General features: G+C 36.1%; 2 protein-coding genes across 8 annotated transcripts; one reads left to right on the forward strand and one right to left on the reverse strand.

Moving 5' to 3' along the window:
- Positions 1 to 3,212: 3,212 nt before the first annotated feature.
- On the reverse strand, positions 3,213 to 41,693 carry RO60 (Ro60, Y RNA binding protein). 4 transcript variants are annotated; one of them, XM_078156441.1, is made up of 11 exons: positions 41,612 to 41,691; positions 34,503 to 34,599; positions 32,122 to 32,722; positions 26,438 to 26,470; positions 22,739 to 22,959; positions 22,436 to 22,582; positions 20,424 to 20,561; positions 15,439 to 15,555; positions 14,736 to 14,849; positions 10,176 to 10,322; positions 3,213 to 8,909 (listed from the first exon to the last, which is right to left on the reverse strand). In XM_078156441.1, exons 3-11 carry the CDS (start codon positions 32,699 to 32,701, stop codon positions 8,757 to 8,759), a joined length of 1,650 nt encoding a protein of 549 aa, XP_078012567.1. In that variant the 5' UTR covers positions 32,702 to 32,722; positions 34,503 to 34,599; positions 41,612 to 41,691; the 3' UTR covers positions 3,213 to 8,756. The 4 variants fall into 4 exon arrangements, with proteins under 4 accessions (XP_078012567.1, XP_078012566.1, XP_020840095.1 ...); XM_078156440.1 differs by lacking the exon at positions 34,503 to 34,599 and having other exon boundaries at positions 41,612 to 41,693; XM_020984436.2 differs by lacking the exons at positions 26,438 to 26,470; positions 34,503 to 34,599 and having other exon boundaries at positions 41,612 to 41,693.
- Positions 41,694 to 41,986: 293 nt separating this feature from the next.
- On the forward strand, positions 41,987 to 81,107 carry UCHL5 (ubiquitin C-terminal hydrolase L5). 4 transcript variants are annotated; one of them, XM_078156442.1, is made up of 12 exons: positions 42,069 to 42,083; positions 46,151 to 46,214; positions 48,374 to 48,489; positions 51,763 to 51,868; positions 63,586 to 63,711; positions 63,812 to 63,873; positions 63,963 to 64,093; positions 67,949 to 68,012; positions 69,142 to 69,244; positions 69,845 to 69,958; positions 72,899 to 72,997; positions 79,870 to 81,107. In XM_078156442.1, the coding sequence occupies exons 3-12, from the start codon at positions 48,464 to 48,466 to the stop codon at positions 79,912 to 79,914; spliced, it is 876 nt and encodes a 291-aa protein (XP_078012568.1). In that variant the 5' UTR covers positions 42,069 to 42,083; positions 46,151 to 46,214; positions 48,374 to 48,463; the 3' UTR covers positions 79,915 to 81,107. The 4 variants fall into 4 exon arrangements, with proteins under 4 accessions (XP_020840100.1, XP_020840099.1, XP_078012568.1 ...); XM_020984441.2 differs by lacking the exon at positions 48,374 to 48,489 and having other exon boundaries at positions 41,987 to 42,192; positions 69,848 to 69,958; XM_020984440.2 differs by lacking the exon at positions 48,374 to 48,489 and having other exon boundaries at positions 41,992 to 42,192.
- Positions 81,108 to 144,179: the final 63,072 nt, after the last annotated feature.

The raw sequence follows: 144,179 nt of genomic DNA on the forward strand, positions 1-144,179 counted from the left end.
GAGGGGAGAAGTGAAGTACTCTTCTGAGAAAAGAAGAAAGTATTACCAATACAAAATTCTAATAATAAAGTCTAGGAACAATAAGATGGAAATGTGATGAGTAACTGACTTTTATATCAGGTGATGATATCTCAGAAGACTGAGGGATAAAGTAGTGCAAATATAACCCATTTTACAGGTGAGGAAACTGAGGTACAGGGAAGTAAAATGATTGCTTATGGTCACACAGCTAAATTTTGGAGATGAGATTCAAACCTACATTGTGGGATTTCTATTAGGAGACCAATTTGCACACTCTTTCCACCCCACCATATTGTCAAGTTTGTATATTGGGGAAAATGGTTTCAATCATGTATTCAAAAATAAAAGTACACGGTCAGAATTCCTTCAGTAGTTTTAATGTTTTATATAGGATGCTGATTATTCATAAAGAAAATTGCAGTCTTAATTTCTTCTCTTTTCATAGTATCGTTAGCTGTAACTAAAACGTAGAACTATAGCGATGGGATTCTAAAGGAATTAAATTAGCCTGAATTTGAGTATTATTCAGTGTGTTAAATGAATTAAAAAGTATTTAATTGCTTACTGTTGGCCAAGTTCTGTGGAATAAAGCTAAGCACTAAGATAAAAGACAAAAGAGAAGCAGAGCTTACCAGGGGAAAAAAACAGTTCGTATGCTGCTTAATGGCTAGATAGGGATATTTGAGTTTGGGGAGTCGGAGTACACTGACACACCCTTTCCAACAGCAGAAAGAGTATGACTTGATGATAGCTGCAGAGCAGGAAGGTGTGGGCATGCAGTGTACCAAGGGTGGATAGTGAGATGGAGAGGAGGTAGTGGTGTGTGTGTGCATTTAAAGTGAAGCAGGCACTCAGTAGGGTCATGAGCCCCAGAATGGAAATTGAAGAATTGAAAGGGTTGTTTTAGGGCCTAGTTTCTGGTTCCGTGGGTCAGCTGCATTACCATAAACTCTGGAAAAAGTTAGCTGGGCACAAATCCCAAAATGTTTATTTGCCCACAGGTAATGGTTTATTCTTGTTTGAAGTGGTGAGCTTTTTGTTATTGCTGTAAGCATATTTCACAGCCGCTTCGCTCTATTTCGTTAAACATTTTTTCCCTCAAAGGAATCTACATTTTAGCCACTTTTGTCTTTAGAACTCATACTCGTGTCATATGCCAATGTTAATAACTGCATCTTCATTATGCATCACACCCATAATCTCACCCTTGGATAGTCAGTCATGACTGCACGGTAAAGAGGTGTCCCAAGCCACATTTTCCAGTGGAATTCTTAGATAGGTTTTAGATGACTTACATAATTATTAAACATTAACTCTGGCGTGTCATCTGTTCAAATTTCTTAACGAGAAGAATTGCTTTGCAAGGGCCTGTTACCCTTTCTATAAAACACATTTTAAATGTGTTTAAAATACTAAGTACTATAAATATTTTATGAGAAGTAAAAAGACAATTTTATACGGTTTATTCATTGTTCAGGTTCTACAGTAAGTATGCCATCAAGTAGCATCTCATAAAGGTTTGAATGTTTTTTGCCTTAGTCTCTAAAGAATCATTTTTATTCATTGTTGTGTTTATCCACTCAAGGCTTAGGAGGAGAGGTGAGGGGAAGTGAAAGCCCTAAAGTAGCTGAAGAATTATTCCATAATACCACAATTAATACACATATACATTTCCTTGAAAAAGTCAATATATGGTAAGTTTATATACAGAGGAAACTACAAAGATTTTAGAAAGTATTAGTAAGCAGAATTAGGAAAAATCTTTCTATAGAATTTACAATCTATATATGTACCTTAATTTTATTAAGTCAGGATTGTGTTTGTGTATGGCTAACCTTTCTTCTAATATTAAAAACTATATCCACTTTGAAAAACAGTGAAGTTTAAAAGGTATGTAACTGACCAAACCACTGGCCTAGATTTTTTACTGCAACTGTTACATTTTACTTTGATTTTTGTTTCCCAGTACAGGTTTCTCTCAGTCACATACCTGGAATGTATGCTTTTTTATATGCTGACTTCTACAAGTAATTTGGAACAAATGCTACTAACCTGGCTTTCTAAAATTCATTCTAATTGGAGATAAGCTTCTAGAAAGGACATGTCCCATACACAGGGTTATTATTAATACAACATGATTCTAATAGGTCATCTAATGATATTCTGTTTAGGTTATTTAGAATTATGCAAAGCAGTAAAAAAAATGTTCCTAGATGTGTTAAAAGAATATTGTTATAGATATAAATACGAAGCACCTTCCTAAAATGAGATTTTTGAAAGGGAAAAAAAGCCCAGGTATACAATGACAAAAATATACAAAATTACTGTATAAAATGTATTTACTATGAAAGTTAAAAATTTCCTGAAACTCAAAACAAAAATTCTAGTAATTTTTATCATCATTCTTGTCTATATTCATTACTTTTTTCATCACCTTGCTTTCTGATCTTTTCACCAGGAATACAGTATTTTATACAAATCAGATTTGAGGGTGGGCAGGTGCCCATGTTTTCACTAGTATATGCAAAACACTAAAGTGCCCATGCTTGCCTGATAAAAGGGTAATTAAACTAACAAAGTTTCTAAATTTAAAGTTTACTTGCAGTCATTATACAAAACTAGAGAGCCTCAGTTTAAAAGAACTTGCTGAAGTTCTATACCTCAGAAATACTAGTGCAACATTTTTAAGGCAGTATATGGTAATACTGAGACCCTGTATACTTGTTTGTACTGGAGTGTGACACTTTAAGGCAGCAAAAGTTGAGATTTCCACTTTAAGCCTTCTACTTACTCTAAAAATATCTGAATTTTTACTTTATATAAACTTGTCATAACACAACAACAGCAAAAGTGACAGATTTTGGAAAGCAATGCCTTATTATACAGCATACAACTATTACTTTCACAAAACTAGATTATAGTTTCTGTATTACCTAGACCTCACACTATAAGACCGGTAGTGAAAGAGCTGAAACTCAAAAGCATGATCTTCAGGTGTCTACTATGACATGTACATGTATACTCATGTTATTACATTAATTTGTATGTACACTATTCAGGACTACTTAATGCAGCAAAAATACACAGGTCTGTCAATATAGTTATACTACACATCAACTGTAATTTGTCCTTTATAGGGCCATAGAGTTTCCAAAATAGTTCCCATTTATAAATGAATAAAACTTAACAAGTTTTCATTTCAAAACTTTAATAAAGGCTTTGAATTAGTTCTTAACTTGCATATTCCAACAGTTATCGTGTGACCTTATATATCAATATCAAACCCTACTACCCTGACTTTTAAAAGATCAAAAGAATATATGGTTACTGTATTTTTTTTTTGTTTGGTTGGTTACAAAGTTATTTTGGTGTAGGTTCTAAGTGGAGCAGAAACTCCACAGCTGTGGAAGCAGAAGAAAACATCTACCTGCTTTCCAGTATCAGAAACAATAGCTTACATTGCTAGCTTGCCACACAATTTCATCATCAGTTTCATAGAGAATTGGATCATAACTGTCAGTTACAGATTTACCAACTTTAACTCCCACAATTTATATTATCCTCTTTACTACTTATAAAACTTCTAGTACAATTTGATATTTTCAATGTTTACTAAAAAGTAACTTACTACACATTTATCCAGAAGGTAGAGTTAACAATGCCCTTGTTCCCTTGTCAGTTTACCATGTAAAAAAAGTCACACATGATTAAGACAATCTTTTCTGAAAGAAAATCCAATGATTTGGTACTTTGTAAAAGTATGAAGACTGAATAAAAGTTATTTGCTTATGTGATTTTCTTATGCCCTAAATGTATAAACAGACTGAGATTTCTAGTATTTATGCAAATTTTTTATTGACTCTAATAATGAGAACACAGAATTTTAAAATACCATGTATTTAGAAGACCTATTCAAGTAATTCTACTTCCAGGGCAGAATAATGTTCTTATACGGTTGGCTCTAATTTTTTTACTTAAAGACTATTTGATCTTAAAGACATTTTGGGCACTCTATAGGATGAACTGCTATCACAACTGCTTTAGGGATAAGATATTATTAGGTTCAGGTTTTTTCCCAGTAGATTTGCACATTGTTCAGATATTGCTAGTATAAAACTAAATATTAAAATCTTAAATTTTTAAGGCATTTAAAGAATAGTCTTATAAGCAAAGAAACTAATAAACATGCCAAAACTAAAATTTACTTTTTTCTGATTCATATGTACTACATTACAATTGTGCATAACCCCACTAGAGCAGGATTGGAATAAGATATCAAAAGGGAAATAATGTTACTTTTTTTTTTTTTATGAGAGAAGAAATTATAAGAAGGAGGGGTAGTAAGATAAGAGTGTTACTAAGAGGTAGAAAAGATGAAGGGTGGGAAATTAGCTACCTAAGACCAGAAGTATGTACAATAAATACAAGATTATTATTTATATGGTTAAACTTGTTTTTGAAATTTATACATTTTTAAACATGGTAATTGCATTTTTATATTTATAGTGCCTTTACCACATTATCAAATGTATGTCATATGAAAACACTGTTGATAAACAGTGCCTTTTCACTAGTTTCCTAAGCTAGTCGTACATTTATGGATTATTAACTATAACTTCTTTAAGCTAAATTCAAATTCAACCACAGATGAGAACAATTTTAATTTTAAAATATATTAATCTTTATATTCAGTGTCAGATCCTAAACTTTATTCAAAAATTCTGGTGTATCATCCAAAGATAAAAGATCACATCCTGTGACTCCTTCTCAATTTTGCATAATTTTTGTTATCACGGCAAAAAATTATGTTATGAAATGAAGATTAAAGTCCCTTAAAATAATTTGCAGTTTAAAGAATAAATTTTAAAATCAAAAGGTCAAATGTTTTCTGATGGATTTTCCCTCAATCAAAATTTGAGTCCCTGATTCCACTTGAGTAGATTCCCCAGACTCTCAAAGTGCTTGATAAAGATCAAACCCTTTTCAGGTACAAGTTACATTTTTCTATAGCTGGAGAACTGAGTTGTAAAGTGGTTCAGTCATGAAGCAATTGAGATGCCAGAGACATATAATAAAAGCTATCGTTAACTAAACAAAATTATCTAATATCCCTAAATCAAAAGTATGTTTACAAAATAATAATGTTTACAAAAAATACTAAATTACATGCCTAAGTATTTATTATAAAATCATGAAACAGAATTGCCATGACCTGCCCACTATTTAGCCTGTAGGGCAGAACTAGCAAAAAACCTAGTTTTTATTCTGTTGATTAAATAATTAAACAATCTCAGTGATGGAAGGGTGGCAAGTCACTTAATCACTTGACTTATTTCTTCATCTGTAAATTTTTTGGAGGCAGGGGTATAGGGAGGAAGGGATGGACGAGATGAACTCTCTCTCTGGTCCTTTCCAGCACTAAATTTTATTATACGACTTCGCAAAATAAGAGTTCCTATCTGAACAGCATTATGATCTACTACTTACCTAACAAATGATGATCCAGCCTGGACTTGAAGACTTTTTGTGGGGAAAGGGGAGGTGGGACTGGGAAGGGGTGGAGTGAGGTCCTACTACTTCCTGAGGTAGAACATTTCTGGGAAGGATATTAGGAACTACTTACTCAAGCCTAAATTTATCTTTTTGCAACTTTCCCATTTGTTCCTAGATTTGCCCTCTGAGACCAAGCAAAACAAATCTCACAATCCCTTTGCCACGTGATAGTTCTTCAAATACTTTTAGGTGGCCATCAACTTCCTATCTCTCCCTTTCCAAGACCACTTCTCCAGCCTCAGTTTTGAAAGATTATGTTTGCTTTTTATGGAGAATTAGGATATAACAGTAATATGTAGTATTTGAGATTATAAAAGCAACTTTTTCCCCTCATAATTGAAGTAAAGCTAAAAATGATTCACAAAGTATTTGTGCCTTAGTATATTTATTACAGTGAGGTAAGTTAACAGGACCTTGTCATTCCCATAAACACATTCAACTCCCAAACTGTGTCAACGTAAATTGTGAGGAAATTGTAAGAGTAACATGGTCCTTTAGCATTGGCCACAAACTTACACACAACCTTTTTCTAAAACCCTCTCCTAAAACACTAACCAAAGTGATAGATATTGTTTCTAACACCCCAGAAGAACTTTATCACTGGGGGGAAAAAAAAACCAAGGTCTTAAAAATCAGCTTAAATAAGTTTTCTACAATGTCTCTGGTATTTTAATTTAAAAAAAAAAGAATGAAAGAATCCGTCATCTACATCATGATCCCCATAATCTTTTAAATTAGAGTTACATTTCCCAAGGTCACAAATTATTTCTCTGAATGATTCTGACATTATTTCCTGAAGATATTTATAAAAGATTGTTGACTTTATAGATACTAAAAAAGAAATATTTTTTATACTTTATCTCAACATTTCTACAAAGAGCAGTCATCCTGTATTTCTAACTTTTTAACTTAGGAAATTGTACTCAAAAAGTAATTTTAATAACTAATTATATACATCTATCAAATGTTCTTTAAATTCTATCTGGATGGCATGACAGTTTTAGCTATCAAAAACATCTTAACATATAATCACTTAAAATCTGATAAGAAAGCTAAAAAATTCAAATACTTTAGAAATATATCTTAGAGTTTGGTTATGATGTCAGAAGTAGAGGAAGTAACAATGCATTCTGAGAAAAGGATGTTATCTGGTAACAGTTTGATTTACTAAAAATGTGGCCTTTAGTCTCACAATCTAGGTGGTGCCATCTGGCAGATTCTACCAAGCTGGAAGGGCTTTTGAGGAGCTGCCTGGTGATAAACTGCTATACAAGGACTACCTTAGCTGAAGAAGAGATCTCGCTCACTGCCAGGATGGCTGCAGGAAGGATGATACATTTTTTAGCCACGGCAGCTCTCAAACACTGCCTAGTAACTGACAGATTGTAATCTATCTTGGTGGAGAAGGTACTGACACCAATAGAATTATACATCCCTAAAGTATGGAAGAAACTATAGTATGACTCATGCAGGAAGCAATTTGAAACTGCTACCAGGCTATCCGAAGTCATGGTTGCAATAACAGCTTCATCAGTTCTAAAATTACTATTCTGAAAAAATTTTCTAAAAAGTACAAAAAACTTATGTATATTAAAATACAATAATACTGTTTGACCCCACCAAACACATATAAATCTCTAATGGCTAAGCAAGTGGAAAGTTAAGATCTGTATTTGCTAGTTTTACTTCTTGCACACTAATTTTTAAAAAACAATACATGAAAAATTAAAGTTTTAATATTGAGAGACTACTGTTGGAATAATCATGAAAATTAGGAACAATGAAGTTTTCAGCTTAAAATAAAAGAAAATTTCCTATCAAGAGTATATTTGTTCTTTAGTATACTTTGGTGTACTAAATAAAAATTTAATAACCACACTCAATTTTAAAAAATTTCCCTGAAGATATTAGTGAAGTATTGCTTTAACCCATAAACAATGATTGACCACAAAGTCCTTTGCAAAATGTATTTAAAAGTTACCAATAGACCTATCTTTTGTCATGTATTTTCTGTGACCAGAAAACACTTTACTAAATTTGTGTTACCAGAGAGAATAACTGGCAATAGGAGGATAGTGGCTGTTTTACACTGTAGACAATCAAAATTCATTTAATATGCAATTAGCTAAAATAATGGTTAAGAACATAATTATTTTAAAATATTTACTTTCAAAGTAGGAAAATGTTCATTTCTGAGGATTAATTTTAAATTTCAATATAGTTTAATTTTGATGATTATTGTAGTGAATTTTTGTCAATATTCTCATAACCTACAGCAACTTATTAAATGTTTTTCCTCTAGAAAACAATTCTGTATCTCAATATTCTCATAACCTACAGCAACTTATTAAATGTTTTTCCTCTAGAAAACAATTCTTTATCAAAATATAAAATTATACAAAGCTGCTAATCAAAGAATTTGCTATTGTTTTCTGATTACCTGCCTTGCATTCTATGAGTGCTAATTAAAAATTGTTAAAGTTGATTTTCAATATGTAAGAAAACTACTAAAAATGTGATCATAAAGATCACACAAATTATTTTAGGGGATAAGATGTCCTCTGATTACTTCCTCAAATTTCTTGGTATGATCCCCTGTTTCTTATTCCCCCCTCCCCAAGTAAAAAACTCTACAGATCATTTTTTATATTCCATCACAGTTACATGGTCTAGTGCACCCAGAGAGTGTATTTAGTATTTGGAATTCAAACAATAGAAGTATCATCAAAGTTATCCTTTTCAAATGAGAACCCAGGAAATTTTAAACAGAGCTTAGGCAAATTGTTTAAAATGGCACATAGTCTATGATGTCGAGACCACTTTCATTTTTGGCTCTCACCTAAAAAATATTATTAATGATTTTCTAAAGCAAAAATATTCTTCTGTGAATGCATCAGAATGCAAATTTTTTCTGCTAAGAAGTTGGAAGTAAAATTTCTACAGTGAGTTTAGTAGTAGGTGCTTTATAAAATATTGGTTGAGTTTAATATTAGCAGTTTAAATTACATATAGTAGACAATAAAGTAATTTTAGGTTTCTTACTTTCCTTCTGAAAAAAGGAAAAAAGGGTAACTTTCTGATATGTTTTATCATTTTTCAGTTAAGTTTAGCTGGTAATTAGATCTTTGCAGCAAAATCCACTGCCAGCAATGGACATGAAGTGAAGTGCTGGTGCCAGAAGATTAAATCACATCCATTGTGAAGTTTCGAATTACATCCAGAGCTCCTGCATCAAAGCCACACATATCCAACATGCCTCTATCATCTGGGTCTGCAATGGTAAAACCATTTGAGGTCATTCCACAAACAATTAATTTAGCTGGAATATCCATTTTCTGTAGAAAGAAAAAGATCCACAGGGTAAAATTAAATAGATGAAAACTTTGATTATTTTAAATATGGATTTAATTTCTACATTAACTATAAAACAGAAATTTTAACTACTTTAAAACCCCTCTGCCATAGATTTAATAAAGCCTCTAAGGTCCCTTCCAGTTCTAAATCTACCAACCTATGATAAGTCACTGAGTTAGATATTTTTGAAAATACCATGTCAAAGTTCCGAAATTTTGATTATGTAACAGTGGGAAATATCCCTTATAATATCTTGGCATAAGTTTTTTATGTTTTCAATAATAACCTTGCTTTATTTAGAAATAAGCAAATTCTCTTAAGGTTTTAGCTTAAGTTTAAAAGAAAGAACTGAGTCTAACAAATATGTTTAATTTTAATGCCTTGATGCTTTATCCAAAGGCAGCATTTCACTAAATTTTCTGGTCTTTTATTTCATTTTCCTCATGTATATTGAGGAATTTCAATTAGATGATCTATAGTTCCTTCTGGGGTTAGCATTAAAAGAAGATGAGTAAAAATTTCTCTACAGCTTTTTTAAGTTGCGAAAGGATTTTTCTTCATCAAATAAATGAGTTATTTATAAAACATTTAAATCATCATTTAAATAATGAAGGGGGCAAGAAAGTGAATAAATATTTATTAAGTGCCTGTTATGTGCCAGACACTGTGTTAAGTGCTTTACAAATATCTTATTTGATACTCTCAATAACCCTAGGAGGTAGATGTTGTTATGATCCCTATTTTACAGCTGAGGAAACTTGAGGCAAACAACAGTTAAGTGACTTGCCCAAGATCACATACCTAGTGTCTAAGACTGGAGGTCTTCCTGACTCCAAGTCTAGTGTTCTAAACACTGCACCGCCTATCAGTGTAATTTATACTTGCTGCTTTGGTTTTATGTAAGCCTTAACAGTTCAGAAATCCTACCTGAATTTATCAAGCACCTTAAAATGACTAAAATAAGCCCAGTTGAGTTGCACATAAATTTTTTCTCCCTATTCTTAGAAATATATGTTCTAAGGGTTACTAGTGATGTGCTTTAGGAATAGCTAAAATTTTAAAAATTTATCAGTCCAATAATTTTTCTTATACCTTCCTAATTCTAAGGATATAACTAATATTACTAGAATACCACTGTTCTTTTCTACAAAACTGAGCAAAACTATATGCTGTCATACATTTTTCTCTGAATATACTAACATTTCAGGATTATGCGTCATAAGACAAAATATCAAAATCCAATTTACCATCCGGTAATCCCTCAGAGCCACAGCTGGATGGACACTTCCAAAATAGGTCTCATTATCAGTGAACACAATGAAGACATCAGCGGCTGTGTTTGTCTTCTGAGCCCATATCATTGGGAGAGAACAATCGGTACAACCCATTGGAATCTAAAAAAAAAAAAATGACCATTAAGTATAAGACAATATCTTAGTAAGTTAAATAAATCTAACAAACTTAGAATCATTTCACTTATTGATTTATACATATATTAAGCATCTAAACTGGAGTGTGTTGTTCAAGATAACTAGTCTTTCTGCCCAAAGGGGATATACTAGTGTGGTATTTAAGATAACAGTTTAGTCTACTTGTCATTGTACTTTGATACATGAATTTATGACCTGTATCATATGCATGATAATAAAACTGTCTTTATACCAAAACTGTAAGAAAAAATAGTTCTCCCATTTTCTGTATAAGTATATGTACTAAAATTTTGAATAATAACTTTTGAAAAACTTATTTCAATAGGCTCTCTTTTATTTGGTTTGAGGAAGATAAACCAAAGAAATGACAGAAATAGACAAGAGATGAAACGGTTAGGTCAGCACTCTTCTGTTTTGCTTTGTTTTTTTCAGTATAAGATTGCTTCATATTCAATTCCATCCTATCTTCTACTGCAGATTGCCCTTCTTATCATCCCCACTCTCACTTATCTTCAATCTCTTCCTGCCTAATGGCTGCTTCTCTACTACCTAAAAATACACCCATGTCTTCTCCATCCCTAAAAAAATCTTCATTTGATCTGTCTATCCCAAGTAGCTATTGTCCCGAAGCTTTCCTCAATTTTGTGTCTAAACTCCTTGAGAGGGTCCTCTACAATTGATAACCCTCCACTTCCTTTTCTCTCACTCTCTTATTAATTCTTTAGAGTCTGCTGACATCACTATGCAACTGAAACTGCTCCATCCAAAGTTACTAAGGATCTCTTAGTTGCCAAATCTAACGGCTTTTTCTCAGTCTTCATGCTTCTTGACCTCTGCTGCCTCTGACGTTGTCAAATGCCCTCTTCCCCTTGAGAGTCTCTTCTATCTAGGTTTTCATCACACCGTTCTCTCTGAATCTTCATCCACGTCACACTCCAGTGATGGTGGGTTTCCCTCAAGGCTCTATCCCAGACCCTCTTCTCTTTTCCCTCCATTATTTCACTTGGAAATATCACCACCTCCCATGGATTCAATTGATCATCTCTGCCTTTATGATTCTCAGATTTATCTAGCCCCAATTTCACTCCTGGCCTCCAGACTCACATCTCCAAATGCCTACTGATATACTAGACAACCCTTAAATGGATGTCGAGTTGACATCTTAAACTCAACACATCCACAACTTAATTAATTACCATTCTCCCAGTCACCCAGATTTAAAACCTCACTCTTTACTCTCATCCTACATCATATCTAATCAGCTGTCAAGGTTTGCTGACATTTCCCTTCCTATCATCTCTCTTATCCCCTCCTCCCCCACCACCCTTAACCACTAGGATTTCAACAGGCCCTCATCACTTTACACCTGGACTTGTGCACTAGCCTGCAGGTCTGTATCCCCACCCTACATTTCCCACCCACTCCAAGTCATCCTTCACTCAGCTGTCAAACTGATCTTCCTAAAGCACAACCCTGACGAGGTCACCCCTTACTCAATTAACTCATACCTATTGCCTCTGGAATCAAATATAAAACCTCCTGGCATTCAAAGACTTTCATAACCTGCTCCCTTCCTTCCTTTTCCAGTCTTTTGACACCTTCTGACACCCTTCCACATATTTTGTTATAATGACATTGTTTGCTATTTCTCACAACACTCGCATCTCCCAATTCTCGGAATTTTCATTGGCTGTTCCACGACTGGGATTCTGTCCCTCCTCATCTCTATCTTCAGGCTTCCCCAGCTTCAAGTCCCACCTAAAATCCCACTATCTCAAGAAGCCTTTTCCAATTCCTCCACTGGATTGCTTCAATTATTTCCAACTTATCCCAATTATGTTATTTGTACTTAGTTGTTTATAAGTTATCTCTCTCATCAGAGTGTGAGTTAAAGAAAAGGGTCTGGTTTTTGCCTTTCTTTGTATTCCCAGAGCTTATCTCCATGCTTGGCAGCGAGTGTATGCTTAATAAATGCTTGCTGACTTGACGAATTCCATGGTCACGGTAGTGACTCTTGTGACAATACTGTTATACTGTCTACATAAACTTTGAAAAATTTCTAGTGAGTACTGTCACATTAAAATGTAGGAGCTACAACAGCGAACTGGTATCCTAAGTACTCATTAAGGATCTTTTCAGGGCTGGGTGTCCACATAAATGCCTACCATTGTAACTGCAGGGGGTGTGTGTGTGTGTGTGTGTGTGTGTGTGTGTGTGTGTGTGTGTGTGTGTGTGTGTGTGTGTGTGTGTGTGTGTGTGTGTGTGTAATATCTTGACCCTACAGTTAACAAGATTATCTCCACACTATCTTTTACTATAGAATCCTTTGCTCCCACTGTCTTAATGAAACTCATCCCTTGATAAATTCCAACCCTGGATTACTCCCATTCATCTGCCTTTTCTATGCCTATTCACATACAGCTGAAGGGAGCTGAAACAAGTCAAAAACTAAGCTAATTAGGTACAAAAGAAATTTGTTATTAGACCTCAAGCAGGTTCTTACATCAGCAATCCTTTTATTTCTTTGCACTTGATTATTCCCCTCCCCAAAGAAACCATTCCCTGTTTGTTCTCTCTTCAAATCTCCTCCAACTTTACTTTATCAGCTGAGGACCCTGCCTCTTTACTAAGAAAATTTTGCCATCTAGTCCAAATCTGCTGAGCTTTTTAAGCTTTTCGTCTATCTCTTCATTTCAAAATACCTTGATATCATCTCTTATTCTCTTCTCCTTTCCCCAGTCTGATAATACACTCCTTGTCCTTGACAAGCTCAAACCCTCTAAATGCCCTTGTTCCCACCTTCCATCTTCTCTAGCAGATTCCTGCACTGCTCTCATTTCTTTTCAGTCTCTAAATCTTCAAACTCCCTATCGGTTCATTCCCTATCTTCCAATATTCCTCATTCTTAAAAAACACTTTAACTAGACTGTCATCCCATCAGTCTATTGCCTTATATTTCTCCTCCCTTTCTCAGAAAAACTCTTAGAAAATAACTATCTAAACTCACTGCCTCTACTTCTTCACCTCTCATTCCTCAACTCTTTGCAATTTGGCTTCCAACTCCAACACTCAACTGAAACCACTCTTTCCAAAGTTACCAGTGATCTCTAATTTGTCAAATCAGGTAAGTCTTTTCTCAGTCCTCACCCTTCTTTACCTTTTTGCTGTTTTTAAAACTACTGACCACTCTCTCCAGCCTGGTTCTCTCTTCCTGCCTTTCAGACCAATCATCAGTTTATTTTGCTGGCTCATCATTTATAACATGCACTGTAATTGTGGGTATATCCCAAAGCTCTGCCCTGGAACCTATTCTCTTCCCTCCACACTCTTTTGGTGGTGCGATCAGCTTTATATGCAGCAGATGCATGTGCATGTATATATGTATGTATCCAGTACTGAGTCTCTCTCTGGAGCCATAGTTAATCATCACCAATTTGCCTAATGAATATTTCAAAATAGCTGTCCCAAGACACTTCAAAAATCAACATGTCTAAGAACTCATCTTCTTTCACAAGCCCAGCCCTATGCCAAAATCCCAAATTTCTAGTGAAGGGACCATCATTCTTCCAAGCTCCCAGGTATGAACCTCAGCATTATCATTATCAGCTTGTCTCCTCACTTTCCCTCAGGATACATAATCAATGAACTGCCATATTTCTACTTCCACAACATCTCTCACGTATCCCCTTCTTTAGTCACTACCTTAGTTCAGCCTCTTCTTACTTCTTAACTGGACTACTGCAACAACCTTTAAATTGGTCTCTTTTCTCAAAGTCTCTCCCCACTTCAATCTATCCTCCACAGACCAGTTTCCTATTATTTCTATATCATAAAAATAAATAAGCAATATTTCATAAAACAAAGAAGTGAGGCATAGCGGCACAAACCTGTAATCCCAGCCTCCCCAGAAAGTAAGGAGCCAGCAAGATCTCCTGAGCTTGGGTTGTAGTGGGCTAAGCCAATCAGGTGTCTGCACTAAGTTCATATATAATGATGTTCCTTAAGAATGTTGGATCTAAAAGAGGGGGAGGCTGAGTGTGAAGAGATTCAGGCTAGAAGCTGAGGAGGTCAAAGCTACTGTGGTGAGCAGAGTGGGACAAGCATCTATAAGTAACTCCTGTACTTCCAGCCTGAGTGAGATAGGAAAATGTAGTCTTAAAAAAATAAAAAATAAATAAAGCAGAAAAAATTTTCATCAAAGAAACTTTCTTCTCTATTCATTACTTGAATTACCTTGTATAGTGCCCTATACATAGTGGAATTCAATACAACTGAATTTCTGTTTATCACCGGAAAACGTTTTTTATTCTTGGACTAGATCTAATGAAGCAAATTATATTTACCTTCAACAAAAATATTCACAAAACTGTTACCTACCTCATCCATAACCTTCAACACTTGACACAAAGTCATATCCATGGTCACTGGGCATGGTACCATTTCATGTGAAAATGCAATTATATGGGAATCTTTTTCTGTTCTTGCAACAACCTGAAAAATCCAATTATAGTCAACTTCAGTAAATCAGAAAGTGTTCATCAATTAGCACATAAAACTCTAAGTTGAAACAGTAAGCATCCTAATATATAACTTAGGCATATGTAATTTAATACATTTGAAAGAGTTTTTATGTTTATGATTTCATATGATCTTAACAACATCCCTGAATGGTAGATAAGGACAATAGTATTTCCTCTATTTATGGATAAGGATACTGAAAATTAAAGAAGCTCAATGACTTACCTAATATTTAGACAGTGACAGAATCAGTAATAGAGCCCAGGCCAACTGAGTCCTAGTTCACTACTTTTTCCAAGACTATATCTATTAAAATAGTTTTTATGAGCAATTTTTAACATTTAATTCCTCACTGTTTAAAAAGTATAATCTACTTTCTATTTGCATTCTGTCAATGTAGCAAAGACTTGGCTTAAACCCCATAAAAAGTATCTAAAAGTACCTATATATTATCAGAAAATAAATGAAAGCTTAATTTAATCATCATATCAAATCATATTTAAAAAAACTGCTTTACAACCTGGTTAGGTATACATACAAAATGCAAAAAAGCCTTTCTCACCATACACATTGCTGCAGCAACTGTACTAGCATTGAGTATACTGCCCAAAACTCTTTGGTCCATGGAACCACTGACATCAACAGCTAGCAAGAAACGTTTTCCTGTTGGTTCAACTGTCTAAAAGACGAAAAAATTAGGTATTAAAATGCACAGTTGCCAAAGGAAATTACTAAAGCACACATGGGTCTCGCCATTGTCACTCTTTGCTCAAGAAGTCCCAATACTTCCCTCCTACATTTAAGATAAAATACCAACTTCTGCAATTTAAAGCCCTAGAATATCTGGCTCCAGTCTATCTTTCTAGGCTTATTGCATATTAATCTCTTTACAATCTTTACATTCCAGTCAAATTGGTCCACTTGCTCTTCCTCAAATACAAAATTCAATCTCCAAACAGGAGACATCCCTGCCTGTAATATAAATCTCTCCTTATTTTTGCATCATACAATCTCTAATTTCCTTCATGGCCCAGCTTAAATTGACTTACTAGATTCTAATGTCTAAGAACCCAAGAATTACTTTGTATTTTCTATTTTACTTATCTGTGTTCAGGTTATTTTCATCTAATGAAATGCAAGCCATTTGAGGACAATGAATGTTTATATCTTTATATCACCAGTAAAGTACCTGGCACATAAGAAATCTTAATAAATGACTTCTGAATGACTGAATAAATGGAAGATGGATTAGATTTGTTCTTGATCTCAGACAATACAAATAAGAAAGACAGGTAGAAGTGACAAAGAAACAAATTTTGGCTTGATGTAAGGAAAAACTTCTTAACAAATTAGAGCTGTCATGAAAAGAGTGAATGCACCACCAATAAAGAGGATATTAAAACAACTATTAGGAGTTACTTTGAGCCCAAAGATAATGCCAATAAAACTTAAAATCTAAGTGAAATGGATGAGTATTTACAAAAATATAAACTGCCCAGATTAACAGATGAGGAAATAGAATACTTAAATAACCCAATCTTCTGTAAGAACAAAAGGTCAAGAACATCAAGAGAATCAATGAAAAAAAAATAATGAAGGTAGCCTAGCAGTACCAGATTTCAAACTATACTACAGGGCAATAATCATCAAAACAATCTCTTACTAGCTAAGAAATAAAGTGGTGAATCAGTGAAATAGAATAGGTATGTAACCCACAGCAGTAAATGACCATAGTAATCTAGTGCTTGGTAAACCCAAAGATCCAAGATCTTGGGGACAAACTCATTACTTGACAAAAATTGTTGTGAAAACAGGAAAGTAGTTTAGCAGAAACTAGGAACAGAAAAACATCTCACACTTTATACCAAAAATAAGGCCAAAATAGGTACACAATTTAGATGTAAAGGGTGATACCACAGGCAAATTATGGGAGCATGGAAAAATCCACCTGTCACGTCTATGGATAATGGAAGACTTTATGGCCACATGAGATGGAGAAGATCATGGAAGTAAAATGGACAATTCTGATTACATGAAATTAAAAGCTTTTGCACAAACAAAACCAATGCAGCCAAAATTAAAAGGAAAGCAAGAAAGTAGGAAAGAATTTTTTACAGCAAGGTTCTCTGATAAAGGACTCATTTCTCAAACATAAAGGGAACTGAATCATATTTATTAAAATAAGAGCCATTAGTTGATAAATGAAGAAAGGATAAATGAATCAAAGGATATGAACAGTCAGTTTTCAGAAGAAATCAAAGTTATTAACAGTCACATAAAAAATGCTCTAGGGCAGCTAGGTGGCACAGTGGATAGAGCTCTGGCCCTGGACTCAGGAGGACCTGAGCTCAAATCTGGCCTCAGACACATAACACTCACTAGCTGTGTAACTCTGGGCAAGTCACTTAACCCCAACTGCCTCTCAAAAAAAAAATGCTCTAAATCACTACTGATTAGAGAATGTAAATTAAAACAACTCTGAGATACCACACCTCATACCAATCAGATTAGTGAACATAACAAAAAAGGAAAAATAACAAATGTTGCTGTGGATGTGGAAAAACTGGGACACTGATACACTGTTGGTGGTCTAACCATTTTGGAGAACAATTAGGAACTACGCCCAAAGGGCTATAAAACTGTATATACCCTTTGACCCAGCAATGCTACTACTAGGTATACATCCTACAGAGATCAAAAACCTATTTGTACAACAATATTTATAGCACCCCTTTTTACGGTAGTAAAGAATTTGAAATACAATGCCCATAAATCAGGGAATGGCTGAACAAGTTATGCTATATGATAGTGATGGAATATTGTTGTGCTATTATAAGAAGTGACAAGCAGAATGGTTTCAGAAAAACCTGGGAAGTCTTATATGAACTAATGCAAGGTACAGAAACAGAAGAACAATGTACACAGTAACAGTAATACTATAACAATGATCAACTGTGAAAGATTTAGCTATGATCCAAGATAATTCCAAAAGATCCATGATGAAAAATGCTATCTGTATCTCTCCAGAGAGAGAACTGATGAACTCTGAATGCAGATTGAAGCATCCTTTTTTCAGTTTATTTTGTGTGTTTTCTTTTACAACTTGGCTAATATGAAAATGTTCTGCATGACTTCATCTGTATAATGGATATTATATTGCTTGACTTCTCAAGCAGTAGGGGAGGGACAGGAGGGAAGGAAAGAATTTGGAACTCAAAATTTTATCCTTTATTTATTCATTTATTTATTTAGGCAGGCAATCAGGGTTAAGTAACTTGTCCAGAGTCACACAGCCAGTAAGTCTCTGAGGCTGGATTTGAATTTGAGTCTCCCTGACTCCAGGGTTGGTGCTCTACCCACTGTGCTACCTAACTGCATTGGAACTCAAAATTTTAAAAAATCAATGTTAAAAAAATTTTTAACTAAAAAATGTAACAGGGAAATGGTTAACAAAATAAATAATTTCTTTTAAAAAATAAAAACAAGTTAGAGCTGTCCAAAAGTGGAACAGTATCTCTTGGGAGGTTTCTTGTTATTACCTTTCTTCAGGTGAAAGCTGGTAGATCCATTTGGGGCAGATATTGTGAAGGGGATTCCTATTCATGTATCTATTGGACTATATGATATCTGAGATTCCTTCCAAATCTGAGACTCTGTAAAAATTTTTCCTTAACATTTCACATTTAACATCTTTTTGCCAATAAAGCACTTTCACAGGGCATATCTAGAGATGACTGTTTGATTTCCTAATTAAAGGGAAAATTTTCTGATATTACACTTATATTTTAGAAAAGTAATTAAATATATTTAAATACTTCAAGAATATATGATTTCATTAGTAAGAGCACGCTACCCTCAGAAGATTATAACTTCTCTACAATTTAGTAAAAGGTCATTTAGAGTTCCTGTAGCCAAAAAATTCATCATCCTGCGGCAAACCTAGTAATAAGTCTCTCTGAATTTAGCAAGGCTGGTTCTCAGGCGACAGAGTTCATCATATGGCTCATATTCAGTCTTTCCAGGATGGTACAACCAGCCAGAGGCTTGTGTTCCACTCACACATCCTTCAAGAATCCAGTTACTCATTATCAGGAGACATCAGACTTGAAAGCATGGAAGTCTTAGAGGGCTTTTAATGCAAAAAACTGAAGAAATAACATACAATTATCATCATTATTATTATATAATTTCACTAAAGCAAAAAACAAAACACAAACAAAAGCAGATAAAGAATGTCTATTGTCCAATCTATGGTTTGCAGTTACAGGGAAAAGCTGTTGAGCTCATCCATTAGTACATACCTCTTGGCCAGAAACAACAAACAGAAAATAAGTTGGGCTCAGAATTGAATAAGAGGAAGAGTGAAAGTCAGGTGGCTTTTGTGAAATTGCAAAGCTATTTTAAAGACCCTAAACTTTTCTGTAAAACAAAAGATAACTTTCTTAATATCATTATTTTTCTGGTGTACGGCTACAAGTCACAGAATACTACAGGCTGCAAAGAATTAAACTGAAGTTCACTCAAAGGGCAATGAAGAAGCACATTTGGTGTAAACAGTTTACAACAAATTATAAACAAGGCAATATGAAGAAGTGGTATGAAGGATGTCACCAAAGAAATATGCTCATGAAAAGGAAGATAGGTTGGTTATATGGTAAAAGGGAGAGATAACTAATGGAAAGCATATATGTTTTATTAGTGTCCCCATAACATCAAGAGAAGGAAAGGAAACGTCTCAAGCATCTTAGGTGCCCTCAAACTTACTATAAGAGAAGATGAAAAGTCACAAAGTGTAAATAGGAATGGAAGAGCTACAGTCTACCTCAATGGAGGGAGATCCACATTGATAATACTGCAGAACTGAGTTCATAAGCACTGATTTATATTTTCACCTCTGAATTTGAAAACTTTAATTTGTTGTGATCAGATAATTTTATCAGTATTAAATTTGGATTAGCCAATCAGTATTTTGCATTTTAGTGCTGGCATTTAAATCAGCATCTCATGAGGACAAATTTTAGAGGAATATTTACATGTGCAAACTACATTTTTTAAAAAATTGACATTATTTGTTACCCTTCTCTAGGCATGGAAGTAAGCACAACAAAGATTTCCCTCTATTCTAAAGTCTGGTTGCCAGGATGAAACAGAACATTTTATTGTGTCAATATTCCTTTAAACACAGAATTCTATTTTACAAATTTAATTTCATATTAAGTGTATTCTAACATTTTACCATATCCTATAGTAGTCAGGCAAATTTCAAAGTAAACTGTTAGAACAGTATGGTACAGAAATTATGTATCTTAAACTGATTTGAAATCAAATGATACTTTGTCTGCAGGCAGGTAAACTACTTTTAGAAACAATAACAAAAATTTTAGGAGAAAAATTTTGAAAATCACATTAACTAAAAAAAATCAATGCTTCAATCAAAATTCTTCAGCTCTATGGCTAAAATTTACAAGTATTAGTAATGGTATTTTAGTAATATTAAATAATATTACATCTTTACTATGTCTTTTTTAAAAAACTGAGACTCATTACCTTAAATGTTTTATAAAATGCAGTATTCAATGCTTTCAAAATATCTTCATCAGGAAGCCACTTCAGTTTTCCTCGGAGCCCATGTCCTGTTTTATAAGTTTTTAATGCAACTAAAACATGGAATGGATGTATACGAGCCTATAAATAAAAGACATTTAAAAAATATGAATGAAACTTGAAAAGTAAAACTAATTAAGATTATGCATTCCTCTTTAATTTTAAATCAGTGCTTCAGATAAGTGAATCTATTTGTTTATTTATTTGGAATGAACTCCCTCCCCTCAAGGAACTTAAGTGGGAGTGAGGTGGATGGGGGAAAGGAGTGGATGGGTGAGAATACAATGTGTATATTAATATAATACAATGTAGAATGTAATAGTAGCTAGATGGTGCAGTGGACTGAGTGCTGGATCTGGAATCAGGAAGACTTGAGCTCAAATTTGGCCTCAGACACTTAACTAGCTGTGAGACCTTAGGCAAGTAACTTAACTCTATTTGCCTCAGTTTCTTCATCTCTAAAATGATCTAGAGAAGGAACTGGAAAACCACTCTAATACCTTTGCCAAAGAAAATCTCAAAAGCGGTCACAAAGAGTTGGACATGACTGAAGATGACTAAACAACAACGACAAAGAATGTAATAGCGGCAAAGAAGAGCCAGGTAAAGTGTTATGAAAAATGTGTCTATAAAACTAGGCATTTGGAGTTGACAAGTAATAAATATGAATAAGTCAAAGTCTCTGCACTCAAGGAGCTATGTATGTATGTGTGTGTGTGTGCACACGCGCGCACGCAAACAAGAACAACAACAATAAAAACAGCTAACAGTCTCCAAAAGAGTCATGATAGAAAATGCTATCCACTTCCAGAGAAAGAACTCTGGAGTCTGAATGCAGATGGAAGCAGACTACTTGCACTCTTTTTTTTGTTTGTTTTGTTTCTTTTTTCTCATGCCTCCTCCCATTGGTTCTAATTCTTTTTCACAATATGACTGATGTGAAAATATGTTTAGTATGAATGTATATGTAGACTCTATATCAGATTTCATGCCATCTTGGGGAGGGGAAAGAGGAGAAAAAGGGAGAAAATTTAAAACTCAATCTTATGGAAGTGAATGTTGAAAACTAAAAATAAATAAATTTTTTAAAATAGCTAACCTTTAGCACCTACTGTGTGCCAGACATTGTGCTAAATGCTTTACAAAGACTACCTCACTTGATCCTCACAACTACCCTGGGAAGTAGGTATTAATATTATCTCTATTTTGCAGTTGAAGAAACTGAGGCAAATAGCTATTAAGTGACTCACCTAAGGTCACACAACTATTAAGTGTGTGAGGATGGATTTGAAGTGGGGTCTTTCTGACTCCAGGCCTAGCACTCTAACCACTGTGCCATCTAGTAGCATGGTGCAGTACAGAGAGCTGACCTCAAACCATGAAGGTCTGGGTTCAAATCCCATCTCTGACACATACTGGCTGTGTGACTAGGGGAATCACTTAACCTCTCAGGGCTCTAGGCTAATGGTTCAAACTCAAATGGAAATAGAGGCCCCTACTGCCGACATAAAGTGGCACAATTGATCTAGTTTTAAAATGCAATGTCATTTATGTTTCATTGTATTTTCTTAAATATTTTCCAGTTACATTTTAATCTGGTTCACTTTGTCATGTGTAGGCCACGTGGCCCACACTGTCTGACACTTCTGCTCTAGGCAAAGTTCTAAGATTCTAAGCTGCAGAGAAGGTGTGGACCTACATTAGTAGATGGAGTTTCCTCACTTGGAAGTTACCTATAGCAATGAAAATGTGTCCAGTAATTGCTATCTCTCCCTTCATTCCTTTAAACAGACATAGAACCACAGAATAAAGTAGTATCAGAAGGGCTGACCTGGGTGTATGCCCACTTAGAATCACAGATTAAAAACACAGATACTCCACTCAGGGAGTTTAACATCTAACACATACACATTTTTACGGTCAGTCAAAAAGAATTCAGTTTTAATAATTCTTACCTTTTTCAAAAGTTTATCATTACATAGTCTTTCACATACTGAAGAAACTTCTGAACTTCCTGGCTCAAGCACTGAATTAGCTGTCATCTTCCCTAGATTCCTCAGCAATGCAGTTAGAGGCATCTCCTGTAACAAGGCTTTCCACACCTGTTACATTTATATAAATAGACATAAAGAAATGAGAGAAAAGCATCCATCCACTTATACTTACACTGACAATAGTATTAATGTTAATGATGTGAATACTTAAGTTTGAACACATAAAAATGAGAGTAAATCATTCTAAGAAACTGATTTACTTACTTCTTTAGACGTTAGATGATTAGTCAGAAGATGTTCCCTAACCAATTTATGCTCTTCTATGAGATGAATCACTTCTAATTCATCTTTTGTGTGCTTCACTCTCTCCACAGCTTCCAGGTATTTCAGTAATTTTTCTATCTCTGGGGAAAGTGCCTTATCTTTATAGGCTTCCTGTACCTCCTTCCAACCCTTTGTAACATATTTGGTCACAACAGCAAGTCCTTTAAGAAAATGAGAAAATTATAGATAGTATGTGAATCTAAGACTGACATAGGAATAAATGAATGCTTGCACAAAGAGATCAATAACAGAGACCCTCAAAAAGATGTTATCTTGTATTTTTACCTACAAAGAAGATTAGCAACTGAAGATAAATAAATTCAAATATTCAAGGGCTTAAAATCAGTTTAAAGAATTTTTTCCTCTACCTTGCCTATCTTAAATAGCTCTATTATAGAAGTTTGGCATGATAGGAAATAGAAAGCTAATGGAATTTACTGAATGAAGACACTGAGGGGATAGCATGGTCAGACGTGTGCTTAAAGATGAATGATATTCCTGGATCAAAAGGTATGTACAACTTTATAACTATTTAGGCATAGTTTCAGATAAAGGATGGACCAGCTCACTACTCCACCAACAATTTATTAATGGACTTATCTGCTCAAGCATTTGTCATTTCTGATAGGTGTGAACTGGTACCTCAGAGTTGTTTTACTTTCTTTAGTCAATACTGATTTATTTAGAGCATATATGACTACAGACAACTTTAATTTCTTCTGAAACTGACTGTTCATATCCTTTGATCATTTATCAACTGAGGAATGGCCCTTATTTTTATATATCTGACTCAGTTCTATGCCCAGTACATATTTGAATAATGAGGCCTTATCAGAGAAACTTGCTGCAAAAATTTTTGCTATTCATTGTCTATAATACCTTTCAGCAAGTTTCCCAGCTTATCTTCTAATTAGACCTATTTTTGCTCTTTGTTTAAAAAAAACCAAGTACTTGCTTTTTTTCAAGCATTTTATTTTTTCAATTACATGTAAAGACAACTTTTAACAGTCACTTAAAATTTTTATAAATCCAAATTTTTTCCCTCCCTCTCTCACCTCCCTCTCCTAAGATGGTAAGCAATTTGATATAGGTTATATGTTGCAATCATGTAAAACATATTTCCACATCAGTCATGCTGTAGAAGAAACAGACCGAAAGACCTACTAGTGGTATTGGTGCCCATTGAGCATAGCTCCAAATTGTTCTCCACAATGGTCGGATTAGTTCATAACTCCCTCAACAGTGCATTAGCATCCCAATCTTCCCATATACTCTTCAACACTTATCATTTTCCTTTTCTGTCTTATTACCCAATCTAAAAAGTGTGAGGTGGTACATCAGAGTTGTTGTTTTAATTTGGATTTCTCTAGTCAATACTGACTTAGAGTCATTTTCTTATGACTATAGACAGCTTTGATTTCATCTGAAAACTGTCTGTTCATATCTTTTGAGAAATGAAGCCTTTACCAGATACTTGCTGTAAAAATTGTTTCCCAAATTTCTGCTTTCCTTCTACTTTTTGTTGCAATGAATTTGTGTAAAACCTTTAAGGTAATATGACAGAAAAGGAAAATGATAAGTGTTGGAGAGTATATGGGAAGATCGGGATGCTAATGCACTGTTGGGGGAGTTATGAACTCACTATTTGACCAAACAAGAGAATAAATACCTTTATGAGATGTAAAATGGTAACTGTGATTACCTTTTTTTGGTTTTTTGGTTGATTCTCTAAGTATACCATCATATCCTCTGCAAAGAGTGATAGTTGTTTCCTCATTGCCTATCCTAATTTCTTCAATTTCTTTTTCTTCTCTTACTGCTATAGCTAATATTTCCAATACAATAGTGAATAATAGGGGTGATAATGAGCATCCTTGCTTTACTCCTGATTTTACTGGGAAGTCTTCTAGCTTATCCCCATCACAGATAATGCTCGTTGATAGTTTTGGATAGACTACTTATTTTAAGGAAAGCTTCACTTATTCTTATGTTCTCTAATGTTTTTAACAGGAATGGTTGCTGTATTTTATCAAAAGCTCTTTCTGCATCTGATGAGAAAAATCATATAATTTCTGTTGGTTTTGTTACTGATAGTCAGTTTTGCTGAGTTTTCCTAATAGTAAACTAGCCCTGCATTCCCGGTATAAATCTCACCTGGTCATAGTGCAGGATGCTTATGACATAATACTATAATTTCACTGCTAGTACTTTATTTAAATGTTAAAATATTTTAACATTTAAATTTAAATTAACAATTTCAAATATTTTTACATTTTTAATACTTTATATTTTCCAATATTCATTGGGTAAATTGGTCTGTAGTTTTCTTTCTGCTTTAGGTATCAGCACCATATCTGTATCATAAAAGGAATTTGGTAGGACTCTTTTGCCTATTTTTTTTCAAATAGTTTATATAGTACTGGAATTAATTGTTCTTTAAATGTTTGGTAGAATTCACTTGCGAACCCATTTGGCCCTGGGGATTTTTTCTTAGGGAGATCACTGAAGGCTTATTTAATTTCTTTTTCTAAGATGAAGTATTCAATTTCCTCTTTGGTTAATCTAGACAATTTATATTTTTGTAAATATTCATTTTGGTTAGATTGTCAGATTTACTGGCATATAATTGGGCTAAATATTTCCTAATAATTGCTTTAATTTCCTTTTCACTGGTGGTGAATTCACCCTTTTCATTTTTGTATTGGTAATTTTTTTTTAATCAAACTAATGTTTTTTTCTCTTTTCTTTTCCTTTATAAAACCAGTTTCTAGTTTTATTAGCTCAATAGTCTTTACCACTTTCAATTTTACTTATCTCTCCTTCGGTTTTCAGGATTTCCAGTTTGGTGCTTAATTGGGGATTTTTAATTTGTCCTTTTCTCATTTTTTGAGTTGTATGTCCAATCCACCAATCTGCTCTTTCTCTACTTTACTAATGTAAGAGTTTAGAGAAATAAAATTTCCTCCAAGTACTGCTTTGGCTCCATCCCATCAATTTCGTATGTTGTCTGTCATCATTCTCTTTACTGAAATTGTTTCTACGATTTTTTTCCCGTTAACCCAGTTATTCTTTAGGATTAGTTTCCAATTAATTTTTAATGTAACTTTCCACTTCCCTCTTTTGAATAATTTTTATTGCATTATGTTCTGAAAATGATGCATTTAGTATTTCTGCTTTTCTACATTTGATTGAGATTTTTATGCCCTAATACAGGGTCAGTTTTTGTGTAGGTGTTTTGTACCACTGAGAAAAAAAATTTGATTCTCTATCCCCATTCAAGTTTCTAAAGAAGTATATCATATTTAACTTTTCTAAAATTTTATTTATGGCCTTCTTTCTTGTATACTTTGTGGTTAGATTTATCTAGTTCCGAGATGGGAAAGTTGAAGTTCTCCACTAGTATAGTTTTCCTATTTCCTCCAGTAACCCATTTAACTTCTCCCTTAAGAATTTGGATGCTATACCACTTGAGGCATATGTTTAGAACTGGTATTATTTCATTGTCTATGGTACCTTTTAGAAAGATGGAGTTTCCTTCTTTATCTCTTAATTATATCTATTTTTGCTTTGTCTGAGATCATAATTGCTATTTTTTTTTACTTCAGCTGAAGCATAATAGATTCTGCTCCATCCCCTTACCTTTACTGTGTCTCTCTTCTTCAAGTGTGTTTCCTGTAAACATATTGTAGAATTCAGGTTTTTAATCCTGCTCTGCTATCCACTTCCATTTTATAGGTGAGCTCATCCCATTCACATTCAGTTATGACTGTGTATTTCCCCCTGATCTTTTTCCTTCTGTTTACCTTTCTCTTTCTCCTTTCACCCTTCCCCTACTCACCAGTGTTTTGCCTCTGACTACTGCCTCCCCCAATCTGCCTTCCCTTCTGTAAGCCCCACCACCTTAACTTTCTCCCCTCCTACTTCCCTATATGGAAAGATACATTTTTATACCCAACTAATTGTGTATTTTATTTCCTCTTTGAACCAATTCCAATGAGAGTAACATTCAAGTGACACCCACTGCCCACTCCACCCCCATCTTTCCTTCCACTGTAATAGGTCTTTCGTGCCTCCTGATATGAAATAATTTATCTCATTCTACCTCTCCTTTTCCCCTTCTCCCAGTGCATTTCTTTCTCACCCCTTATTAACTTTTTGGATATCATCCTATCAAAGTCACCTTACACCCGCACTCTATGTATACTCCTTCTAATTGCACTAATAGTGATATAGTTCTTAAGATTACCTTCCATGTACAGATGCAAACAACTTAGCAATGCTTTAACGTAGAAGCTGTAAGTCCTGTGTAATCCTGACTATGGCTCCACAATATTCTAATTGTTTCTTTCTGGCTGCCTGCAATGTGCTTTTTTCCCCTTGACCTGGGATTTCTGGAATTTGGCTACAATGTTCAAAGTCTATTTTACCCTCTGGTCTTAGGATATCAGGGAAGTTTTCTTTGGTTAATTTCTTGAAAGATGATGTCTAGGTCCTTTTTTTGATCATGGCTTTCAAGTAGTCCAATAATTCTTAAATAATCTCTCTTGGACCTAATTTCCAGGTCAGTTTTTCCAATATGATACTTCACACTGTCTTCTATTTTTTTCATTACTTTGATTTTGTTTGATTCTTGATGTTTCATGGAGTCATTAACTTCCACTTGTCCAATTCTAATTTTTAAGGAGTTATTTTCTTCAGTTTGTTTTTTACTTCCTTTTCCACGTGGCCAGTCCCACTTTTTAAGGAGCTATTTTCTTATTGTCTGTGGTCTGAGAGCTCTCAAAGCTACTGCTGCTGCTGTCAAAACATCTCCAAGTACACTATTTGTATTCCAGCCATGCTCAGGGCCTGAACCCACCCTACAGACCTCTTCTGTGGATCCTGTAAGTTGTCTTAGGCTTGACATATGTTTCCCTCTAGCCTTTTATCAGCTCTGCCACTCCAAAATTTGATCTGAGGCACTAAAGTTGGTTGGAGATAAATGTTTGTACTGTTCAGTTGGTTGCTGCCCCTAGTTCACCATCTTGGCTCCACAGTGTTCCAATATTCCTATTTTCTAATAGGTGAAAATTGCCATTTGAATAAATATCATTTTTTTAATCAAGACAGGATTGTATTTTCTCAATGATATAATTAAAATAAGTTTACATATCATCTTTTATAATGTTCTCCCCACAATTATAGCTTGCAGCACTGGAAGTAATAGTTGACCATGATTAAGGAAATCTGGGTACCTGCCCCCATTTTATCACTCTCCCTACTGGTAAATAGATGTTTCCATAAACTTATCATTTCTATGAAGATGGCTTGCAGATCTACCAATCTAACCCTAATTTCCCTCCTGAGCTATAATTTCTCATCACCAGCTGCCTATTGGACATTTCAAACTAGATCTTCCAGGGATACATCCTGAAGAAATTTTCTGCCCAAAACTACCCCTCTACCAAACTTCTCTATTTCTGTCAAGAGAACCACTATTTTTTCGTTTCCCAGGTTCAGTCTCAGTATTATTCTTGATTTCTTCACTTCCTCTCAGCATATATAGCAAAAATAATCATAAATTTCTATCTCCACATCATTTACTGCATTTGTTCCCTTCTTTCTAAACTTAAAACTATCACCTTATTTCAGGGCCATATCATCCTGTGCTCACTAGACTAAGGCAAGAGCCTTATTGAGCTCCTTGCCTTAAGTTTCTTCCTATTTCAATCTATCCTCCACACAGTTACCAAAGTGATTTTCCTTAAAGTGAGAATTTGTTTAAGTCATTCCCATATTCACAGCACGTTTGACAAATTTAAAATTTAGGCTTTTGGGATAAGAATTTTACTATCTGGTAAAAAATGCTGGGAAAACTGGAAAACAGGCTGACAAAAACTAGGTATAGACCAATAAATTACACCATTTACCAAGATGAGGTCAAAATGGATACATGACCTAGACATAAAGGGCATAAGCAAATCAGAAGAATATAAAACATATTATCTATTAGACTTATGAACAGAATTTATGAAGAGATAAGAGTACCGTGAGATGCAAAATGGTTAATTTTGACTATATTAAATTAAAAAGGTTTTGTACAAATAAAATCAATGTAGCCAAGATTAAAAGGAAAACAGAAAATTGGGGGGGAATTTATAGACAGTTTCTCAGATAAAGGTCTTATATCTCAAATATATAGAGAACTTTGTCAAGTTTGTAAGAATATGAGTCATTCCCCAACTGATAAATGATCAAAGGATAAGAACAGGTAGTTTTTGGAGGAAGAAATCAAAACAGTTTATAGTCATACAAAAAATGCTCTAAATCATTGTCAATTAGAGAAATGGTAATTAAAACAACTTTGAGATGTCATTTCATACCTATCAGATTCGCTAAAATGATGGAAGGAGAAAATGACAAATGTTGAGGGGACGTGGAAAAATTGTGACGCTAATACACTGCTGGTGGCACTGTGAAATGATCCAACCATTTTGGAGAAAAATCTGGAACTATGCCCAAAGAGTTAAATAAACTGTGTATGACCTTTGACCCAACAATACTACTATTAGATCTGTTTCCCAAGGTGATCAGGGAAAAAGGAAAAGAACCTATATGTTCTAAATATTTATAGCAGCTCTCTTTGTGGTGGCAAAGAACTGGAAATGGAAGGGAATGCCCATCAATTAGGAAGTGACCGAACAAGTTGTGGTATATGATTATGATGGAATACTACTGTGCTATAAGAAATGATGAGGTTGATTTTAGAAAAACATGGGAAGTTTTGCATGAAATAATGAAGAGCAAAATGAGCAGAACCAAGAGAACACTGTACACAGCAACAGCAATATTTTTCAAAGAATAACTGTGAATGACTAAGCTAGTATGAATATTATACTCAAATCAACTACAAAGAATCTATGAAAGAAGATGCTATCTACCTCCAGAGAAAGAAGTGATAAACAGAAATATGCATAGGATGGTTTTACACACATATATACACATATGCACCCTCGCTGTATCTTTAAATGGTGGCCTTTTCTAGTGTGGTTGGGGAGAGAGGCAGACAGTCTGGAATGTAAAATGTACGAAAATTAAGTTAAAAAAAAAAAGAAATAAGCAGGACTTCAAGGTGAAAGGTATGCTAGGCAAAAGAGAAAAGGCGTTCTAGTTTTAGGAAAAAGCCAGAGGAAAGGTTCAGAGGCAGAGAAGTGATGGATGTTTATGGTGGACAGTGATTTATCTTATTTGGCGGGAGTGTTATGTAGAATATGTGGAAGAAGTATATGAAACAAATATGGTGAAGTACAAGTTTACTATATTGTGGAAATCTCTGACGCCAGGAACAGGAATAAGAACTTTACTCAGAAACAGGAACCAAATCTACTCTAACAGTAGAATGAAAACTGGACTGGAAAAAGTGGTGAATAGACAGTGTGTAGAATAAGAAGACTCAAATCACAGAATCTTGGGTTCGGAACATCTAGCTCAACTATTTACCTGGAGACAAATCCCCCTCTGTTACATACCTTATAAATGTTTAACCAGTTTTTAATTTGATGACCTCCAGTGACCCCCAACCCTTTGGCAGCTCCATTCTACTTTCAAATAGCTGTTAGAAAGCTTTTCCTGTAATTGAGCCTAAATCTGTCTCTCCTAAATTTCTAGCCATTGTTCCTAGTTCTTCCCTCCAAAGTCAAGTAGAACAAACAAGTTCCTCTTCCTTGAGGGAGTTTGGGGGGGGGGGCGTGCCGAGAATAGGGGGAAGGAAGTATGGGGGTACAGTATCTAGACATGGACCCTATGACTCTTAAGGTGGCCATTTTTGTTGTTGAAAAATCACTCTGTCACCTCATGTTAAGCTTTCACATCAGGTTACTATTGCTAACAAGGATTTTTTAACCCAAGTCTAAGACACCTGTACTTAACCCTTAACAGGGTTAAGACTAAACCTGTGAAGCAGAATAGATCCCACCTGGAGAGACCTCTTTCCAAACTGACATCGAACACAAATGACTACTCTTTAGGTCTGGTTAGTACAAGTTATGAATACATCTAAGTAAATGAGATAACATATATAAAGTGCTTTCTAAGCCTTAAAAAGCTATATAAAAAACATTTATCATTATATTATTATTAACCATACCTATGCTACATCTCCATCTTTTCCACAAGAATAGCATAAAGACTATCACGTTGCATAGGTAAACTACTGGGAGGCAGCATGGTATAGTGGAAAGAATATTGGATTTGTAGTCAGAGGACCTGGGTTTGAATTCTGGTTCAGGAATTTATTATTTCTCTGGCCCTCATCTTCATCTGTAAAAACAAAGGGGATAAATAAGATGACCTTTAAGGTTTCTTCAATGTTTAAATCTGTAATTCTCTAAAAAAGCATTTCTATCATCTACCATTATAGTAACCCCATCAAAAAGGAAATGGGGTGAGTTTAGCATTACCTGTTTCTTGATGAAGCCATGGTGATCCTTTGTGATCACTACTTCCTTTCCTATGTAGTCACTATGTCTTTAACAATATATTATGTAATTTTGCAAGGATTAAACTCAAACTCACTGGCTAAAAGTTTGCCAACTATATATTCTGCCCTTTTGTGAAAAATGTAGTATGTGCCCTGCTTCATACCACAGCATTTCTCCTATATTCCAGGAGCTTTCAAAAACTACTAATAGCAGTAATAGCCTTTAGTTCTTTAAATATTCTGGAATTCTGGTGTTTGGGCCATGTGATTTCAACCATTCAACAAGGGGAAGAAAGTAAGGGAGAGCTAAGTGCTCTCTTGCTATCTACCAATTTATCTTCACAGCACAGTATAGTCAATAGAGTTAAGCCTTGAAGCTAACAAGACCTAGGTCTAAGATGCACGTGCGCACACGCGCGCACACACACACACACACACACACACACACACACACACTATGTGACCATGGACAAATCACTTAACTCTTAGTGTTCTAGACTGTAAGCTGCAGAGAAGTAGTTACATCGTCTAGGATTCCTTATCAATAAAATCACAAGCTCATTCTCTAACCATTTAACCCTTTTTTTTGTCTTTTCCAATCCAAAAGCTTCTCCTTGGCAAACAGAAGCATGATAAGAGTCAAACAGCTACATTACTTTTTTGTTTCTGTCATCAAAGTTTCATCTACTCAGGAACAATCCTACTTTTTGACCTTCCTTGTTTTTTTCAATACAGCTCTAAAAAGTTTTCTTCTTATTCTTACACATTTCCACGCCTAATAAAAGTATAAGACTTTCCCGGGCTATTGCTTGCTTCATTAAGACAGAAAATTAAAAAGATACTAAAAATGAAACATGAGTCTTACCTTCATTAGAAGGTTTAAGATGAGACAATCTTAAAAGATCTTTGTGTGACCAGCCATTTCTTTGTTTATATTTTGTAATAGCCAGAGCAAGAGCCATGCCACTTTTCCCAGTGTACCAGTCCGCTACAGCTTTTCTGAGAGCACGACCCCACATACCACATTTCATGCTTTCCTTTAGATCTTTTTTAAATTGAATGAAAGTGAAGAGGTGAGTAGGTATTCGACATACTTCAGAAACTGCTTTAAATGCTGCTTGTTTTGTGTTTATATCAGAACACTGCGAGCAAATGGCAAGAGCAAAAAGTATTGGCTCTTGCTTTGCTGTTCTCCCTTCTTGACTAAAAGTCTTTATTTCCTGTATCACATCACATCCTTTGCCATCTTCAATCAGTCTAATTAAAGCTTCAGCATTTTGAAGGCCCAATTTCTGCTCTTTGATGTAGTAAGTACCACCTTCAGAACCAAAACATAAGAAACGGTGTAGTCGATTCATGTCTGTGACCTGCCAAACATAGCCACTGGCAGAATTGGTCACCTGTTTTTCATTCAGCGGTTGCATTTGGCTTATAGATTCCTCCATTGCTTTATTTTTTTGGGAAACCTGCCAAGAAGACCACAATGTTACCACTGGAATATAAAACAGCAAAACTAAGACATACGAAGTACTTTCAATTCTTGCTTATTTGCATTTACGTATCAGTACATTCTGGGAACTTAAAACACTTCAAAGAAAACAGTGAAGCCATAGTATACAGCAGAACCACTTCAAGCATCAGCAAGGACTGAGGTAGGCACTATTATTGTCCCCATTTTACAGACGTGGAAATTTCCAGCCTCACCAGACTGCCAAAGGAATCCATAACTATACACACACAAAAGGTTAATAACCTCTGCCTTAGAATGATTTTTTTAAAAAAAAAGATTAAGTAGAGCTGACTTTTCTTTTCTTCCGCCCTACTTAATATCATTTTTTCCAATTACATGCAAAGACAGTGTTCAAAATTCACTTTTACAATATTTTGAACTCCAAGTATTTTCCGCCCCACCCCTTCCAGACAGCATATGGGCTATATATGTACAATCATACTTCTGTATTAGTCACGTCATGAAAGAATCAGAAAAGGGAAAAACCACAACAAAGAAAAAAATAGTATGCTTTGATGTGCATTCAGACTTCACAGTTCTTTCTCTGGATATGGTCAGTATTTTCCATCAGGAATCCCTTGGAATTGTCTTAAATCATTGCATTGTTGGAAAAGTTAAGTCTATCAAAGCTGGTCATCATACAATGGGAGCTGACTGTTTCTGACACTGTTAGGCACCCAGTGGGGGCTCAATAAATGTGCTGAATTTCTAAATATGTTGTCTGACCATTATGTGGGAGATGGGAGCACTAGAAGCATAAGTTATTTGTTTTAAAGCCCTTTTCTTCTAGCTCTTATTGGATTGTAATGCCTAATAAAAATAAGCATATTATTGTATCAACAGTGAAACTGAATCAACAGAGGTGGATAACCTTGACATTGAAAGCTATCTTTGCTTTAGATAAGCAGGTACTTGAAAGAAATTGGTTAGGACACCTGCCTTTCCCAGGAGATTACCTTCCCTTTACTCTGTACATACCTTCTATTTTACATTTGTCTTCTCCATTAGAATGTGAACTCCTTCAAGGTATAGACTGTATTTGTGCCTGGCACATAGAAAGCACTTAATAAATGCTACTTAACTCACCTGCTTCAAACTTTCTTAGAATTTTTTACTCTTCAAAACTCATTTTAAAGGTCACTTGTCAAAAATAATCCTTTTTCTATGGTCTCAGTATGTTTCTTTATAATATATTCTAATAAAAATTCCTGTTTTATAATCATAGGTTCTTAGATATAGAACTGGAAGGAACCTTAGTGTTCCATCTAGTCCAACTTCTTCATTTTTTATTTTAAATGCTGCAGTAGAATGAGTGATCCATACATTTAGGGAACGAGTTACAGAATCTGGGTTCAAATCATGGCTCTGCCACTTACTTCCTGCATTATTCTGGAAAAATAATTTAACATGTCCAGGCCTATTTCCTCAACTATAAAATGAGGAAGGATAATTTAAAGGTCCCTTTCCTCTAGAAATCTACAATTATCTAACTCTAAACCCAGTACTCTTCTTACTACACAATGCTGTAGCTGAGTGTATTATGCAAAAATAGAAACACACAATAGCTCCCAAGTCAGCATAATTATTCCTTGAACATGAATATTTATATAGCAATAATACTAAGCATATGGAAGCACATAAAAGAAATGAAGTTTAAATTCTATTACAATCAACTCCAAGAGTCTTTACAAATTCCTTAATCAAACCAAACTGTTACTGTACCAAATTCCGCTTACAACAAGTTTTGCTGGTTTACTGGAAAATCTTTTAAGCTTTTCCTTGGAATAACATGTCTGTTCTTCAGGTTGTAATCTTGCAGGAGAGGTAGAATACCTGTGCGTGAACATCCAAAGCACATACGTCAGCAGCATGGCACAGAAGAATACTGGGTTTTGTGTCAGAGGATTTGTGCGCAAATCTTCCCTTGTGGGAACTTGGACAAGCTGCTTAACTTCTTGTAGTCTCAGTAACTTCATTTGCAAAAATAATGATAATGATGATAGCTGGCATTTATATAGCACTTCAAGATTTGCAAACTTTTTGTGGTTTCTCATTTGATCCTTACAACCATCCTCTCAGACATGTGCTATTATTATCCCCATTTTATAGATGAGAAAACTAAGGCTGGGAGAGCCAGTTACTAATTGTTTGACTTGCCAGGGTTATCAAGCTAGTAAGGGGGGGGGAGGGAAGCAGTTTAGCAAAACTAACTGAAATATTAACTGAGTACAATAGTATATGCAATGATCCACACTCACAGTCTCCCACCAAGGAAGAAGGGAAGATGATTCATTTTCTCATTTATTTTTTCTTAGGAGCCAACTTCAGTCAATATAATTATTTACCATTCAGTTTCATTTTTGTTGTTGTTTTTTCTATTTACAATATAACAGTCATTGTGTATTCTGCTACATGACCTACCCAGGGTCACAGAATTATAACAAAAGGCTGAGGCTAGATTTAAACTTAGGTCCTTCCTAACATCAAGTTGAGCACTTTATCTACTGCTCCACTTACCTGTCTCTACTGAGAGGGTTGGGTTTGATGACTTAAAAGGTCCCTTCCAGCTCCAATATATATGATATAAAAAGCAACATAACAAATACCAACTGATGATTCTGGAGGTTACTTATAAATGGTACTGTAGAATTAAGCAAAAAACATAGGGGAGAGGTAACTGCATTCCAGGAAACCATACAAATAGAATCATAGGGATCAGTACTTTGCTGGTGAAATCAAAATTACCTTGGTAGCAACAGTTTGACAAACTAGAGTACTAGGGAAAAAAGGAGTTGGTAAATGCCTTTGATAACCTCGTCAAGAAAAAAAGTTTTCCTTTTATATCATCTTCATTTCCAAATATATCCCTTCCCCTGCCCTTACCTACAGAACCATCTCCTGTAACAAGAAAAAGGGGGAAAAAAAAAACCAGTTCAGCAAAAGTAATCAGCATCTCATCTGAGTCCAACAGCCCATGCAAAGACCACTCTTCCACCACTGCAAATGGAAGGTAGTACATTTTCTCATTTCTTCTTTAGGGCCAAGTTCAGTCATCTACCTTCATTTTTGTTGTTGTTCTGTTTAGGTTGCTACAGTCATTGTACATACTGTTTTCCAGGTTCTGCTTGCTTCATTACTAATAGTTCACATCTCGTGATTCTCTATATTCATTGTCATTTTTTATGACAGTAACATTTCATTACAATAATGCACCACAATTTATTTATCCATTTATCAAATGATAGGTATCTTTGTTTCCAGTTCTTTGGCAATCTTTTTTTAAAAAGGAACTTTAAACTCATTTTAAAATACAGCTATACATTATTAAGACAAAAATTTGGTTATCTTTTAAAATATTAACTCCTTATTTTAAAAGTCTCTCAATTAAAAAGTACTTTTTTAAAAAAAATATTCTTAAGAAAGGAAAAAAGTATAGTTCTTTAACAGAAAACTTTTCCAACTGTTACAGCCATATATTCAAAGGCAAGATTCAAATCCATCATACCTAAAAATTATGATTCTTACCATCTCCTACTTCCCTTTCCACCATGCTACCATTTAGCTATCTTCCGTACATTTTCCATCTTTAAATACCTTTATATTCCCCACAATGTCAACCTGCCCTGTTACTCCCACTATTTTTTTAAATCTGCAATATACCATTTTACTTTTTGATCTTCACATTTCCTTAAGTTCCTTAGAAAACTTTTTTTTCCTACTGAGTCATGTTGTGTTACTTACAATTCCCTCAGGAATCTACTGTAAAAGTAGGTTTTATATGAATCAGTTGGGTTTTTTTTTTAAGGTTCCCATGGCCAAAAGAATTCCTCACCTGGTGATTTAACATACTAGGGATTAGCTTTACCACATTTAGCTAGAATAATTCTTGGGAAACATAAACGGTCTATTGTCAGGAACTTACTTAAAGCCATTCCAGCACCATCAAACCTCCCAAAGCTTGTACTATGCATATTTTAAGAACCCAGGGTTACCCTTCATGTGATGTCAGAATAAGAACACTGTGATATCTGAGCTAATAGTCTAATTCCTATCAATTTAATCTTTGTTTTTATATGTTTGTCATAGGATCACAGATTTAGTAAGGGATCTTAGAGGCCATCTAATCCAACCTCCTCATTTTAAAATAAAGAAATTGAGGCCCAGAGAAGATGTCCTGTCCAAGATCATATACATAACTAGTAACAGAAGTGGGATTCAAAACTAGATCTTTTGACAGCGTACCATGCTGCCTCTATGTTATCTGCCTCATCTACCTTAGAAAGATATGCAAATAAGTGATATGTACAAAATATCTCAGTTCTTTGGTAGTTCTACATTTATTGTATTATAATTATCCATTAATTGTATGTATTAATCATATATAAATACCCTGGTAGTGAGCTAGGCAATAACATAAGAATGACACCCCTCTGTAAAAAATAAAATTTTGTATACCAAAAAAAAAGAAAAAACATAAAAGAAAATCTGAATAAATTAAGATAAGGAATTACTAGCCAAATCTCTTCTTCTAAAAAGGAATCATATTTAACAACTAATTTCTTACTATATCTACTAAGAAAACTTTTGATACCAAAGAAATAAGAACTTAATTTCTGGGCTGATTCTAAATTATGTACCCTGTTAATAAATTATTCAGGCTTTTTAGATAACATTTCTTTTGAAAATTAGGCTTAAGCCTTCGATCTCTGTCAAGTTATAAACTATACATTTATATATGTTAAAATACATTTATGTATGTTGGAATGTTGAAAATATATTATCTCAGGAAGAATCAGATATGGATAAAACAATCTGACTGTGAATTATGTAGTTCATGCAAAACATCTATAAAAAGGCGAATATATTGAGATAACATTCACAAAGTACAAGTTACAAAAACTAAGCAAAAGAAATGCCATCTGAGTATACAATATTTACACACAAACACTAGTATTTTTTGGGTAATCTAGTTCTAAATTTCCATGACTGATACTTGTTAACTTTTGTCTCACCTAGAATCATGAGTTTTTTAAGTATTATATTCTCTCATCTATGCCTGAGGTGGACATAATTATTTAATATCATAAAAGAACAAGGTGATGCAGTGAATAGTGCTGGGCCTGGAGTCAGAAAGACTTGAGTTCAAATCCAGTCTCGGATATTCACTTGCTGTGTGATTATGATCAAGTCACTTAACTTCTGTCAGACTCAAATTTCCTCAACTCTAAAATGGGGAAAAATACTAGCATATACCCTTCAGGGTTGTTGTGATGATCCAATGAGGTGCCCGATAAATGCCTGTTCTTTTCCCCTTTCCATAAGGCTAAACTGAGTTTTCTTTTTTTTTAGGCAATTGGGGTTAAGTGACTTGCCTAGGGTCACACAGCTAGTAAGTGTCAAGTGTTTGGGCTGAGGCCCCATTTGAACTCAGGTCCTCCTGATTTCAGGGCCAGTGCTCTATCCACTGAGCCACCTAGCTGCCCCAAAAGTGAGTTTTCTTTACTCAGTTAGGGACCATTAAAATGTGCTATCTTTCTGCATATGACCTTACTGGGCATAATTAGTAGGATAAGCATATTTCATCATTTTTTAGCAATGATGCTAACAGCTCTTAGCTATTTACATACTTTTATGGCTAGCCAGGGTAGAGAACGGTCATATAACAGATCACATAATTAATGGTAGGGCCAGGATAAAATTCTTACCTATTTAGTTTTTAAAATTTTTTTTAAATTTTATTTTCATTCTTCTGAAATTGAAAAATGTAAGCATTTCCATATACAAAGAATATAGGCAGAGGATTATATGTAAAACCACAGAATTCCATTATGTACAGCTTGCATTTCTTTTCAAAACAGTAAAATGAATTGAACATATTATTTTTGAAGTTGTCCTCCCTCCAAACTTTCTTCTGTGGATCTTTATAAAAGATGCTACAATGATCCTCCTCTTTCTTTTTGTTGGCATCACTATAGTCTCTTTCAATCACCCCCACTCTCCAAACCCAAACTTTTAAAAAAGAATAAGCATAATTACGCAAACAAATTCAACTACTGACCATATCTGAAAATGTTATACCTCTACCTACACTTTCAGCCCCCTCCTTATTTTTTTAAGTGAGGCAATCGGGGTCAAGTGACTTGTCCAGAGTCACACAGCTAGTGAGTGTTATATTTCTGAGGCCACATTTTAACTCAAGTCCTCCTGACTTCAGAGCGGGTGCTCTATCCACCTAGCTGCCCTGGTCCCTTACCTCTTAAGTAAGCAAGGAGTGAATAACATTATTCATAGTCCTCTGGATGACCTATTCAGTTTGACTATTATTAAAAAGTTACCAATTTGGTAAAAACAAGAACACTATCCTTTAAATACGAAATAAAAAAATTAAGTCACTAAGAAAGAAACATACAATAAGTCATCAGTAATCTTTTCGTGGATTTACCAGTGAGTGGATTATTCATGGCCATTTTTTAATCCCAGGCTGTTACTCCCCAGCTCTAGGTAATGCTTCTCTACCTTGTCTGGTTAGCCTCATTATCAGCAGGCCAGGATAGACTGGGGCAGTGAAAGAACAGAGGCAATACGAAGGTAGAGTGGACAACATGGGTAATCCTGTAATTAGATAACTTACTCATGTATAATCAGAAAAAGATTTGTTTAAAATAGCAAAGTGATTAATTCTTCTATGGAGTTGGCCTTACAATATAAATAATTTAGCTATTCTAACTACTGCATCACTTCAGGGAGCTAGTATGGATTTTCACTCTAGAGAAACTCGTTTTTGTTTTGCTTTAATTTTTTAAAAAATTTTTTGGTGAAGCAATTGGAGTTAAGTGACTTGCCCAGAGTCACACAGCTAGTGAGTGTTATGTGTCTGAGGCCTGCACTTGAACTCAGGTCCTACTGACTCTATCTACTGTGCCACCTAGCTGGTCCGCCCTTTTTTAAAAGAAACTGATAAAGTGCTTGAAATTGGTTTTTTTTAGATGATGACTAAAAACAAAATGCCCTAAGATGAATCTAATTACTAGGATTTTTCTAATGTGATTAATATTCTGCATAATCAAAGTTCTACGTAGTTTTAGTCCACTCACTTATTTTTCATGTAAATGCAAAATATAGGTATTTATCGATCACAGTAAATACAATACACACAATGAACTTGTTTCAAACTCTTTAGTTTAGGACTATGTACAAACAAAATATACGTAAGATAATTTGGAGATATCCTCAGAGAGAAGCAGCAAGAATTACAATAGCACAAACTAAATCTTAGGTAGCTGCTTAGGCTCCATCGAGATTTAATGACTTGCCCAGAGTCACAATACCAGTATCAGAAACAGTTTGTGAATGAATATTTTCTTGACTCTAAGCCTAACTCTCTATCCACCTGGCCAGGCTACTGTACAAATCCTGATGTCTCTGTAGTTTACAATTTAATAATACCACACCCATAGCGCTTTACGCATAGTAATAGTTGGCTAGCATTTATATAGCCCTTTAAGGTTTGCAGAGCTTTACAAATATTATCTCATTTGAACCTCACAACACCCAGGTGAGGTAGGTACTATTATAATCATTCTACAGAGGAAACTGAGGCAAACAAAGGCTCTGTGACTTTCCCAGTTCACATGGCTAGTTGACTCTCAGGTCTGAGGCAGGATTTAAATTCCGTTCTTCTTAACTTCTGGTTCAATGCTCCAATTATTGCCCTAGAAATATTTTATATGTCTTCTAAATCACACACACACACACACACACACACACACACACACAAACCAAGCACAGGGGGTCTCAAAAGTCTTGGCGAAGATCTACAGCACAGGTGTATAGAGAGAGATGGACTCTGAGTCTTACTTAGTTCAAATCCTACCTTATTCACCCTTGTCTATTTAGTCACTTAACTTGTCTACTTTCTCACCTGTAAAAATGGACTAACACCTACCACCCAGGGTTGCGCAAGGTAAATACTGTAACTGCTACTATTACTTTAAACTACTAAAGCTTAGAATGGCATTAAGACTTTTGGAACACCCCGTTATTTTTAAGGCTGACTCACTAAAGTAGTGTTACACTAGAGGTAACTTCAAGACATTTTAAAGATTCATAATTCAGTCTTTGCAAGGAAAGAGGCCTTTCTCCTCAAGCCTTTCTCCAGGCTCTTTAGAATAAGGACTGTGTGGATAACTTTAAAGGAAGGACACATCAGACCGTTCTTTCTGTTGCTTCGCTTTTAACCTCTCCTATGGAGACATAATAGTCGTAAGGGCTTGAATGAGTCAGTAAAACTGCACCCCCACCCCCACCTTTTTTTGAACAGACCGCTCCATCACCTCCACTCGCCATCCGTTCTAAGGCAAGTCCTTAAGTCAGAAGACGCGCACTAGCGGCGCCGCACCCTCGGGAAGCTCCGATCCGGAAGGCCGCACAGCCAGCCAATCCCTCCTGGGCCTCGGACAAAGCCGTGGCTCCATCTCTCCCCCCGCCTCCTTCCCTAATCTCGGAATGGCGGCGCCCGCAGGAAAGGAGTGGGGTGGGGAGGGTGATTGCCCCCTCCCGCAGGGACATCAGCGGCCATGACCGCCGCGGGAAGCCCGGGAAGGGGCGGGCAGTGCCCACGGCAGCGCAGCATCTCGAGGGGAGACCCTGGCTCGGCCCCAGGGCAGCTTCCTCACCACGCCGAAGATCTAGATCCGCTTATCTACGGACAGCCACCGCCCACGGGCCGCCCCGGGAAGCCAGGCTGCCGCCAAGAGGAGCAGACAGAGGCGCGCGGGTCCCAGGGGGTTCGCTCAGACCGCACAAAGCTCCTCCGGGGGGGAACCGCCTCCTGGAGCTTCCTCACCTGAGCGCAGCCGCACAGAGTCGGAGGGAGTCCCTTAGGGCAGGCGGCTCCGCGTAGGGGCGCCCGGCTGAGGCTGGCCTCCGTGGGAAGCAGCAATTGAGGCAGGGGCAGCTGCTTTCCCTTCCCCGACCAGATTCCGTTCCTCCCCTTCCACCGCTACGCCTCTTTCGAGGATCCCGGATGTTACCTCTTTTTGCTCACCCTCGTACCCAGAATCCCTCCCCCTCCTTCTCGGGCGGCTACGGGTCGTGAAAGGGGCCGCTCTTCAATTAGTCCTCGTTTCCTTGTTCAAGGCTAGAGCGGCCTTTTTGCAGGCTGTGGCGGCTCAGGTGACGGGAGCCCCGAAGGTTGTCGGGAAGGAGGCGCAGTGACGTGGGGTGGAGGGCAGCCGCGGCGGATTTGCCGTGCTCGGGGTCTGCCCGCTGGTGTTGGGCGGAGGCGGCTGCAAGCGGCGGCCGGGAGTTGAGAGGCGGTGAGACAGGAGAGGAGAGGAGCGGCTGGGGCCATGGCGGGCAGCGCCGGGGAGTGGTGCCTCATGGAGAGCGACCCTGGGGTCTTCACTGAACTCATTAAAGGATTCGGTGAGAGCGGAGGGCACCGCGTAGCTTCTGGAGCCTGGGAAGAAACCAGGAGGAGGCGGCGGCGGCGGCGGCGGAGGCCGTGGCCCCCGGACCCGGCGTGGGCTTGACCCGAAGCTTCAGCTAGGGGCGAGGACCGAGCGAGGGCTCCTCCGGGACACCCTCCCGCTCCCCGCCCAGGGCAGGAGCAAGGTCCGCGGCGGCGACTCCTCCTCCCCCCCACCCCTGGCAGGTCCCTTTTCCCCCCTTGTCTCTTCTCACTCCGGGCCAGGGACCGCCCCCGAACCCCCCAGGGCTGCAGGCAAAACGAGTCCGGGGACCTGCTCGCAGGAGGGGCCCACGCCCCGAGGGAGCCTGAGCCGACTCCTTACGGCCTGAAGCTGCCCCCTTTAGACTTTCTGGGGAAACTACCTTTGGTACTGACTTTGAGCCCTCCTGCTACCCCGCCCCTTTCCTCTTCCTCCTGCTTGTGATGCAAGGCCTCGTGGCCAACTTGGTTTCCAGGGAGAAAGTGATATTCCTGCCCCTGGAAAAAAAAAAGTTTTCCTTCCAACCCCTGCAGAAAGCAATGAGCTCTCCAGCCTCACGTCTTCAACACCCTATCTGGCACTCGTCACCTCTCTTTTGGGTTATGTTTAATAGCCTCAGTTGGATTCAGGATTCCATGACTCTCCAGTCTTCTATCCACCTTCCCATAAAACTTGCAAAATACCCTTCCTTTAAAACATTCGGTCAGCTAGGTGGCACAGTGGAGTTAGGAAGACAAGTCACTTAACCTGCCTACTGCAGTTTCCTCACCTGTAAAGTGGGATAATAATAGCACCAGCCTTCCATTTTTGTTAGGGTAAAATGAAATAATATTTAAAGTGCTTTGCAAACCTTAAAGTGCTATGTAAATTCTAGCTATCATCAACAAGTATTTACTGCTTTTTAAAAGTTTTAGTTCTATTGTCCATTAGGAAAAATAAAGTGACAATTAGGTTATACTAAAAATAACATCAGGCATTTGTATAGTGTTTTAAGGTTTGCAAAGTACAACAGTCCTGGGAAATAGATGCTATTATCCTCATTTTACAGATTAGGAAACTAAAGCTGAGGAGGGTTAGGGGTTTTGCCCAGGGTCACACAGTTAATGTCTGAGGCAGAATTTGAATTTAGCTATGACAGAAGTATAGAATTGACTTTTAAATGCTGGGGATGTGAAGAAGAAAACAGCAGGTCAGATGGCAGTATTTGATTAAAGGCTTACTGTGTGTCAGTCATCCTACTAAACACTGGTAATTCAAGGAAAAGCAAAAATATGGCCTCTGCCTTCAAGAAGCTCACATTCTAGTGGAGGAAGGGACATTTAAGTAACTGGACATGTCCAGTATAGAGAGAGAGAGAGAGAGGTGGAAGGTTATCTCAGAAGGCACTGACAGCTGAGGGAATCTGGGCAAGCCTGTTATAGAAGGTGGGATTTGAACTGAGTATTAAAGGAAACCAGGAAGGCAAAAGGTGTAAGTAAGTAAGAAGGGAGAATTCCATGCATATTCCATGCATATAGAATAAAGCTCAAGTCATCATACTAATCCCTTTCTCAATAACATTGTGGTTATTTCCTGTATCATAAAATACAGATTTGTCAAGTTGGCATTTTAAATACATTACAATCTAGAGAGCCTTCCTTTACAAGTGTATTTCTTAATCCATTATTAATAGAGAAATTCCCTGTAACATTCTTATGTTTGAGTCAAACTGTTCCTCAAATTCAGCATTTTTTCTTTTGTGTTTGTCATTGCACAAGACTTTGATTGTTCTTCCTCCTCACCTCCACCCTTTGGAACCTGTTTTTCCTTCAAGTCTCAAAGTCATATGACACCTGTCTGAAATTTTTTTCTGATCCCACTCATTGCTAGTGCTTTCTGGCCCCTCACCTAGCCTTATATTACTTGTCTGATTTATTTGTATCCCTTAGCAGATTATAAGTTCCTTCAAGGTTCAGGACTGTTTTTTTCTTCTGTGTAACTTCAGGGCTTAGCATAGTCACTTGCACATAGCAGAAGCTTAGTAAAGCTGGAGCTTGTTGGAGTGTTTGAATTCAGCACGTTATGTGTGTTATTTCTTTGTAACACTTTTCTTTGTACTGCAAATTTATTTTCCAACATGTTGTCTCTTTCTTGAGGCTGTATTCTTAGCTGTTAATTTGATCCCTTGTGCTAAGGTTAAATTTCTCATACTGATACCAGGTAGTGTCTGTTCTTTTGCCTTCTTGAATGAGATGATATTTATCCATAAATTAAAATCTTTAATTTCCAAGACATTGACTGTTATACTTTTAATTGTTCAGTTTTCACTTTGTGAAAAACAGTAATGGCTTTTAGAGGTCATTAAGTTGGAGCTAGAAAAATTTGAGACTTAAGAATCAAGTAATTTGCTAATACTGGTGTACTTCATTTCATACATTAAATATGTTCTAAAAATTTATTCCTTTGACAAATTGAGTGCATAACATACTATTGAGAAGCTGTATGCCAGGGGTAGGAGGGCCATTAAAGTATAAAACATTCCTACCCTCAAGCTAATTAAAACATCTCATAAGGGAGATGCATATACACAAATAACTGTGGTATATCATCTAAAGTGAGATCACATGAAAAATTTTTTATTGATATTTTTATCACATTCATTTCCAAATATATCCCACTCCTTTCCACTAGCCACCCTTAGTAATAAAGACTTTTTTTGAAAAGAAAGTACTTCAACAAAATCAATATATTAGTCATGACAATATATGTAATAGTCTATAAATACCCTTCCCCCTTTCACACCACTGCTTCTACGAAGAGGGAAGGGAAGTACGCTTTCTCAACTTTTTGACAAGATCATTTTTGATGAATAATAACAGAATGCTTTCTGGAGAAGATTGGCATTTGGTTTGGTCCCTGTCAGGTGGGTCAGTTTTGATAGTCAAACATACTCAAACTATTGGCCAGAGGGTTGGTACCACTTCTAAGTCTGGTGGGAGCTTCACTCTCTCTAAAAATCTTGTTTTTCAGTCTTCTTTCTCAGCATTATTAACTTTTTTTGTGAGCTTATTAACTCGAAAAGTCTCTCCTGTTCTTGCTCTGTCTTGGCCTCTGGATAAGGAAGACACTTTTCAGCTCCCCTGAACTTTAGCTGTTCTGCACTTTGCAACTGGACTTATTCGTTCTTCCTGGAGGTATCCATGAGTCCACACCCTAGAAGCTGTCTTCACCCCTGACCTCTTACTTATTTGTGTTGGATGAAGTATATTCACTGACAAGTTGTTAGGACTGATTCTACTCTGGCAAAGTTAGTCTTCTATCATTATGTTCTAATATAGTAAGTACCTTGTCTTTCTTTTCCTTATGGTCATGTGGTGCAAGAGTCTATCTTCCTGGAGTACTTGTATATCATTTCAGTTTCTTCTAGCATCCAGAACAGTCAAACCTCTGAATCTATTTTTCAGGCCAACCTCTCAGTACTTTTTGATAGCTCTTTACTCAGCTGCTTCCAAGGCAGAAGTAGAATATTTAGTTACATTTAGTGGAGAACTGTATTATGCATAATTCCTACCAAAATAAGAAACCTGTTCTGTCACAAGGAGTTGAGGTAGTTTGGTAAGATGGTTAAGTTCAACAGGATGTTTAATAAAAAATTATTTTTTAAAAATAATTTTATACTTTTATTTGTTACATGTATTAATATTAATAGAAAAAAAGTATTTAGCTTTTCCATTTTATGAAAGAGAAAGAAACTTGGTTAGTGCTGTGAAATAATTTTAGAAATCTGGCAACTTTCATCACCACCAACTTCAGTGAAAATTGTAAATGAGGATAATGTTGTACAATGAAATAAAGCATACATAATTTGAATCTTATTTTAAAATAAGTATTTGTATCTTTAATCTTCATAAGCAAATATAAATTTTCTGAAAAAATGTTTTCACTTATTTTAGGTTGTCGAGGAGCGCAAGTAGAAGAAATATGGAGTTTGGAGCCAGAGAACTTTGAAAAATTAAAGTAAGCCCTTTAAAAATTTTTTTTCTGATTTAGGAAAGATTTTATCATCTAACTAAAATTTGAAAGTATAACTATACTTGATAATTCATTTTAATTAGATGTATATGTATGTATATATATGTGTGTGTGTATGTATCCATTATATTATTACAATTACAGGTCCATGTTTTAAATTTCCGGTACAAGCAGTCCCCAATTTTAAAGTCCATTTTTTAGAACTTGAGGTCTATTTTCCATATTCATTCATTTATTCATTCAACAAGTGTAAAGTGCCTACTTTGTGCAGAGCATTGTGCCAGGCTGCTGAGGGAGTCACAGAGGTTGAGTCATAGTCCCTGTCCTTATGGAGCTTAGAGTCTAGTAGGGAAGTAATATACCAACATGAAGAAAATTACAATATACAATATCACATTATTGGTATATTAGAGAGTTTCATTACTACCACGTAATGAAATAAGAGGGATAAGTTGATTGTTGACCAGAGGCATTATGGAAGGTTTCACTGAGGAAATGCCTTTTGAATAACACATTAAAGATTGGCTAGGGACTCAGCATGACAAGAGGGGGAAGAAGAGCATTCCAGACATCAAAACAGTTCATTATCTCTACGTTCCAAAACCCTCTCTTCCTAACTTCCTTATTTTTGTTGCGGGTACCACCATTCTTCTAATCAACCTCAGAGTCACCCACCTCTTTATCATCCTTTATCTCCAGACAATTGACAAATCTTACTAATTTCACCACCATGAAATACCTTGCATTTCTTTCCACTCAGTCATCATCATATTTCAGTCCTTCATTGTCTCACTCTCACTTGGATTTTTGCAGTAGCTTCTTTTTAAAAAAAATTTTGTATCTTATTTTTTTTCCTGTTAGTGACCCTTTTCAATAGATTTTTTTTAAGGGGAAAAATTGGTTCAAAACTAACCAAGACCTCAGCCATGTAATATTCCATATCCATAGTCCTCCTTACAATAGCCTCCTCTTAATTGGTTTTCCTGTAACCATTCTCTTTCCTAACACATAATTATCAGATTCTGAAACACAGATTTGACCATGTTGTTCCTCTACTCAAAAAACTCCAATAGCTTCCTCTTTTCTCTAAGATAAAATATACATCTCTCTGGCTTTGAAAGCCCTTCAGATTCTGGCTTCATCCTACCTTTCCGTGGTTATTTGCACATTACTCTCCACATGTCTGATGCTGTAGCCAAATGGGCCAGTTTGCCATTGCATGTACTTGATCTTCCATTGCCTGTCTGTGTGCCTTTCGCAGGATTTGCCCCATGTCTGGAGTGCACTGCTTCCTCTTCTCCTCCTTAGAATATCTTCAGCTTTTGTTAAAGCTAGGTTCTGGTGCCACCTCCCACAGAAAGCCTATTCTGGTCCCCTGATTTGCTAGTACTCTTTCCCAAGAAATTGCTTGGAATGTATTTTTTACTTAATTTACTGTGAATGTGTTATTTTCGCATAATGAGTTGTAAGCTCTTTGAGGGCAGGGGCTATTTTGGTTTTTGTCTTTTGAATCCCTAGTGCCTAGCACTGTGACTGGCACATAGTAGACACTTAATAAATGCTTATTGTATTGAGCAAATGCACAGAAGTGGGAGAGAAAAGCACGTTCAGTTCACTCACTAAGCAGTAGGCAGCTACAGAGAGTTTTTGAGCAGTGGAGTGCAATCAGATATGCACAAATTTCAGAGTTAGAAGAGACCTTAAAGACTCAGCTAGTGCCACCCATGCCCCAGATAGCATCCCCACCAGAGTCAACATGACAGGTGATCATCCCTCCCCTATGAAGACTTTCAGTGAGGGAAATCCTGCCACCTTGCTGAGGTTTCCGTTGTGCTTTTGCATAATTCTGGATTTTAGGAAGTGTTTCCTAACTTCAAATCCAAGGGGTTTTTTTTGGAAGTTCCTGGTTTCTGTTCTCTGGGGTCAATCAGATTGAGTCTAATTCCTTTTTCACATGACTGCCCTTTTGATACTTGAAGACAGAAATCATGTTTTCCCTGAGTCTTCATGTTTAAATATCTCTAATTCCTTCAGTAGATCCTTATATGAAATAAACTCAAAGCCTTCTTAAGGGCTTTGAGAAGTTATTCTCCTGTGGACATTCTCCGAGCTTAACAATGTCATTCTTAAATTGCGGCACCTAGAACTGAACACAATACTCCAGATGTGGTCTGACCAGGGCAGAGTACAGCAGGACTAACCCTTCCTTATTCCTGGAAGCTGTGCCTCTCTTAATGCAGCCTCACAACAGCTCTGTGAGGTAGGTACTATAGGTGTTATTATCCCCATTTTACAGATGAGGAAACTGAGGCTGAGAAGTTAAATGATTTGTCCCTCAACACATGGTCAGCAAGTATTTAAGTGCTAGGCACTGGGGATAACAACAGGAATAACAAGGTTCTTACATTCTGTTTGAGAGGAAACAACCTATACACTGAAACTTAAATACAAAGTATATACAAAGTAATTACTTGAAGGAGTACCCTAGCATCTGTTGTGATTAAGGTAGGCTTCTGGTAGGAGGGGGCACTGGGAGCCAAGCTTTGATGGAAGCTATGGTTTCTATGAGGTGAGGGTAAGGAAGGAAAGCACTCTAGGTGGGGGTGGGATGTGGAGTAGGAAGGGGAGCAGCCTCTGAAGAAGAAGGAAATGGAATGTCATCTGTAGGTAACCTCAATTAGGCCAATTTGGTCTGAATGTATAGGACAGGATGAGGAGTAACATGAAAGATGTCTGAAGTGTAAACTGGTGGCCAGAAATCAAGATCTTTAAACATCTAACTGAGGATGTTGTATTTTATCCTAGAGGCATAGGGAATTACTGAAGATTTTTGAGGAGAATGACATAGACCTGGGTTTTTGGAACACCAGTTTAACAGAGTTGCCAAGGTTGAATTGCAAGAGGAAACGCTTGTTGGGAGATCAATTAGGGGAGCTGTTAACAGTGATCTAAGTGGGAGGTGATGAAGCCTATAATAGGATGATGACTGGGCTAGTGGAAAGAAGGGGATGAATGTAGGATACTTCGTGGAGGTAGAATGGATATGATGTGACTGTTTGGAGATGAAGGAGAAACTAGAGGCCAGGATGATTCTTTGGATGTGAGTCTAGAGGACAGGACGAATGATGCTCCCTTCCATAGAAATCTCGAAGTTAAGAGGAGAAGAAATGTTAGGGGAGGGGAGGAAGAGAAGATAATGAGTTTTATGTGGGCATGCTGAGTTTGAGTTTTTGAGCATCTCAGAGTGCCCTTGTCTGTATTCCCATGGTTGAAAATCTAGTAGCTCTCCATATCTCTAGAATAAAGTACAAATTCCTCAATTTGTCATTTAAAGACCTTCACCATCTGTGTCTTGTTTACTTTTCAGACTTCTTCTTTCACATTATTTCCTTCGTGTTCTCTAGCCCAGTCATATTGGCGTCCTTGAAATTCTCCAAATTTGTTATTCTTTATTCTGACTCTTTGTCTTTGCCTAGGATGTCCCTCATGCTTCGAACATACTGAATTCCCATCTTTGCCTTTTAAAATCATGAACTTTCAAGGCGCAACTCAGTGCTGTCTATTCCGTGAAGCCGTTTCTGATCTCCCAAGTTGTTAATGTTCTCTCCCTCCTGAGATAATCTTTTATTTACTTATTTGTGTAATTGGTTATGTCCTTCACAGTGAACAGTAAGCTCCTTGAGGTCAGGGGTTTTTTTGTTTGTTTTTTTTTTTACTTCTCTGGTGTCTTGTACATAATAATAATAGTACAATTAATAAATGGTGGTTAATAAATTCTTGTTGAATTGAGGTCCATTCTAACTATGATATCCTGTTTAGGTTTGTGGCCCATTTTAACCCATAAAGTAATTGAACAATTTTAAATAACTCAATGTATTTCTATTACTACCTACGTACACATTTATTTATATATGTGTATCTCTCAGTCAAAAGGATAATCAAAAGATTCTGTCCTTTCTCAGAAGAGGGGAGGGAGGAAGGCAGTGATCTGTGGGTTGTGGTGGAGGAGTCAGTCTTTTGAGTCAAGTCAGCCTGGGTTTAAGACTCAACTTTGTCACTTGCTGTATGACCCTAGGCAAATCACTTAACCTCTTAGTGCCTCAGGCAACTTTCTGTAAGACCAATTTGCATAACAATTGCCAGTTTGCATTAGTAGAGAGAATAAATCTCAGACCCAGACAAAAAAGCTTCTATGTACAAAGGTACCTATCTCTGTTACTATCATAGGAAGTTATGTACATTACTTTAAAACTTGATCACCATCTTGAACTTTGTTACTATTCAACAATGTATTAAACATTCCAGCTGGAGACAATAGGAATACTTCTTATACCTCAGCTATTCAAGTCTCAGTACCTAGAGCTTGAGTACTAGATCCTAGAACCCCATTATCTCCACAGCTTTAGTGGGGTATCCTACTACACAAGACAGAGCAGACTAGTGTGATTTGTAGGATAGGCTCTGGTGACCAGGTCTTCTAGGGTAGGATATCAGGATATGGCTTGTGATGGATGGGAATGGATAGTTTTTGTGATGAGAGGGTCTTTGACAGCTGGGGCTTGAAGGTACACTGGCAGAGGCTCCAGTAGCTTTTAGTTAAAGTAGCTCTAGTTGGTAGAAAAGAAAAGGATTTTTATGGTAAACTGTTCTCTTTGAGATAGTGTGTTTTCAGGATGGGGACACCGACATAAAAATGGAGAGCTCTCTGAGGACAGTGATTATGTCTTATCTAATTTTGTATCTTCCCCAGTGTCCAGCACAGTGTTCTGCATGAAGTAGAAAGAGATCTTGAAGGAGGTTATGTTTGAGCTCAGTTTTGAAATCATACCCATCATTCAATAATTGGAGAGCCATAGTAGAACAGGACCTGGGGAGGTGTGTCTGCCATAAAAGACTCACAAGGGCTAGGGGCCCCCAGAGGGTAAGGTACAGGGACCTTGAAAGCATTAACAGCTCCAGCTTCTTCAGACATAGTTGAAGTTGGCTTCCATTGACACAAAAGCTTTCAAGGCTGAGAAACAGTGACCATTCAGGTGTGTACTTCACTCCTGACTAGTTTTCCTGCATAGAGGACTGGCTGAATTTAGTAAGATATACTTTCATTAATTCCTCTAAATGCCCTTCAACTGGTGAACTTCATTCATGGAATTCCATATAGAATGTTAAAAGTAGCTTTAGTTTTATCTTGCACTTATTTTCAATTTTTAAATAAATTAATATAATTTAGGGCTAAATAGTCCATGTATTTGAGGGCAAGGCTTGCATTACAATTCTGTTTCTAACTTATGACATTTAAAAAGTGAATAATAATCTAGGATTCAGTGAATCCATTTCTTCGGAAATAATACTTTATGCATGATAAAAGCTGCCCCTTTTTGGGGGGAAGGGAGTCTGGGAGGCAAGAGGGTGAGAAGGGTAGTATGTTTAAGAGTTACTTCTAATTTGTTGTTAGATTTTGTAATTAACTGGATGACTTATCCTACTAAGGCTATTTGGCACAAAAGATATCATTAATTTGTATTTTATTTTGTAGGCCAGTTCATGGGTTAATTTTTCTTTTCAAGTGGCAGCCAGGAGAAGAACCAGCAGGCTCTGTGGTTCAGGATTCCAGACTTGACACAATATTTTTTGCAAAGCAGGTATGACAATCCTTACAATAATAGAGGAGGTTTCATGTTACTTAGTACGGTATTCTCTTGCACCAAGAGTAGTATATTAAGTCATTTAAAGCAATTGTATGCTGTCCTGTTAAATTTCTGTTTTTTATACGTTTCACTTTTAATTAGGTGCCTTCTTTCTTAATCCACTTTTTTCTCCAGCTTTTCCTAGAATTCTGAGTATCTTCAGAGTATTCAGAATTTTTTGAATCTGTAGTCTGTACTTTAAGAATTGATTTTGAACTAATAGCTTGAAGTAGTCCTCATGGTGATGAGGAAATAAGGCAGCAGGTAAAAATACACCTATTGGAAAAATTTATCCCTAAAAAGGAAGAAAAAAGATGGGCTAGCATTTGAAAAGGGAAGCTAGGATTCAGTGATGATTTATTTAAGACCTGAGAATATTTACAGGTTATAGGGAAGGAGACTATAATAGAGAAAAGGAAATTGATACAAGAGAGGGAATGAATTATGAGAGACCCTTGATATTGCTCTTGGGTTAAGACCCAAGATGTGTTGAAAACACATTTTATCTGTTAATTAGTAACTATAGTTTTTTAAGTGTTTTCACATGTGTTAATTCATTGAATATTCTCAGCAGTTCTGTAAGTGAGGCAGGTCCATATTCTTAACTTTGCAAATGAGGAAACTGAGGCTCCAAGAAGTTAAGGGGCTTGCACCAGGCTATATGTCCTTTCTGTTATACTACGCTCCTTTCCTACATTTAATGTTTTCTGTTCTTAGTGGTGTGTGCTTATGTTTCTTGTAAATTTACCATAGCAGTGATGTCCCACACATCAGTCTGTCAGCAAATGCTTAATGAATGCTTTCTGCTTGTCTAGCACTAAACTAGGAATTTGGGGTGATACAAAAAAGTATAGAAGATACACTCCCTGGCTTCATGAAGCTTATAGTATAAATAAGGAAGCAATATTAACACAGCTGAAACAACTGAAGAAGACATACGAGTTAAGTGCAAAATTGTGTATGCAAAATAGATCTTTGTTGACAACTGCCTGTTTGACATTTATTTCCATTTGGATCTTCAGCCACTTCCTCAATTTTAGTGTGCTTAAAACGAAACTCATTTGCCCAAGCAACTTTCCCATTAATGTCAGGACTATCACCAATTTCTTAGGGGAGAAAGGTAGAAACCTTAAAGTTATTTTTTTATTCTCTCTCCTTCAACCTTCATATCTGTGCCCTATAATTTCTTTAAAACATCTCTCATTCATGTCACTTTTCCATTATTCCCACCACCATCCTCATGCAGGGCCTTAAATTCTTCACGCTCAAAATTACTATAATAACCTCTTTGCTATTTTCAGCTTCTTCCCTGTTCTAAATATCTTGCACATTGGACCTTTCTAAAACACAGCATTTCCCATTTTATTCCCCTATTCAGAAATCTTTATTGGCTCCACATTGCTCTCTAAATCTAAACTCCTCAGAGTGCTTTCATCACTGTCATAATCTAAGGTGACTTGTTCTAATTAGACCAGTCTATTATTCCTTCAAAATACCATCCTTATTTTTTCTTCCATACCCTTGCTTTTCCCCCTGCTTGGAATGTGAACCTCTCTTTTTTTCTGCACATTTAAAACTTGTTATTCCTATAAGATCAGCTCAAGTCTCAACTTCTCCATGAAGCTTTCCTGACTACTGAACCCTTGTGGTACTTATTATCTACACCAGAGGTGTCAAACTCATGACCACTGGGAAAATGGTTAACAAAAATAAAAATACAGTACAACATAAATAAGGTTAATTTGTGGTTTTCCAAGTCATTATGCTGCCCTTTTCCATTTAGGTTTGATACCACTGGTCTGCAGCATTCATTTAAATACTTAATCATTATTTCTTTATATTATTTAATTATTTCATAAGATTTTTGATAGTATAAACTCCTTGCAGGCAAGCACTTTGTTTTATGTAATTTTTTTCCATCTCCCACATAGCTAAGTACATAATAAAGTCTTTCAAGGAAGGACATTTTTCCGTTTCTTTTTTGTTTTTCCCATAATAGCTAGTATAGAGATTACTATGTTGATAACCTTTTGAATGATTAATGCTGTAGGCAGAGCGTTATAGTAGAGTGAATGCTGGATATGGAGCCAGGTAGAGCTGAGTTCAAATTCTATCCCCTATGCTTTGTTGGGTAACCTTCAGCAAGTCACTTTACCTTCCTGGGTTTTTTTTTTTAATCTCTTCATCTGCAAAGATGGAGATGATATATGACAGGTTTGTAAAACTTTGTAAACTTTGAAAAGAAGTGTTATATAAATGTTAACTATTAAGATGATTGTGGACAGTATATATGATATGTATATGTGTACATATACATATATACACACACACACACACACACACACACACCCATGTATATATATATATATATATATATATATATATATATATATATATATATATATGTATGTATGTATGTATGTATATAAAACCTGGGGAAAAGGAGCAAGCAAAATTAAAAGCACCAGTTAATAGTTCTGTTGATGATTCCTCTTCTGTGGTGCTTTACGGTTTCCAAAGCACTTTTCCTCAAAACCTTATGAATTAGGTAACATAAATATTAGCCCCTTTTTCATGTGAAGCTCAAAAAAATTTAAGTGACTTGCCTAAGGTCAACAGATAGTGCTAGGGCTTGATTTTGAACCTGGATTTCTCCTGATTATGAGGCTATTTTGTTGCTTCTCCAGTAATGCCTCTTGTTCTTAACTAGGTTTAATTTGGGCTTTTATTGTATTTTTCAGGATGATATATACAATAAAAACTGCTGAAATGGATACAGATGATTATTTTTAAGTTAAGAAAGTGGGTATAAATATAAGATGAAGTTAAACTTTTAAAAAATTCACGATGGCTAGTTGAGAGCACCGCTATCCTTTTAGTTACCCAAATTTTAGTACACGACCTTGGTGTGATTATTGACTTCTCATTCTCATGTACTCCACATTTTTATTTTTACAACATCTCTCTCATAAGTCCCCTCCTCCAAAATCTTGGCTACCAACCAGGTTTTGGCTCCCATCACCCTTTGCCCAGACCAGTACATTAGCTTCCTTATTGGTTTGCCTGCTTGAAGCCTCTCCTCACTCACATCCATCTTCTTTTCTGCTACTGAAATGATTTTCCTCAAATGCAACGACTCTCATTATGTCTCTCCCCTACTCAACAGATTCCAGTGATTTCTAGTTACCTCTAGGATCAAATATAAAATCCTCCTTTTGGCATTTAAATCTCTTGACAGTCTGAATCCTTCCTACCTTTCCAGTATTCTTATACATTACTCCCCTCTATGTACTCAGCAGTCTAGATATACTGCATACTCAATATTTTTGCTTTGGCTTGTCTACCATCCCTAGAATGCACTTGTTCCTTACCTCCACTTCTTGGAATCCCTGGTTTCCTTTGAGACACAGCTTAAACTGCTGTCTTCTACACGAAACCTTTCTCCCAAATCAGCCTTTAATTAATTTAAATATATGCATATGTTGGGTGTACTCGTAATATAAATTTAGCATATATACTTAAGTACATGTCTTTTCCGTTAAAGTGTAAACTTTTTGAAGGTAGGGATAGTTCACTCTTGTCTTTGTATCCTTAGATCTTAAAAGAGGGCTTGGTATATAGTTTAAGTGCTTATTAAATGCTTGTTTGAACTATTGGTTGGAGCTAATCTTCTGTAGAGCTCATCCATTTTTCTGATTGTAATGAAATGCAAAATCCCTATAAGTTTGGTATATCCACAAATCAATCAAGACAGAGAACAATTTGTATTTTTAAAAACTTAGGTTATCTTGGTAAAATAACCTGTCATAAGAGGAAGCATATGATATGAGATCTGAGTATTGGAGTTGGAATCAAGAAGTCCTGGATTCAAGTGCTATCTCTTATACTTACCAAGTTTTATTGATTCTCCCTTCACAACATTTCTTGCATCTTTCCTGTTCTTTCTACTCACATAGCAACTCTCATAGATTAGACCCTTATCATCTAGACTATTAAAGTAGCTCCATAAATGTTCTTTCTCCACCATGCTGCGGATGGTATACCTTCTTCCCCCCCTTCCACATGCGTTTCAGCTTTCTTTTATGTCTATTATACTGTAATCTTGAGAACAGGGATTGTCTAGCACTATAGCTAGTATATTGTAAGTACTTAAAAAATGCTTGTTGACTTGATCTTCCTGCCTCTACTCTCTCACCTCTACAACCTATCCTCTGCATAGCTGCTGAAAGTTTTAAAGCACAGGTTGGACCATGTCAGTTCTCTGCTTCAAAGGCTCTAATAATGCTCCCTGTTGGCCAGAGGTTAAAATACAGAATCCTGTTTGACCTTTAAAGCTCTTGACACTTTACTTTGAATCTGCCTTTTCAAAATATGTATTATTCCCTTTCACTCACTCTGTGTTCTAGCCATACTGGTCTTCTTGTTGTTTTTCATATATTATATTCTCTCCTTAATCTCCGCATCTTTATATAGATTGTTCTCTTGGATTCTATCTACTAGAATTGCCAGCTTTCTTCAGAATTCACTTCTTACATGTAGCCTTTCATAATCTCTGTCATTTACTTCTTGCTTCCTGAAGTTACTTGGATTGTTGTTGTTGTTATTGTTTTGTATTTAAGAGATAGAGTAGATTGAGAATTGGCCTTAGAACCAGAAAGGTCTGGGTTCAAGTCCTGTCTCTGACCTGTACTGACTGTGATTCTGGACAAGTTACTTATATCAGTGCAGCAAGCAATTCCCTAAGACTGAATTGTAGAGAAGTTGCCAACTTGCATTGGTAGAGGAAGTTTCCTTATCAGGGAATTCATTCTACTAATGAAATTACAGATGCATACGTTATCCCTAATATTTTATATTTACTTACGTGTGTATGTACGCGCCTGCCTCCCCCATAAAATTCAGGCTCTTTGAAGGTGAGGATTGTTTTGTTCTTAATTTTGTATCCCTAGTGCAGAGAATGGTTCCTGGAGTAGTAGAGATCTAATAAATGCTTACTGCTTTATTGATTGACTGTATGACGAAGAACAAGCCACGTAACTTTTTTCAGCCTTCGATTCCTTATTTGTAAAATGGGAATGACACAATCTATAATACTGATCTTGCCAGGAGTATTGTGAGTCTAAAGTGAGATAAGGCTTTTAAAGCATTTGGCAATGGAATGATCATTAGATATAAATGTCAGTTATTATTTATGTTTTTCTCTTATGTATTTACTCCTACATTTTGAAATTTCACCAAAAAAATGAAACTTTCCAGCCCTTCTTCACAGCATTTCTCTTTTGGGGCTGAATCAAATGAGATATTTAGTAAAGTGCACAGGAGCATAGATCTAAAATGGATAAATGCATTCATATACTTGAGATAAAAACCTTGTGAACAAGGACAAGATGGAGAAAATTGTGACTAGATACTCTGAAGAAGATCTGGGCATTTTAGTGGAGTACAAGTTCAATATGAGTCAGCAGCTTGATATGGCAGCCAGAAAGCTGAGGGTCTTATTAAGAGATACATAGTATCCACAAGAAGGTCAGTGATAGGCCTGTTAAACTCTATTCAGACAACATCTACAGAATGGCTTCAGGGCTATGGAAGGATGTGCTAAGATGGAGTCAATTCTTTCTCTAGAGTCCCTGTACTCCCCAAAAAATCTGGATAAATTTCAGGAAATCCGTAAACTTGGATGGGAAAAAAAATTGCATCTTCATTTTCATTAACTTCTAACTAACTTCTTAGTATTTCTTTCAATTTTGATTAAAAGAAAAAAAATATTAAAGAGGAGTCCATAGTCCTCACTAGATTCCCAGAGGAGTTCATGACATGCATAAAGAAGGTCCATTTCTGGTTCCGTTTCTCTCTGATTGTGTTTCACTGAAGGTACTCAAGCAAGTGACTGGACTAACATTGGCCAGTTAAGTTGTAGAGGGCCTTCTTGTTCAGGTACATGTCAGATTTCATGGTCTCAGGTTCCTTCTTAGGCCAAGATTCAGTGAGATGTAAAATTTAATATAAATATATTGAAAGATTGCTTGCAAATAGTCTGGAGAAATTTGTGTGAATGAGGGCTGGATAAATAAAATTGTATTGAAGTTAAACTTTTTTCTATATTTTAGATATAAAAAGTGTTCTCAGCAGCTTGTTTCATTGGACATATGTAATAGCTAACAAACTAGATGTCAGAATCAAAAGGTTCTTGGCATGCTAATGCATTGATCTGAATTCCCTAAGATGAAATTCCAAAAGAGTAATAAATATACTTGGCTACAAAAGATAAATTTCACAAATATAGCTCATATTAAGATGAGAAAGTATAGATAGTAGAAAGCATAGATAGTAGCCAAAAAATATGTAGTGAAGTTAGTGTTATTGCAAGCTCAATGAGTCAGCAAGTGTGATGTGGATTCCCTCCAAAGTTAACATAATCTTGAGCTATGTTAAAGGGGTCAAGGCTTCCAGAAATGGAGAAGCGAAAATCCCAGTGTACTCCATCTTTGTCAGACCTCATCTGGAGTATTATGATCAGTTTTCAGCATTGCATTTTAAGAAGAATATTGATTGGCCGGAGAGTTCTCTTCCAGCTCTCAATCTGTGATCTTAAAGTGACCAGAGAAGAGTATCCAGGATAGCGAAGGGCTTTGATTCCATGTCGTATTAGGAGTAGAGGAAAGAATCACGCATATTTAGCCTGAAGAAGGGATAACTTCAAGAGAGACATGATAATAGAAGTATTTGAATGTCTGTCATGTGGAAGAGGTATTAGACTTGTATTGTTTGGCTCAAGTGGGTAGAACCAAGTTGTAGTGGATAGAAGTTGCAAAAAGTCTTTTTTAAGCTTGATGTCAAGAAAAACTTCTTCACAATTAGAGCTGTGTGAAAGGGGAAGGTCCTTGTGTTGAAGGTGGTTTCCCTGTGTTTGGAAATCTTCAAGCAGAAGCTGTCCAAGCCACCTGTTGAGTATGTTGTAGTGGGGTTTCCCTTCATGTATGATTTGTACTGGAGTCCTACTGATGTCCCACCTCTCAAATTCTATGATTTTGTGATAATGCTTTAATAATTGCCAAAGTGCTTGCATAAATTATCTCATTTAATCATCATAACAACTCTGTAACATACATACTGTTATGCACATTTTACAGATGAGGAAACTGAGACTGAGTAGTTGAGAGACTTGCTTAGGACTACATAGCTGCTAATTGTGTAAGGCAGAATTTGAACTTGTGTCTTTTGGACTCTTAAGTTCAATACTACCTATTCATTAAATGTTCACTACCTACACTAGATTAACAGTTGACGATTGATTGTTTTTAAATTAGTAGTACATAGTTCAGCCACTTGGTGGCACCAAATTCATTTTAAAAATCTGACAATATTTTTAGAAAACAGCATAGGCAGATAGGTAAGTTTTTTTTATTTTGCGAAACTGGCCATAATAACCAGAACATTATTTTTATAATGGACTGGTTCCATTGGAAAGAAATTAATTTATTATTCAACATTTAATGATTTGCCTGCTGTGACCAAGGCACTGTTGGAGGTACAAAGCTAAAAGAGACTTCAAGGAACTTATAAAGGTGAAGTAAAAAAGGCATACAAATAATGATGACATAATAGAATGTATTAAGTGTTTTTTATAAGAGAGTTATAATATTCTATTCAACTTCAGAAGAGGGAAAAGATCATTTATGGCTGGAGGAGTCGGAGCGAACATCATGGAAGAGATGACAACGTAACTTGGCCTTGAAAGATGGGTAGGATTTTGATAAGCAGAGAAGGCATGTTTTGCAGGCAAGTGGGAGTGACATAAATAAATATCAAGGACTGGAACATCCATGTACTATGTGTTTGGAGAGTGTCAACTAGTCTAGTTTGGAGCATAGATGGTGGAATGAATATCAGTGCTGTGCCTTAAGGAGAATACTCTGAGATCAGTAGTTGGTTAGGGCTAGGACTTAGGGAGAGATAAGTCAGGATGTTGTTGTAATGATCCAAGTAATGGGTTTTGAGGTAGTATGGTGGTAATGAAAATAGCAAGGAAGGAATTAGAAGCAAGGGACATTATAGCAGTAAGAATGAGAGGAAGTGACAAGTGATTAAATATTGGGGGCCCTAAAAGAAAATGAAGAGTTTTGGATATTGAGGAATGAATTTTTTTAGTTTAAATGGAATTTCAAATTTAGATAACAAAATCGTGATGTCTTTTACAGGGAAGTTAGAAGGAGGAATAGATTTTTGGATGAAGAGGGTGAGTTTGGTTTGGATTGAATGGTGTGTATTGCAGGAGACGTCTAGCAGGCTTTAGGAAATGTGGGTCTGCAGCTCCAAAGGGATGTCATGACTAGAAATATGGATGTTTTGGAGGAGTTATTCATGAATGGGGTAAAGCTATGAGAGTATATGAAATGGCCAAGGAAAATTTGGAACAGTTAAAAAACTTGCGTATTATCTTTTCTTTCCTTTTTTTCTTTTTTCCCCCAGTAGGCAGTGGGATTAAGTGACTTGCCCAGGGTCACACAGCTAGTAAGTGTCAAGTGTCTGAGGTCAAATTTGAACTCAGGTCCTCCTGACTCCAGGGCTGGTGCTCTATCCACTGCGCTACCTAGCTGCCCTTGCATATTATTCTTGCACAGTGCCCATTCTTATTCTCTGTAGTACATTGTCAGGGTAGACATGTTCCTAAAACCTTTGCTGTAGATTACAACCTGAACTTAGAATTGTTTTATTCTTGAATTCCCCTCAGTGCTTGATAGAAAGCTATTCATAAAGGAGACTTTTAATACGTAATGTTTTTTTGTTACATACATGACAAATACAGGCAGTCTTCAAATTTCACTGGGATAATGCTCCTAGAAAATGGTGAGAAAGTAAAAACTGTGAATGTTGATACATTGAACTTATGGGAAATAGGATGTTAGGTTCCCTCAACCACCAAAAACTATAATATTTTGCTAGAGATTGCTGAAAATACAATTTTCTGCATATAATTCTTTATAACAAAACATTAATTCTGATAATATGCACTTTTCCTAACACAGTAACCATGAAGTAACCCATAAAATGCAGTACACAAAATAAAATTGGCAACAGGCATAACATTTTTTTTTCTCACCAACAATTCCCTAGAATTCTGTGACCTTTTATGCTAATATCTCAGTTTAAAAAAACAAAAACAAAAACATTGATTTCAGACAAAATTCACTTTTCTTAACAATGAAATCTACGGTAACAATAAATATTGTACAGCAAATAAAAGTCTTTAAACTAAAACATTTTAAAATCTGAATCTTACCTTCCACCATGTCAGATTGCAGTGGAGGGCATTTTACTGTATATCGTACTGTTGTAAACCTCTATGCCTTGGCCACCCTCTGTAAACCAAGGGGTAAGGTTGCTGGGACCTTAGACACTGTCCTTCATGGCTTATGGATGGCGTTGGAGATTATTGTGAAGGATGCACCAGTTTGATCAGATCAGCAGGAGCATAATAGCAACACAAAACTTGAGTTTTAAAGGCAAACAAAGAAAATATGAATGCAGTGAATGCAGTGGGAGCTCTTTACAAAGGGTGAACAAGACTAGTGATACATCTAGTAGGATGGATACCTGCTGCTCCACAAACTTACATACCTCTCATTTTTTTCTCTACTGCACATAGCTGAAATTGTGTGCAGTTGCTAATGCAGAAGTGAAAATGAGGTTACTAATAAAATCACGAGAACTTAAAGTCTCAAAAGTTAACGGCGTGAATATTGAGGATTGACTGAACAGGATTTGTCTTAAGTCCTCCCACATTTCTTTGACAACTTGCTTCTTAAACAAGAGTATCAGACATCTGGGTTTTGGCTTTTAGTGTTTATCAACATTCATTAATCATTAAACGTTAGAGATTTTTTTTTTCATATAACAGTAATTACAAATAGTCAAGTGTTTATTAGTAAGACAGCACGCAGATAACTCTGTGTGTGTGTGTGTGTGTGTGTGTGTGTGTGTGTGAGAGAGAGAGAGAGAGAGAGAGAGAGAGAGAGAGAGAGAAATACAGATGCAGTGTAAATGGAATTAGAATGCACTAGTAATGAGGATGACTAGGATAGGCGTCCTGCAGAAGGTTAGTTTTGAATTGTATCTTGAAGGAAGCTAGGAGATAATGGTGAAGAGGAAGAGCATTCCAGGATCAACCATTGGAAAGATACAGTGTTCAAGAAAAAGCGAATAGGGCAACATAACTGGATTTTCAGATGTGTGTTTTGAGGTCGACTGGAAAGGTAGGAAGGAGCTAGGTTGTGAAAGGCCATATAGCATTTTATATTTGATCCTGGAGGTAATGGGGAACCACTGGAACTTATTGAGTTAGGGGACTGATATGGGCAGATCTGTGGTTTAGGAATTCACTTTGATAGCTGAGTGGAGGATGGTTTGAGATGAGGAGGAATGAGGCAAGGACACCAATTAAGAAGCTTTTGGAATAGTTCAGGAGTGAGGTGATGAGGGCCTGTAGCTGAGAGCGCATTGTGTGACTGGAGAGAAGAGGATATATATATATATATATATATATAATAGAAATAACAAGATTAGAACATATCGGATATGTGAGATAAGTACCGATAAAGATGGTGGTACCTTTGACAGTAATAGGAACATTGGAAAAAAGGGAAGGTTTGGAGGGAAGGATAATGAGTTTTATTTTAGGCATGTTGAGTTTGTGAGGTATCACAGGAATCAAATTCAGGATGTCCAAAATGCAGTAGGTGACATAGGACTGGGTTCAGGAAAGAGATTAGGACAGGGGTTCTTAACTTTTTTTGTGTAGTAGATTCTTTTGGCAATCTAGTGAAACCCTTGGACCTCTTCTTAGAATGTTTTTAAATACATTGGATTACAAAGGAGACTAATTTTATTAAAATATAGTTATCCAAAAAAATTGTTTTAAGCTTATGGACTTCTTTAAAAACTCCCAGTATAGAGAGAGAAGAGAAAATGGGCTCAGAACAGATCCTTGGGAGACAGGACACCAAAGGCTAGTGAAATTGATCTGGATGAAGCACTAGCAAAGGACATTGAGAAGGAACAGTTGGACTGATAGAAGAGCCAGTAAAGAGTGATATAAAAATCTAGAGAGGTGAGGGTATCTAGGAAAAGAGGATGATTGAAAATGTCAAAGAATGATGAAGATTGAGAAAAGGCCATTGGATTTGTCAATTAAATGCTACTGGGAGTTTAGAGAAAGTAGTGACCAATGTAGGCTATAAAATTAGAAGGAAACTTTATGAGTGAGGTAGGACTTGAGTTGGATTGGAGGGTTAGAATGTTATTTTAAGTTTGGGTAATAATATCAGTAAAGGTAGGAAGAATAGAAGGGAAAATTACAACTTTAGCTTAACCAGCTAAATTTCAGAGATGGAATAGTGAGAAATAATTTTCTGTGCATTGCTTTTTCGGTTTTTGAGATCACAGATGTATTCGGTATATTCATGTACTAGTATCCCAGATTAAGTTAATTGCTCAGTGGGGTTAGAAAAGAACTAAAATTAAATATATTTACAATTTAAAGGAAATTATGCCTCAAGAAACCCAGGGAGTCTTTGAAACGCAGTTTGAAAGTAACTGTTATCATTTGGACTGTGACTGTTGTCATAAATTAACTATTTGTATAACAATATTTCCCTTTTTTTATATTAAAGGTAATAAATAATGCTTGTGCAACTCAAGCCATAGTCAGTGTATTATTGAATTGTACTCATCAAGATGTCCATCTAGGGGAAACACTTTCAGAGTTTAAAGAATTTTCGCAGAGTTTTGATGCTGCCGTAAGTGTGACACTTTTATCATTTTTTACATTATTTGGGAAGTGAATTCTCATTTTAATATGCTTTATTTTTCAAATGCACTTAATTTTTAAAATTTTAGATGAAAGGCTTAGCATTAAGCAACTCAGAGGTGATTCGACAAGTTCACAACAGTTTTGCCAGGTAGTAGGAGTTTATATTATATAAAGGCAATATTTATCTTTAATATTTCATTCTTTCTCTCTTTAACTTTGATCTTTTGCTTACTTTAGACAACAAATGTTCGAATTTGATGCAAAAACATCAGCAAAAGAAGAAGATGCTTTTCATTTTGTTAGTTACGTTCCTGTCAATGGAAGGCTATATGAATTAGATGGATTAAGAGAAGGACCAATTGATTTAGGTAAGCATATTTTGTTATATAGCTAATAACAATTTATGTTGGTTAATTGTTTTTATTATATGTAATCAGATCACCTTTTGGACAAAAGTTGAGGTTTTTATATTTTTTTAAGTATTCATTTCATTCATTTTATGTTTTATTGTCATATTATAGAGATATTTCCTGAGTTTCTTTTATTTCCTTTTCAATTGTTTAGAATTTTTTTAATGTTTTATATAAACAATTCGGTTTTCCTTTCTTAAAAAAAATCAGATTAGCTAACTGTTTATTTTACTGGTGTTTTGTTTTCTTTTTTTTTTTTTCAAAAGCCTAGCTCCTAGTTTTATTAATTCAGTGAATTTTTTGGCTTGGGGGTTTTTGTTTTGATTCTGTTAATCTCTTCTTTGATTTCCAGAGTTTCTGCTTTAGTGTTTGTGATTTGTTGTTTTTCTAGTTTCCTTAATTGCATACCCAGTTCGTTGGTTTGTTCTTCCTCTTTCTTTTGTTTTTGGTTGATGAGAGCATTTAGAGATAGCAGTTTTCCGCCCTCCTCCTCCCCCGAATGGACTACTTTAACTACTTCCCTTCAGTTTTGTTATGTTGTCTCATTTTTGTCATTTTCTTTTAAATTTTCCACTATGATTTGATTAGCCCCCTTTTTGTCACTTTCTGGACAAAAGTTGAGGCTTTTATATTTTTTATTTTTTGTAAATATCCATTTCATTCATTTTATCAGTTTTATTGTCATAATGCAAAATATTTCCTGAGTTTCTTTTATTTCCTTTTTAATTGTTTAGAATTTTTTTATATTTGATATGAACAATTTGGTTTTCCTTTCTTTAAAAAACATCAGATTAGCTAACTGTTTATCTGCTTTATTAGTGTTTTGTTTTGGTTTCCTTTTTGTTTGTTTTTTTTCAAAAGCTCAGCTCCTAGTTTCATTTAGTTCAGTGAGTTTTTTCGGGAAGGGAAGGGAAGATCCTCTCCAATTCTTAGGATTAAGTTAATTATTTCCAACTTAATTTTAATTCATTCTTCAAAGGCCCTTTATTAAGTATAGCTTTTATTGCATTTTAATCTGTAAATGATGTGTTTAGTATTTGTTTTTCTGCATTGGTGATGAGACTTTTATACCACAATACTTGGATGATTTATAAGTGTCATGCACACTGAAGAAGTATGTAAACTGTTTCCATTCACTGATTTCTAGAGATCTATCATTTATTATTTTTTCCCAAAGTTCTTTTCAGGTCCTTAACTTCTTTCTTGTTTAACTTTTTGTTAGATTTGTCTAGGTCCAAACAGGTCCAGATCCCTTCACTGTTATACTTTTGCTGTCTATTTTTCCCTGTATTCAGTTAATTTTTCCTTTTAAGTTTTTAAGTGCTATAAGATCCTTTTAATTTCCTTGCTTTTCTACTCTTTATTATGTCTATCTTTATTGTATCCTTATCTGAAATCATGATTGCTACCCGTGCTTTTTTTGAGTTCACGCCTGAAATATAATAAATTCAGCTCCAGCTCATCATTTCATGTCTTTGTGAATTTTCATTGAAGTGTTTTTCATGTAAACAGCATATTTTTCAATTCTGCTTTCTCATCCATTTTGCTATTGTTTTATATATGGATCAGCTTGTTCAGCTCATGTTTACAGTTACGATTATTGTATATTTCTCTTCATTCCTTCCTCCTATACTTTTCCCTCTCTTCCTCTTTACCCTTACTCTCACTATTTATAAATAAGCAGATATATCAGAGAGAGAGAGAGAGGAAAGCATCAGATTCCATCCAGTTCCCTACACTCCTTCTATATTTCTATACTATTTTATTTTATACAACCCTTTTATGTGAGATATAGCGAGTTCCCTCCCTTTCTTCCTCTGTTTCTCCACAGCATAGCCTCATTTTTTTCTATTTCTGTTTTCCTCAGATAATCAAACTACTCTCAGTTCTTCAGTATAAGTCTCATTTAATTTCCTTTGTAACTTGAAGACTTGTCATGAAGACAGTCTGAGAACACACTTGTTTATTCTTTCTTTGTTAGCATGTCAAAAAATAATCCTCAACCAAGATTAGAAGGAAAGTAGACAATTGGGAAAGAATTTTTATAACCAGTCTTTCTGATAAGGGCCATATTTCTAAAATATGCAGAGAATTAAGTCAAATTTATAAGAATACAAATCATTAGGGGCAGCTAGGTGGTACAGTGGATAGAGCACTGGCCCTGGATTCAGAAAGACCCGAGTTCAAATTTGGCCTCAGACACATAACACTTACTAGCTGTGTGACCCTGGGCAAGTCACTTAACCCCATTGCCTAGCCAAAAAAAAAAAATACAAGTCATTCCCAGTTGATAAATGGTCAAGGGGATAATGAACAGGCAGTTCTCAGATGAAGAAATAAAAGCTATCTATAGTCATTTGAAAAAATGCTCTAACTCACTATTGATTAGAGAAATGCAAATCAAAACAACTCTGAGGTACCACATCACACTTATCAGATTGGCCAATATGACAAAACAGGAAAATGATAAACATTGGAGAAGATGTGGGGAATATTGGAACACTGATGCATTGTTGGTGGAGTCACGAAATGATCCAACCATTTTGGAGAGCAATTTGGAACTATGCCCAGAGAGCTATAAAAATGTGCATACCCTTTGACCCAGCGATAGCACTTCCATGGCTGTGTCCCAGAGAGATCATACAAATGGGAAAAGGACCCACATGTACAAAAATACTCATAGCAGCTCTTTTTGTGGTGGCAAAGAATTGGAAATTGAGAGGATGCCCATCAATTGGGGAATGGCTGAGCAAGTTGTTGTATATGAACGTAATGGAATACCACTGTGCTATAAGAAATGATGAACAGTCTGACTTCAGAAAAACCTGGAAAGACTTGTATGGTGCCAAGTGAAATGAGCAGAACCAGGAGCACATTGTGCACAATAACAGCCACATTGTACAATGACTAATGTTGATAGACTTAACTCTTTTCAGCAATACAAGGATCTAAGACAGCTCCAAAGGCCTCATGATGGAAACTGCTATCCACATTCAAAGAAAGAACTATGGAATTTGATTGCAGATCGAAGCATACTATTTGCTATTTTTTTTTCTCTTCCGTTGAGTTTTGTTTTCTCTTTCTGGTGGTTCCTCCTATTGATTCTAATTCTCACTTACAACATCACTAATGTGAAAGTATGTTTAATAGAAATGTATATGTATAGTCTATATCAGGTTTCGTGCCATCTTGGGGAGGAAGGTGGGAAAGGAGAAGAAAAATTTAAAACTCAAAGGCTTATGGAAGTAATTGTTGATAATTCAAAATCAATTAATTTAAAAATAAATAAATGAATGAACAATCCTTATATAGTCCATTCCAATTTATTAAATATGCATATCTTTTGTTTTTCCTTACTCCTGCCTAATTTTTCCAATATATGAATTATCCCATTTCTTTGCATTTCTTGCTTCTTTTTATCTGAGTAACTGCCCATAGGCATTGAAGGGTAAGTTGATGGAATAAAAGACTAAACTCATCAATCAGGTTTTCCTACCTTGTTTGTCACTCTGCTAAGAGATAAGAGTTTGAAAATAAAAGTTAGATTTATTGGTTGAAATTAGGTTTCTATTTTATATTTTTGTGTTATTTCTTGGGCTCAGTTCTCATTCTGTCTCTGGTCCTGGTTATCACAGACATTTGAGAGTTAAAACAACAAGTAGTCAATGTTGGAAAAAAATTTTTTTCTGCTTTCTTCTCCTCATAGCTTCCACCATTGCCTGAAAAGACATATTTTTAAACCAAACCTGCCAAACATTTTTCATGCTGCTTTTTTCACATCTTAGTTTACTTGATGCTTTCCATTTGTTTTAGGTGCATGTAATCAAGAAGACTGGATTAATGCAGTAAGACCAGTTATAGAGAAAAGAATACAAAAGTAAGTGTTGAGTGAAATTTTGTGGGCGCCAAAGTCCAGTTTTAAAAATTTGTTTAGGACCGTATCTTCTTTATTTCAAAAACATTTAATTTGGGGCAGCTAGGTGGTACAGTGAATAGAGCTCCAGCCTTGGAGCCAGGAGGAGTTCAAATTTGACTTCAGACATTTGGCACTTACTAGCTGTCTAACCTTGGGCAAGTCACTTAACCCTGATTGCCTTGCCCCCCCAAAAAAAAAGGCAAAAAAAAATTAGCACCCAGTAAAGTCAAGCCAGAATTCTTCAAAAAACAAAAATTAATTTTAGCAAACTTAATATCATTCAAGAATAACATTCCTATTATTGTAGAAAATCCTTTAATTTTAAGTAGTGTTGTGTCATCTCTTAGGAATAAAAAAATGTGCTCTGACATAACGATCAATGTGTAAATAAAAATTTGTTTGTTGTGTAGTTACATATGATGAACAACAGTTCATCTGGTAATTGAAGCTGGCTGTATGTAAGATGCTTCACAAGAGAAAGTGAAGTCTTTTAGGAAATGTACTTGAAATTTAGTAAAATTCACCCGATACAACTCTTTTAAATGTCTTTTATTTGCTTGTCACCTTAGGTGCTTGTTATTCGTCCTGGTTGTAAATAGGCTTACTTTTTTTGGGAATAGGATAAGAGCTAGTAATATCAGAATAGGACATGGACACAAATATAAGGTACTATCCTGTTCAAAAAAAGTTTTGCAAAAATCAGTTTGCCTTTAACTCTATCAATAGAAAATAAAATTTTTCCTTTTTTTTTTCTCCTGAATGTTTGTTCTCGTCTTGCTCATTGCCATAAGGGAAATTGGTAAAGAGGTATACTTAGTATCATCATAAGCATTTTGATGAAAAAATGAAAGTATTGGTCTAAAAGCAGTTACAAATACAATCTTGTTTGGAATTTGGCTTGTCCATGGATTGTTCTTGTTTGTGAACCTTTAAAATCTGCTTGTGCAGGTTATTCAATTTAGGGTATTTGGCTTGCTTTCAAAGGTTATTTTGAAATAGATTACCATAATTTTTCCTCTTATTGTGAACAGTATACTTTTTTTGTTCTGCTATAATAAAATGGGAAATAATTCTCAGAAATCTTTTTTAGGTACAGTGAAGGTGAAATACGATTTAACCTGATGGCCATTGTGTCTGACAGAAAAATGATATATGAACAAAAAATAGCTGAATTGCAAAGACAGCTTGCGGAGGTTGGTTGTCAAGAATTTATGTATATTTAATTTAACAAACATTTATTAAGTATATACTGTACACAAAGATGTATGTATATACCATGGTGCTTGGAATATAGAGTGAAAAATAGCTCTTGGCCTCAAAGACTTAAACATTTTACTAGAACATATTACATTTCTTGTTAGGTTATTTTCTTAGAAAATGTCATTCTTACTTCATACTGACAGATTTTAACAAATATGTTGTAGTAATGGTCCATATTACTAAGTTCTTCTGTAAAAAGTTTTTAGCATACCATTTTTAGATTCTCCGTTTCTGATTAAAAAGGAAAATTACTCTTAATAGTGAAAATATGTGCAGTAATTTGACTAAAATTAATGAATCTTGTGAAAAATAGAAAATCTTCATATGTCAAGTATTTTATTTCACATAAATATATATTTTTATATATGGAAATGTTGTGAATTTTATGTGTGTTAATGTTATATTTTAGAATACGTTTACTCAGTTACCAACATTTTAAATGTTAATTCCAGAGTAATTGTTCTGTTACATACTTATCCTTTTAAAAATGTTGACAGTGTTAATACTTAGTGTTGCTGTTCTTTTTTTCCAAGGAGGAACCCATGGATACAGATCAGAGTAGTAATATGTTAAGTACCATTCAGTCAGAAGTCGCCAAACACCAGATGCTAATTGAGGAAGAAATTCAGAAATTAAAAAGATACAAGGTATGCTTCTTTAAAATTATTTCAATGGGGCAGCTAGGTGGCGAAGTGGATAGAGCACTGGCCCTGAAGTCAGGAGGACCTGAGTTCAAATCTGGCCTCAGACCAGACACTTGGCATTTACTAGCTGTGTGACCCTGGGCAAGTCACTTAACAACAGTTGCCTCCCCCCCCAAAATGTTATTTCAAGATTTAAAATTTTTTTTCTCTCTCTCTCTCTCTCTCTAGCTCATCCTTCTTCTCTCTTCTTTTCTCCCTCTCTTTCCTTCCCTCTCCCCATTTTCCACAAAAATCCTACCTGATTCTTCATTGTTGGGTTCTTGAAGGCAATGTCAGTGGATTGCAGCAAGCTCTGTCAGGTTCTGCCAAGCTGGATAGGCTTCAGGTATAGATCTAGATTGTGTCTACTTTCCATCTACAACTCTAGCTAAATATAGAAAGACTTATTACCAGAAATTTGGCCAACATACATACCAGCTGGTTAATTTTTTGGTAATCCTTAGCAGTGAATTAAATAACAATAGAAAGTGGTATTTCATCCTGTTTACCATGTACCTGAAAGGGAAAGCTAAATAAAATAAAGAAGACCTTACTTATATGAAGAAATAAAATCAGAAGAGTTGCTAAATTTGTAGAGCCTCAGGTCCTGCTAGATATCAATGATAACTGATAGATAGCTAGTCTTTGAAGACGGTATGAGGTGAATTGAATAAGCTTTCTGATCCTAGTCTTGAAGAATGAGAAGGAAAAAAAGCAGTCTCTTAAAAAAGATCAAGAAAAATTCTGAATGTATAGTGTTACAGCTATAAGAATTCTCTGTGTCGAGGGGTAGCTATGTACACAGTAAGTAGATGTTTATTCATCATCTTGGTCATTTGCTGTGAACTGCAATGAACTGGGTTCTGTAAATGAAGTTATAACTTTACAGTTCAGCTTAATAATCCCATTTGACAAATGTTTATGAAGTGCCTTTTATATATACTGTACTGTCTTGGGTGTTGGAGTTGAAACAGATCACGCTATATCCTCTTAAGGAACTTACAGTCTAGTAGGGGAATAAACCAAATTATGATAATTCAAGTTGTGACCTTATAATTCCTAGTAAATACCTACTCCAGTACTTCATCATGGTACAGAGATGATCCTGCTTTTTCAGAGGCTCTGTAAGGGGAGTGTAGGGTCCTACTAATTTGGAAAGGCCATGAGGACAGACTCAGTGATGGGTTGTATATCTCTCATCAGTTCAGAGGCTTATTGCCCCTAGAACTATAAGGTGATATACTTCTGAGTTACAGCAACTCTTGGCCATCCAGTGAGATGTAGCAGGGTTGCTGGATAGAGGGTATACCCAAACTGAATACATTTTGAAGTACCAAAGTAAAGTGTTCCAGAGGACACCAGCACAGAAGGATAGGGACTAGGGGAAAAGAAAGGGCTGAATTGAATAGGGATGAGTATAAGAAAGGATTTCTGCCTACTATAGCAAGGATCAGAACAGAAGGTTAGAAAAGAAATTGAAGGAAGAAGCTAGTCTTGGGCAGGGAAGGAAGGGAAAAATGCTGAGTGGTTAATAGAGAAACTTGGAGAAATATTCAGTTTTCATGTTCCGATTAGAGAGTGGTGATGTAAGAGTTCATACCTCCGATGAATTTACCTCAGTTTGTTGTCTTGGGCTGGCTAATAGTTCCTGTGGGGAGGGGAATCTGAAATGCTCATGAGACTCAATAGACTGCAGATCCCAGGTGAATTTACTTCACCTTGGTATAATAGTGGAAGGAAATAACTTACCTGTAATTGTCAGTGGATTTGTGTATCTCAGTTTGCCCTCACAGAAGCCATATTGTGGATAACATTGTCATCAAATTTGTGTTTGTTGTTTTCATTTACAGGTAAACCTAAATCTTCCCTTTTGAATTTATTATCATCCTTGTTTTGTTTCTGTTTCCTTTCTGAAAAGATAAGTTGTTATAAAAAGATTTGAATTTAAGCCTTTGGTTTGCTGTTGGCTTTATCTTAATTCAAGATTTTTATTGAACTTTAGAAATAGGACAACTGTCCTGTTATCCAGGTACAGTGCAATTAGATTGTAGTCTTTCTGCAGTTGTTGATAGTGAATAAATATTTCTCAGAAAACAAAATGGAGTGCCATACTTATTTTTTTTAAAGACATGAGAAGGTTAGAATTGAGAGACACCTGTATCATCTTAACGTTCCAGTCCTGCTGAACACATCCACCTGAATGTCCCATTCAGCACATCCAAAATGAAACTCATATTTCTGTATCTTCCTCCAAACACTCCTTTTTCTAGGTGAATACTCATCCTTGACTCTTCTCTTTTACCTCTTATATCCAAATATTTTCCAGGTATTATTGATTTGGCCTCTGTAACATCTCTTACGACATTATCTGCCTCTGTGCCACTACCATTATATAAATAAAATGGCATAGCATAGGACCAAGGGTTGTTTTGCTTTTTCCCTTGTTTTATAGGTTGCCATAACCAAAGAATTTGTTACTGAATGGTCAGCCAAGTGGTGATAAGCTAGGTTGGACCTCAGGGAGCAGAAATACTCCATTGCTGGGACCATGCTCAAAACCTTTCTAGCATGATAGAACTTGCTAGAATTTACATTTTGTTGACATAGCCTTGCTGAATCTAAGGTTGCTTCTGTAAAGTATGGAATTAGTACTTTGTGAAAGACTTAATAAGAGTATTGAATTAATTTTTAAGCCAGCATGTTACATTACTATAATGCATTACTGAATGAGGTATAGATTCATATGACTTGACAATGTTGATATTTCTTTTTAAAAATGTGGTGCCCGTTATAGGTCTATATACTTCATTGGTACTTGTTTCTTAGATGGTGTTTATATGAGTTTACTTTTTAAAATTTAGTATGAGAAGATAGTATTCTGCAGTGTTTTTGATTCACTTTCAGATTGAAAATATTAGAAGGAAGCATAATTATCTGCCTTTCATCATGGAGCTATTAAAGACTTTAGCAGAACACCAGCAGTTAATACCATTAGTAGAAAAGGTAAGTCATGATTACTTATGTTAAATTTTCCCAAAATTTATGCAGTCTTGATTTTGGCATGTATGTAAGTTAAATTTTGTTTGAGTCATTTAAATTTTATGGTTTTGCTTTTAGTTATGATGTCAAATGTGATAGTTATAACCTAAGCTGGGAGAATACGAAAAAAAATTTTTCGCCACTTATGAAGCTTTCACATTTTCTGAATTTCCAGTATTGAGTTCTAAGATTTAGTTGAAGAATTAACTCCATATTTCTTTTGTCCCTTGATGAAAAATGATTTTCGAATAATCTTTAGGGTTAGAAATATAGTAAAACATTACAAATTCGAACTAGAATCAGGACAGGAATTTTAGAGCTAGAAAAGATCATATAGAATTCAGTTCCCTTAGGTTACAGATGTGGAAACTCAGGCCTGAAAAGATGTAGTGACTTTCCAAAATTCCCACAACTGGCCATCACAGAAATCGTGATCTCTTCACTCCTAGTCTAAATCTCTTTGCTCAGGGGGAAAAAAACCAGCTTGAATTATAGAAATCTAAATTATAAAATATTAATAAGAAATAGAGATTTAATTTTTTAGGTACATAATAGCAAGTCAAACTAGACGAACAAATAATTTGCCTAAATACCATAGCTAACAAGTATATATATATATATATTGATCATTAGTATCTGCCGTATATATTGAGTGCTTTAATAGTCGTTGAAAGTAATTTTATGCTTTTTTTAAAAAACTTCTAAAAGTTTTATGCTTTTAAACATGGTTTCTTCAGCTTTATTACTACTAATGTGAAAATTTACTAAACAAAATTTCAGTCTGGCTCTGTCAGTATTATCACAGATTCCAAATTCTAGCATAAAATTCTAGCATTTTGTTATAAGAAAAATAAACTGTTCTCAAATCTGTTCTGCTCTTCATGTCTTCTATACATATGAGTATCAAGAAATGTCATATTGGAAAAGGGAAGTTGGAGCCATGAAGCTGTGATCTTTAAATTTGTTTTCAGCTAGCTATAATTACCAGATATTGTCTTAATTTTGCCTTAGAAATCAGAATACTTCCTTGCCTTGAACTTGAATAAACATTACATACAATTTTGGACATGAGATGGCAGTCTGTGAATAACTAGTAATATTAAAAGGTAGATTCAGACTGCTGTATATTACTCTTTCATTTTATTTTATTGCTTTTGGATTTATTGAGTTACCTTTTACTTTTTCCTCTTATTATGCTTCTTTAAACATGTTTATTTTTCATGCATTTAAAAAAAAACAACCTGTTAACCCCTGTTATGGGAGTGGATGGAGAGAACGTGTTTGTTGTTTATTCTTCAGATGTTTCCTGGAACTAAACATTGTTTTCTAGAGTATCTCCCCTGTAGAATGCAAACTCCTTGAGGCCAGAAACTTTTTTGGTTTTGTTTCCCTGTACCTTTCACTTAGTATGTATTTAACAAATGTTTGATTGGATCTTTGTAATTGTCACAATTGGAATTTAACAAAAGGATAAACTGAGGCAGATTTCTCAGGAAAGTAACATTTATTAGCAAGGGCATGCTTCCTATTAATAAATGGGTCAGTGGCTTGCCTCCATTTATGCTAAAGACCTCAGGCAAAAGGAGAGTTCTTTTATGTGGTTTGGGGAGTACAGAACAGAGAACAGAACAGTAGATGGCATCTTGGGATTGAGGACAGCATGATTAGTTACAAAACTGAGATGCAGGAAATATGATTGATTGGAAGTTTGGTAATAGGAGCTAGCTAGCAACGCTACCTCCTTCCCCCCCCCCCGCCCCATTCTCCCCCTGCCCCATGAGACTAAGAAGTGTTCATTGTTTGAGTCTAGGTGCAAGGTAGCCCAGACTTTGGACAGCAAACCAGACATCCTTGAAAGATAACTTGGTGGATAAAGTTTATCAGGCCCAACTCCCTTTCTTTCACACACATTCCCCAAGATTAGCAAAGTTCCTTGAGGTAAGAAGAGCTGGATTTTTAAAAAACTTAACCCATTAAAGGCCAGCTGAACTCGTAACTTTGTTTAGAGGCAGAGAACCATGACTTAAGCAGTTGCAGGACAAAATCCATTACTACAGAATCAATAAGAAAATGATACAGGATCAATCTTAATCCTCTCATAACCCTTTAATACTAATCGTAATTCTGAATATACTCTGATAAGGAGTTCTTGATTAACAAGCTTGCATAGTAGCTTTACGTTCTTACATTTTACATCTGTACCAGAAATTAGTTACACAGTCTATATAGCAAACAACATTGATCACACCACTTTTTAAAAAATGTTGAGCTAGAATATAACTGCCTTCTCCATCCTGAATATTCTCTTTAACTTTCTGGTTTCCCTCTTGTCTGAATCATCTCATTTTCCTTTGTAGAATCACCATTCATCTCATACCTACTAGGTGTGGGTGTGTTCCTTAATATTTTTTCTGTTCTTTCCCTTGGTTACCTTATCAGTTCTGATGGATTAAAATTTCATCTCTGCAGATCTGTACCTCTCCCTCCTGAGCTCAGCTTCCTGCTAGATATCTCAACACGGGTATGCCATAAACCTAAAAGTCAACATGTCAGAAATGAAATTTATCTCTACCCATGCCTCTTCCAAATTCCTTACTTCTTTTGAGGGTACCACCATCTTTTCATTCACTTGGATTTACAACCTTGCAGTTATCTTTAAGCTCCTTCCTTTCTCCAGCTCCACATATTTGGGTAGTTGCCAAGCATCATAGGTTCTGTCTCCACATCTCAAATAGCTTCTAATAACATTACTTTTCCTTCTTCCATCACAATCTTGACTGTGACTTCACCTTTCCTAATTTATTTCACATCATTACCTTTCACATATTCTGTTCCAGCCAGGCTGTTCTGTTCCCAGAACCTGGCATTCTGTCTCTAGACTTTGGGCCTTTGCTCAAGCTTGAAGTGCTTGTCCTTCTCAGCCATTTCTCTTAGAATCCTTAGCTTCCTCAAAGTCTTTCATCATATACTACCTCCTTTGCAAAGCATTTCCAGATTGTCTGTTTGTTTGCTTTACCTCTTCAAATTATCTTACATTTACTTAACCTATGAACATGTTGTATTCTCCAGGAAGTGTAATTTCCTAAAGGGCAGGAACGATATTTTTCTTTTGTATTACTTATTTTCTATAATTAGATTACCTTAGTCTTTTCCACATCGTGGTGTAATGGCATCGTTCCTGAGGGATTAGTATTAGGACCCGTATTATTTAACATTTTTATACAGTATTGGGAAAACCAATGCAACGAAGTCTTCAGGTTTGAAGATTGTTGTCACTAAGTTTTTCCAGAATAAAGATGTCCCTTTCCATGAGAGAAAAATAGTTTCCATATTCCCATAGGCTTTTAAAAATAGCTTCTTTGTTGGCTCATCCTGCATAATCACTTCTTCTAAGTGTGAGACTTTTAGACCCTCTTTTATCTCTATACTTTATCTTGGTGCCTTTATCAATTCCCATGGTTATAATTATTGTCTTTATGGTAGTGCTTCACAGATCTGCATATTCAGCTCCACTGTCTTCCTTGAGTTTCAATCCTGTGACGCCAGTTGCAGTTTGAAAATTTCAAACTAGATTTCTTGGAGGCATTTCTGAATCAATACGTTCAAAATGGAACTCATATTTTCTGCAAAATTCACTTCTCTTCCCTGTTTCTTTTGAAAGGAACCATCATTATTCTAGTGTCCTTTGTTAGTAACTTTGATATCATTTTTGACTCTTAATTCTCCCTTACCCACATGCCCAGGCAGTTGCCAAGTCTTACCATCTCTACTTCACATCTCTCACATCTGTTCCTTTCACTACTCACACAGCTACCATCTTCAAACCTTCACCATCTCTTACCTAGATTATTGCAACCCTGGTTGACCTTCCTACTTGAAACCTGTTACATTCTAGTTTGTCCTATACATTGCTATCAAAGTAATTTTCCTTAAGTACAGATTTGATCTAATCACTCCTCTATGCAGCCAGCTCCATTGGCTTTTGTTCTCTTTAGCATAAAACATAAGCTTAAATGTTTAGCTTTGAAAACCTTATACCATCTGGCCTTCTTGTACCATTCTGGACTCACTGGACATTACTACCCTAGTGCACTCTGTGATATAAGCTGACTTTGTTCCTCCCACACAAGGGACAGCTTCCTTCTCCTTGCCCCTGAACTGGCTATTCCCTCATACCCAGAATGCCATCGCCTTTCCTTCAAGATGCAAATCAATCACTGTCTCCTGAGTAGAGCCTTTCCTTGTTTCTCAGCTGCTGGTATTTACCATGTTCAGTTTTGTATTTTAATTACTTTTGTATGTGGTCCATCCCCCTACCAAAGTATGAGCTCTATGAGGGAAGAGACTGCATAATTTTGAATCTCCTAGTATGTAGCACAGTGTTCTTCAAGCAATAGATGTTCAATAAATGTTCATAAAATTGAAATTGAATTGAATTGTTACATTTATTCTGCTTGAGTGATGTATATATTTTTCTACATTGTTATTTAATTATAGAATTTATAATAATGTAAATTGTACCATATTTTCTTTCTATTCTTTCTGTATAATGTTTTCTATCCATTGTAATCTGATGGCACCATAGCTGTGACAAAATGTATCAATCTAGTATAGGAAAACAGGGCTACATCACAATTAGTAATCTGATACATATTTTCAAATAGAAGTGATACTTAAACTGGCAACAATTTGGGGACTCCCCTTTGGAACTTCTTTTGTGGGTACATATCCTCATATTAGATGTCTTTTACATATGATAGCAGAAGAGTAGTGAAGCCATTCATATTTAAAATTATTAAAATCATCAATAAATTCCATCATCAAAATAATATCTTAATGTGCAGAGGGATACTTTATTTTATTGGTTGTGTACCATTTTACCCAAGTTGTTTAAAACTGATACTTTTGTTATTCTTAAGAGGATTTATTTTCCTTCTGTGGTTATGTTCTGCTCTATATCCCCTTAATTTTATGTTAATCAAGATTATGCAAGGGATAAATGTCCTCATACTTCTATGTTATTTCTATTCATTTGCTATATTAATGATGTTGTCAAACCATTGAAATCATCTTTAGGTTTTAGTTTTCTTTAAATTTGAAAGTATATTCAAGAATGAGTAAAGAAAGAAATAAAATAAGCATTTGTTTTTCAAATTGAATTCTCATTCCATGAAATGGAAGCTTTGTTCAGTATTAATGGATTAATAGTTGTGTACAGAGGCAGGTAGGTGATAGACCAGTGGACTTGGAATCAGGAAGACCTGAGTTCAGATGTTGCCCTCAGACACTTAGTAGTTTTGTGACCCTGGGCAAGTCAGTTGGGGATAATAATAGTGCCTACCTCCCTAGGGTTCTCATAAGGATCAAATAAGATAATATTTATAAAGTGCTTAGCGTACTGCCTGGCGCACAATAGGCACTTAATAAATGTTTGTTCCCCTTCCTCCCACTTAGCAGATGGTAAATGTGGGCACAATAGGTGAATAAACTCATATTCTATTTAAACTTAGACAACATCATTTTATTTGCTATGTGACGCATTGTCCATGTTTAAAATAAAATTATGGCTTACTCTTCTATGTTGTTTTTAAGATGAGGAAGCATTTTGTGGAGAAAGCTTTGTTTGTGTTGAGTTATCTTACAATTTTACTAATACCTCAGATTTAGCTTCCTCTTTCTGTCTCCTTTTTAGTACCTCAGCAGAAAATTAAGTTGCATAATAAAAATTTATTTCTTAAGATTTTTTTTTCAGAATCTGTACTGAAGTATAGTACCTTCTTGTACACATAATTCTTTAATGACATTCTTGAAATAAATTCTAATTTATCCAGAATTTGAACAATTAGAAAAGAAAAATCAGAGAACTGAGGTTTTTTTTCTTCTGCTTTCTTGGAAAAAAACACATGACAAGCAAATAAGTATTGGGATTAATTTTTTAAAAGCCATATTTAAAGGTATTTCATGGAATACTACAATAATAATATTCATAATGATGACCCCAACATGATTTTTTGTTTAGATTCCTAATAGCACAAAACAACTCATGTTCAATATAATATTAATATTACGTGTGTCTAAGCTCTTGTTAAGGAGAATATTAATTAGAACAACAAATTCATTTTCACTTTTGCTTAAGTACACCTAGATTGTGGAAACACTGAACTTGGAGCCTGGGTTCAAATTCTGTCTCTCATACTAACTGTATGGCCATGGTCAAGTCACTTAACTGAGTCCCAGTTTCTTTATCTATAAAATGGAGATAATAATCCCTTGGGAACCTACCGTTATTCCATCTTAATAGTATCAAAGTAGGGGGCAGGTAGGTGGCACAGTGGAGAGAGCATCGGCCCTGGATCTGGAAGGCTCTGAGTTCAAATCCAGCCTCAGATATATAACACTTACTAGCTGTGTGACCCTGGGCAAGTCACTTAACCCCACTGCCTAGCCCCCCCAAAAAAAGTATCAAAGTGGATCATATTTATGTAAGACTTTATAAATCTTGAAGCACTGTATAAATGTCAATTACTAATATTGTTATAATTGAAGACATTAATGTATTTATGAGCAAGCCATTGAGAGTAACAAAGTTGAAAGATACAAATAGAACAAATAGAAAGAAGCTGGAAATTAAATATAGTCTTAAGTGGTTTCTATTTATGAATGAAGGGAATGATCTTTATAAATCATTTCACAGAAAGGCTCAGATGGTGAAAGCATTTCAACAAAGGCACACATTCAGTATATCCTAGAAAATATATGTATTTCAAGTTATAAGGGAAAACCTTGTATAATTGTTGCTCTTGAATTTGTGTCATAATCTATCTTTTAACTTCTAGGCAAAAGAAAAACAGAATGCGAAGAAAGCTCAGGAAACCAAATGAAGAAGATTCTTGGAGGAAGATGCTTCTGATCTTACTTTGATGAAAAAACAATAAGTATACAGGACTTCTAACAACATCCTATCTGGTCCAGCGCACGTTTGACAATAGTAGCAATCTGTCTCACTTTGAATGCATGGATTCATACAATCTTTTCCCCTTACCTGCATCATGTGCATGTCGTGCATATTAAGTAAAAGTGGTGTTTAGAGTTGCTTGACCAAATTCCATTATTTGACATTTGTATCTGCATTCCCGATAGCTTCTCTGAAAAAAGAACTATGCACCTGAAATGCACAAATGATATTCTTCAAAACTGTTCCTAATTTATCTTTTAGGCTTTTGTCCCACAATTAAAGATTAAGATTTATAATAAAACAGAAGAATGTCACATGTTAATGTAATAATATTTGGACTATTTTTGCTTTCTTAAATCATATCATTAATGGAACAGTTTGGTACTTCTCTTTCTCTTTGGTACTTATTATTTGGAGGTTTTAAATAGAATTTTATTTTTTATTTTCTATACTGAGTAGTTGATAATATTTTAATTACAAACCCATTTAATAAAGGCAAATATGTAATACATAAGGATTTCCATTTCTATCAGTGGAAAAAAATAAGTAGCCCATTTTAATTTTGGGAAACTTTTAAAATGTTTTGTTTTGGGTAGAATTATTTTTGTGGAACATATGAGTATTGTGCTTCAAAGCGTATTTTTTTTCTTAATGACATGCTGTCATATTTTATATTTTAAAAATTTTCTCATTTTGGCTGCATTGTTTTTTAAACTTTTAAGCTGTATCCTGAAATTGTTTTTCAATTTGGTGATCTTACACTTCAGAGGAAATTCTTTAAAAATGGGGATGTTGGTAGAGGGCCAATAGGATCTTCAGGTCTGTTAAAAAAACAAAAAGGTGGAGAGGCATGGTTCAACAGATCCTCAGAGTGCCATTTAAAAACATCTTTGTAATTCTGGGCTTCATCAAATTTTACTTCATATAATAACTATACTTGTTTATAATTGAAATCTCATAAATCCTATTTATATAAAAAGAAATTCCAATTTGCTTTGTGAATTAGGCCCATTACTAATATGAATTTTCAAAGGAGGTGCCTGTTTTAGGAAATACCTCACCACAATGATTATATTACTTTAAAATTTGATGAGATATTAATAAAACAACTTAATAACAGTTTTTTTTCTCCGTGCATAATTTCTTAATTTTACTCATTTAAGATGATAAAAGAGCAGCAAGGCTCTCTCCACTCCAGTCTATCTTCTACAAGTCTGACCATATTCTTTCCTTTACCCCAATACTGAATAAACTCAAGTGGTTCCCAGTTGCTTCAGAAATTAAATACACTTTTCTCTTTTAAAGCATCTCACAGCATGGACCCAACCTACCTTTCCAGCCTCAATATACATCATTTCCTTTCCTGCACTCTTATGAGACAAACTGACCTTCTTGCCATTCATCATAGATGGTACTTCATCTCCTGTCTCTGTGCCTTTTATTGGCTATACTCCGTGCCTGGAAAACTCTCCTTTCTAACCTCTACCTTACTGTGTCCTGAACTTCCTTCAAGACTTAGCTCAAGCATTACCTTCTTCATGAACCCTTTCCTGATTGCCACAACTGCTTCTGTCTATGCTCCCCAAACTGTCACATTTATATTGTTTTTATTCTCTGTGTGTGTATGTGTATGTATAGATAGTCTTCCATGATAGAATGTAAGGTACTTGAGAGGAATTACATTATTTTTTTTGTCTCCCCAGCACCTAGCACAGTGTCTGTTCTATCGCAAAGTAGTGCCTTAATAAATGCTAATTGATAGATGGCTAGAAATCAGTAAATCTGGGACTGGAATCCAGGTCATATGACTCTAAATCTATTCCTTTTTTCATTCTACCACACTACCTCTAGTCAGTTGGGTAGTACACTATCTTTCTTTGACAGTAACTGACATTGTTTCAGAAATTTTCTAGATGCCATAATAATTTTTATATTTCAGTTCAGTTCAGCAATTCTTTATTAAGCCTCTACTATAAGAAAGGCTCTGTGCTACAGTGTGGGAATACAGTCCCAGCCCTCAAGAAGTTTACATTCTAATGGGGGGAATTGAAAGGGAGAGAACAGTAACAGTAGGGGAGGGGAAGGAGTCAGGAAAGACTTTTTTAAAGAGACCAAAATTTTTCTAAACCGTGAAAGAAGAAAAAAATTCTATGATGCAGAGAGGGAGTGCATTTCAGATATAGGGAATGGATTAAAGGAAAACATAGAGGTAATATACAGTTTGCCTAGAACATATTTAGGATGGGCAATAATGAAATAAGGCTGGAAATTTAAGGTCAGCGCCAGGTCATGGATGATTTAAAATGCGAGGGCAAGGAATGTGTATTTTATCCTATAGATAATGTTTTTGAGCTGGGGAATAGAATGATCAGACATGTCTTTGGAAGATAATTTTACCAACTATATGAAAGATAAATCAGAAAGGGAAGGGACTGGATGCAGAGTAACCAAATATGATGTTATTTTAATAGTCCTGGTGGGAGCTAGGATAGAGGTACTGTGAATGAAGAGGAGGGGATGGAAGCTAGAAAAATGAAAGTACATTTACAGATTTAGCAACTGATTAGATTTGAGAGATGAGGGGAGTGGCTCAGTCACTCCTGATTAGGCCATGCCATTCTGAAAATCCTCTTATTAAATTAAAATTGTAGCATGATGATAATAAATAATGGTAGCAAACTGTTTCAAAGCAGAGATGTGTATGTTATACTTAAAATTTGCTGTCAGAATTTCAGGGCTGAAAACTTTATTTTACCTTTTATTATGATTTAAAATTTTTTTTTTAAAGGTGGTTGGGGTTAAGTAACTTTTCCAGGGTCACACGGCTAGTAGGTGTCATGTGTTTGGTCAGACTCAGTCCTCCTGGCTTCAGGGCTGGTGCTCTATCCACTGTGCCACCTAGCTGCCCCTTGTATTAGGATTTTAAAAGAAGCATTTGTAAAACAAGTAGATGACATCCTGATCTTTTTATATTGATGATCCTTTAAACAAATATTCCCTTTTAATCTATCTGGTTGTCTGACCAGTGTGTGTGTATGCATGCATACGCACAAATTAATATCAGAATACATAGGGACAAATTTTTGAAACTACTACATGTCATAGAGAATCTTTTAACTCTCATAAAATGTATGTGATATTACTGAAACAGCTTTGGTGCAGAAACAGCTAGAGTTAGGAAACTTTCCCAAGTATAAACAAGAACAGGCAGATACATTCTGTCTAAATGTTCTCATTTTGGCAGTTTTGCAAGGCAGCATATGTCTCATTCCTGCGCAAAAAAAAAAAAATTAATTTGCCATTGGAAAACTTACCCACTTCTGTATACTTCCGTAGATATAAGTGATTTTCTGAACCTACTGTCAGAATTTTTATATCTTATTAAAAGATTTCTGTCTTAGCAAACATAGATATGTAGGTAGAACACAATTCTCAAAGCTCCATCAGTTCTCTTACTGGGAAGGAGAACATAGGGCTTGAAAACAGTATTTGTTTGAGCATATGCCAACCTTGTGCAATATTTTTTAAAAGCTTCAAATTAGCCTAGTGCTTAGCACAAAGTCTGGCACATAGTAGACACTTAATAAATGTTTCTTGACTGACTTTGCCTTTGAGGAGAAGGCAAACAGTGACAGTTCAATTCAATAATTATGAATCACAGACTATACACGAATAAGGCAGTGGTCAAGCACAAATTAAAAACAAACAAAAAAACCAGCCCAGTCCCTGCCTTTAAGGAGCTTACTCTTGAAGCATACAAATATTAGAAACCAGATAAGAGTAATAGCGCCAGGCAAATAAGAGGGTAAGAGGCTATAAAATTCTAAAGTAAGATAAGGTAAAAAAAAAAAGTTATACCTTAAATAAATGAATATAGGAACTCAATTCTATTAAAGAGAGCAATTTACTAGTAATACTTACTGGCCATGAAGCAGAAATTACCATGTTTACAAAAATCTTTGAATATTGTGAATATATTCTCCCACTGTTTTGAGCTCCTTGCATAGTAGGGGGTGGGGTGTGTGCTATATAAGTTTCATATAAGATCCAGCCTGCTCTATTTCTGGTAGAGGCCAAAATCAGAAATATTCATTTAGGTGAACTGTGGGTGGTGGTGAGGTGGTAGTGGAGGGAGAACATAGAAGAAAATGAATTTTTAAATTGAAATAAGAAAAGACCTGTCATCATGAATGACAACATCTATGTAGAAGTAGCTCAAAAGTGGAAGGAACCATTCAAAGCTGACTTCTCTAGCCCCCATGGGTTCCATATTCTATCTGCTCCAGTTTTATTGGCTTTCTTTGCTTCTCTAGCCGATCTGATCCTGTTGTCATGGCCACAGAAGAATCTAGTTGTGTTGAGGGGAGAGGGTAGGCAGGAAGGGGTGGTGTCAATCCTTTTTCCCTCCTCAGTTAAAACTGGGTTAGATATCTCTAAGAGGAACTTTTCTTGGAAGTAAAAGGAAATAATACTCCTCCTCCCAAAAAAGAACCATGCCAACCCCCTGCCCACAACACATATAATAGTATACTACTACCCTGATCTAACAACATTTTTTAAATTATTTTTTAGTTTTTGACATCCACTTCCATAAGATTTTGAGTTTTAAATTTTCTCCCCCTCCAACTCCTTTTCCCCGCCCCAAGACAGTGTACAATCTGACATAGGCTCTATATATACATTCATGTTAAGCATATTTTCCCATTAGTCATGATGTAAAGAACAATTAGAACTAATGGGAGGAACCACAAGAATGAAGCAATAAAACAACAAAGGAAGAGAAGAGCAAATGATTCCATCAGCATTCAGACTCCATATTTCTTTCTCTGGGTGTAGATAACAATATATTTTTAAAACACATGTTGGATGCTTAGCCTACATTTCTTTGTAAGAATTATATTTGAGCACAACATTTTGTTAGGTGACATTTTTTATGACATTAGGGCGGGAATATATAACTCCGTGGTATTGGCTTCCTTCTTTCCCTTTCCTTCTTTCCTTCTTTCCTTCCCTAGCTACCCTACACATACTTCTTCCATAAAAATCTAAAAAACACACTAGACCAAATTGTAATTGGGAAATCCAAGAGAAAAATCACAGTGATTCATTTTTCTAGCCCAGGACAGCTTAGGGAGATGGACAGAGAGGTCTGCAGACATGAGGATGGGACTTGGCCAGGAGTGGCCTCAAGGTGAGCATTCCAGCCTTCAGGAATTGAAAGGACTGAGACTGGACAGCAGGGCAGGAAGCACCGAGGCAAGGAGAGCTCAAAAAAGATCCCTGAACTAGTGTATGATCCAGGAATGGGTGCCATCTAGCAGCTCTGTTACCCACTGCCCACTCCTGGGTCACCAATAGAAAGCAGATTGAGGAGTGGGAGGCCTGAGCCCTAGCTGTGTACTAGGTAAGGAACAAGTTCGGAAGCAAACAGAAGCTGTGTAGCTCTTTTCCCAGGAGCACAACAGGGACTCTATCTCCTTCCAGCCCAGGCTGAAGCCTGTAGTAGAATAATAACCAGGGCAGGAATCCTAGATGAAGGGGGATACTTGCAATTCAGTCATTCTGAAAAGGTAGCACCTCACAGTGACTGAGTCCAGCTGCAGTCTACAAAAAGTCCCAAGCAGAAACAAACTGACAGACCCAAACCTGGGGCAGGAGAGCTCAGTCCAGGAGGACAATGAGTAGACTTTGCCCCAGATCATATCATTTGGGGAACCCTGGAAGCTTGCAGATCCCCAGCCTGAACTGGGAAGACAGCAGAAGGTCACAAGAAGTTCAGTTCAGACATTCTCCCCAGAAGTACACAGAACTTAGACCTAACATAAAGTCCAGAGTCAAGAAGGAGCCTGGAAGAATGAGCAAACAAAAAAAGAATCCCACCATAAAGAGCTATTATTAGTTGTCCTTCTTTGTCTCCTATTTAAATGCTTAACACAGCACCTTGTATTTAGTATTTGTTGAATTTAATAAACCATGACACCTAGCTTCTATTATGGTGCTAACTCCTTATGGAAATCTGAAGTTTTCATAAGAGCTGCATGAGAAACTAATCTGGGCCTGAATACATCAAGGGCATGCAAATGTATGTTTCCCAAACTGAACACTGGATATGTTTTTATTAGTGTTAAGGGTTGGTGTCATGCAGAAGGCATGGAGCTCATTATACACTTGTTAATTCTGAGGGACCAGCTTATAAGGTGAGAGGCTTTTCAATTTTATAAAGGAATTTGAATAAGTATCTAAATCAGGGGTTTTTAACTTAGGTAGCTAGGTGCTGTAATGAATTGAGTGTTGGAATTGGAGTTTAGATGTGGTTTCAGACACATACTAGCTGGATGACCTTAGGCAAGTCACTTAGCTCTTTGTGGCTCAGTTTCTTCCTTTGTGAAATGGCAATAATGATGGCACCTACCTTCCAGGTTCTTATGAGGATAAAATGAGATATTTGTAATTTTTATAGAGATATTTATAGAAGTATTTCTAAAATGCTTTACAAACCTTCAAGGGCTATACAAATGAAAGCTATATTATTGGGATCCATGGATAGATTTCAGGGGAGTTATGAACTTGGATGGGAAAAATTACCTCTCTATTTTCACTGACCAACTAAAATTGATCATTTCCTTCAATTATGGGTGTTGGCAACAAGTAATATTATCAGTACCTATAACTGTCACTGATAAAAATCACAGATATTTTCCCATCACATTACAGTTGTAGCAGAGATCTAAAAATATTAACATGCCACTACTTCAGAATTACCGTGGCTATAATGAAGTCAACTACAGAAGCTTTAATTCCATTTGCAACAACATATTTTTGCAAACTGGGATTTTTAATACTTGTAACCTTCAAAACAAAAAATTGAAATTGATTAGATACCTAACATGACATGTTTGTTGCCATGTCAAAGACCAACCAACAGTCTCATGTTCTTATTTGAGCTAAACAGCAACTGCCTTCATACTGATGTGTCTAAAAATAAAATTTAACTTTAAATTTCTTATAATTTAAATGTATTATCTTGTTAACAAATTAATAAAGAAACATTATTATATCAAAATTTAAAATATTTTTATAATATTTCAATATAATTAGTTTCCTTTGTAAACCTATGTATTTTATTTTATACATTTAAAACTTCTATGCAGAGTAAGGGTCCATAGGTTTCACCAGACTGTCAGAACACCTAGGCTGCAACCAAGCACTAAGTTTCACTGTATTAGTTGGTCCAAATAGCATCAAGGGTTGTCAGTCAGTCAATAAACATCTATTAAATGCTTACTACATTCCAGGCACTGTACTAAGTGCTAAGGGTACAAAGAAAGGCAAAAAGCAGTCTCTGCCCTCAAGGCATAATCTAATGGAGGAAAGCAACACAAACAGAGACTGAAAAGGTTGAGAGGGAGAGAGGAAAAGAGGGAAGGTATCCAATGCACAGCATGATCCTACAGCCAGGTTGGACATAATAAGGTGTTTTCTCTGGGTCCTCCTCTTAGAGGATCTGGAGGAGCTCTCTGATGTCCACCAGAACTGTCTCCAATCAGAGGGGGTACTGAGAAGAAGAGTATTTCAGATTTGATTTGCTTTTTCAGGAAGATGAGTTTCTGCGGACAATGATGAAATCCAGGTAAGCAGACAGGTAAGAAGTGATGTCCATGTGTACTTAAAGAATGTGCTTAGGGGAGGAAAAAAATTGGCAAGGGTGGGAGGCGGGCACATCATAGACTCACAATGTTGTACTTGAATTTTACAGATAGAACCTTAGGAACAGTTTAGGACAGCCAGGTGGTGCACTGGATAGAGTGCCAGGCCTAGAGTCAGGAAGACTTGTCTTCCTGAATTCAAATTTGGTTTTAGACACTTACTAGCTGTGTGACTCTGGGCAAGTCACTTAACCCTGTTTGCCTCAGTTTCCTCATCTGTAAAATGAGCTGGAGAAGGAGATGGCAAACCATTCTAGTATCTTTGCCAAGAAAACCTCAAATAGGGTCACAAAGAGTTGAACATGACTAAACAATACCGTCTTAGTGACCATCTAGTCAAATCTCATCATTTTACAGATGAGGATTGGGGCTCTAAGAGATTGTGATTTGCCTAAAGTCACAAGATCACATAACTAGTTAGGGGGCAGTGGCAGGTAAAAATCTCAGCCTGAATGAGAAGTAGGGGTTTTGTTTATTTGGTCTTTTGTTGTTGTTAATGTTGTGTTTGTCCTTCATTCTCAAAGAGGACCATGACATCAAGAAGATGATGACATGACTTGCAATTGATTTTGATTTGAGTGAGGAAGGGCTGTGCAAGGTCACCAGCCTCACTTTCTCCTCCAGAGCCATCTTGGTCCCTTGGCCAGATATTTATCAGGATGACTGGAGATGGCCCAGCTTGGTCTTTTGTAATTTAAAAACCTTTGAGGTGTGATGGTGGAAGAGAATTGAGTTTGTATAAGGTTTTATTTTTTTTGTGTGAAGAATCTGTTTTTAATAAAGAGTTGCTTCTTTTTTTTATTAGCTCTATTAAAAGTAGAAAAAACTTCTTCTTACACACCCACAGTGAGTTAGGAGGAAAATAAGTAGGACAGTCAGTTCACTTTTTGATTACCGTGATTAAATTGCTTTCTTTTCTTGTTTCCTCAATGTTCAAGATACATTAGTATGTGTTAATGTGTGAAATAGGGCTCAAAAAGAATTATTAAATACCAGGAGCTGCACATAAAAACATTAGTATCTTTTGGTTTCTACACAGTGTAGTAGATAAATTCAAAAAATGTAAAGGCCCATCAAAATATTCAGCAACGTCATTTGCTCTTCCTAATGTTATAATGACATCACTTGCATTTAAGACTATCCTCCAGCTTTTGTCTTCAACATTATGTGGAACTCAAACATTCAAAATTCAAATATTCAATCAAACAAATTCAACAAACATTTATTATACATTTACGTGTACAGAACATTGTACTACGCCGTAAGGAAGTACAAATTGTAGATGAGACAAAGCCCAGGTCTTCATGGAACTGACAGCATAGGATCATCAGGAACTCTAGGCCATTTAGTACAACCTTCTTATTTTACGGATGAGAAAACTGAGTCCCAAAAGAGTAAATGATTTGCCAAGAGTCACCTAGGAGTGATAGAACTCATGTACAAGTAATCATGAAAAATAATACATGATAAGTGCATTAGGATGATGTAAAACTTTAAACCAAGTAATTTATTTCAGAGAAAAGTGAGAAAATGAACAGCTTTTTAGATTGGCGAAAGGTATAAAAGAAAAAGCACAGAGAAGAAGATAAACATCAACATCGGGGCCTATGTTAGTGATACATCTGAAACGGTAATTTCATTACAGTTAGGCCTTTGATGTGTTTCTTTATGTAACAGAAGCAAGGATTTATATTGTCATATATAGAGATATGTCAGTGCATCTGTTCATTCCTCTCTATTCACACAGCCACCACTCTAGTTCAGGCCCTCCTTAGCTCTCCCTTGGTCTAATGAAACAGTCTTTTATTTGGTCTGCCCCAGGTTTTTACTCATTTCAATTCATCTTACATCCAGTCACTAAAGTGATTTTCCTAAAGCACAAGTCTGACTATGTCACCTCTCTCTTCTCTTCCCCCTTTCTCCTCCCCTCCCCCACTTAATAAACTCTAATGATTCTCTATGATATCTAGAACAAATATAAACTCCGTTTTTGTTTTTGTTTTTTCTTTGGGGTTAAGTGACTTGCCCAGAGTCACACAGCTAGTGAGTGTTATGTGTCTGAGGCTGGATTTGAACTCAGGTCCTCCTGACTCCAGGGCCAGTACTCTATCCACTGCACCACCTAGCTGCCCCCTAAACTCCATTTTTAAAAATTAAATTTAAATTTTATTTTTAGTTCCACATTCTCTCCCTCCCTCTACCCCCTCTCCCACCACACAAAATACAAGAGCCATTCTACATACACATAAACTCCTCTGTTTTGCATTTAAACCTCTTCATAATCTGGCTTCTTACCTTCCCAGCTTCCTAATACATTGCTTCCATACAGTCTAGCCAAACTGGCTTGCTCACCACTCTTTACATATGATGCTCCATCTCCCAGATCTATGACTTTAGACTAGCTCTCCTCCACCCCTAGAATGCTTTCATTCGTTGGCCCTACACTTGGAATACCTTCCTTTCCAAAGTTACTTTGATTTTATTTCTATTTTGTGCACACCCATATACGTGCCTAGATCTCCTAGATTAGAATGGGAATGGGTACCAATTTCACTTTTTCTTTTTTTGTATTCTAAGTGCTTAGCACAGCGTCTGGTCCACCGTAGGCACTTGATTAATATTTTGGTACTATACTTGAACATGGAAGTGATCTTGAGTTCTTGGAGATTGTATCAGTGCAGGCCAACCTCCAGCAGATTCTGTCGAGTTGACAAGGCTTTATATCCAGATCTAGTGGCATTATTTTGCTTTCTGAGGCTCATCACCAGTGGCTTAGGGACTGGACCATTGGAATTCCTAGATGAGGAAACTTCCTACAGGTTATCACCTTTTCTGCAAATTATAATCTTAAACATTTTCCTAGAGTACTACAGTATTAAGAGAGTGAGGGACTTGCCCATAGTCACATAGCTAGTATGTTTCAGAAGCAGGACTTAATTGGTTTTCCTTGGAGGCTGGCTTTCTATCCACTAAGTCATGCTGCTTCTCACCAGTAAATTGATATAAAAATGTAAAATGGGTCTTAGTCCCATTGTCGTGAAGATAGTGGAGTGGCAGAAAAGGGGCAAATAGTGTTTTGGGCCTCAGTTTCCTTTATTTTTTAAATATTTATATATTTTTAGTTTCCAGCGTTCACTTTTATAGGCTTTTGAGTTTTAAATTTTCTCCCCCTCTTTCCTCTCCCCCCTCTCCAAGACATATGCAGTCTGATAGTTTCCTTATCTTTAAATGAGGGCATTGGACTAGAAAGCCTTTAGGGTCTCTTCCAATCTGAATCTATGAATCTATGAACATGGATTAATTACTATTCTGTAGGCATAGGGAAATGAAGCAATGGACTGGTAGTCTGCAATCTTGGGAGTCTGAGTATAAAAAGTATATCTTAGGGGCAGATAGGTGGCGCAGTGGATAGGAGTCCAGCCTTGGAGTCAGGAGGACCTTAACTATAAAAGCTAGCTACTATTGTCACTTTAGCGCTCAGGTTCTGTTCATCATTTATATTCACTGTTACTACATCACCTTTACAAATCAATTTAATTCAACAAACATTTATTACAGAACCTAACATGTATATGCACCAAGCTAGATGGGATAAAAGGACAGTTCCTATTTTCAAGATACTTACATTCTGCTGAAGGGATTATAACATGGACAGATTAAAGTATAAACAAGATGATTTAAAGAAGCAGTGTATTTTGTAGTCATACATTTCCTCTTGGACCACTTTTCATTGATATGTCATTACTGGTAAATATACTGTTATCTATATACATTCACCATATGTTTTACCATTGCTCTTTGTATCACTTGTGTGTGACAGTTGAAAAAGTTTGGAGTCAGCCAAAGACCCCAGCTTCTGGATAAGAACCCACTCTTTGAAAAAAATTGCTGGGAAAATGGAAAAGAGTATGGCAGAAACTAGGCATAGACCCAAATCTCACACCACATACCAAAATAAAGTCAAAGTCGGTTCAGGACTTAGATATAAACGCTGATGCCATAAGTAAACTGGGAGAACAAGGCATAGTTTACCTATCAGATCTGTGGAGAACAGAAGAATTCATGACCAAACAGGAGATAGAGAACATTATGAAAAGCAAAATGGATCATTTTGATTACATTAAACTGAAAAGTTTTTGCACAAACAAAGCCAATGCAACTAAGATTAGAAGGAAGGTAGAAAATTGGGAAAGAATTTTTACAACCAGTCTCTCTGATAAAGGCCTCATTTCTAAAATATATAGAGAATTAAGACAAATTTATAAGAACACAAGCCATTCCCCAATTGACAAATGGTCAAAGGATATGAACAGACAGTTCTCAGATGAAGAAATTAAAGCCATCTATAGTCATATGAAAAAATGCTCTAAATCGTTATTGATTAGAGAAATGCAAATCAAAACAACTCTGAGGTACCACATCACACCTATCAGATTGGCCAACATGACAAAACAAGAAAATGATAAATGTTGGAGAAGATGTGGGAAAATAGGAACACTAATACATTGTTGGTGGAGTTGTGAAATGATCCAACCATTTTGGAGAACCATTTGGAACTATGCCCAAAGAGCTACAAAAATGTGCATACCCTTTGATCCAGCAATATCACTTGTAGGGCTATATCCCAAAGAGATCAAACAAATGGGAAAAGGACCCTCATGTACAAAAATATTCACAGCAGCTCTTTTTGTGGTGGCAAAGAATTGGAAATTGAGAGGATGCCCATCAATTGGGGAATGGCTGAGCAAGTTGTGGTATATGAATGTAATGGAATACTATTGTGCTATAAGAAATGATGAACAGGCTGACTTCAGAAAAACCTGGAAAGACTTATGTGGGCTGATGCTGAGTGAAGTGAGCAGAATCAAGAGGACTTTGTACACAATAACAGCCACATTATGCAATGACTAAGATTGTTAAACTGAACCCTTCTCAGCATTACAAGGATCTAAGACATCTCCAGAGGTCTCGGGATGGAAAATGCTTTCCACATCCAAAGAAAGAACTATGGAAGTTGAATTGCTATCACTTATTTTTACCTTCTGTTGAATTTTGTTTCATCTTTCTGATGGTTCCTCCTATTGGTTTTAATTTTTACTTACAACTTCACTAATGTGAAAATATGTTTAATGGGTATGTAAATGTAAAGCCTATATCAGATTGTGCACCGTCTTGGGTAGGGTAATGGGGAGGAAGGGGGAGAAAAATTTTTAACTCAAAAGCATATGGACGTGATTGTTGCTAAATCAAAATAAATTAATAAAATTTAAAAAAAAAGAAAGAAAAGGTTTGGAGTCAGAGAACCTGGGTCTGAATCTCAACTCTGTTACTTAGTACCTATATGACCTTGGGAAAATTGCTTCATCTCTCTGGATCTCTTTTCTCATCTGTAAAATGAGAGGTTTGGATAAGATGATCTCTAAATTCCTTTCCAACTCTAAAGCTGTGATTCTGTAATTCTTCTGAGACTATTGTATTGATTTCCAGCCCAGTAGCATCACTGAAAAAAATGTTGATACAAAAAGATGGGTTTTTACATCAGCAAGAATCTTGAGATCATTAAAAAAGCCCTTCAATTTTCAAAAGTGACCTACTTCTTTCTCCAGGTGTCCTAGATTATTTGGATGTGTCTAGGGACATTTTAATACTTCAGTGATTTTTATCTTAAGGATTCAACCACTCTGTCTAGTTGTACAAAGGGTAAACCATTCACATTCTTGGCCATAAGTCCTTCACAGAGGATCTATTCAGTGTGTTAGAGGCCTTCTTTTGGGAGTCTTTTAAACATTATATAGGTGCCAATGCATCTTTACATTCATATTTAATATTATTCCCAGTCATACATTCTTGTACTAGATAAGGTACTTAACATCCTCCCACTATCCTCCCATTCTCTAGACTCACAACCTAGGTGTCACATTCTTGACTCCACTATCTCTCACACCCCATACCCAAATTATTGCCACAGTCTGTTGATTTTGTCTTTCCAACATCTCTCAAATAGGTCCCCTCTTCTCTCTTCTGACACTGCTACTCCATTGATGAAGACCCTCATTGTCTGCAGTAACCTGCTGGTGGATATGCATGCCTCATCTCTTTCCACTATAATGCATCTTCCATTAAGCCATCAAAATGATTTTCCTAAAGTTTAGGTTCTGACCATGTCACCCTCCAACTCAATAAACTCCAGTAGCTCCCTATTATCTCCAGCATCAAATACAAAATCTTCTGGCATTCAAAGCCCCTCAGAACCTAGCCCCTTCCTACCTTTCCATTCTTCCTACACCTTACTTTCCACCACTTACTTTAAAAAAAAAAAAATTTTTTTTGGCAACTGAGGTTAAGTGACTTGCCCAGGGTCACACGGCTAGTAAGTGTCAAGTGTTTGGTCTGATTCCAGATTTGAACTCAGTTCCTCCTGACTTCAGGGCTGGTACTCTGTTCACTGCACCACCTAGCTGCCCCTGTCATTTACTTTTTGATCTAGTGACACTGGCCTTCTTGTTCTACAAACAAGAAAATTCATCTCTGGGTTCTAGGCATTTTTTCTAGCTGTCCCTCATGTCCCATATGGCCCCCATTGTCTTTCTTCTCATCTCCACTTTCTCTGGCTTCCTTTAAGTCCCAACTAAAATCTCATCTTCTACAGGAAGTATTTCCCAATTTCTCTTAATTCTAGTACCTTCTTTCTCTTAATTATTTCCTATTTATCCTGTACATAGCTGGTATATACATATTTATTGTCTCCCTCCTTGGATTGTGAGCTCCTTGTGGACAGAGGCTATTTCTTGCCTCTTTTGTATCCCCCATTCTTAGCAGTGTCTGGCACATACTAGCTACTTAATAAATGTTTAGTGACTGACTTTCACCCTCAGTTTCCCCATCTGTTAAATAGGGATAATAATAGCACCTATACCACAAGATTATTGTGAGGTTCAAATGAGATATTATATGTAAAGTGTTTTGTCAACTTTAAAGTTTTACATCAGTGTCAGCCAGCTGTCATTATTATTGTTTATATTATTGTATTATTATTGTCTAAGTTTGTTGACTTGAATCATGTAAGGCAGCTAGATACTTTTTCTATCTCTCTACCTATCTTAGGATCATGGGTCTAGAACTGGAAGAGACAGCAAAGGTCATCTGGTTATCCCTTTCAAATTAGTCATTTTTTGTTTTGTCCTTTCTAGTTCAAAGATCAATGTCTTGGTCAAAGAAAACGAAAACAAAGTGAGAACTGAGAAATTCTACCTTCTCTCCTTTTTGACAAATACTTTCTGGTTTAGGCTAAAAAGCAATTCTATTTCTTATCTATTTATCTACTTATTCATTTATTTATTTGCTTGTTTATTCACTTATTCATTTATTTTAGTGACACTCTCTCTTATCACATTAGAAAATGATCTTCTTAAGGGCAGGAACTGTCTTTTGCCTCTTTTTGTATTCCCAGCGCTTAGCACAGTATCCAGAACATAGTAGGCACTTAATGAATATTTTTGACACAAGTATTAATGAATGTCTTCCAGATTCTCAATAGTCCTGTGTCCACCACTGCTTTGAGTGATGTACTGCCTACTCCCTTTGCTAGAGATAGACAGTATAGATTCTCTCCATAACTGGATTTTTGTCTCCTTCAATGGGGCAGTTGGAGAGATTTGCTGAGTGGCAGCAGTGACATTAGCAGTATGGACTTTCAGGGTCTGGACAGTAGTGCAGAAACCTTCCTGTTCTCATGTGTATGTTGAATATCCTTAATAGAATCTACACATATGTACAGACCATTTTCACAAATATTTTTCAGAAAGAGAAAGTAGTGGTTTATTGATATATTAATCACTTTTTTCATAATAATCCAATTAGTGACTATTTTCAAATTATCATCTTCTTCGGTTATATCTTGAAAACTGAAGAAAGTAAAATCATTGGTCTGAATTGTAGAGTACATATGGGGAATAATGAATGTGTAATAAGTCACAATTTCTGTCAGTCACAATCACTCTTTTTGGCAATTTTGCTTAACTGTTTTCAGGAAGTATACTTTTTCTCATAGAAACACTGGAAATCTATTCTATTTTGTTCTGTGTGTTTTCCTCTAGTATCAGGGGTGGGGAACCAGCAGCCTCAAGGTCACATGTGGCCTTCTGGGTCCTTGGGTGTGGCCTTTTGAATGAGTCCAGGTTTTATAGAGGAAATCCTCTTATTAAGAGGATTTGTTCTATGAAGTTTAGATTCAGTGAAAGAGCCACACTTGAGCATGTAGAGAGCCACATGTGGCCTAGAAGCTGCAGATTCCCCTCCCCTGTATCTAATTTCATTTACAAATGCTCCTGGGATGATAGCATTTGGTTGGCTCTATCACCAAGCTTTCCCCCTCTTCTGTTTTCTATTTGAATAAGATTTCTATGATGTGAATATGCTTTCTTATGTTTATTATCTGGATGTGGATGATTTACAGATCCATATATCCACTAGATAGCCCCCATCTCTTCCCTGATCTTTACTCATGCATCACCAACTGACTATTGGACATTTCAAACTAGATATCCTAGAGATATGGCAAACTCCATATGTCCAAAATTGAGCTCACTCTCTCCCCAAACTTACCCTTCTTTCAAACTTTCCTGCTTCTGTCAAAGACACCACCATTCTTCCAGTCTCTGAGACTTCTAACCTTGACATCATCCTTGATTCATCATTCTCAGTCATCTCACACATGCCATCACATGTCAAATATCATTTCTATCACCATGATATCTCTTGTATTTAACCCCTTATTTTTGCTCACACAACATTACCTCTCACCTAGATTATTACAACAGCTTCCTAATTGGTATCCTTGCCTCAAATGTCTCCCCATTTCCATTCATCCTGCACACTATTGCCAAATTGATTTCCCTTTAGTGAAGATTTGACTATGTTACTACTCTACTCAATCAATTCCAGTGGCTCCCTGTTGCCTCTAGGATAAAAAATATAAAAATATAAATAAATAAAAAAATATTTTAAAGGCTTCATAACTTGATCTTCACCTATCTTTCTAGACCTATTTTATTTTTCTCCCCCTCCTAATCTCTACCATCCAGGCAAACTGGTTTTCTTTCTGTTCTTTACATGCTACCCTCCATCTCCTGTCTCTGTGCCTTTTCATTATCTCCTATCCCTGGAATACACTCTAGTCTTACCTCCAAATCATCAGATTCCTCTCTTTCTTCAAGAAGCAGCTTGAGTACTTTCCTCTAGTGCCTTCCTTCTCAAACTATCTTGTAATTGACTTCTTTGTACTTAATCTCTTTATATTTACTCTGCATGTATTTATATTTGTCCTTGTTTCTCTATTAGCATATTAAGCTCCTTTTGAGCAAGAATTATTTCATTCCTTGCGTCTGGAGCACCGGTATCTAGCATAGTACCTAACACGTAATCAATGCTTAATAAAAGCTTGTTGATTACTGATTGATCTATAGGTTTAAATTTTTTTAATAATATTAAATACTTTAGTCTTTAACATTTCTTAAAATCAAACCAATTTTTTGATGTTTTTCACTATTTTCCCTTGTGTCTACAGGGGAGAATGTTGAAGTGACTGAGTGTCAGTTTGTATATATTGAGTAGTTGACTAGAGCAGATGTTGACATATAAGCTGCAATTATCTTCATAATGGTCTTTTTGCTTCTGATCCTTGTGGACACTATAAGGTATGTAACTGAATGTCTTTGGGCACATAATGCAATCAATTCAATGACTTCTTTATTTTCCTCTTTAAGGAGATCCCGTGAGTCTTCATTTAGGTAGAACTAAAAGTTCAATGCTATAGATAATAGTTTAGCTAGATATTAGCAAAGCATTTGATAGAGTCTCTTGTGCTATTCTTGTGATATAGGTGGAAAAATGTGGGTCAGACAGTAGTAGAGTTAAGTGAATTTGGAAGTGGTTAAATCACCAAAGAGCAATCATCAATGCATCAAAGGTAGCTTTGAAGGAGGTCTTTAGTGGAGTGTCCCAGGGATCTGTGATTTTTCCTATGCTGCTTAAAATTTTTATCCACAACTTACATAAGTCTCAGATCCTGGCTGAATCTAAGGGGAAAAAACCCTTCCTAATAGCTAGCATTATCAAAAAGTAGGATAGGATACTCAGAAGGTGATGGAGAGGCCTCGAAGAAGATGTTGAATGACATTTGGAGATATTAGAAGAGGGATTCTCTGTCAGGTATTGATTAGATTAGATGGCCTCTGAGGTTCCTCATAACTTGAAGATTCTGTGATTCTGTGATTTCATGTCACGTTCCAGTTTCAGCATTTACCTCACAGGGTTGTTGTAAGGATCAAATGCAATACACATGTAACACTGCAAACTTTAAAAATTAACTATTACTGGGGCTGCTAGGTGGTGCAGTGGATAGAGCATGGGCCCTGGATTCAGGAGGACCTGAGTTCAAAGCCGGCCTCAGATATATAACACTTACTAGTTGTGTGACCCTGGGTAAGTCACTTAACCCTGTTGCCTAGCCAAAAAAAAAAGTTAAGTATTACTTCATTTGTAACAATGTCATAACTTGCTATATTAATTAGCTTATTTTAAGCCTACGGCTTAATGGTTTAATATAGTTACCCCTCAGGTCTATGTGGATCCCACCTCTACTGCTTTAGAGAGTTTATATTAAGCAAAAAGTTAGGAGTACAATCGCTATTGTTCCATGTCCTCAGTTAGGAAAATTCCTAACATTTAAATTGAGGTTTGGCTCTCCACTTAAATTTCCATTTCCATATACTTGTAGTTAATCTCTAATTTCTTTGTGGTTGAAGCAAAATTCAGTTTACAAGAAAGTTTTGGGTAAAGAATCAGAAGATTATAGTATAGGATCAGTTAGCAGACAGATAATGTCAGGAGGGGAAGTTGGGAAAAGACAGACCTTTTCTTAGAATTTCCCTCAGTGACTGAGGAAGTGGTTATAAGTGGCAGTATCATCACTAGGCTTCTGCTCTGGCATTCATGTAAGGCCAATGGCCCTATTTAATCTCACTCTTTTCTGTCCTAATTTCTCTTTCTCTTTTTGCCAATTGCCTCTGTCCTACCTCTTTTTTCTCTTGTCCTTACTCATTCCTTTCTGATGCCAAAGCCTCAAAGGCTTGAAGTTCTAACTGGGGTGTGCTGATTTCAATCCTTTCCTTATCACTAGAATACCAATACTGATATGATTCATTCCACAGTCTATCAACTTATTAGTTATTGGAAACAGATTTTATATTTAGATTAACAGTGGATAAATTCATGTTTATTGAAGTCTGGTTCTTATCTGCCTCCTCTTCCACCATTCTGCCACCAGAAGCAGAAAGGAGTCCCATAACACCAATGGAGATATTTACTATTTTTCTTTATTTGCAGGTTACCATGGATAAATAATTTATCATTTAGGGGCCAGCCAGTTACTGGTGATGAAACCCTTTACATAGCTAGGCTAATCTTAGAAAAGTACTCACTGTCTGATACTAGGACCCCATTTGAGATTTTTCCTCCTTGGAAGAAGCTTCCAGAGTGTCTGCTCCATTTACATAATCTTCTAGAACCCACAGTTACATCCATGCCAGAGTGGGGTACTAGCATGGGACTCATGCCCCAGACTTGAAGTCAGGAAGAGTTAGACTTGACTCCCACCTCTACACTTACTAGCTTGCATAACTATGGGCAAGGCACTTAAACTTTCCTTGTCTCTAAAATGGGTTATAATAATATCTACAATATCTCCCTCTTAGTGTTGTAGTAAGGCTCTAAAGAGATATAATGTATGTAAATCACTTAGCAAAGTTGAAGTGTTATACAAATGCAGTTAGGCCATTGCCATCTTTTGTTGTCTTTTGGAATGTAAACCAGTTGTGGTAAATGGATGTATTTTAAGTAATTAGATACCACTTAGGATAGCATAAGAAGACAATAAATAAATGATTCTGATGTGTGTGTGTATGTGTGTGCATTTGTGAGTGTGATAAACTGATTATTACAAACAGCTTGCAGATTAGGTGGAAGGGGCAGAAATTTTTAAAAAAAAGCATGTGGAAAGAACACTAGACTACAAGTCACAAGATGAGTCCTGATCCTTACTCTGCAACTCATTAGCTGTGAACCCTTAGGTAAATGATCTTCATCATACAATAAGAGTTGAGACTTCCAGTGGCAAGATGGCAGAGTGAGGAAGGAACCCTCTGGAACCCTTCCAAATTCCCCTCCAAACAACTGAAAAACCACCTTAGAATTGATCTGGGAACAAGGAAGCAGCTTACCAGCACAGCAAGAAAGGTCTGTTTCATTGGGTTGGAGGGGAGCGAGGTCCAAGAGCAGCAGCAGCAGCTAGCCAGCCTCATAGGGCCTACAGAAAAATTCCAAGCCTGAGGCAATCTACCAGGGACGCCCTGCACAAGCCCACCAGCAAGGCCTTGACCCTGTTGCTGGCCAGTAGTGAAGCCTTGCCCCAGGGCTGGCCAACAGTGAGACCCTACCCCTGGGGCCTACCAGCAGGGAGACCTTGTTTCCATAGCAACTCAGCAGCAGAGTACCATCCCTGGAGCAGCTAAACCCCACACTCAGGAGAGGCCAAGGGGGAGGCCCCATGCCCTAGTACAAGCCAGAAGGGAAGCCTACCCTCCAGAAAAAGCAAGCAGCTAAGCCCTGAAGCCCAGTGAAAGCCAGCAGTAAGACCCAGATTCCTAGCAGAAAAAGCTTGGGATAGTGCAGGACCAGAGTCCAACTCTCACATAAAAATGCCAAGTCACAAAAAAGGCAGAAAAAAAAAAACAAGCAAAAAAACAAACAAACAAAAAGAGCTTGACTACAGAAGGTTATTATGGTGAGAGGGAGGATCAGTGTCAAAATGTGAAGCTACAAAAAAAAAATGTAATCTGGTCTCAGGCCCTAAAAGAATTCCTGGAAGAACTTAAAAATGATTTTAAAAAGCAAATTAGAGAAGTAGAAGAAAATTGGGAAAAGAAATGAGAGTAATGCAAGAGAATCATGAAAAAGGGTCAATAGCATGGGAAAAGATATAGAAAAATTTACTGAGGAAAGTAACTTCCTAAAAAATAGAATTGGCCAAATAGAAAAGAAAGTACAAAAGCTCAGGGAAGAAAATAATTCCTTAAAAATTAGAATCGAACAAGTGGAAACTAATGACTCTATGAGACATCAAGATATGATAAAACAATCAAAAAAGTAAAAGAGAAATAGAAGAAAATGTAAAATTTCTAATTGAAAAAACAACTGACCTGGAAAATACATCCAGGAGAGATAATTTAAGAATGACTGGACCTGAAAGCCATGATTAAAAAAAAAAAAGCCTGGACAACATCTTTCAAAAAATTATCCAAGAAAACTGCCCTGATATATTAGAATCACAGGGCAAAATAGAAATTGAAAGAGTCCACCAATCACTACCTGAAAGAGATCCTAAAATGAAAACTTCCAAAAACATCATAGCCAAATTCCAGAGCTCCAATGTCAAGGAGAAAGTATTGCAAGCACCCAAAAAGAAACAATTCAAATATCATGAAGCTGCAGTTAGGATTACACAGGATTTGGCAGCTTCCGCATGGAAGAATTACAGGGCTTGGAATATAATATACAGGAAGGTAAAGGAGTTAGGATTACAACCAAGAATCACCTACCCAGCAAAATATTTCAGGGAATAAATGAATATTTAATGAAATAGAGGACTTTCAAGAATTTCTAATTAAAAGACCAGAGCTAAATAAAAAATTATTATAACTATAAATGTGAATGGGATAAACTCACCCATAAAACAGAAATGGATAGCAGAATGGATTAGAAACCAAAATCCTGAAACACATTTGAAGTAGAGAGACATGCACAGGGTAAAGGTAAGGGGCTGCAGTAGAATCTATTATGCTTTGGCTGAAACAAAGAAAGCAGGGGTAGTAATCATGATTTCAGACAAAGCAAAAGCAAAAATAGATCTAATTAAAAGAGATAAAGAAGAAAGTTATATCTCATTGAAAGGTACCATAGACAATGAAATCATATCAATAGTAAACATATATGTACCAAATGGTATAGCATCTAAATTTTTGAAGAAGTTGAATGAGTTATAGGAGGAAATAGACAATAAAACTATACTAGTCAGGGATGTCAACTTTCCCCCCTCAGAACTAGATAAATTTAACAAAAAAAAAAAAGAAGTTAGGAGGGGAATAAAATTCTGGAAGTGTTAGTTATGATAGATCTCTGGAGAAAATTGAATGGAATAGAAAGGAATATGCCTTTTCTCAGCAGTGCATGACACCTACACAAAAACTGACCATGTATTAAGACATAAAAACCTCACAAACAAATGTAGAAAGGCATAAATATTAAATGCATCCTTTCCAGATCATAATGTAATAAAAATTACATTTAATAATGGAAAATGGAAAAAGAGATTAAAAATCAATTGGAAATTAAATAATCTGATGCTAAAAAACCAAGTGGGTAAAAGAACAAATAATAGAAGCAATCAAAAATTTCATTAAAGAAAATGACAATAATGAGACAACATACCAAAATTTATGGGATGCAGCCAAAGTGATACTTAGGAGAAAATTTATATCTCTAATTGATTACATCAATAAAATAGAGAAAAAGCAGATCAATGAATTTGGCATGCAACTAAGAAAAACTAGTAAAAGAACAAATTAAAAATCCTAATTAAACACCAAATTGAAAATCCTGAAAATCAAAGGAGAGATTAATAAAATGGAAAGTAAGAAAACCATTGAACTAATAAGTAAAACTAGAAGCTGGTTTTGTGAAAAAAAATAGATAAATCATTGATTAATTTGATTTAAAAAAGGAAAGAAGAAAACCCAATTGCTAGTGTCAAAAGTGAAAGGAATAAATTCACCACCAATGTATGAAGAAGAAATTAAGACAATTGTTTAAGCTATTTTGCCCAATTATATGCTAATAAATTTGACAATCTAAGTGAAATGGATGAATATCTACAAAAATGTAAATCACCCAGATTAACAGAAGAAGAAATAAAATAATTAATCCAACCTGAGAAAAAGAAATTGAACAAGCCATCAATGAACTTCCTAAGGAAAAATCTCAAGGGCCAGATGGATTCACAAGTGAATTCTACCAAACATTTAAAGAACAATTAATCCCAATACTGTATAAACTATTTGGAAAAAATAAGTGAAGAAATACTACCAAATTCCTTTTATGATATAAATATGGTACAAATATCCAAACCAGAAAAAGCCAAAACAGAGCAATAAAATTATAGAGCAATTTCCCTTACGAATATTGATGTACAAATGTAAATAAAATACTAGCAAAGAGATTACAGCAATGTATCACAAGGATCAGGCACTATAACCAGCTGAGATTTATACCAGATATGCAAGGCTGGTTCAATAATAGGGAAACTATTGGTATAATTGACTATATCAATTAAAAAAAACAACAGAAGTCATATGATTATCAATAGAAGCAGAAACAGTCTTTGACAAAACACAGCACCCATCCTTATTAAAAACACCTGGGAGCAAAGGAATACATGGAGCTTACCTTAAAATATTAAGTAATATTTATCTAAAATCATCAGCAAGCATTATCAGTAATGGGGATTAGCTAGAAGCCTCCCCAGTACAACTGTGGGTGAAGCAAGGATGCCCATTATCACTTCTATTGGTTAATATTATACTTAAAATGTTAGCTACAGTAATAAGAAAAAAAAAGGAATTAGAATAGGCAATAAGGAAACAAAACTATCACTCTTTCAGATGATAGAACATCATACTTAGAAAATTCTAGAGAATCAACTGAAAAACTATTTAAAATTATTAATAATTTTAGCAAAGTTACAGGATACAAAATAAACCCATATAAATCATCAGCATTTCTATATGTTACCAATAAAATCTAGCAGCAAGAGATAGAAAGAGAAATTCTTTTTAAAGTAATTGTAGACAATATAAAATGCTTTGGAGTCTACCTGCCAAGACAAATCCAGAAACTATATGAACACTTTCCACACAAATAAAGTCATATCTAAACAACTGGAAAAATATTAATTGCTCATGGGTAGGCCGAGCCAATATAATAAAAATGACAGTTCTACCTAAATTAATCTATTTATTCAGCGTCATACCAATCAAACTGTCAAAAATTATTTTATAGAGCTAGAAAAATATAAAAATAAAATTCATCTAAAGAACAAAAGCTCAAAGATGTTAAGGGAATCAATGAAAAAAAATGTGATAGAAGGTGATCTAGCTGTACCAGATATCAAACTCTATTATAAAGCAGTAATTATCAAAACAATCTGGTACTGGCTAAGAAATAGAGTGGTGGATCAGTAGCATAGATTAGGTACAAATTAAATTATAGTAAATGACCATAGTAATCTAATATATGACAAACTCAAAGATCCAAGCTTTTGGAACAAAAACCCATCATCTGACAAAAACTGTTGGGAAAATTGGAAAACAGTATGGCAGAAACTAGTAATAGACCAATATCTCACACTGTATACCAAAATAATGTCAAAATGGGTACATGATTTACACACAGAGGGTGATACCATAAGCAAATTAAGAGAGCGTGGAATAGTTTGTCTGTCAGATTTACGGATAAGGGAAGAATTTAAGACCAAAGAAGATATAAAAAGCATTATAAAATATAAAATAGATCATTTTGATTATGTAATATTAAAAAGTTTTTGCACTAACAAAGCTGATGCAACTAAAATTCTAAGGAAAGCAGAAAACTGGGAGGGGGGAAATTTGCAGCAAATATATCTGATAAAGATCTAATTTCCCAAATATATAGAGGACTGAGTTAAATTTATAAAAATATAAGTCGTTCCTCAATTGATGAATGGTCAAAAGACATAAACAGGCAGTTTTCAGATAAAGAAATCAAAGCTATCTATAGTCATATGAAAAAATGCTCTAAATCACTATTGAGCAAAGAAATGCAAATTAAAACAACTCTGAGGTAGCACATCACACCTATCATATTGGCTAATATGACAAAAAAGGAAAATGTTGGTGGAGGGGATGTGGGAAAACTGGGACACTAATGTACTATTGGTGGAGTTGTGAACTGCTCCAACCATTCTGGAGAGTATTTTAGGACTATGTCCAAACAGCTATAAAACTGTGTATACCCTTTGATCAAGCAATACTACTTCTAGGTCTATATCCCAAAGATATCCCAAAAAAAGGGAAATGGACCTATTGGAACAAAAACTATTTGTAGCAGCTCTTTTTGTGGTGATTAAGAACTGGAAATCGAAGGTATGCCCATCAATTGGGGAATGGCTAAACAGGATGTGGTATATGATTGTAATGGAATATTATTGTGTCATAAGAAATGATAAGTAGGATGATTTCAGAAAAAACCTGGAAAGACTTACATGAACTGATGCAAAGCGAAGTGATCAGAACCAGAAGAACACTGTAGATAATAACAGCACTATTGTTTGATGAAGAACTGGGAACAACTTAGCTATTCTCATCAATACAATGATCCAAGACAATCTCAGAGGGCTAATGATGAAGCCTACTATCCACCTCTAGAGAAAGAACTGATATTGACTGAATACAGACTGGAAGCATGCTAATTTTCACTTTCTTTCATTTTTTTCCTTTCATTTAAATCTTCTTGTACAAAATGACTAATATGGAAATGTTTTACATAAATGCACGTGTATAACCTAGATCTGATTGTTTACTGTCTAAGGGAAGGGTGAGGGGAGGGAGGGATAGAATTTGGGGCTCAAAACTTTAAATAAAATTGTTTAAAAATTTAAAAAAAAGAATAAGAGTTGAAAGGAACATCAAAGGTCACCCAATCTTATACGTAAAGCATGAATTTCTTCATGAATCACTTACCAAGTCTTGATTCTTCCTTCACAACAGCTCCTTTACTCAGCCCATACCCCTTTCAATTTCTCCTGTCACCACCCTAGTTCATGCCATCACTACAGTTCTCAGATACACCAAGTGATCTTTTGCTGCTTTCCTGGGCTCCAGTTTTGCCCCATGTCTTTCTGTCCTACATACCACTACCTCAGTAATCATCTTAATTTATAGACTGTTACTTTCTGCTTAAAAGCTCCATTTGTTTCCCATTTTCTACAGAGATCTAATCCCATGAGCTAAGTATTTCCAATCCTACATAATCTAGTGATCACCCACCTTTCCGAAACCAATCCAATCTAATCCAATAAACGTTTATTAAGCCACTATAACATTCCACACACCGTGCTAAGATCTGGGGATAAAACAAGCTTAATCTAAAGAGAAAGACGGCACAAAAAAGGAAGCAGGAATTTATGGAGAGGCTGAGAGGACAGGCATCTTGTTCTGTAGAGCTGAAATCAGGAAGGTCAGCAGATGCAAAGTGGAGTTCAATTTCTGCCCTCTATAAAGGAAGGCATTAGGAGAAGTACTCTGCCTTCCAATCAGAGGGGAGAGAAGCTGAGGCAGGTGTTGTCAATTAAAGCTTGAGTTAGAAGCATGGTGGTGAATTCAGAAGTGAGGAACTTATTCTGGGTGTTCTGTGGAGTTGAAACCAGGCAGGGCAGCAGATGCAAAGTGGAATCTTATCTGACATCACTCTTCTTTCACTGCACTTCATTTGTGTCCCATCTTCACCTGTAAAATGAGAGGACTGAATTAGACATTTGTTAAAGGTCCCTCCTAGCCCAAACATTTGTGATTCCATTATATGATTATTCATGCAAACATAGCATAAATGTATTTTCTATAAGATGTACAACTTTAATAAAGAGATACTGGATTTGTGTGACATGTTTTTATCTCTCTATTACATTACCCTATCATAGCATTAGATATGATCTGCAAGTCAGCTGTCAATGGACAGATTAAGCATCAGTCTGAAGTGCTTTTTCCTATAAATGCTGTGCCTTTCTCATTCATAGACTGAATTCCGTAACTTCAAGTAATTTTTTTAATGCTGAAGGGCTACTATTTTGTTTCACACTCCCAGACACATCTAAAGAATAACACCCACCCACACCCACATGCATACACACACATATATATAATGCTTTAAAGTTTACAACATACTTTCCTTATAACAGATCTGTTGTGCAAACATTTTTCTTAATTTACAGATTGGGGTACTGTGGTGCAGGAAGGCTAAATGACTTCCATGATCACACAGCTACTAAATGTCAAAACTGGGATTCTACTCTTTGTTTTCTTATTGAGTCCCCTGCCAAAGGGTCATGCTGCCTTTCCTACAAAAGCAAACCCTCTCCTAGAGACTTAATATATTTGCTTATTAAATATTTGATGAGTGAGATGGGAAAGAGAGAAGATCACAAGATTTAAAGTAAAGGATGCCTTAGGGATCATTTAATACAACCCCTTGATTTTGCACATGAGGAAACTGAGGCATAAAGAGGCTAAGTGATTTATTCAGGTTCACACAGTAGTAAGTAGGAGATCCTGGTCTGTTTTCATGAACATTTAGTCACATGAATGACAACTCAAAGAGTTTTAGAACTTAAAAGAATAGAACAAGGGCAGCTAGGTGGCACAGTAGATAGAGCAGTGGCCGTGAAGTCAGGAGGACCTGAGTTCAAATCCAGCCTCAGATATTTATTAGCTGTGTGACCCCGAGCAAGTCATTTAATTCTGTTTGCCTTAGTTTCTTCATCTGTAAAATGAGCTAGAAAAGAGAATGGCAAACTCCCACACAGAATGCAATTAAGAGGATGTCAGCAACTGCCCATCTATCAACTCGCTTTCTCATTTCTATAAAGTATTTATGAGAATAATCCTCACATCTATCGATGGGATTCTTGATAAGAATTGGCAATTGCACTTGACTGAAGCCTAGAAACCCATCAGGTGGTTCACAAAGGAGGACCCTAGATCCTAGCCCCCTTGGGGCTTTGGACTTAGATGCTGTGGAATGGCTTCAGTAGCTGCCTTCATGACACTGGCATCCACTACTTTGACTGGGTGCCAGGAAAGCTCCTAGTGTGGGGTGTGGTGAGGGGAAGGACTCTGCAGCTGCATCCAGCTGGGAAGTGGGGTGGGGCAGAAGGGGGAGGGCCATGCAGCTTGCCTACATACCTCCCACTCCCACTCCCAGTTACAGATCCCAGCACCTGGCTGAGTCTTTTGGAAACCAGCCTATACCAAGCATGGACTCTGGACCACAAGTCTGGGAGCCCAGCACACTTTTTGAGGCAGACCTGAAACCAATTGTACCACCTTCCATCTTGCTGAGATTGGCCTTTGACATACTGGAGCAGCTTGAAGCCACACCTGCCTAAGCATCTTCAATCACATAAACAAATATGTAACTACCTATTTTCTACCTATTATTTTAAATCTTCATAAATTAATCAGTGTATCCCATATGGGCCCATAACTTTCCTAATATAGTTTTTTTTTAATTTTTAGGCAATTGGGCTTAAGTGACTTGCCCAGGGTCACACAGTTAACAAGTGTCAAGTGTTTGGTCTGAGGCTGGTTTTTAACTCAGGTCCTCCTGACTTCAGGGCTGGTGCCGTATCTACTGTGCCACCTAGCTGCCCCTCTAATATAGTTTTGATCAAATTATCTATATAGCTATGGGTCCAGGAAAAATATTTGCTCAGGGCTCCACATACCCAAGGGTCAGCCATGAACCAACTTCCAGGTCACTCTCCTATTCTATTTATTTATTTTTATAATATTTTATTTTTCCTCCAATTACCTGTTACAACAAATTTTCAAACTTTTTCTTCTTACTACAAACATGCTCATCTCCCTTATTTTAAAACAAAACAAAATAAGTTTTCCTTCAACTGTACCATCTGCCCAACCTTCCTCTACGTTTCTCCTCTATTTCACTGCTAAATTCCTTGAAAACAGTAGTAGCCCTTGCTTATAACTACAATAGCAGTTGTACTTGAACTACCTATTCCTTCCTCCATACTTTACATCTTTACCACTCTGCTGAAACTGCTCACTCATGTCACTAAATTGACATGCTAGTCATGTCACTTTTAACTGCTAAATTTGATGACATTTTTCCAGTTCTTATCTGCCTTAACTTTTCGGCTTCTTTTGACCTTGTTGACCACCTGCTCCTCCTAGATACTCTCTTCTCCCTTGGCTTTTATGGCACTGTTTTCTAATGGTTTTGTTCCTCTTTCTGTGATCCTTTCCTATCTCCTTCACTAGTGTTATCAGCTTCCTTTCATCCCCAATGGTGGATGCTGTAGACTCTTAACCTCTCTACACTTTCTTCTTTGGCTATCTCATCTACTCTTTAGTTAACACCTCTATAAGGTTGACTCCCTAATCTCTCTCTTCAACCATGTCAGCAATTGCCTGGTGGACATCTTCACCAGATGCATGGCCTGCTTGCGTCTCAAACTCAGGATGTCCAAAACTGAACTCATCATCATTCTACCTGAGAAAGCTTCTATTTCCAAATTCCCTATTCCTATGGATGGCACCACATTCTTCCCATTATCCAGGCTTAGAACCTCATAGCCATCTTTGATTATCTTCCCTGAACTAGGTAGAGACAGTATTCTTACCACTCCCTCTATGCAGATTACGTTGGTTTTTCTGTAAAAGTTTGAAATTTGGTTGGCTCAGGGGACTAATGACACAGACTTTTGAGGTAATTTCCTCATCACCTGAGTACAAAGCAGCCATGAAGAGCCCTAGGAGTGATCTGAGACTTGACTGTGGATTATGATGGGTAGTCCAGGCAAGAGAACTTCTCTAAGCTTAATCAACTCAAGATGTCCTCTGTGCCTGTCTTTGATCAATATCCTTCTCCTTCCATGGCTAAACAAATCTCTGTCTTGATTGTTGAAAGACCTATGAATGTATCATTTTGCTCTACTATTGAACCTAAACTACTAGTGGACCAACTTTAGTTGGGCCCAGTCCAGCACACGCCCAACACCCAATCTATTGCCCAGTTTTGTAGATTATGTTGATTCTACCTCTACCACATCTCTTGCATCCATCCCATTCTTTTCTCTCACACTTCCCTTGCCTCCTGAATGTTGTTATAACCTCTTAACTGGTCTCCTTGCCTTTACTCTTTCCTTTCTTTAATTAATTCCTTATATTCAGCTATAAAAACAATCTTCTATGTTAGAGACATGACTAGGCTTCTCTCTCTTGCCTCTAAACCTTCAGTGGCTTCTTACCTCAAAGATAAAATACAAACATGTTATAGAGGGCCTTAAATGTGTTCCTGCTTACCTTTCCTGTCTTATTTTACCTTATTTCTTTATACATACTCTGGGTTACTAGTTCTTTGAATCAAATCCACCAGCTATTACTTTCAGGTATTCATAAAAGCTGCCTTCCATGACAGTAATGTATTACTACCTCATCACTGCCTTTTAAAATCCTTTTTTCCTTAGAAAGCAGTTCAAATGTCACCTCTCCTGTGACAACTTTTCTATTTGTAGTGCTACACCTGGAATCAGGAAGATGAGTTCAAATCCAGTCTTAGATACTCATTAGCTGTGCTATCATAGGCAAGTCACTTAACTTCCATCTGCCTCAGTTTCCTCAACTATAAAATGGTAATAATAATGTATCTACCTCCCAGAGCTGTTGTGAGGATCAAAATATTTTAGAGCACTTAGTATAGTGCCTGACATATAGTTAGCACTTAAGTTTTTCCTTCCTTCCTTCCTTCCTTCCTTCCTTCCTTCCTTCCTTCCTTCCTTCCTTCCTTCCTTCCTTCCTTCCTTCCTTCCTTCCTCCCTTCCTTCCTTCCTTCCAGATTCCCTCTAACTAAAATATTCTTCCTCCCCTTCTAATTTTCTTAGAGCTTATTATCTAAATATTTCTTTTTCCCACATCCCTACCTGAATTGAATAATGCTTATTGGGGTACCTGTGGTATGTACTTCAGCTCTTCTAAGTACTTGCCACAGTTTCTAGAATCTAAGCTCTTCAAGGGAAGGGGAGGGACTGGGTAATTTTGTCCTTACAGATACTTGAACATAGGAGGCATTTCATAAATATTGAATTGAATTGGTGCTAGGATCAGTACTCAAGTAATATACAATAAAATAATCAGGATGCTTATCAAGGTAAAGAATTCCAACAAAATTATTATGCTTTTTGTCTTGTGGTGCCTTATTTAAAACATCTAAATAATATCTTTGTATTGACATTTAAAAAGTGCTTAAATTATTTGTAGTCAACATATATTTATTGTACTTTATCTTAATCTCAGCCAAAGTTCTATCTATTAAGTGAGTTTTTAAAAAAATTTTAATCATACCTCAAAATAAAATATCAGAACTAAGGTAATTAGTAGCATTTTATCAACTACACATTATAGACAAGATACCATGTAAAAGATATCAACAGTGCCACATTTGATCAGAAAGGAAAAGTGAGTCTATTGTGTGCTGATAATAATAATAGTGATAATAAAAGCAGCATTTACCTAACACTCTAAGATTTGCAAAGCTCTTTACAATTATCTAATTTGATCCTCACAACAACCCAAGGAAGAGGTAGGTATTGTTATCCCCATTTTACTGATGAGGAACCTAAGGTAGAGAGAGATTAGTTAAGTAACGTGTCCAGGGTCCCATGGATTTGAGGCCAAATTTGAACTCAGGCCTCCCTGACTCCAGCCCTAGCATCCTATCCATTGTGCCCTCTAGGGTTAGAGATGGACATCATGAATGTAGTGGTATCTGTGAAATATTTAAAGATCCAGAGAAAGGCCTCCTGCACGTTAGGCAGATTCTCAGTGGAGCATTTATGAAAGACCACAGTAAGAATGGCCTAGGATGAGAAGACACAAGTGGATTCTGATAGGGGTGGTACTCCTACCAGTGAAATCTCAGGTCCCTCAAAGTCAAGTATTAGGAGACTAGGGATAGAATGTAAAGTGGGAGGCAAGTAGAGGCTGGTGAGTGAGTACAAATATCTTGATGTCAGTGCTTAAAAAAAAAAGATGAGCTCTTTAAAAAAAATTCTATTTTTTAAAGTCTTTTTCATCATGTTTATTTTTCAGTAACGATCTAGAATAGCTCTTACACACACACTGGATGTCCTGTTTTTTAGAAAGTTTGGACTGAAAATAGAGTCTCATAATATGTGCCTAATCATAAATCTTTAACATGCTTGCCAATATTTTAGAGTTTTCACAATGTTTTCTGCCCTGTTTCAAACTTTGCACATCCTTGACCTCTGGAGCTTATAGGCTAATTTATGCTGTTTGATGGAAACACTCCAGAGGGCTATTTTTGAATTTGTGTTTGACATTTAGGTTTCAAAACACTGTTAACACTGGATAAAATTAGAATTTTGCTATCAAAATTGTTGTATTTTGCTGACTTGATAGGTCATAAAAGTATTGCCAAGTGTATACCTCCCGTGTAGATTAAACAATGGGTATAAAAATGGATACAAGATGGGGAAAATACATAAGGTTCGATTCAGACTTTTCCTATAATCATTTACTTCACACTTTTTTAAAATTCATAAACATAGGAAAGACACAAAAAAGCCTCCAGAAACCATACATTTTTCTTTGAATAAACAGAGGAATAATTCAAAGTCTTTTCCTTGTTTTTCCACACTACTTCACTTACAAAAACTTATACTTACTTTCAAATGACAAATGACAGCCACCTACATGGTAAGTACCGAGAATACACTTTTGTGGAAAGAGTCAAGAGGAGGGGGAAAATGAAAGTTGTAATAATATGGAAAAGCGTGAAAGAGATGGAAGCTACTAGTGCTCTTCTTGAGTCTTTAGAACTGATTTGTGCTTGTGTGCCTAGTATAGCTGTATATCTATCATCAGGAAGTGCTGATGTTATTAGCAGCAAAAGGAGAATGTATGGCAACCAGGTCAGCAAAGCAGGAAAAGAGGGTTGGATTTGGAGTCAGGATCCCTGGTTAAATTCTCAGCTCTGGTGCTTCCTAGCTGTGGGACCATGGAGAAGTAGTTAATCTCTGTGCCTCAGGTTTTTCATCTGTAAAGTGAGGGGGTTGGACCATAATAATAGCTAACATTTCCTTAACGTTTGCAGAGTTTAACTATATTGTCTTGTTTGATCCTCTTAACAATGAGTTCAGTAGATACTATACTTATTCCCATGTTATAGATAGGGAACCTAAGGCTTTAAGTGTCTTTTCCAGGGTCACATAGCCAATTAGTGACTGAGGCAGGATTAGAACTAAGGATTTTATGACTCCTAGTCCAGCTCTCTACCAGAGAGCTGACTCAGCTAGCTAATGTCAACTAGCTAACTTAATGACCTCTAAGGTCCCTTCTAGCTCTGACAGTCTACAAAGTGGATAGTTTCTTAGAATGAAAAAATTGCTAACTGAGAAAGTATTGGATTGAAACTAAGTACCTATCATGTTGAATTAAATGTCTAGATGTATGTTTTCTTCTTCAAATGGCAAGTAACTAGTTATTCTAGGCAGTTATCATAATGTTATGACAAAGGTTCCTAACTTGAAGAAGCGAGATGTCTAATAGTTGCATTATAGATCTGTTAATGGTTACTCCTGACACATCTTCTCAAAAAAGTTGGATTTCCATCAAGGAAGCTCTTTCATCCAGCAGTTGTGCTCCCTACTGACTCTACTAATTTTACCACTTTCAGCATTTTCCTCAAATATCCCTCCAGACATTTCTTTTCTCCTTCCATTGGACGTGACCTTTTAGTCACCACTTGACTTTGCTCCTACTGAGAGATTTCTCTACGTGTGTAAGAGCAGGAAGCAATGGAGAAGATAGTGTGAGCTGAAACCTTGGTCTTTTATCAGACAGCAATAGCAATTGACTTCCTTTACTTTTTACTTTTTTTGCATAGGTTATATTTTCCAAGCTAGTATTAAAGTAAGCATAATATATAATCATAATCAGGGATTATGAACAATTTTTTAAAAATAGAAAAAACTTTATATTAATGATCTACTATGCTAAGTAGTGAGAAGGGGAGAAGAAAATAGAACACGTCTATTCTTCATCAGAACTCTCAAATAAAAAAGTTCTGGAAGCATTAGTCTGTTCCAGCCACATCCCCTTCTAATGCTTTGCATGGGCTCGTAAGAGTCTGACCAAGTTAGCAGATAAGGAAACAGAGTTTAAATAACTTGTCAATGTAACAAAGATAGTAAATAGCAAAATCACATAATCTGAGTTGGAAAGGACCTCGGAGGTCTTCTAGTCCAACCAGTACCTGAACAAGAATCCTGTTGACAAGACACCCACTCAGAGGTCATCTAGCTTTTTCTTGAAGACAGTAAAAGAGGATCCACTGCCTCCTGAAGCAGCTGATTCCAATTATGGTTAATTCTAATTTAAAAAAAAATTATTTAGTAGTTTATTTTTCCCCAGTTACATGTGAAAACAATTTTAACATTTGTTTTTAAAACTTGAATTCAAAATTCTCTCCCTTACTCTTCCCACATTGAGATGGAAAGCAGTTTGATATAGGTTATACATGTGTAGTCATGTAAAACATTTCTGTTAGTCATGTTGTGAAAAATAGCATAGACAAAAAAATCCTCAAGAAAAATAAAGAAAATGAAAAAGTATACTTCAGTCTGTACTCAGATACCATCATTTCTTTCTCTGGGAATAGATAGTATTTTTCATCTTAAGTCCTTCAGAGTTGTCTTAGATCATTGCATTGCTAAGAATAGCGAAGTCGTTAACAGCTGATCGTCTTACAATATTCCTATTACTTTGTACATAGTACATTTCATTTTGCATCAGCTCATATAAGTCTTTCCAGGTTTTTCTGAGAGCATCCTGCTCATCATTTCTTATAGCAAATTAGTATTCCATCATAATTACATACCACAATTTATTTAGCCATTCCCCAGTTGATGGGCATCCCTTCAATCTCCAATTCCTTGCCACCAGAAAAAAAAAGGTGCTATAAATAATTTTGTACATATAGGTTTTTTTTCTTTTTTTTTTAATCTCTTTTGGAATAGAGACCTAATAGCAATATTACTAGGTCAAAGAGTATGCATGGTTTTATAGCACTTCACATAGTTCAAAATTGTTCTACAGAATGCTTGCATCAGTTCACAACTCCACCAACAGTGCATTAACATCTTATTTTTCCCACATCCTCTACAACATTTGTCATTTTCCTTTTCTGTCCTGTTAGCCAATCTAATAGGTATGAGGTAGTACCTCAGAATTGCTTTAATTTGCATTTCTCCAATAAATTGTGAGTTAGAACATTTTTTTATATGGCTATAGATAGTTTTGATTACTTCATCTGAAAACTGTTCATATCTTTTGATCATTTATCAATTGGGGAATGGATCTTATTTTTTGTAAATTTGATTCAGTTCTCTATATTTTTGAGAAATGAAGTCTTTATCAGAGAAACTTGCTTCAAAATTTTTTTCAGTTACTATTACTAACTGTATTTTCCTCCAACCTATTTACCCCATTTATTCTATTCTCTCTCTCCTTTTACCTCGTCCCTCCTCAAAAGTGTTTTGCTTCTGACTAACCCTCCCTCAATCTGTCCTCCCTTCTGTCACCCCCCTCCTTATTCCCTTCTCCTCCTACTTTCCTGTAGAGTAATATAAATGTCTATACCCAATTGAGTGTGTAGGCTATTCCCTTTTTGAGTCAATTCTGATGAGAGTAAGGTTCACTCCTCCTTCACCTCCCTCCATTCCCCTCCACTATAAAAACTATATCTTGCCTCTTTTATGTGAGATAATTTACCCCATTCTACCTCTCCCTTTCCCTTTCTCCAAGTATATTCCTCTCTCACCCTTTAATTATATTTTTATATATAATCCCTTCATATTCAACTCATACCTGTGCCCTCTGCCCATATTTACTCCTTCTAACTGCCCTAATAATGAGAAGTTCTTATGAGTTACAAGTATCATCTCCCCATGTAGGAATGTAAACAGTTTAACCTTATTAAGTCCCCTATGATTTCTCTTTCCTGTTTACCTTTTTATGCTTCTCTTGAGTCTTGCATTTGAAAGTCAAATTTTCTATTCAGTTCTAGTCTTTTCATCAGGATTGCTTGAAAGTCCTCTATTTCATTGAATATCCATTTCTCTCCCTGAGGGATTGTACTCAGTTTTGCTGGGTAAATAATTCCTGGTTGTAATCCTAGCTCCTTTGCCTTCCTGAATAGAGTATTCTAAGCCCTCTGATCCTTTAATGTAGAAGCTAAATCTTGTGTTATCCTGACTGTGTCTCCATGATTCTTAAATTGTTTCTTTCTGGCTGCTTGCAATATTTTCTCCTTTACCTGGGAGGTCTGGAATTAGAATATGATATTCCTGGGAGTTTTCATTTTGGGATCTCTTTCAGGACAGGAGGTGATGGGAGGATTCTTTCAATTTCTATTTTACCCCCTGGTTGTAGAATATCAGGGTAGTTTTGCTGGATAATTTCTTGCAAGATGATCTCTAGGCTACTTTTTTTTTTAATCATGGCTTTCAGATAGTTCAATAAATTAAAAATTGTCTCTCATGGATCTGTTTTCCAGGTCAGTTGTTTTTCCAATGAGACATTTCACATTGTCTTCTACTTTTTCATTCTTTTGGTTTGTTTTTATTTTTTCTTGATTTCTCATAAATCATTAGCTTCCATTTGCTCAATTCTAATTTTTAAGGAATTATTTTCTTCAGTGAGCTTTCTTATCTCCTTTTCCATTTGACCAATTCTGCTTTTCAAGGCATTCTTCTCTTTATTGTTTTCTGTACTTCTTTTTACCATTTGGCTTATTTTGTTTTTTAAGGTGTTATTTTCTTCAGTATTTTTTTACCAACCTGTTGACTTGTTTTTTCATGATTTTCTTGCATCACTCTTATTTCTCTTCCCAGTTTTTCTTCTACCTCTCTTACTTGATTTTCAAAATCCTTTTTTGAGTTTTTCAATGGCCTGAGACCAATTCACATTTTTCTTGGAGGCTTTGAATGTAGGAGCTTTGACTTTGTTATCCTCTGTGCCTGTTTTATTTATTTTTTATTTTAATTTATTTTTTTAGGCCACTGGAGTTAAGTGACTTGCCCAGGGTCACACAGCTAGTGTCAAGTATTTGGTCTGAGGCCGGATTTGAACTCAGGTCTTCCTGACTTCAGGGCCAGTGCTCTATCCACTGCACCACCTAGCTGCCCCTGTGTGTGTGTTGTGATCTTCCTTGTCACCATAATAACTTTCTATGGTCAGAATTACGTTTTCCTGTTGTTTGCTCATTTTCCTAGCCTATTTCTTGACTTTTTAATTATTTGTTAAAGTAGGGCTCTGCTTCCAGGAGGATGCACTATCACAAGCTTCAGGAGTTTTGTGCAGTTGTTTTCAGAGATACTTCTAGGGACCTGTAAATTTTCAGTTCTTCCAAGGTGGTATGATCTAAGGAGAGGTGTATTTACTACTCCCCTGACCTATGCTGTCATATGTGAGTGACCACAAGCACTCTTTTCTACCCTGGAACTGTGATGAAGGTTGCTGCTCCATAGTGGCTGCAAGCTCTGGTGTGCTAGTGCTCCTTCTTGTCCTGGGACTGCCACCCAGAACCATGACCCAGATCTGCATATGGGCAAAGCAGCAGAGTCCTACCTCTGCGCTAGCAAAAAGACCCCTGTAATCTCCTTCTGAACAGTTGTTCCATCCCTTTATCACCTGTGGTCTGAGAGCTCTAAAAGCAGCTGCTGCAGCTGCTGATTCAGCAGTTCCCAAGGCCTACTCCTGGTTTACTGGGACTGGGTCTGTGCTGGCACAACTTGTGCTAGACTGTGCTCCACTCTCATCTAGGTGTGACAGACCTTTCCTGCTGAACTTTGGCTGGAATTACTTCACCCTGTCCTTTCATGGGTTCTGCTGCTATAGGAATTGTTTTATGGCATTATTTAAAGGTGTCTAGAGGGGTTTTGGGGGAGAGCTCAGGTGAATCACTACCTTTTCTCTGCCATCTTGGCTCCACTTCAGTAATTCTAATTGTTAAGAAATTCTATTTCTAGCCTGAATTTTCCTCTTTTATCTATTACTACTAGTTCTGACCTCTAGGCTCTAGAAGAATAATCTGTTCCACATGATAGCCCTTCAAATTTTAAATGCTGAAGAATGATAACAGTCATCTAAAATCTGATCCAACTTAGCAAAACATTTATTAAGTGCCTATTATTAAGTCCTAGACATTATACTAGTTTCTGGTTGTAAAAAGAAAAAAAACAAATAACTATTCTTGCCCTCAAGTACCTTCTGTTCCACTGAGGGATACCACATATGTATGTATGTATGTATGTATGTATATATATATATACATATGTATGTATGTATGTATGTATGTATATATATATATGTATGTATATATATGTGTACATATATATGTATACATATATATGTATATATATATTTGTATATATATGTGTGTGTGTGTGTGTGTGTGTGCATACACATATATATGTATTTATATACATAATTTAAGATAGAGAAAATGAATACTAATAACTTAGGGAATCAAGAAAGGCTTTTTGTCAGAGCTAGCAAATGAGAGAAACTTTAAAGGAAGCTAGAAATTCTAAGGACAGGAGGGAGAACATTCCAAACAGGGGAAATAGCTATCTGGGTACTATGTTTTTCCTAATATAGCCTAAGATTTCATTATTATTCTTGTCTGTCATATACTTTTGACATACTTTATTTAATATATAATATATAATGCATATATAAACACATGTATACATTTATATATTGATATACATGTATATATGTATATCTTATACATATACATTATATGCTACACATATACTATATATAATTTGAAAATCAAGAAAACATTTTTCCTTCTCCAATGGTGTAGTATATTTCCTGTTCTCTGTGATTTTTCAAAAGTGGAGGAAAAAGAAGAGTTATCTAGCATGCACAGGGAACTTACCAACTAACTTAGATTTTTAAAAGGCATATATAAAAGAAGCAATGATAGATAACAAAGGCTGAATACAATTAGGACTGCTAGTTATTTCAGTGCCTGGGGATGTTTGGTTCAGTTGTATTCAATTCATCTAGAAAGGAAGGAAGTTGACTGTTATTAAGTACTTACTAAGTGCCAGGCACTGTGCTAAATGCTTCACAAATATCATCTCATTTGATTCTCACAACAACCTTGGGAAGTGGGTGTTATTATTATCCCCATTTTACAGTTGAGGAAAGTGAGGCAGAAGGAAGTTAAATGACTTGTGTAGGGTCACACAACCACTAAGTGTCTGAGGCTGGAGTTGAACTCAGGTCTATCCTGACTCCAGGCCTAGCACTCTATCCATTGTGGCACTAAGCTGCCTCAACTAGTATCTATGCAGATTTTCTTTATCTTTTGACTCATCTCAAGTCTCAACTCCATATTAGCCATTTTTGGCCCAAGGTTATTCTCCTTGCCAGAGAGAACATAAACAGGAATTAAACAGCTCCATTTTCTCTCTCTCATTGGTTATTGTTTCCTCCAAGCTGAGTGACTCTCCTAGGCTTTCTTTAACACCCTTCTTTTCCTCATGTAGTTAAAAAAACAACCACTTGACCAACCCCGCCAAACCTACCCCCTTTCCAATGTACCTAGTTATTTTCTTCAGCCTAAGATCATTTTATACTTTTAAATCACTTACACTTTTTCCCCCAGGGCTTGTACATATGCATTTGCATTCACCCTTTATTATCTATCATTCTTTCCGTCTTTTACACATGCCTTTTAAAAATCTAAGTTAGTTGATAAATTCTCTGTGCATGTACATTAACTTCATTAGATAGCTATTCTTTTTCCTCCTCACAGTTTCATCCTTGAGTAGTAGAAGCAGCTTGCAAACTCAGATCCTTTAGCTCCAAACATAATACTTTTTCCCCTGAACCACTTTGCCTGTCCTTGAATTTTATCAAAGATCAGATGCAGAAATTCTTTACAACACTTTCACATTCTTCTCTTTTATAATAATAATAGCTAATATTTGTATAGTACTGTGATATTTACAAAGTGCTTCACAAATATCTCTTTTTATCCTCACAACAATCCTGGTGTTACTATTATCTTATTTTACAGATGAGGAAACTGAGACTGAGAATATTTTTCCCTATGATTTTCTGGATGAAAAATTGCTTTTACCCAGGTAATTTTATTTTACTTATTATTTTTAAAGGTATATGTATTCTAAATATGTAATCATAAATTAAATTATATGCATCAAAGCAAAAAAACACAAATTGCTGCTAAATGTATTTTTATTAATGTATTTTGATTGATCAACAATCACTTCCATATGTTTTTGAGTGTAAAATTTTTCTCCCCCTTCCTCCCCCCCACCCTCCCCAAGACAACACACAATCTTATATAGGCTATATGTATACATTCCTATTAAACATATTTTCACATAACTGATGTTGTAAGTAAAAATCAGAACCAATAGGAGGAACCACCAGAAAGAGGAAACAAAACTGAACAGAAGAGAAAAAAAAAATAACGATTCAAATTCCATAGTTCTTTCGTTGGATGTGGATAGCATTTTCCATCACGAGGCCTTTGGAGATGTCTTAGATCCTCGTATTGCTGGGAAGAGTTAAGTTTATCAATATTAGTCATTGTACAACGTGGCTGTTGTTGTGTACAGTGTTGTCTTGGTTCTACTCACTTCACTCAGCATCAGACCATACGAGTCTTTCCAGGTTTTTCTGAAGTCAGACTGTTCATCATTTCTTATAGCACAGTAGTATTCCATTACATTCATATACCACAACTTGCTCAGCCATTCCCTAATTGATGGGCATCCTCTCAATTTCCAATTCTTTGCCACCACAAAAAGAGCTGCTGTGAATATTTTTGTACATGAGGGTCCTTTTCCCATTTGTTTGATCTCTTTGGGATATAGCCCTACAAGTGATATTGCTGGATCAAAGGGTATGCACATTTTTGTAGCTCTTTGGGCATAGTTCCAAATGGCTCTCCAAAATGGTTGGATCATTTCACAACTCCACCAACAATGTATTAGTGTTCCAATTTTCCCACATCTTCTCCAACATTTATCATTTTCCTGTTTCGTCATGTTGGCCAATCTGATAGGTGTGATGTGGTACCTCAGAGTTGTTTTGATTTGCATTTCTCTAATCAATAACGATTTAGAGCATTTTTTCATATGACTATAGATGGCTTTAATTTCTTCATCTGAGAACTGTCTGTTCATATCCTTTGACCATTTGTCAATTGGGGAATGGCTTGTGTTCTTATAAATTTGTCTTAATTCTCTATATATTTTAGAAATGAGGCCTTTATCAGAGAGACTGGTTGTAAAAATTCTTTCCCAATTTTCTACCTTCCTTCTAATCTTAGTTGCATTGGCTTTGTTTGTGCAAAAACTTTTCAATTTAATGTAATCAAAATGATCCATTTTGCTTTTCATAATGTTCTCTATCTCCTGTTTGGTCATGAATTCTTCTGTTCTCCATAGATCTGATAGGTAAACTATTCCCTGTTCTCCCAGTTTACTTATGGTATCAGCGTTTATATCTAAGTCCTGAACCCATTTTGACTTTATTTTGGTATGTGGTGTGAGATTTGGGTCTATGCCTAGTTTCTGCCATACTCTTTTCCAGTTTTCCCAGCAGTTTTTTTCAAAGAGTGGGTTCTTATCCCAGAAGCTGGGGTCTTTAGGTTTATCAAATAATAGATTACTATAGTCATTGACTACTGTGTCTTGCATATTTAACCTATTCCACTGATCCACCACTCTATTTCTTAGCCAGTACCAAGCAGTTTTGATGATTGCTGCTTTATAATACAATTTAAGATCTGGAATAGCTAAGCCACCTTCCCCTGAATTTCTTTTCATTAATTCCCTTGATATTCTGGACATTTTGTTCTTCCAAATGAATCTTGTTATTATTTTTTCTAACTCTATAAAATAATTTTTTGGTAGTTTGATTGGTATGGCACTGAGTAAGTAAATTAGCTTAGGTAGAATTCTCATTTTTATTATATTAGCTTGGCCTACCCATGACCAACTGATGTTTTTCCAAATATTTAGATCTAACTTTATTTGTGTGAAAAGCGTTTTGTAACTGTGTTCATAGAGTTCCTGGGTTTGTTTCAGGAGGTAGACTCCTAAATATTTTTTAATGTCTTCAGTAAGTTTATAAACTTATTTTTTAAAATTAACAGATAAATAGTACTTAAAATGTAAACTTTAAAATGGGATACAATAGACTATATCTCTCTATCTTTTAAAAATTAGGGTTCACTTGGGTACATCTGACACATCCTGTATACATATCTACAATCTTAGAGCATTACTTTGGGGGAGTGAGACCTACACATAAAGAATAGTATTTAGTTCCCAGACTCTCCATTTCTGAGAAAGTGCTAATGTGAAAATCAGTTAGCCCTAAAGTTCTCCTTTCTCTTTGGCTTATCTGCTCATTACTTTCTCAAGTATCTAGTAAAGTGGATAGAGCACTGAGCCTGGAGTCAGGAAGACACGAATTCAAATGAGACCTCAGACACTAACTATATGACCCTGGGTAAGACTCTTAAGCTCTGTCTGCCTTAATTTCCTTATCTTTACCTTCCATGGTTGCTATGAGGAAAAATGAGGTAATGTTTGTAGAAATGCTTTGTAAACCTTAAAGTACTGTATAAATGCTAGCTCTTGGCTGCTTTCTTGTCCTATCCTCCCAGTTGAAGCCTCTATGAATGGATGATGGAGCTGCAGACCAGACATTAAACCTTCTGTTTCTGCATTGAAAGGAAAGAAAAATTGCACCCAGGCTTTTTAAAGGCATTAAGAATTCACGAAGGGGGGGGACGGAGCCAAGATGGTGGAGTGAAAGCAGTGACTTGCTTGAGCTCTCCCCCAAACCCCTCCAAATACTCACAAAAAATGGCTCTAAACAAATTCTGAAGCAGCAGAAACCACAAAAAGACAGGGTGAAACAATTTTCCAGCCCAAGACAACCTGGATGATTGATCAGAAAGGTGTATCGCGCCAGGCTGGAAGCGCAGTGCAGCACAGCGTGGGCGCACAGGCCACCACGAACCTGGAGCAGGCCTCAGACGACTGAATCACAAGCAGCTGTGGAGATTTCCAGACTCCTCAATCCACGAATGCCAAAACAACTTGAAGGTCAGTGGGAAAAGTCTGTTTCTGTCACTGTCAGAGAGGAAGGCGGGGTTTCAGCTCCATTCCCCAAGAGCGTGGCCCCGGGTGGGGCAGCTGCTCCCCGAGCTTCCGGCCCACAGTCCGAGGGGGAATCCAGTGGCTGATCAGAGAGGGATTGCAGGGATCTCTTTGCCAGTGCTGAGGCAGGAATCTCTTGTTTACCTGTGTGTGGATCTGGGTCGCAGTTCTGGGCAGCGGTGCTGGGGTGAGGAGGAGCACTGGTGTGGTGGAGCTTGTAGTGGCTGTAGAGAGGAACCCCTCCTCACAGTTACAGGACAGAAAGGAGTACTTGTGGTCACAGGCCAGGAAAGGAGTAAACACCTCGCCCCTTATCATACCACCTTGGAAGAACTGAAAATTTACAGGTCCCTACAAGTATCTCTGAAAACAGCTATACAAACCCCTGAAGCTTGGGACAGTACACTCTCCACATTGGAAGCAGACTCTTACCTTAACAAAGAGTTTAAAACTCAAGTAATTGGCTGGATCATGAGCAAGCAGCGCAAAGAAAAGTCAGACTATATTATCTTACTTTGGTGAAAAAGAAGATCAAAATATACAACCAGAAGAAGACAACAAAGTCAAAGCTCCTACATCCAAAGCCTCCAAGAAAAATATGAATCAGTCCCAGGCCTTGGAAGAGCTCAAAAGGGATTTTGAGAAGCAAGTAAGGGAAGTAGAGGAAAAACTGGGAAGAGAAATGAGAGTGATGCAAGAAAATCATGAAAAACAAGTCAACAGCTTGCTAAAGGAGACCCAAAAAATACTGAAGAAAATAACACCTTAAAAAAGCCTAACCCAAATGGCAAAAGAGGTCCAAAAAGCCAATGAGGAGAAAAATGCCCTAAAAAGAAAAATTGGCCAAATGGAAAAGGAAGTCCAAAAGATTACTGAAGAAAATACTTCCTTAAAAATTAGAATAGAGCAATTGGAAGACAGTGACTTTATGAGAAATCAAGACACTGTAAAACAAATCCAAAAGAATGAAAAATTAGAAAACAATGTGAAATATCTCATTGGAAAAACAACTGACCTGGAAAATAGATCCAGGAGAGAGAATTTAAAAATTATTGGACTATCTGAAAGCCATGATCAAAAAAAGAGCCTAGACATCATCTTTCAAGAAATTATCAAGGAAAACTGCCCTGATATATTAGAACCAGAGGGCAAAATAGAAATTGAAAGAATCCACAGATCTCCTCCTGAAAGAGATCCCCAAAGGAAAACTCCTAGGAATATTATAGCCAAATTCCAGAGTTCCCAGGTCAAGGAGAAAATATTACAAGCTGCCAGAAGGAAACAATTCAAGTACTGTGGAAACACAATCAGGATAACACAAGATTTAGCAGCTTCTACATTAAAGGACGCAGGGCATGGAATATAATATTCTGGAGGGCAAAGGAGATAGGATTACAACCAAGAATCACCTACCCAGCAAAACTGAGTATAATCCTTCAGGGGAAAAAATGGTCATTCAGTGAAATAGAGGACTTTCAAGCATTCCTGATGAAAAGACCAGAGCTAAAGAAAATTTGACTTTCAAATACAGGACTCAGTGGAACATGAAGAGGTAAACAGGAAAGAGAAATCATAAGAGACTTATTAAGATTGAACTGTTTACATTCCTGCATGGAAAGATGATATTTGTAACTCATGAGAACTTTGTCAGTATTAGGGTAGTTGAAGGAAAAAATTATATGTATGTATATATAGATAGAGGGCACAGGGTGACTTGAAGATTAAGGGGTCATATCTGGAGAATAAAATTAAGGGATGAGAGAGGATGATACTTGGAGAAGAAAGGGAGAGGTAGAATGGGGTAAATTATCTCACAAAAAAACAGAAAAGTCTCTCACAGTGGAGGGGAAACAGGGGAAGGTGAGAGGGAATGAGTGAATCTTATTCTCATAGGATTTGGCTTAAGGAGAGAATAACATACACATTCAATTAGGTATGGAAATCTGTCTTACCCTACAGGAAAATAGGGGGAGAAGGCAACAAGAGACCAAGGGGATGATAGAGAGGAGGGCAGATTGGGAAAGAGGGTAATCAGAAGTAAATACTTCTGAGGAGGGACAGGGTCAAAAGAAAGAATAGAATAAATGGGAGGGCAGGATAGGATTAAGGGAAATAGAGTTAGTTTTTCACAACATGTCTACTATGGACGTGTTTTGCGTAACTGCACATGTACAACCTATATTGAGTTGCTTGCCTTTTCAATGAGGGTGGGTGGGGAGGGAGGAAGAGAGAAAATTTGGAACTCAAAGTTTTAAAAATAATGTTTTCACATGCTAATGAGAAATAAGAAATACAGGAAATGGGGTACAGAAGTCTATCCTGCCCTACAGGAAAATAGAAGGGGAAGGGGATAAGAGAAGGGAGGGGGGAGAGATAGAAGAGAAGGCAGACTAGGGAAAGGGGTATTCAGAATGCATGGGGTGGGGAGAGGGGTGAGAAATTTGGAACTCAAAAACTTGTGGAAGTGAATGTTGAAAACTAAAAATAAATAAATTCATATTTTAAAAAAAAGAATTCACCTATTGCCTCTGAGCATTATACTGTGACCTCCCTCAAACACTGAATAGAACTAAAAATGAATACAAAGTGACAGGATTGCAAGGCTCAGCATAAGTAAGCTGCCATATGTCTTTGCATTTATTTATTAACCAAAGAGTGAATGACTTCCAACCTGCTTGCTATTTGATTTCTGCAACTCCTGACACCTTGTATTCCCTTTCAAAAGTGCCATTTTGTTGTAGTTCTGTTTTTGAATTAGAGCAAATTAAAATGAACTAATCATGCTTGGAGAATTTTGCAATGTCCTTTAAAGTGACTGGAGATTCCTGGATGAAGCTATGACTGGGTATAACTCATCAACAAAAACAAATCAAACATTTTCGGGAGTACAATGCAGCTTTACTGTTTGATAGAAGTTTTTTTTCTTTTGTTTTTACAATTTGATGTCATCGTGAATTTCCTTATCACCTATCTCTTTATTTAAAAAATTTTAGTAAGGTTTTATTGACATTTTCTCTTTTCTACATTACTATAATCATTCCAAGTATCACTTCTCTGCTCCCTCCTAGAGAGCTGTCCCATATGACAAATGATATTTTTTTAGAGAGGGAAAAAAAAATCAGAACTGATCGATACATTACAAAACACCTATCTTCTTAAATAAACATTTTGGAACATTCTACCTGAACCATAATGACCAGTTAGGTGATAACTAATAATAATAACTCGCACTCATTGCTTAAAGTTCAAGGTGAACAGATTTCCTTCTTTGGTCCTTCACAGTCAGTACCAGGCTCTGTAGGAAGTGGACAGTGGAGCAATGCCAGGAGTTGTGGTAAAGACCACACTGCTGGCCTTGGGATTGTTGCATTCACTGGTGTTCATTAACCTTTGATAAAGGGCACTGAGATATCCGGTGTATATCCTATTGTTGGTAACAGGTCATAACAGCTAAGATGAAACAATTTCATTGACTGGCAGAACGGTATCAAAGGAAAGCATTACTTTTGTGTCCCTTCCATAGCTGTGGAGAAAAATACGCCAGTAAAGTGAATCAGAAGCAAGTGAAGCAAGTTTGGAACTTTGGTGGATTGGTGGCATTTCCTTGCAATTCTTTTTACATTAGTAAGGTGTTAAGAGAGCTGAAGAATTCCACCAGAGAAGAGAAAACAAAACTGGACAGTTTAACCAAATATAGTATTGAAAGAGACTGTGTGAATCCTAATGTTGATTTTTAAAAGAAAACAACATTCCAAGAGGCCCTCATATTATTTCTAAACCTTTCTTTTCATTTGGGACCACTAGAAGAGAGGCCACATGTTATACTGTTACAGTGGATAAATATATAAGTTACAGTGGATAGGTAGCAGAAATTTTAAGTCAGATAGATCTGGGTTTGGGTCCTGCTTCTGACACATATTGATGGTGTTACCTAGGGCAAATCACTTAAATTTTTGGTGCTCCAGCTGACTGTATAAACTCTAAATTGTAAAACCACTGCCACGGTGCTTTTGTAAAGGGATATTCTTCCCTTGGATCACTATACCAATGAAATCACAGGTCCAGACCAATTTTCCTTGCTTCCTCCTCCCCCCAAAGCACCTTAAATTTATATAGTATCTGACAATTTAAAAGGTGTTTTCCTCAAAAGGACCTTGAGAGGCAGATGATAATAATAGCTAATACTTATATGGTGCTTTATTATCTGATTTGCTCCTGATGAAGAAACAAACTCAGAAGGGTTATATGACTTGCCCTGGGTTGTGAAGCTGGTTATTGATGGATCTGGGAATAGCTGCTAAATAACAGCTGGGAATTAAAACAAATCCTTCCCTGACTCCAGACCTAGAGCCAGCACCAGTGCCAGTGCTCTTTCTGCTATACAACATGGTTCTTCTCCCTGAAAAGAAATATAAAGGTATAGTTTTCTTATTATCTTGCCCTCACAAAATGTTACCCTTTGATGCCAATCCAATAAATCCAACAAACATGTGTTAAGTACCTACTATGTGTCAGGCACTGCGCTAAGTGCTGGGGATACAATTAATCCCTGCCCTCAATCTAAAGGGGGGGGGGACAACACAAAAGGAAACAGGAAAGAGAGTGGGGTAACAGAACAACAGGCTTGGGGACATCTGGTTCCATGGAGCTGAAATCAGACGTGGCAGCAGATGCAAAGTGGAATGATCTGAGAGTCTAGTTTCTGCCCTCTATAAAGGAAGGGATTGAGAGGAGCTCAATTGAGGGTGGTATGACCTGAAACCTTGGTCTTTTAGCAGACAGTAGTGGCAACTGACTTTTTTTACTTTTTACTTTTTTTGCATAGGTTATATTTTCTAAACTGGCATTAAAATAATCATTAAATCAGGGATTATGAATATTTTTAAAATACAAAATACTTTATATTAATAATCTGCTACACTAAATAGTGAGAAGGGGAGAAGAGTGAAGAGGAGACTGAGGGAGGTGATATCAGTGAAGACTTGAGTTAGCAGCATGGTGGTGAGTTTAGAAGTGATGAACTTATCTGAATTGAAACCAGAGAGGGTAGCGGATTCAAAGTGGACTGAGTATCAATACCTTGATTTCTTGTTTCCCATTACAATTTCAGTATTATAGACAGATAGGACAATCTAGCTCTCTTCTTCATGACTGTGTTTTGTGTTCTTTATGCTGGGTTGGGGTAAGTAGGACGAATGTGGAAATTCCTCTATAAATTTCTTGTATATTATAATTGAGTCATGGAACCTCCATATTGTGAGAAAGCCTACCCACGATTCTTGCTCTCCACTACCAGCTCACTTTCTTTCTTGCCCCACCTCCACACTGGCTGCCTGGTCATCTGCAAAAATAATAGTCTGCCTGAATTCTTTCCTCAGAGGTTAGCATACTTGAATTCTGTCGTATTCTTCACATCCCAGTGATTTTGTACCCCTGGCTGTCATTGCGTAAACACTATTCTTTGCCTCTTACTATCTACTCACTTAATCCCATCCACTTCTGCCTTATAATCCTGAATCTTGTTCTCCATCCTCACCATTACTGCTAATCTGTCCAACCCTCAGCTCTTTCCCAGGCTATTAATCTTGCATTGGCTACACTCTTCTCTCTACCATATCTTGACTCCTTGGTGAACCAGTTCAAGTTCACTCTACACTACCCTCTTCTTTTGAGTGTCTTGCTCCCTTATCATATTGCTGAACTTGTTCAGACAAGCTCTAGCATTACATTGCTCCCACTGTCCCCTGCCTTAATTCCTATTTGTATGCTGATGAATATAGTTGGAGACAATCATCAGAATGTCTTGACTGGATCCACTATAAATACATGTTACACAATTTCAACTAAGCCTTCATTGTGGAAAGGCAATTCTTTCACGAATTTCCTATCCCCTCTCTCTACCTTCCTCCTCTCAGTTGCCTCATATTTCATAATAAAATTAATAATAAAAAATTAAGGCAATTCACTGAAAGCTCCTTTTTTCTTCTCCTTACCTCACATCGCGTGCCTTTCCCCACTATCTCTTTCCTTCTGTCTCAAATGAAGAGGTAGCCCTTTCACTTGCCAAGAAAATAACCTCTACATGCATAAGTAATTCCATTCCATCCAGAATGCCCTCTCTCCCAATCATCCCTACTTGTTCACTAATATTCAGTCTCTCCTTATCTATTGGCTGCTTCTCTGTTGCCTATAAACATGCACATGTCTCCCCTATCCTAAAAAACAAAAACAAAAACCTTTACCCATTCCATCCATCTCTGCTAGCTATTATCCTATATTTCTCTTCTCTTTTGTGGATAGACTTTTTGAGAAATCCATCTCCAATTAGTACCTCCATTTTATTTCCTCTAATTCTCTTTCTAACTTTTCTATATGGCTCCTGACCTCATCATTCAAATGAAAATTCTCTTTCCAAAGTTACCATATATCTTAATTGCAAAATCTAATCCTTATCCTTCTTGACCTCTCTATAGTATCTGACACTGTTTATCACCTCTTCTTGATATCTTCTTCTGTCTAGGTTTTTGCTTCTCTCATTGCTCCTTCTTTGTCTCTTTTTTTTGGATTTTTATCTACATTATACTCATGAGCCATGGTAGTCTCCCAAAGGCTCTGTCCTAGGCACCTGTCTTCTCCTCTAATCTCCTCTCCTCTCCTCATATTTCATTCAACTTAGTGATCTCATCAGCTCCCATGGATTCAATTATCATTTCCATGTTGATTCTCACCTCTCTCCTGGCCTTCAATTTCATGTTTCCAGTTGTCTATTGGACATCTCAGATAAGATGTCCTGTAGGCATCTTAAGCTCAATATGTTCAAAACGGAACTCATTATCATTTTCCCCAAACCATCTCCTTTTAAGATTTCCTTATAATTGTTGAGGGTACCACAATCCTTCCAATTCACCCAGGTTCACAACTTAGATCTCATCCTTGACTTCTAAATCTTTTTCACCTCCAATATCCAATTAGTTAGTTGCCAAGTCCTGTCAATTCTACCTTTGTAACATGACTAATATATACCTTCTTCTTTCCTCTGACATTGTCACCATTCTAGTACAGGTCTTAATTGCCTCAAACCAGGATTATTTTAATAGCCTTCTACTTGATCTTCCTCAAGTTTCTCTTCACTCCTGTCTATCTTATACTTAGTTGTCAAAGTTATCTTCCTTAAGTGTAGGTCTGATCATGTAAATCAAATGTAAAATTCTCCATTTGTAAATTGATCAAAACTAGTTTAACAAATAAATGAAGATAGAAATAAATAATCATAAATAGTCCAGTTGCATTCTCTTGCCTATTTTCCAACCTTCCCTCTACTTTTATAGTCTTGACCTATGTCTTGCCACTGGACTCTGATGATCCTGGAGGAGAGGTGAGGTTGATGACTTTGCACAGCTCTGCCTCACTTAAATCCAATTCACTTGCAAGTGAAGACATCACTCTTCTGATGTCATTGGTCCCCTTTGAGAACAAAGGGTGAGCAACAAACAACAACATAATCAATATACTATTCCTACTTAAAATCTCTTTGGCCAGTCAGTCAGTCAGTCAGTCAACATTGAAGTACCTACTATATGCCAGACAGTTTGAGGTGAAGGATGTGGAGAATGAGTGCCAATTCTTCATTTACTTCATTTCTTCTTTGTAGATCATGAAACTCAAACTTCAGGAATCTGTAATAACTTTTTTCTTGGAAGAATGGTATAGATATAAATACACACACACACACACACACACACACACACACATACATTTCTTGAATGATTTTAAAACCTCTTTTTGTGTGTGAGAGAGGGTTCCCTTCTCCAAGGAACAGCTATGATAAATATTTTATTTCCTTCCCAGGTTCTTTAATATAAATCACACAAATGTATCTAAACTTAACATTGTATATATGTTTGTGTATATACAATGTATACATGTGATTTATGTATACATACATATGTGTATATATAGATATATATAAACAAAAACATTGTATGTGTGTGTATATAAAATGTTAAGCATACATAGTAAACACAGAATATTAATCATTGGTAAGGGTTTCCATCTGACACATAGCAAAAGAAGTTTTAATTTTCATTCAAGAAATGTCAGTGTTTTCATCTCCCCTCAGTTTATTATCAATCCCAGTGGACCATTAAAATGAATTTTGGGGGGTTTTGCTGTAACTGGGTTAAAAATAATTCAAATTCATTACCTTTTTATTTGGAACATGTGAAAAAACATAATTTTCTATTTAGCTGAACTCAAAACCTAAATAGTTATAGTAATTAATGATAAGAATAAGAATAACTCACTTTATTTTTTATTTGGGTATTTTAAAAGTATATTATTTTATTTTTTGTTACATCTGAGTTCTAAATTGTTTCCCTTCCTTCCTCCCAAACTTTCACTAGAGAAGGCCAAAATTTGATATATGCATACATGCACATCTCTCTCTCTCTCTCTCTCTCTCTCTCTCTCTCTCTCTCTCTCTCTCTCTCTCTCTCTCTCTCTCTCTGAAACTATGCAATACGTAGTTCCATATGTCAGTTCTTTCTCTGGAGGTGTATAGCATCTTCCTTCATAGATCCTTTGTAGCTGATCTGAATATTCATATAGCTTAAGGTAGCTTAATGATTCATATTTACTCTTCAACAATATTGATGTTACTATATACAATGCTTTCTTGGTCCTGTTTGTTTCACTCTTCATTATTTCATGCAAATCTTTCCATGGTTTCCTAAAATCAACCTGCTCATCATTTCTTCAGCACAATAGTATTCAATTATAGTCATATGCCACAACTTATTCAGTCATTCCTCAATTGATAGGCATCCCCTCAATGTCCAGTTCTTTGCCACAGTAAAAAGAGCTGCTATAAATATTTTATAATTTTTATTGTTTGTTTATTATAGTTGTGTCCAACTTTTTGTGACCCCATTTGGGGTTTTCTTTATTATTTATTTTTATTTTTTTGCTTTTTGGTGAGGCAATCAGGGTTAAGTGAATTGCCTAGGGTCACACAGCTAGTAAGTGTCAAGTGTTTGGTCTGAGGCCGGATTTGAACTCAGGTCCTCCTGACTTCAGGGCCAGTGCTCTATCCACTGCACCACCTAGCTGCCCCTATTTAGGGTTTTCTTGGCAAAGACACTAGAGTGGTTTGCCATTTCCTTGTCCAGCTCATTTTACAGAGGAGGAAATTGAGGCAAACAGGGTTAAGTGACTTGCCCAGGGTCACACCGCTAGTAATTGTCTGATGCCAGATTTGAACTCAGGAAGATGAGTTTTCCTGACTCCAGGCCTGGCACTCTATCCCTGCACCAGAACAAATATATAAATTCTTTTCCTTTTTCCCTGATCACCTTCAGAAACAGACCTAACAATGATATTACTGGGTCAAAGAGTATATACATAGTTTTATAATTCTTTAGGCATAATTTCAGACTGCTCTCCAAAGTGCTTGGATCAGTTCACAATTTCACCAACAGTATATTAGTGTCCCAATTTTTCTACATCACCTCCAACATTTGTAATTTTCCTCTTCTATCATTTTAGCCAGTCTGATAGATGTGAGATGGTATCTCAAAGTTGTCTTAATTTGTATTTGTCTAATCAATAATGACCGAGAGCTTTTTTATATGACTATATATAGCTTTTATTTCTTCCTCCAAAAGCTTCCTGTTTATATCCTTTGACCATTTATCAGTTGGGGAATGACTCATATTCTCGTAAGTTTGATAAAGTTCTCTGTATATTTGAGATATGAGGCCCTTATTCAATAAACTGTCTATAAAATCCCTCCAGTTCCCCATTTTCTTCTTTCCTTCTAGTCTTGACTACATTGGTTTTGTTTGTATTAACCTTTTTAAATTTAATGTAATCAAAATTATTTATTTTACATCTCATAATGCTCTCTATCTCCTAGTTATTCATAAAATCTCCTATACATAAATCTTACAGGAAATATGTTCCATGTTCTAATTTTCTTATGATATCTCCCTTTATAGCTAGGTCATGCATCTATTTGGACCTTATCTTGGTAAAAAGATACTGAGATAAGATGTTGTTTTCCCTATAATTTTTTTTTGCCAAACAGTGAATTGTTATCCTAAAAGCTTAAATCTTTACATTGATCAAATGTAAGGTTACTGCAAGAATTTACTATTGTATATTGTACATCTACTTTATTCTACTGATCCACCTTTCTATTTCTTAGCTAATCACCAGATAAGTTTGATAATTATGGTCTTATAATGCAGTTTAAGAACTGGCACTATTAGACCTTCCTTTGCATTTTTTCACATTAATTCCTTTGATATTCTTGACCTTTTGTGATTCCAAATGAATTTTGTAATTATTTTTTCTAAATCAATAAAATATTTTTTTTTTGTAATTTAATTGAGATGGCACTGACTAAGATTAATTTAGTGGAACTGTCATTTTTATTATATTGGCTCTGCCTACCCATGGACAATTAATGTTTCTCCAATTATTTGGATCCAACTTTATTTGTACAAAAACATTTTATAATTATGTTTGCATAGTTCTTGGGTTTGTCTTGGCAGGTATACTCTCAGGTATTTTATAGTGTCTATGGTTATTTTAAATGAACTATCTCTTACTATCTCTTCTTGCAGGACTTTTGGTGATATATAGAAATGCTGATAATTTCTGTGGGTTTTTTTTTTATATTCTGTTACTTTGCTAAAATTATTGTTTCAACTAGCTTTTTAGTTGAATCTCTAGGATTTTCCAAGTATACCATCATATCATCTGCAAAAACAGAGTTTTATTACTTCATTATTCATTCTGATTCCTTCAATATATTTTTCTTCTCTTATTGCCGTTGTTAGCATTTCTAGTACCATATTGAATAATATTGGTTATAATGGGTATACTTATTCCACTCCTGATCTTACTGAGAAGTCTTCTAGCTTATTACCATTATAGATAATGCTTGCTGATGGTTTTAGGTAGATGCTTCTCATTATCTTAAGGAAAAATCAATTTATACCTATGTTTTCAAGTATTTTTAATAGGAATGAGTATTGCATTTTGTCAAAAGCCCTTTATTCTATCCACTGTAACAATTCTTTTATTGATGCCTCTTTTGTATAAGATAATTTATTCCATTTTACCTCTTTCTATCCAATTTTATTTGTTTATCATAATCATAATCAACTCAATCCCAAGACTTCTACTTATGTATATTCTTTCAAACAAACTTAGTAATGATCACATTCTGTGTGTGTGTGTGTGTGTGTGTGTGTGTGTGTGTGTGTGTGTGTGTGGCAATTGGGGTTTAGTGACTTGCCCAGGGTCATGCAGCTAGTGCGTATCATGTGTCTGAGGCCTGATGTGAACTCAGGTCCTCTTAACTCCAGGGCCTGTGCTCTATCTACTGTGCCACCTAGCTGCCCCATGATAACATTCATAAGAGTTACAAATACCGTTTTCCTATATAAGAAGTAAATAATTTATTAAAATCCCTTGTAATTAGTCTTTCGTGTTTATCTTCTTATGTTTTTTCCTGATTCTTGTAAGTCAAATTTTCTGTTCAGTATTACAAATACCATTTTCCTATATAAGAAGGAAATAGTTTAACCTTATTAAATCCCTTGTAATTAGTCTTTCATGTTTATCTTCTTATGTTTTTTCTTGATTCTTGTAAGTCAAATTTTTTGTTCGGTTCTGGTCTTTAAGAATAACTAAGGTCCTTTGGTTCATTAAATATCCGTTTTTCCCCTTGTAGAATTACATTCAGCTTTGCTGAGTAGGTTATTTTTGGTTGCAAACCCAGCTCCTTTGATCTTCAGAATTATATTCCACACCTTTTGGTCTTTTAATGTAGAAGGTGCTAAATCTTGTCTTATTCTGATTGTAGCTCCACAGTATTTAAATTGTTCCTTTCTAGTTGCTTGTAATATTTTCTCATTAACCCAGGAGCTTTGGAACTTAGCAATAATGTTTCTGTGAGTTTTCATTTTGGGAGCTCTTTCAGGAGGTGATTGGCAGATTCTTTCAATTTCTATTTTACCCTCTAGTTCTAGAATTTCAGGACAATTTTCCTTAAAAATTCTTGAAGTATAGTGTCTCGACTCTTTGTTATTAAAGTTTGAAAGGAAGTGACCACTCACTGGTAAAGTTTGTGAAAAAGGAAAGAAAATGCTGTATTCTAGGGTTTTGGAAAGTAGATTTAGAAGTTAAGATAAAGGCTAAGTTGGATCCTGTGGACTAATTTTTATAGGGGAATATAATAATAATCAGTGTTTATATAGCATTTTAAGCTATGTGAAGAATTTTACACATGTTATATCACTTGATGCTCATACCAACCCTTTGAGGCAGGTGCTATTGTTATCCACATTTTATGGATGAGGAAACTAAAGCTGGGAGAGGCAGTGACTTTCCAGGGTCACACAGCTACTATGTATCTGAGGCCAGATGAAACTCAGGTTTTCCCTACTCTAGGATCAATGTTCTATCCACTATAACACCTAGCTACTCCAGGAAATATGTAAAACATCAAGAATCGTATTCCAAAGACATCAGAAGAAACAATTCCAGTGAGAAGGAAAAATGAGAGCTGTCTGAAAAGGCCAATGTGGTTGTACAGAGAACTAAATACCCAAGTTAGATTCTGAGAACGTGTACTGAAGATGGAAGTGCAGGAAGCGGAAATATAGATACAGAATGTGGGCCTTTAAGAATAGTGTCTGGAATGTTGATGAGCAGAATGAACAGATTTGGTGAGGAATACTAAGAATAAGAAGAGAGTTTTATTTTTGTTTTATCTGTCTTAGGAAAAAGGAGAAACAAAGGAGGGATAGGATTATTGCTCAGCACATAGGGCATGATGATAACTGATGATGGAGAGTAGGCAGAACTATTAAACTCCTATTTTGCTTCCATTTTCTCTGCCAAAAACAGTGACCTTTGGACAGGAAAGGAAGTAACAAAAATGATTAATTAGGGATTGAAACTTGAGATAAAATAAGGAGATAGAAAGATTCACTTAAATGCATTTGAATGAGTTTAGATCACCAGGCCTAGATAAATTATATCCAAGAGGATACAAAATAAATCCTCAAAAATTAATAGCATTTTTAATAAAATAACAACAAAACACAAGAAGCAATAATAGAAAAGGAAAACGAATTCCAAATAACTACAAAATGCCTAAGATATTTAGGGACTAACTTCCCAAAGGTCACAAAAGACTTGCAAATTCAATTACAAAGCAGTCTTTAAAGAATTAAAGAACAATCGGGGGCAGCTAGGTGGCACAGTGGATAGAGCTCTGGCCTCAGAGTCAGGAGGGCCTGAGTTCAAATCTAGCTTCAGACATTTGACACTTACTACCTGTGTGACCCTGAGCAAGTCACTTAACCCCGACTGCCTCACCAAAAAGCCAAAACAAAAAGAATTAAAGAACAATTTAAATAGCTGGAGGAATATTCAGTGCTCATAGCTAGGCTGTGCCAATATAATAAAAATAATACTACCAAAATTTATTTACACTTTTAATGCTATGCCAATCAAATTACCAATAGGATACTTTACAGAGCTTGATAAAATAATATCAAAATTAATTTGGGAAAACAGAAGCTCTAGAATATCAAGGGAAATGATGAAAAAGAAGTAAAGATGAAGGAAGAATAGCACTTCCAGACCTCAAACTATATTATAAAGCAGCAGTCATCGAAACCATAACATTTGGTATTGCTTAAAAAATAGACAGATCAATGGAACATACTAGACAAGGGAGATTCAGAAACAATAGATCACGATATCTAGTGTTTGATAATGTAGAAAACATAAGTTACCTAGGGACAAACTCCTTTTTTTAAAACTAGGAAAAACTATTGGGAAAACTGGAAAGCAATTTAGCAGAAATTAGGCTTGGGCCAACACTGTATACTACTTTTTGCAATATATTTTTAATGGACACATTAATATTAAAGATTATACTATAAAAAATTATAAGAGAAACAGATCATGTACCTCTCACAGCTTTGAGTAAGAGACATATTCTTAACCAAATGAGATAGAGGCAATAACAAAAGATGAAACAGATAATTTTGATTACTTCAAACTGAAAAGCTTCTGTCCAGACAACACTAATGCATCTAAGATAAGAAGGGAAGTGGTAGAATGGGAAAAATCTTTGTATCATATTTCTTTGATAAGTGTTTGTTATTCAAGATATGTTAACAATTTGTACATATACATACACATATATATACATACACATATACTAGTAGCCATTTTCCAATATATAAAATGCTTAAAGGATATAAATAATTATTAAAAGAACTGCAAAATATTCACAACCACATGAAAAATGCTTCAGATAATAAGAGAAACACATATAGAAACATCTCTGAGGTTTCACCTCACACTCTGCAAATGGGCAAAAATAACAGGCATTGTTGGAAAAATTATGGAAAAAGAGGCAAACTAATACATTATTAGTGGAGCTGTGAAATGGTACAACAATTTTGGAAAGCAATTTGGAATTATTCAAATAAAATTTTTTAAATTCCTATACCCTTTGAACTAGAGACTCCATCACTGGGCTTATAGCCCAAAGAAACCATAAATAAGAAAAAAAAGTCCTCTCATATTCTAAAACATTTATAGCATCACTTTTGTGATAACTAAGAAACGGAAACAAAGTATATACTCATTGATTGACTATAGATTGTAGTATATGAATGTAAGGAGATACTACTTAGCAATAAGAAATGGCATATGTGATAAATACAGAAAAGCATGGAAAGGTTTATATGAATTGATGCAGAGTGAAACAAGCAGAGCCAAGAAAAAGGGGCTACAATAATGTAAGTGGAAACAACAGTGGCACACCAAAAAATCAAAAGTAAATTTAACAAGATTATAAAGATTAAATGGGATTTGAATGAAGAGGTATGGGAAGATACCCCCAAACTCTTTCTTTGTGCAGATGGGAGGTGTTACGGTTTGAACTTGTTTTTTGACTTTCTCAATATATAGATCAGTTGCATGACTTTTTTTCTCTCTGGAAAAAAAACCCACACCCACTGTTTGCTATATGGGATGGTTCTTGGGGAGGGGGAGAGAAAGGATACGTGGGACATTATGGTAATGGAGGAAACAAAAAACATCAATAAAGATTATTTTTTAAAAATTACATTCCAAAGTGATGAAAGTACTGCAGATATGATTAGTAGGCCACCATCATTAACCTTCAAAAGATCAGGGAAAATGAGGGTGGTACCACAGGATCAGAGAAAGACAAATGTCTTGATTTTCAAAAAGGGAAGGTAGTGAAATCTGCAAACTATAGGCTAGTAAGCTTGATTTGAATTTCTGGCAAAATTCTAGAATATATTAGAGATGTAGATAATAGCTAATAATTTTAAGGTTTCCAAAATATTTTACATATGTTATTCCATTTGATTCAACATTACTATGAGATAGTGTAATTATTTCTGTTTTGTAGATGAGAAAGCAGAGAGGTTGTGTGAACAACCTAGGGCCATACAGCTAATATGTGCTAAAGGCAGGATTTGAATCTAGGTCTTCCTGTATTCCTTCCAAGAGTAGAGATGTATTCACTATGCCACTATCCATGACTAATGAACAACTATAAAAGGAAGTGGTTACAAAGATCCAGCATGGCTTTATCAAGAGAGATCATGCCTGAAAAACCTTATTCTCTTTCTCAACAGAATTACTAGGCTATAAGGTCAGAGAAATGTCACAGATAAAATTTATGTAGATTTTTGTAAAACATGACTGTCTCATGCTTTTCTTAAGAACAAGGTGGTGATATGTGGGCTAGATGACACTATAAAGAAATTGATTAGTTAAACGGCTGGACCCAAAGAGTGGTCATTGCCTCAATGTTTACTTGGAAGGAGATCTTTAATCAAATGCTGTTGGTATCTATGCTTAGTTGTTTAACATTTTTAGCAATAATTTGGATAAAAACTTAGGGACTTATCAAACATAAAGATGACAGAAGGCTGGGATGCTAGAAGATAGTCAGAATTCAGAAAGATGTTTCCACACTGAAAAATTGGACAAAGTTAAATAAAGATGAAATTTAATAGCAATTAGTGTAAAGTTTTATAGTCGGGTTAAAAATGGTATCTCACAAGTACAAGACAGAGGAAATTTGGAAAGAGAACAGTTTGTCTGAAAAAAAAAAGGCCTGGGGATATTAGAGAACTACAAGATCAATATGGGTCAATAATATGAAATGGCAGCCAAAAAATCTAGGGCCAACTTATGCTATGTTAAGAGAAGCTTGGTGTCCAGGACCAAGAGGTGCTAACAAATTAAGGCAAATCTCACATCTAGAGTATTGGATTTATCATGTTTTAGGGATGGCATTGATGATTCTGCATAGCACACTGAGGAGGGAGACCACAATAACAGTGGGCCTTGAGATTATGGTATATGAAGAATGGTTGAATAAACTGGGGAAGCCAGAGAGTAGGATATTTATTGGTGGTATGATATCTGTAGTCAAAAATTTGAAAGATATGATGTCAATGAATGATTAGGCTTGTTCTCCCCAAAGGGGAGAAATAGAAACAATGGGCAAGGATGAATTTGGCTTAGATATGAGGAAAAGTCCTAGAGCTATGCAAAAGTGTAATGCACTAACCTGGGAGGTGGTTCCTTCCTTTTTAAAAGCTTTAATTAAAGGCTGGATGACCATTTGTGAGGAATCCTTAATCAAATATAGGTAGGACTAAGTGGTATTTGAGATCTCTTCCAATTCTGAAATTCTGTAACTCTGTGAAAGGAAATTGTGGTTATAGGAGAAAAAAAATTGTCTCATTCCTCAAAAATAATTTTTAAAAAATTGACTCAAATTGTAGCCTATTACCTTGTCTTTAGATGTATGATTTAAAAAATTAAAATAACCAACTCGAATGCAAATCTTTTACCAGATTACATATCTCAAGGTCTAATGGCTTTACAAAACAGACAACAAAACAACAACCAAGGAATCAAAGCACTCATATCACCTTTCTTTTGGCATCAGACCCGTGATTTCATTGGTATAAAGAGTTCCCAGTAAAATACTTTAAACAAAGTGGTCTATATGTATTTGTATACTGTCTGACTTAGCTTGTTTCTTTTGTGATTCCCTAAGGGTCTCGGCTTTTGCTTGGTTTTTTGCTTCCTTTATAGTCAGTACCTAACGTATCTCTGGACATCTATCACCTGGATCCATATCATTTGATAATAGAAGTGCCTTTATTTTAAATTTTGATTTGTAAACTGCTTTGAAAGAAGAGGCATGACATCAAGCAACTGAATAAGCTAAGCAATCAGTCGATTTTTTTTTGTCTTTGAATATTTGTTTTCCACTGCCGTCCAATGTGATGGTCAACAATACTATTTTGAAAGAACAATTTATCTTAAGTTTATCAGGTTTTTGCAATCAGCATTTCTCTTCCAAAACCTCTGAGGAAAAAGAAATTGCTATACTCCTTATTTTTCTAAGAAAAAAATAAATCAATAAACAGAATTTAGGAATTGTAGTTGAGTTGCTACCTGAGACCCAGAATTTTTTTTTTTAGAGAGGAAGACTTTACAAATCGGCCTCAAAGCCAATATGTTTTAAAATTAGTCATGAATCATTACTGAAAAAATTTGAAAAAGTCCTTAAGTCTGGGTCCTGTCTACACCAAAAAATAATTTCCTATTAATATAATTTTTTTGTCCTAACTTATGGTCTTATTTTTGTGGGGGAATTCCAGTGTGGAAACTCTTAATTGATGCAATGTGGCAACTTATCTGTAATTTATTGTTTTAGAGTTGCCTAAGGCACTGAGAAGTTAAGGGCCAATCACAATCACAGCCAATATGTGTGGGAAGCAGGATTTGAGTCTAGGTCTTTTGTAACTCCAAATTCAACCCTCTCTCCATTATGCCCTGTTGCTTCTCAGTACAACTTCAATTCAGTTGAAATTTTCTAATTTATGTTAGAACCTGAAATGTACTCCTCACTTATTTAGACTTTTAGTCTCCATCGGCCTCTAGCTGAGTCAGATCCCTCATCTATAAATGATGAGGTTGAACTAGATGTTCTCCAATGCTCTTTCTAACCCTAATTGACTGTTCATTTATATCTATGATCTATTAAGTAATTTAAGCTTTTCATGAGAGAACTCTCAGCTCCTCAGCACAAACATGGGGAATTGATTTAAAATGAAATAAATTTCAAAAGAGAAGATCTTGGTTCTAGTTCCGACTCTTACACTAAGTAGCTGTATTACCAAGTCACTCAACCTCTGGGCCTCAGTTTTCCTATTTGTAAAATTAGATATTATATGTCTTTTAAGATCTTTTTACAGTTCTAAGATTCTATGACTATATGATCATCCAAATGATATTTTACACTAAAAATTCCACTCCAAATGTTCATGTGGACTGTTTGTGCCTGACCTGTGGTAGAGTATTCTGAGCTTGTTTTGGTCTGATCAGCCCTAGTCAGAAATACTATGCCCTTGACTCCAAAATAGTGATGCCATTTTGGTCTTCTTCGAGAATGAAGGAAAACAACCATTACCATTACACTGAAGATGGACTCCCTGAATATATATCAGGAATTTTACTAAATTTTTGTTAAAGAAGCTCAAAATGAGTATTTAACAACCAGGGTTAGGTACAATCTGAATAGAAAAAAAAAACAAAACCAAAAAAACTTTATCATCTGATCCCACAACCAGCATCTAATGAGAATAAGCAAAACAGCCCCATTGTTCTTGAATATATTTCTGCATAAGGATACATATTTCTTGGACTCTGTCTTGTGGCTAAAACCATGGCTAAAAACAGTAACAGGAAAATAGATACAAACAAATGGTCACTTGGAGTAATAGAATAATGGTGGGGGCAGGCAGTTTGGACAACAGAACTTTCATCTAAGTCCTAAAATAGGAGCACGAAAATTCTCATAGACACGACATGGTTTGGTTTTTTTTTGTAATAAAATATTTTTTATGGTTTCAAACATCAGCTGGCCTTGGAGCAAAAGTTAATTCCACTTTGAAACAAGATCCATTGTAAATGTATCAAGAGGCTTGGCTGTACCCGAGTCTTTTGTAAATAGATGCTGACTGGCTCTGCTTAGACAGCTCTCTGGAGCATGCAAGTCTTGACTTGGCAGCTTGTAGAGCTTTTCTTCAGACCACAAGTTCTTGTAGGGGTGAGAGTAGGGGAAAGGGCTTGATGGTCATGTTTTCTCTGAAATGCCTATGGAAGTTAATGGAATATTGCATTTCTATTATTAGCAATAGTTTGAGAGAACAGATCTAGCAGTGAGGAGGGGAGTGGGGCGGCAGGAGGCATCCTGAAAGGTCAGAACTAACAGTTTGGCCTTGCAAGGATCCTCATGCTAAATTGACTGTCTGGGTAGGAGGGAACCACTAACACACCTGGTCATCTAGAGACATCCAGGTGAACAGCAGATAGAGTGCCTGATGGATGGAATCAAAAATACCTGAGTTCAAATGCTGCTTCAGACACTTAATTCTCTATGATTGTGGGCAAGTCACTTAATGTTCTCGTGCCTGAGTTTCCTCATCTGTAAAATAAGGATAATAAAGGCTATCTTTTTAAAAAAATTTATCACATCATTAAAATGAATCACGTCCTTATGAGAACAAGGAAACAACCCCATGTTACAAATAAGGAAATAGAGACCAAGAAGGGATTTGCAGCTGTATTAAACTATAAAGTTGTTGACAATGACAATGAGTTCTTAATTTCAGCTTCTGCCTTTAGCTTGCATCACCTTGAGGGGTTTGGCATTGGTGCCAGAGTTAAAAAAGAGTTGCAGACATTTGTTGTTCAGTCACATCTGATTCTTTGTGACCCCATTTGGGGCTTTCTTGGCAAAAATACTGGAGTGGTTTACCATTTCCTTCTTCAGAATACTGAGGCTAACAGTGTTAAGTGACTCACCCAGGGTCATCCAGCTGTAAGTATATGAGGCCAAATTTGAACTCAGGAAGACGAATCTTCCTGACTCCAGGCCCAGCTCTATCCACTGGGCCACCTCGATGCCGCCATTTACCACTTGATAAACTTAACTTCTGGCTTCATCTCTTTTTGTCTGAATAAAGCATATCTTGAAGATCAAATGAAATTACATGTGTAAGCACTTTATAAACCCTAAGGCAATATGTAAATGCTAGCTATTATTGCCTAATGTAAGAAGACTTCATGGGTCATTAGAAGTGGGTAAGAGGGTTGTTCAATAGCTATTAAACTATATTTACTGATCTAACTCCTCTATCATCCTAATTCTCCTGACAGCCCAGGTCTGAGAAGACCAATACCAAAGGAGGGGAAATATGAACTGACCTAGGAATGAAAATCACTGAGAGTCCATAGTTAACTATCTTCACACAAAGGTATGAACAGGAATGATGTAATCAGCCTCGAAACACCCTCTATGCCCCATCTAACTCTCCAGGGAGACTGAAGATCCCTCTGCTTTTGCTGTTCCTGGATCATGGGAATGTAATGGCATTCCATAATGTCTAGATTCTAGAGCCTCCTGGGAAGAGACAAATTCCACATCTTTCTCTTTTCTCCTCTCTTGTCTCCTTCCTCTGCTGCCTCCTTTATAAAATACCCACAAAAAGCTTACAAACCTTCTGTGGGTTTTCACAGGCCTAAATAATCTTAAGACATCAGCCCAGGACATTGTAGTTTGTGGGTTACTTTGCACATGGGATCTTACTAAATTTCTTTCTTTTTTTCAACTCCACCCCACTCCATGTTCCATGGTTTTGGGATTGATTCTATTCTATCTCATCCTATCTTTTCTCTGAACTTTCTTCTACTGCCTTGAATCCTTTTAATCTCAATTTTAAAAGTAATTCTTTGTCTTCCTCTCCTCTGCTTATGGACAGAGCTGTTTCCATTTGTTTTTCTTTGTTTTGTTGCTGTTTTCATTTTAGTACTTTGAAAATGTAATTTTCATTCCCTACTCAGTGTTTTAAATTCTAGTTCCCTTTAACTGCTATTTTTTTTTTTTTGGAGGGAGGCAATTGGGGTTAAGTGACTTGCCCACGGTCACACAGACAGTAAATATCAAATGTCTGGTCTGAAATGGAATTTGAATTCAGGTCTTCCTGACTCCAGGGCTGGTGCTGTATCTACTGTGCCACCTAGCTGCCACAACTGCTATTTTAAAGGTCTTATCTAGTATGATCTATCTTTTTTACTTTGATTATCAACATCTCCACCTTACTCCACTTACACATTGGAAGTGCCAAACAGACCTCAAAATCACTTGAA

Source organism: Phascolarctos cinereus, unplaced genomic scaffold, assembly GCF_003287225.1.
Source record: "Phascolarctos cinereus isolate Bilbo 61053 unplaced genomic scaffold, phaCin_HiC Scaffold_5;HRSCAF=322, whole genome shotgun sequence".
Taxonomy (NCBI): domain Eukaryota; kingdom Metazoa; phylum Chordata; class Mammalia; order Diprotodontia; family Phascolarctidae; genus Phascolarctos; species Phascolarctos cinereus.

Coding starts and splice junctions, on each gene's coding strand:
- RO60 (XM_078156440.1), bottom strand. CDS start 32,701: ATGGAGGAATCTATAAGCCAAATGCAACCGCTGAATGAAAAACAGGTG. Junction 15,556..20,423: donor CATTTTATAAAACATTTAAG/GTAATGAGTCTC, acceptor TTCGTCTTTTAG/ACAGTTGAACCAACAGGAAA. Junction 8,910..10,175: donor CTCTGAGGGATTACCGGATG/GTAAATTGGATT, acceptor TTCTTTCTACAG/AAAATGGATATTCCAGCTAA.
- UCHL5 (XM_020984440.2), top strand. CDS start 42,117: ATGGCGGGCAGCGCCGGGGAGTGGTGCCTCATGGAGAGCGACCCTGGG. Junction 46,215..51,762: donor GAGAACTTTGAAAAATTAAA/GTAAGCCCTTTA, acceptor TTTATTTTGTAG/GCCAGTTCATGGGTTAATTT. Junction 63,712..63,811: donor CGCAGAGTTTTGATGCTGCC/GTAAGTGTGACA, acceptor TTAAAATTTTAG/ATGAAAGGCTTAGCATTAAG.